A 122,333-nucleotide genomic window follows, 5' to 3' on the forward strand; every position below is an offset into this window, starting at 1 on the left:
AGTTTTATCTATTCATATATTTTCATATATACGACGAGGTTTGTAGGTTATGTACACTGCCATTTTTTTAAGAAATTGATTTAATATTTTTCCCAATTTCATTTTATATTATTATTTGAATCTATTCATGCACACATACCACACACATACACACACATAAAATGACATTATCTAAAGTGTTGAAAACTGAATGTTTAGTTAGAGTAAATAAACACACTTAAAGTTGAATTGTATTCAAATCAGAAACTAGACAACTTAGCTTAATCATAAGCTAAGATTAATAATATCCATAAAGGATTTTAGAATTCAAAATTACTATATATTTCAAAATGGGCTTAATCATGTGCTCACACACCCATGTAAACATATATAAATCTCTGGAAAGAGGATGAAAAAAATAAATAAATGGAAAGACAAGTGAAAAGAAAGAATGAGAGCAAGACTGTGACTGTGTAACATCGTACCCGGGTCTGGTTTGCTATAATGGTTGCGTGCAAAGGGTTTCACTCTTCCTAAAAAAAAAAAAGGAATGGAGGAGGAAACAAAAACAAAGATAGCAAAATAAATGAGGCGAAACACATGACAGACAACTGTGAGACAGGCACAATTAGAATCATTATTGAGGCAGCAGAGATCAGAGAGGAGCAGCATGGCCGTCCTGCTGGGCTCTGGCACGCTGGCTCAAGAAGGTCATGGTCACTTCAGTAAAGGTATGCTGAACCTTCTCCTGATCATCCAACTTAATCTCTCTACACCTTCTGCTAATCAACCAGCACACACACACACACTTACACGCACTCAAGAACTCAGATCTGACCTTGGGAGATGGAAGTCCACACTGGTTTGGATGCAGTTCTCCCTGTCAGTCCATTTTTCTTTCTCTAATAACACTATTCAGTAAGGACACAAGAAATGTATAATTCAGAAATCCATACTGTATGTACTCTGGACAAACTTATAAATCCATTAAAAAGGCTCAGTGGACAAGATGAGATACATATTTGAATTTGTTAGATTACTTCATAGAGGTATTTGTTAAGGTAGGCATCAATATCCTTATTACTTTTACTCATACTTAATTAAGTAAAAATGTGAGTTTTGTGGCTCTTATCTCATATTTGTTAGCTTTTAGGTAATCTATATTCTGGTATACTCAAACAATATAAAAATTAACCTTTTAGTGGATATACATTGCCATTCAAAATTGTAACAACATTGAGTTTTACATAGTAATTAACTCAAATGATATATAGGGAATTTGAATAATTAATCAAGAATTTGATTAATATATATCTCAGATGACAGTTACATTTAATTTTATTGATTATGAAAAATAGCTCAATTGCCAATACCAATACTAAATCACAGGGCACTGTAATTTACTCATTAATATGTCAATATTACATTCTTCATATCAATTATTGTGATATCTCTTACTGTAAATTATTGCAGATCAAAACCGTGGTATGTCCAGCACACCACTATAGACCTATCAATTTTCAATAAAGTTATCACGCCTTATAATTCAAGGAAAAGTATTCTCTGGCCATGAAAATATTATCCTATCCTTATGATAAATTTAGTTTCTAAATTTAGAGCTTGTAGCTAAAGACCAAAACATTTCAGTGACTCGTAATGTGAGTGGGGTGGAGTCCAAAGCCAATCATTTTATATATGAGTTTTAATAATTCAACTAGTAATACATCAAACTACAAATCACACAGAGTAAAATATGCGTACGAAAATACAGACAATAAACATTTAAGAGACATAACGGAATCCAAATAAAAGAGAGAGAGAGAGAGAGAGAGAGAGAGAGAGAACGAGAGAGAGAGAGAGAGAGAGAGAGAAGTGTAGAAAGCGAGAGAGATCACAGAATGAGCTCAGGTATGAAAATCATAGTCAGTAACTTTTAGAAGCCAACAACAAATCAGATCATAACAACACTTTAAACCAGCATTTAAATCTCCATAGAGAAAGTGATACTTGCAGAAGTGTCCCATGTGAGTGTGGCGTGAGATCGGCGTCGAGCTTGTGAGCCTTGCGCGTTGAAACAGCCATGTGCCATGAAACGGAGGCCATGTGACGCGCGTGCACGCTGCGCTTGGCGTGAGCGTGGAGCACGTGGTCCTTTGTTCTGTCCTCGCGCGGTATTTGAAAGGTTCAACAAACATTGTTCCAGAATTCGTCTTCCTTGCGTGGAGAGGCGAATAGTTTAATAAACTTTAGTAAAGAAAAGAAAAGAAAACGAACGAAACGAAAGCTTCCAAAGGAGCCATTAAAATGGCTTTTTCTCTCAGCCCCTGTGCTGAGGGGGTTCGCGCTATGAGCGCGGCCTACGGCCGCGCGGAAGCAACGTTGGAGAGCAGCGTGTCCGAGAACGGAGAAGAGAAAGAAGAGCAAGAAGAGGAGGGTAGACCTTGTTTGGTCAATTCTTATAGCTTGAAATAGTTCACGCCCATTTTCGAGGGAGCATCCAATGAATGTCCGCGATCTGAAGCGGAGGGAAAGTTCCTTTGTCTCGGTTGAGACAAACCCCTGATGATTTAGGGCCTGTCCGATTTCATCAGGAATATTAAAGCAAGTTCATTATTCCAGATTAAATACATTTTTCATTACTTTGCTCTAGATAAATGGGTCTGTCAAAGCATGACGATTAGAACAAGACTAGACATAATATATATATGACCAAAGATCTAATTTTTAGATCGAATTACACATTTAAAGATTTGTTTAACACATGATAACACTGCAGATGTTGGGAAACATCTAAATGTACCAAAAGGGAATACGTAATACATTTATAAAACATGAAAACAGAAAGTTAATGAATACATTCCATAGAATGCATTGTTCAAAAGAAGCCAGTGACTTGGCTTCTCTCCTGTCCTGTGTGGTCGTAAACTTTACGACCTGCAAAAGTGGGGGTTGCAGAAGCATGGCTCTCTTTGAGGAAGTTAAAGTGAGGAAAGACATTTCCTAAAGTATAAGCTTGCAACTTATACTTTTCACATAACAAGGATTAACCATTTTATGCAATCCATAAACATAATTAAAATACATAATAATAAAATGAAAGTAAGGAACTTATACGAAAAGTTCCTTTGTCTCCAGTGTTGGAAGAATTTGGGTTGGGGGTTTTCGTTTCTTCTTTGAAGCTCGCATGGGCATCGTAAATAGTTTAAGTCCAGCCAGGCTGGCATTTAGTACCAACAGTCTGAATTTATAAAACAGAATTTAACCCATGAATCGCTGACCTGCATATCTGTTACATCTCCCCCTTTACGTCAGATGAAGTCCCTGTGTGGACATCATCGGACGGCAATCATCCCGGATGGGCAGATGACAGGTGAATCGTGATGGTCATGCAGCAGGTGGGTCATGATGACAGGTGGTTCCTGAAGCTGAGGATTCAGCTTGGTGAGGTTCGGTATTGTCTTTGACTTTGCGTCCCTTTTCCGGGGATTCCATCGGAGACCTCCAGCCACAGTTGTCGTGAGTTTGGCTGTAGAGGTTTGCATCTCGTTGAGTATCCTGTATAGGATGAAGGTCACGCCAAGAGTCAGGGCGGGACCAATGACGGTGGAGATGCACCGTGCAGTGTCGGCAGCAGTCCAGGCTAGGACCGCAGATGACTGGTTCAGAATGGGCTGTCGAGACAGTGCTTGGAGGGCTGTATCGACAGGAGTAATGTCAATGTGTTGGGTGGTACCTTTCAGTACTTGGTCCAGCAGGTTGGCACGGGTGGCGGTGTCATGCTGGTCGTAGGTCAGCATAGCTGAGCGCACAGGAGTGTTGACGAGCCATCTGTTACCCACAATCTCTGCTTGCGTTTCTGTGACTTGTGTACGAGGCTTGGCTTCGGCAGGGCAGCGCGTATCGCTGACCCAGGGTTGCAGCTCGCAGATTCCTTCAGAGTTGTGTCTGAGGAAGGGTTTGCTAAGGCAGAGATAATGAATGTTTTTGGTTAAAGTACACATGTGCATGTTTGGGGCCAGGTACAGCTGTGTGTCGCTTTCGTGGTAGGCCACCACATTTGGAATGTGTGTTTTGGTGTGGGTGTTGCTCTTCCACATCCTGACACTGACAATGTCTTTAGGTCTGTAGACTTGGTTTGACTCACTGATGAGTTGGTTCAGGAGCACGTTCACTTCTCTCTGTTTGGGGTTTACGTGCCGTAGGAAGGCGCTATCCAGAGAGTTGGCCAGGTGTATTTGTAGCAGGTCAGCTGGCATGGTGATGGCGTAAGACAGCACAGTTAACACAAGGCTTAAGGGTATCATGTATGGTGGGGTTTTACTCGTGGTTAGGCTGTCTTTGGAGGAGCTAACCTCCCACAGCATGTCTGTTGTTAACGCTGTAGGCAGCTGAGTCTGGGTAAAGTTCTTCTGGAAGACAGTAAACAGTGGTTTCAAGGAGTTTACAGTCTGGTTCGCTGCATTGACACTGGACATAACAATGTTAAACATTCTGGCGGCAGCAGCGGCTCTAAGCAAAGCTCCCGGGAACTGTTTGGAGCGGTGGTGGTGTCCACCTAACTCCATTTGTGTAACCGTCACTTTCTCATGTTGGCTGAACAGGTGTTTGACATCGGCCTCAGTGTGAGTGAGGGAGTCCTCTCTCCATCGGAACCTTGTACAGCTGTATTCGGTTACGGTGCTGGGGTAGTGTGCCCTGTCATCGGTAGTCAGGAGTCTCAGCGGTTTTCTCGGTGGCAGCTGTCCTCTCTTTGGCTGACAGCACAGCACGGCAAACCACAGCAGCATCCTGGTACAGATAATAGGGAGAGAGAGAGAGAAAGGGGAGAAAGAAACAAACAAGGCCTGTCTTTGGTTGGACAGGACAGTCTCTTTGCTTCGTGGGCGGCGACTGGGTTTAGCTCGCCCTCGCCCATGTTTTGCCACATCTTGCTGCTGGCATGACGCTTGCCTCAGTGTTGTGTCAGTGGCTCTGGTGCTGCGTGGTGCAGCACATGCTGCGTCATGGAAATATATTGGCAGTATCCCCCTTTTGCTCCGTGGCATTACACGCCCTGGCATTGTGATGTCAGACGGTGCACAACCCACAATATTGTTCTGTGCACGCAGCATGGTTTGTGTATCATGCAGTGGTCTGGGGCTTTGGTTGTCAGTGACTGTAGACTGGTTGCCAGGGTGGATGGAGGGGTCTGAGAGGTGGTAAAACAAAGTCATTATCAAGGTTTCAGAAGCCCGCATGTCCGCTGTGTTGGTCTGTGTAGACAACGGAGCCTGCGTAAGCGATTCTGAGGTAGGCAGTTTAGCTAGTAAAGTTCTTGTGCTGTGTGTAATCACTTCAACCTTGAATGTGGGTGGGTGGGTTGGGAGTGACCACAGAATGTTGTTTAGTGTGCCAGTTTTGGCAAGGGTGTCAGTGTGATCTTTAAAGTCCTCGTCTAGACTTGGTAACTTTGAGTGTCCTTTTTCCTTCTTCCAGTACACGATCACATTGTGTGTTTTTGTGATGTTATCACATTGCTGGAACAGGTGTTGGTGTTTGACATGCTTGTTTGCAAGTGTGAGTCCGAGTTCCACACATTCAGGTGAGGATTGGAAGAAACCCAGCGTGTGGTGTAAGGTTTGACCACCTTGCAGGTTGAGTCGAACAGCGACCCCTTTGGTGTAAGCTGGTACCACCGTACCCTGTTTGTTGACTAAGGTACAGAGGCTTGAACTTGGGCCTGTTGTTAGGGCGTTGTACTCATGGCTGGCTGCTGGGGTTCCCGTGACCTCTGTGACCTGACCGTCTGGCTCTGTGGGAGTTCCCGTGACCTCTGCGACCTGACAGTCTGGCTCTAGCAACCTGTGTGGCTGGAGAGAAAGAGGTTCTCGCACTTGAGCAAAGTCTTTTAGCTGTTTGAAGTTCAGAAAAGGGTCAAAGTGTTCTAGCAGGTCTTTGTCGATGAGCAATGTATGAGTGTTCATTGGTGGGACATACATGGGATGTATTAGACTCATCGCAACGAATGTCAGGTGAATGGAAACAACCTGTTCAAACTGGATGTCATCCTGTCTGTACACCTGTACATTCAGTTCATAAGTTTGAGGTGTAAGAGTTCGATCTTGTCCCTTAGCTTCAAATTGGAGTCTTTTGAAAAGGTAAGATGAGATCACCGTCAGGTTTAATCCTGTGTCGATCAGGTCTTCCCTGTTGACTCCTTTTTGACCCACCCCCTTTTTGACAGGGCTGCCCAGGAATGTTGGCATTAGGGCAGGTGGGACGATCGGTGGGTGATGAGGACCGGTCTTGTGTAGCTCGCTGCGAAGGCAGGTAGTCGAAACAGCATTTTCTGGTACCTTGTGTTTGTGGTACCTGGCGTGAGGACCTGTGCTGTCTCGTTCAGGGTGTGCAGGTGTTGACTGTGGAGCTTGGGTGTTGCTGTCACCTTGTGCTGTGACAGTTAGCTCTGTGGTCTGTAGATGACGGGCAGTGTTCTGGGTGCTTGGCTCATCTTCCTTGTGAGTTTTCATGTGAAGAAGCACTTTCAGCACCCTCAGGATCTCTGCTGTCTCAGACGTGGCTGCACTGTGTTGCCCTCTGCTGGCTTGGAACGGTATTGACTCTCTGTAAAGATGTCTGTGACTGTGGTGTTGTAGAGCGCCATCTAGGGTTAACTCCAAGCAGTGCTCAGAGACAGAGACGTTGGGGTTTTTCACAGTCTTTTCACAAATAGTCTTTTGCTTGGTGCAAGCTTTGTGGGCTAAGTTCCGTAACTCTTGTGTAGTTCTGTTACGGGGACACGCTGGGACTCTGAGATGAAAACTCCAACTGGCATGTAGGTTTGGGAGGAACAGAGTTTTTAAGTTGAAATCCTGTTCCATACCTGGTTCGTTGCATGCTCCGAAGTAGGTGTTTCGTAGCTGACTACAGAAAGTCTGTGGGTTTTCAAATCGGCCCTGTTTGAGGTCCATAGCAATAAGGAGCCCATGATCTGAGTTTGGATCAGAGAATTCAAGAATCAAAGTCTGTAGCAGTTGCTGGTAGTACGCTTTGACAGTCTCTGGTTGACGATCCAGAAAGCAATGCACATCACGGCTGGACGTGATTTTTAACAGGTACAATGTGTTCACATCTGTCACGTTAGCGACAGTTTGCAAATGAAAGTCAATGGCTTGTAAAGAAGCATGAACGTCATGTCCTCCTGCAGGATCTGGATTGAATGTAGAGATGCTTCTGGCTAGCTTGTGAAGTTCTCTGTGAGCAGTGCAGGGTTTGGTGACATGCGTTCTCTGGAAGGGTTCTCTTCCCTCCGTTGTTGACAGATGTTCTTGTAAGCTGGCTGGTGATTTCCTTAGACGGGAGACTACACCCCCTTTTCCAGCTCTGGGTTCTTGGCTGAAAGGGTTGGAGTGGCGGCCCGGGAGAAATTTTGTGGTGTGCGTTTCTTCGATCCAGCCACTCTGTAATCTGTGAAATTGTCTCAGTTCTGTGTGAACAGTGTAAAGTTCATCTTGGAGCTTGTCTCTCTGCAGAGTAAGCTTGTTGAATTTAGCTTGGGCCGCTTGCAAGTGTGTTTTGCAGGCCCAGGTTTTATAGACTCTTTCTTTCAATTCAGTCTCTGCTCTTTTTAGGAGAGCGTCACCTTGCTGGAGTTTTTTGGTGAGGTCTTTCCTGGCTTCTCTCTCCAGCTGTTCTCTTTGATCTGTGTCGAGGCGAAGATCTTGCAGGGCATTGTGAAGTCTTTCAACTCCTGTCCGTAGCTCTGGATCTGTGTCGTCCTCTTTCTCGCGCTGGTTCTGGGTCTCGAGGAGGAGCTGATCAAGATGACTCTGGGTTGGGGCCTGGTCCTTCCAGGCCTCCTCCGCGATGTTGCTCCGTTCACTGAGCCGTGCCTGGGTGACGAGAATGTGAACTAGGCTTCCGAAGATCCTGGCGAGTTCTCTGTAGTAGTCGCTTTGGTTTGGATCGCGTGCCATCAGTTCATCTAGCTCGGTGTCTAGTTGCTCTGGGTGCTGCAGGTTAATGGCATCCTTGGGCAGGAAGGGGGTCGTCACTGCTTTCAACCATGTCGAGAGGTGGCCCCCGTGGACTGCTGGACTGGATGCCTGGAACATCCTGATTCTCTGTCGGTGAGAGAAGCACAGCACACACACACAAAAAGACCAATGCAAGTTCGTTCTACGTTTAACGAGCTATATTCATACGGGCTGTGCCGTTTATGAGAATTTTGGGGCTGACTGATGCAAACAGTCAGACAGTTAAGTAGCCAATTAACTTGGGTCAACGAAGGACCTGAAATGGAGATTTGACAGGCAGTAGCCTAGCGGGTCGTGTGATGACACCGGCTGCTGGTGGTCGCTCTACTATTTAACTTCGTTGGTGGCTCCCAGGTTACTGTCTCTATGTGAAATGAAAGAAACAAATCACAACAGAACAGGTGGTAGAAAAAGATCAAAGTGAAACACAACACTTGAAATGAGATGAAAACAATAGAAACACAACGTGTTAGTGAGAATAAGGAGGCCTAAGCCTACTGCTAGGTTTTAAGATAGGGCCAACAGGTGAGTGGGCTATCTGGGTAGGAAACCTAGAAATATGGTGTGGCTTAAAGAAGCAAAAGGGTCAGAACACTTAAAATATATCCGGGGGAATATCTAATATTCTGTGGCTTATAATAAGTGGATAGGTTTTATCACTTTTGGTTCACCTGGTTGAATTGAAGTCATTCAGGTGGGAACCAGTGGCTTGGTCAACCTCCCCGGTGCTCCCCAAACACTGAACCGCAGTGTCCCCGGTCCTGTGTTACTCTGGCGTGTCGCAGGACAGCACGGCTTGTGACTTTTAGCACAACCTTTGGAGTGCCAAAATTGCTGATGTCTCTTGAGACAAGAGGGACCGAGTTTCACTCGCAGCCAGTATCGGTAACACCGATCGGGCAGCCTTGCTCACTGGAAACCTGAGATGACTGTCCAATCACCAAGGGAGTTCTACAATTAAATACACAAAGGATGAACAAAGGAAACTTAAAGTTAATTAAGGTTTGGTTTGTTTAACATCAATTGAGTAACTATATGTAGAGAGGAAAGGTAACAGCTTTACCTAATCATGATAAAACAAAACAAAGGAATTTATGATAATAATGGTAATTATCAAAATAACCTAAGTCAAAAGAGAGAAGCAAAATAATAAACATCAAATAAAAAAACAGTAATGAAACAAGGGAGAAGGAGTAGCTGGTTTTCACCACAAGGGGGGGGAGTACTGCTTCTCTGTCTTTAACCTGCTGAGCAGAAAACTTAATTCAAATTAAAAATTCAAAACTGGTTTAAATCAAAATTTAAAATAAGCATGTAAGAATTAAAAGGAAAATCGGAATAATATCCTATAATAACCATTGATAGCTTGTAAGTTATCATTAATGATCATGAAATTAATCAAACAGTGTGAGATTAATCAAAGAGGATAAAAGTGGACATGCAATTTCAAAACAGAATGGAAAAGACAGAGGTCTGTTAGTCGATTTAACAGGAGACTGCCACTAGATGGCTTACCTTCTAAGTGGGTCAATCAGTGGTTGACCTGACACATCTAGATTTCCACTATTAACAATTACATTTTAATTCAAATCATGTTTGAACCAAACTCAAAGTAAATGTAAACAGTCAAAGGCAGGGAACATTCTTTTGTTTCCCTGTAATAATATTTGCACGAGCAAAGCTGTAAATGCAAATAATTATCGAGAATTTAGACATCCAATTCAAATATACATCACAGGGGATTATAAATTAGCAATCAGAGCGCATTATCTGAAATGGCCACAGGTTGGCAGCTTTGCACTCACGCAAGCTGGAATCAGAAAGCAGGGTGTACCCTGAAATTTCTAACCCACACGTTCCCTCTAGTGTTTAGATAGAGGAATTACAATTTCAATAGGACTTAGAATTTATCTGATCATTTGTCAGGCTGATTTTCTGCATCAAAAATCACAAGTAACAAACAGAAAGTTTTAATCTCTGAGGTGCTATATTAACATAGGTTGAAGAAGGATCCGTTCACTTCCAAAACACAAATGTAACAAAAACAGGAATTTTCCAACTGTTGACTCCAATAGACATTTATCAAAATAGCACTTATGATTTAAATGTTTTAGGTTTAAAATCGGGTAGCTAAGCCAATTCTAGACCAGGAGTTTTTATCGTTTATTTTTTTTTTGAATATCATGTGGTTTACCATGAATTCAATAACGATATTTAATAACAAGGCCTTTTTACTGAATCAGAGGAACATCGCTCATGTTCAGATTTACATGTTGCAACTAATAAAAGATTTCTTCATCTTTTAATTATTCATATTAAAATGTTCTCACTGTAAAAAGATTTTGGTCTTTCTTAACAGGATACTTTTAACATTATACTGCAGTTTACTTTCATTAAAAATAACAGTGACTATACTGTTAAGTTTCTATGAATACCTAGGTGCTACTGACCAGCTTTTTGCCTCAGTCAGTTAGGAGTGAGTTCGCGTCTTGCGACTTATCTCACAAGTAACGTTACATAATTTCATAGTGCACGTGCAGAAATTATTAAAACCCATATACACAGATTGATTGCTCACAAAACGAAGTTTGAAATGCCCGCATTCTCCACCAAAATGTAACAACATTGAGTTTTACATAGTAATTAACTCAAATGATATATAGGGAATTTGAATAATTAATCAAGAATTTGATTAATATATATCTCAGATGACAGTTACATTTAATTTTATTGATTATGAAAAATAGCTCAATTGCCAATACCAATACTAAATCACAGGGCACTGTAATTTACTCATTAATATGTCAATATTACATTCTTCATATCAATTATTGTGATATCTCTTACTGTAAATTATTGCAGATCAAAACCGTGGTATGTCCAGCACACCACTATAGACCTATCAATTTTCAATAAAGTTATCACGCCTTATAATTCAAGGAAAAGTATTCTCTGGCCATGAAAATATTATCCTATCCTTATGATAAATTTAGTTTCTAAATTTAGAGCTTGTAGCTAAAGACCAAAACATTTCAGTGACTCGTAATGTGAGTGGGGTGGAGTCCAAAGCCAATCATTTTATATATGAGTTTTAATAATTCAACTAGTAATACATCAAACTACAAATCACACAGAGTAAAATATGCGTACGAAAATACAGACAATAAACATTTAAGAGACATAACGGAATCCAAATAAAAGAGAGAGAGAGAGAGAGAGAGAGAGAGAGAGAGAGAGAGAGAGAGAACGAGAGAGAGAGAGAGAGAGAGAGAGAGAGAAGTGTAGAAAGCGAGAGAGATCACAGAATGAGCTCAGGTATGAAAATCATAGTCAGTAACTTTTAGAAGCCAACAACAAATCAGATCATAACAACACTTTAAACCAGCATTTAAATCTCCATAGAGAAAGTGATACTTGCAGAAGTGTCCCATGTGAGTGTGGCGTGAGATCGGCGTCGAGCTTGTGAGCCTTGCGCGTTGAAACAGCCATGTGCCATGAAACGGAGGCCATGTGACGCGCGTGCACGCTGCGCTTGGCGTGAGCGTGGAGCACGTGGTCCTTTGTTCTGTCCTCGCGCGGTATTTGAAAGGTTCAACAAACATTGTTCCAGAATTCGTCTTCCTTGCGTGGAGAGGCGAATAGTTTAATAAACTTTAGTAAAGAAAAGAAAAGAAAACGAACGAAACGAAAGCTTCCAAAGGAGCCATTAAAATGGCTTTTTCTCTCAGCCCCTGTGCTGAGGGGGTTCGCGCTATGAGCGCGGCCTACGGCCGCGCGGAAGCAACGTTGGAGAGCAGCGTGTCCGAGAACGGAGAAGAGAAAGAAGAGCAAGAAGAGGAGGGTAGACCTTGTTTGGTCAATTCTTATAGCTTGAAATAGTTCACGCCCATTTTCGAGGGAGCATCCAATGAATGTCCGCGATCTGAAGCGGAGGGAAAGTTCCTTTGTCTCGGTTGAGACAAACCCCTGATGATTTAGGGCCTGTCCGATTTCATCAGGAATATTAAAGCAAGTTCATTATTCCAGATTAAATACATTTTTCATTACTTTGCTCTAGATAAATGGGTCTGTCAAAGCATGACGATTAGAACAAGACTAGACATAATATATATATGACCAAAGATCTAATTTTTAGATCGAATTACACATTTAAAGATTTGTTTAACACATGATAACACTGCAGATGTTGGGAAACATCTAAATGTACCAAAAGGGAATACGTAATACATTTATAAAACATGAAAACAGAAAGTTAATGAATACATTCCATAGAATGCATTGTTCAAAAGAAGCCAGTGACTTGGCTTCTCTCCTGTCCTGTGTGGTCGTAAACTTTACGACCTGCAAAAGTGGGGGTTGCAGAAGCATGGCTCTCTTTGAGGAAGTTAAAGTGAGGAAAGACATTTCCTAAAGTATAAGCTTGCAACTTATACTTTTCACATAACAAGGATTAACCATTTTATGCAATCCATAAACATAATTAAAATACATAATAATAAAATGAAAGTAAGGAACTTATACGAAAAGTTCCTTTGTCTCCAGTGTTGGAAGAATTTGGGTTGGGGGTTTTCGTTTCTTCTTTGAAGCTCGCATGGGCATCGTAAATAGTTTAAGTCCAGCCAGGCTGGCATTTAGTACCAACAGTCTGAATTTATAAAACAGAATTTAACCCATGAATCGCTGACCTGCATATCTGTTACAAAATGTTGGGCTTTATAATGTTACAGAAGATTTAGATTACAATTTATAATGTTACAGAGGTTTTAGATTACAATAATTTATAATGTTACATGAGATTTCAATTCCAAATAAATGCTGTTCTTTAAAACATTCTATTTGTCAAAGAATAGCAAAAATCTTGAAATCCTGATGTTTTTCACACCCAAAAAATATGAACTGTTTTAACACATAAATAATAATGAAATATTTCTTGGTATCTTCAAATCAGCATACTCAAATGATTTCTGAAGGATCATGTGGCACTGAAGACTGATGATGCTAAAAGTTCAGCTTTGCAGCACGGGAATAAATCTTATTTTAAAATATATGTAAACAGTTATTTGAAAATTTTATAATATTTCACAGTATTACTGTTTTTAATGCAATATTGATAACATAAATGCAGCTTCCACACACACACACACACATGCGCGCGCTTTTACGCTTTTATAAATCTTCTATGAAAACTGACTGAAAATATTTGTGACAAGCATTCACATGCATATTCGAATTTGCAAGCAGGAAACCATTAACAAAAAAAGTTCTGCACCACTTCCTGTTTAGATGAAAAACAATATCTCAATGCGCTGAAGTACTTGAAAAACAGGGTCTCTTAAGGTTCTGATCTTAAACCATTAACCCTTAGCAAACTTAGAAATCTAACCTTGTGTGCAACTAAGTGCACAAACAGGAATTTCACCATATTTAACTGCAAACAAGTGCCTATAACTTGCAATGTTTCTCAGGTGATATCAGTTTGCTTCTGATGTCTCCATTGCTTCCATCTATCTCTCTACAGATGAATTCGACCCGCACGACTTCCACATTTAGATATGCTCTGGAATCTTCTGCTCGAGCGAGTGGACTAATGCATCTCCGTGGAAACGCTCCCTCGCAGATTGATCAGGCATTACAATATCTGCTCTCTCCACCATCACAGTCAGAGAGCCGAAGATTCGACTCATCTCAAGCACAGGGAAAATTGGCAGTGAAGAGCATCTTAAGTTAGTGTCAGTGTTAGTGAGATGATGCGTAGTAGACCATAGACAAACGCCCCTATTCTGCATTCAGATAAAGGTTGAATTGCGATTCCCAGTTCATTTAGTTCTTCTCATAAGTATGTTACTTGAGTATAAATACTGTGCCGAGTGTGCTATTACAAACCAATATCTGTGGAACAGTGGAAATCTGACCTCAAATATTAAAAAGTATGGGAAGTGGTGGGAGGCTGGAATCCCCCCCCCCCCAAAAAAAAATCACCAGCAATCAATGTACAGCAGATATTCAGGAAGGAATTACAAACACGCAAGCCAGAAGCATGTTGGAGAGCGTCTACCATTCTGGCCTCCAGGGCTGTTTATGGAAATGCAGAATTTAATAAGCTCTTCTCGACACCTTGTCACTGACGTGCTTGTGTGTGTGTGTGTGTGTGTGTATGAACTTGCATTAGCAATGCTCTGTTGAATTAGTCCATTATGACAGAATGGAGTGACCTGAGTGTGCACTGTCTGCATTCTTTGAATACTACAGCATTATTTGCATTTCACTTAAGCTGTGTCTCACCACATGACTGTACACTCACAGACAAAAAGGACAAAAGCTGTGATTGGGACGGCACCCTTTCTAAAGGTACCATTATGTACCATTTAGATATGTACACTTTTAGCAATAAAATCACAAATTTTAAGGTATTAATATTCCCCTTTAGGGGTAAATAAGAGATTCAGTTTTCTGTTCCTGTCCACCTCTTGGCTCATTCTGCACTCAAACCCATCTGCCGTTCACCGTTCCTCCACATCCAAACCCAAGCACACCCAGAATGCACTGGTCATCCCCAGCGGCTCTCATTTCACTGGGCTTTACAAGGGCCCACCAGGCTTTTGGAAGATTGATGATCAGTCAGTAAGCACCAGATTCGCAGAAGGTCTGGATTCACTGGTCTGGTAAAGGAAGGGCAGGAATAGCTGGGAAATTTGGCATCATTTTAGCCTTATTCACTGGCTGGGCCAGCAGTGTTTGAAAGACAGCCATGCGTGTCGGCCCAAACAACTGCTGCCAAAGAGAACCAGATGATGATTTTATTTCTGAGAAAACAACACCTTTTGACCAGGTTTTTGTTAAAGTGATTGCTCTAAATCTGCAATTTATGTATTCAGTAAAAATCACAGTGGTTATATTATTATTATGACGTGAGAATTCTAATGTTCTTTTTAGTTATATTTTTATATTTATATGACCTATTCAGATGTATCGTTGCACCACCCAAACAGCAAATCACAATAGATTTCAGTCATTTTGAATGACAAAATTATGTTATAAAGTTTAATCCAATAAGCTGCATCCCAAAAATTTTTTCTATTTCTATTTGAAATTTGCACATTTTCTGCTATGCTATTAGTATGTCTTTGATGACTTTAAAAACTCACAAAAAGTGAGAAGAAGAAAAAAGAGCTGTTAAGTGTTCTGTCAAAGAAGTGTTATCACATCATGACATACCAGTGACAAACAACATTTGAGGCTCCGAAAAAAAGAAACACCAGTAACTTAAGTGCATCTGTCTTATAATCTGTCAAATGACTGACAGGTGAGGCTGTGGTTGGTAGGTATGGTTCCGATACATCTTAAATGATAATCAGATTGGATATGCCATTTAAGTCTCAGTATTGTTAATGGTATTTTAGTGGCTAAAGATGTGGGCTACCAACCGACAGTGCCTCTTATTTGAAAGTATTTGCCTATTCAATAACTATTAGGCCCAGCAAGAGAGTTTTTGGAATAGACAACTAAATGGCAAGTGGCCAGACAAGAGTTCAGCCAGAATGGCTACCATTGTGATTTCTCTGGAGTTGACACATTGTCAAACCCTTGCCAGTGTTATCTGTACTGATCCTCTATAAACGAAGTGGTTATCATGACTTAATTTTGTAGACCTCGATGCAAAGTAGTGGAAATGTTGTTATACTGGTGTAATGTCTGGCTTAACTAGAACTCAGGAAGAACTGTTGGTCCAGTTAGCTTATTTCATGCATTCGAAAATAGACTTCAAAAAATAAAAATAGGCCTATATGCATGCTAAAATGTCACACTAGATCATGGGTTTATTGAGACATAATTTGCCAATAATAAGATGGCTTGTAGAAAATATATATATTTTTTTCAGGTTGTATTTTATACTTACTATTTCTCACATTATAAATGGAGCCATATGCACTGTTGCAAATACAGTATATATATATATATATATATATATATATATATATATATATATATATATATATATATATATATATATATATATATATATAAAAACACGAGGTGATCATGTATTTGGGGCTACATGGCAATAACAACAATCCTCACTTTACACAATAATATGCTGCCTTACATTTTTAAGTGTAATATACTTAGCTATGTAACTTGTTTAAACTTAAATGACATTAAACTGGCTTAAAATAATGAGTTGTACAAGAAATACCTTGTGTATTTTATAAATGAAAGTTGAAAATTGCTTTATTTTAAAGAGTTAAAGTAATGTAAAAACTAATGTTGTCATAACTTATTGGTCGTGTAAGTTTTTTTAAAGAGTCTTGACCTTGACGAAGGACAATCAGTCAGAGTCAGTCAAACATTTTGTTTCATAGTTATATCCTTTTGGTTCAAAATCCTGCTCCATATATTAAATATATTAAATGTCAAATATGTTTGGCTGACTGTGATTGTGCACACAGCATTCAAGTGTGGACAGATTCCTGCTTGTCACTGGAAACTCACGTCATCACTCCTGGTTCATGACACGGAGTTAGAAACACTGTTCCACTGCTCCAGGTGTGTGTTCATACTAGTGTGTGTGTGTGTTCACTCCTGTGTGCGTGCACTTCGGATGGATTAAATGCAGAGCATGAATTCTGAGTATGGGTCACCATACGTGGCCACATGTCATGTTACTTTAACTTTTTTTCACTTTAACACATGCAGTTTTGCTGGTTCCTCCGGTTTCTCAAACTTCTCAAGCTGACATGTCAATGTCGTCCTCTACGTTGTCTCTGTGAAGGCGTATCAGTGCTCTGTGAGGCTTTTAAGGAAATTAAATCAATGACTGAACATCAAAGCTGTGTTAAATGTGCTAGAAGGTGGTTCTCTAATGCTGCCCTTAATTAAAGCCTGGATCGATGACCTTTTGTGAAAGGTCTGCTGGAGTCTGATAGCAGCTTCTCTCCATTAAAAGTTCAGTTTCACCAAGATTATTCAACACTCTTCAGTTTCCTAGAATCTTGAGGGGACTGGAAAATAAACACAAAAATTCAATAGTCATGCATTTGTTTCAAGCAAACTTCCAACTTTTAAAGCACATATTTAATAATTTATTCAACCATCATACATGATCTGGCTTTAGATGCAGATCAAGTTTAAGATGTGGGATTTAGCATGGGATGCATGAAACTGTAGGAATTAAGTGATGTTCTTCAAATCAATTTCAAGACTTAAAATCAAAGTCTGACTGAATAGCGAGAATTATTTATCCAATGCCCACTACTATGCCCAAATACAAAACAGCTGACGATTTTATAGAGGGAAATAAAACATCAGCAAAGAATAAAATAACTATTCTTGCACCGTGCCATGCAGTCAGAGCTTGGTAATTGTGGTTGATTCTCTGGAGATCAGCAATGAGAAACTGCCGGGACAGGGTTGGAGGTGGTGCTTGATTGGTATTAGTTCTAATCAAAGAAGAAAACCACATTTCATTTGACACAATTTATTCAGTGAAATAAGAATTACTGCCGAGGACCCAGAGGACAAAGTCTGAAAACAAGAGGGAAAAGAATAAAAATAGTGTTCAGAGTCCTTTAGACTCTCGTTTAAAAAAAAAAAAAAAGCTTCCTTTGAGCAGTGCTTGTACGCAGACCCACAGGGGGTATGTGGGTCAGGACTGTCAGAATTTGCCTGGCTTTAAGCCCCCTTTTTCTTTCCTTCTCGCCCCCTGCCCATCTCTGCAGGCCTTGGGGAAAATCTTCCTTTGGCCTCCATTAGGAGTGTACAGTGTTCCTCCACAGCACTCTTGCCACTATTAGTGGAGGAGAGCGACAGTAATGGTGTCGAATGCCTGTGGCGTGAGGACACTTCCACACAGCAGGGCAAACTCACGCCACAGACCTCAACGCTGCTGTTGTGATCTTCTGATAAGGATGCCTCAGGTCTGAGATCTACAGTGTTTACATCAGTTTCCACTGGAGAAATACATGCATGTCATTTGTTTGAACATTTCCTTAGATAGCCCTTTCTAGAAATGCAATGGCATTTTGCTATTTGGGCATCATGTGTGGATAGGGACCACTGTCAAAATCTTAGAAAAAAAGATTATGATGTATACTGTGTATATTTATTATGTATATATAAATAAAAACGCATGCATGTATATATTTTAGAAAAATATGCTACATTTATATATTAAAAATATTTATATATAATATGAAGTATAAGAATATGATTAAATAAATGTAGAAATGTGTAAATATTTTCAATATATACACTGTGTGTGTGTATTTATATATACATAAATATACACAGTACACATATATAATGTAAACAAAAACTTTTACGTTGGATGCGATTATTCGCGGTTAATCGTTTGAAAGCACTAAAAATTAAGCTACCTCTACTTTGAAATTTGTCATTTTGATTACCATTTACATTATATGGATACAATTATTTATTTATTTAAATGTGAACGGTAGCATTATGGATAAAAGACTGAAAACTGATTTGTGAATATGACTGTATAAAAGACTGAAAACTGATTTGTGAATATGACTGTGTAAAAGACTGAAAACTGATTTGTGAATATGACTGTGTAAAAGACTGAAAAACGCTGCATGCATGTGATACTATAACAGTAACAGTGCTTTCCAGTAGATGTATAGGTTTTAGTGTAAAAGTGGCTTAGAATCATTTATAATGATCATGTTGGTTGTCATAATATCTATAGTAAGTTTTTGGTCATGAACAAAGAAAGACTTTTTAATTAACACCTGGAAATGTGTTTGCATTCTGTTTCACTTTATGCTTTCTACAATAACTTGGGATCCGGGCTCACATTTGAAATCAAAGGCTTTGATCAGTAGGGTTTATCTATCGATTATCCTCACAGGTCTGATCACAACAGACATCACACTTGGTACAGCCGCCAGCCGTCTGTCTCCCCCTCAATGCCATCTGTCTGGTATGGATCCACCGGAGGGGAAATCCAGTGTTGGCAGAAGTTTCCCTTTTGAACTGATCTAAGATCAAATTCCCTTTCCACAAACCTCATTCTCAACTAAAACAACAGAAACCACAAATCTGACCTCAGATCAGCACACAAAAACAAGTTTCAGCCAAATTAAGAGGCTCATGCCATGCAAACGCCCAGATTATTGAAAATAAATTGTGACCGTGGTCTTACATTTGATGTCAGCCAGCATCAACCAAAGACAGACTCATCCTGCGTTGAGATCAAATGACGCTCTGAAGTTTTAATTAAAACCTTGATTAAAGAAACACGCATTCTGCATTGAAAGAAAGACGTCAATTTCTCATTACATTAAATGCACACATCAAAACACACCAATAAACACTGAAAGAAAGAGTGACTGAGGGAGCTTGTCTTTGGTGAAGGTGTGTAGAAGCCTCTTTTTGGACTTTAATTATAATTAAGTGTATTAATCATTACCTTCAATAGCGGATTACATCCCAGGTGTGCTGAAATCCATCTGATGTTTCAAACATCAAGGAGGATATAAGGTTGTGCAACCTGAGGACAAGTATCTAGAATAAGGTTCTCAGCATTAATCTGACTTAAAGTAAAAAATGTGTATTTTTTTTTTTTACACATAAAAAAATATTTATGGTTAAAAACAAATGGCTGAAAAGGAAGTTTCATCAAATTTAGTCTCTGTACTCGCATACAAACTTCTTTTAGGGTGTCTTCCCATTTAAAATGTCCATTTATAACTTTTGGTGAAAATGTTTATATGCAAAAAAGAAATGTCAATATTTAAAGTGTAACTTATGGGTCAGTTGCATTGATGAATGTTCTGAAACTTATTTGAAACAACACAAGTCTGTGTTAAAACCTTACCAGATCTTCCTGGCATTTAATGCAGTTTCTTAAAGGGGGGGTGAAATGCTATTTCATGCATACTGAGTTTTTTACACTGTTAAAGAGTTGGAATCCCATGCTAAACATGGACAAAGTTTCAAAAATTAAGTTGTACGTTTGAAGGAGTATTTCTGTTCCAAAAATACTACTTCCGTTTTGTCACAAGTTTCGGAAAGTTTTTTTCGAGTATGGCTCTGTGTGACGTTAGATGGAGCGGAATTTCCTTATATGGGTCCTGAGGGCACGTTTGCCGGAAGAGCGCACGCTCCCGTACAGCGAGGCTGAGCACAGACATTTCACTGATCAGAGCGAGAGCGTCGCGAAAAGTCACAAAAGAAGTGTGTTTTTGGTTGCCAGGGCAAGACAACCCTGCACAGATTACCAAAAAAACAGCATTAAGGGACCAGTGGATGGAGTTTATTTTTACAGAGCATCAACGGAGTTGTGCAAGTGTTTGTGTTTGTTCCCTGCATTTCGAAGATGCTTGTTTTACAAACAAGGCCCAGTTTGACGCCGGATTTGCACATTGTTTATTTCTTAAGGATAATGCAATCCCAACGAAAAAGGGTCACGATCGTGTGTTGGAACCGCAGGCGGTGAGTAAAACTGCTTCAAATATCTCGGTGTTGTTATCGGCGCGTAAGCACATCAAGTAAACAACATGCGATGTTGTCATCAAACTGCACTTTCCACATGTACAGCTTAAAAAAAAAAAAAAAAAAAAAAAAAAGACAACAAAGTGGAACTTAGTCATTTTCCAAAACCGCTAAGCAAATATATACAGTTTCAGTAAATACCACATAGAGACGTCGTTGCTGATGGTGCTCTTGTTAAATTTCAGCCTCTCCATCTGATTCTGGACCATAAATAAACGGCTGAATCTGACTGTAAGCCATGGTTTGTTTTGGATGATGGTTTTTTCCTCACGGTAATGTCACAGTTTCCACATGCTTTCAACACAAAAGCCTACTGGCGCTCGTGATTCTTTAGCTCCGCCCACACGTCACGCCTCCAGCCGGTCGTGTTTTTCCGGGATAAATCGGTACAGACTATCTTTCTCTTATGAATATAATAAAACTAAAGACTTTTTGGAGTTATGAAAGATGCAGTCCTACTCTATAGGTACTCAAGATTAACAGGATATTGAGTGAAAACGACCATTTCACCCCCCCTTAAATAAACATTTTAAACCATTGATTGCAGCATGATGTTACTGATATGATGCATTTGTGCATTTTGAGTTTTTTTTTTCATTATCATTAATTTGAGCTAAACAATGATACAGACATGAATTATAAATGTAAATTTATTTTACAACATTGCAAAAAAATCTTTTACATTGCGACTATACATGAACACAGCTTCTTCATAAAATGCGCCCATCATTTGGACTTTCAGCCAATACGCCAAAATTATGTGGGGGCCACAGCTGCAAAAAAAAAAGGGAAAAAGGCAGATATTTATAAGGAAACTCTGAGGGAAAATATGTCACTGGGGTGGTATCCTTTCAAAAGGTACACCTTTGTACTTTTTTTTAATCCTAAAAGGTGCATATAAGTACCTTGAAGGTATATATTAGCACTTAAACTGCACATATCAGTATCTAAATGGTACACATATTATTAGCTTCTGAAAAGGTATCACCCCATTGACAGCTTTTTGTACATTTTTTCAGAAAGTGTACATTTTATAAACATACTATGCATTATATTAGTTTAAACTTGAAAAGAAATATACATTCGGAGAACAAGTGGACATACAAGAGGAGAAAACACATCTTGTCATTGTAAGCCCCTCCACCCCCATATCATTTGCCTCTGACTTTCCAATCAGGGCCTGACAGAAGGTGAGGAGACCTGTTTACAGGGTCACGGGCACATGATGCTATACGATTCGACAGCCGAAAACAGTTTTAAATGAAGACGGCACTCAATTCTGGAGACACTTACAAAATTATACTTTGGGTTCATTTATTTGAAATTTCAAATAAAAGTACACTTAAGAAAGGATAATTTGCACTGCTTGTTTGAAAAAAAAAAACTACAAAATACTACATGAAAGGGCAACAGTTCAAACTCAAAAAGCTTGTGGTTTTGCCTTTGGGAAAGTGTATAGGTCAAGAAATGAGACTGTATCCTAATTACCTTTAAGCAAACGCGTCCTCGGATCAGGGCATAGGGAACTGGGCCATAGCTTCGGGAATCTGTGGAATTCCGAAGGTTATCGCCTTCCAGCCACACATGCCCTCTTGGTACCTAGATTACAGCAGAATTGGAAGTTCTGTTAAACCAAAATGTTAAACCACCCTGCTAACTTGAGAAAATGAGTACAATTTATTCTGATTGCAGCCACGCTCATCTAAAAAGGTCCTTCGCCCCACTATGAAATGTCTTTGTATGTAACACACCGTATTGAAACCCTAGGTTCTCCCTGGATTAGAGGATAAAGGAGAAGTTCCTCACAGTGAGAAAGTTCACATGACTAAACTGCTCATCTCAGATGGGAAAGGGATCATTTTTCCTGACCGCTGGGGCCTCGCACCCCCCCACCCTCTTTATCCTCTCGGTGAGGGGTGAAGCCACGCCTCCGTGAGCTGCTCCATGGGTCGAGACCACGGACAGACCTGCCAGGCTGGGCCGGCAACCGAGCGAAGCCTGATCCACACTGACATCAATTAGGAATAATCTCATCACACAGGGAGAGTGGGGCTGTCAAGCCCCTAATTAAGTCCCCTCCACCCCCTCTATATGTGAGGCGAGGGTGAACAACACATCATGCTCTCATTATAAACATAACAGTATGGAGATGGCACTGACCAAAAATTTGATGAATTTTTAAAATCGTTTTTCCCCATGAAGTAGCATTCCAAAGAATCTGAATTAGAAATCTGATACTCTTAATTAATCACACTAGATATCTAACAAAGCCGTCTAATGTTTATGGGACTAAATATGACCCATAAAGTGATTTGCCGGCCTTCTGTATTGCAAACAAATGCATCATTGACAAATGTGAAAGAATCGTGATTATAAACATATGTCTGCGTGGAGTCATCTTGCAGTCGGCTCTCATTAGCATGGAAACATATGTTTGATCCCATCCACAAGAAATCTCAGCCCTTCATCATCTGCTGTTCCGAAGCGAAGCTTTGTCCTGTCTGTCAGCTAAGCATACGAGAAATCACACCATACTGTGACCAAACACAAATGTTGACAACCCTGCGTTCAATCTTACAAATGGGAAGCATGTTAGAAACATATTACGGTTACTGTTGTTGATTGTGAGAGCATGAGCATGCAACAAGGCTGTAAATATGGACTATGGACACCGAATTCTGTAGTCTATTTAGCTACTAGTTAGTATTCACCTTTTTCAATACATGTAAAAGCTTAAAATCACAGAACAAAACAAAAACCCACTGAATTCAGAATGATTTCACAGGCAGTTCACAAACGCAACTAATGCAAGTTTTAGGATTAGTTCCTGCAGCACTGTATTGAACTATCACACATTTTCTCCCGTTTATAAATCTTTCCCAGGAACATGTTGTGGTTTGGAGACATGCGGTGAAAACAGCTGCCTAAGACATCCCGGCCAAATCAGTTATTAATGTTCTACCTTTGATTGACAAATCCTCTAATTACTCAAAGGCATTTTATACATAAAAACAAACAAATTACCCTGTCATGCTAAAGACAGTATTTAAACACACTTGCCAAGACACTCTTTTCAAAAAATGTTTATGAAACATTGATGTTTCAATCTTATCAGACACCTAAATGTTACAGAACTGACTATAGAAAACATGTCACATTTTGTCAGCTATAAACAAGTATCAACACAAAACAACTTCTGTGACAAAATGAAAGAAAAATCAATAGAGTGCGCAAATAAATGCAAAAAGGAAGAGCACATACAACTCCGTATGTATATATTGCTATGAATTCAATTAGCATCTTAAGATTTCATACTTGGATCACTTTTCATATATTTTGGGAGTAGAATATATGACTGCATCAGTACATTGCGATCATAATTATTAAGCAATTCTGACATTGCAATCAGTTTAGGTTGGCTAGTACAGAGAGTGAGCAAACTTCTACAATCTTGGGGCCTTGTTCATCTGAGGGTTTGTATTTCTTTACCTTAAATGACTGCAGCGACAGGCCTTTCTTTCTCTCCTTTCTCTTCATCACTTGCTCTACTCGTCTGGCACTAACACTAACAGCTTCGGGAAAAATTACAGGCCAGAACCGCACATAGTCAAGGTGAAAGAAACGAGTGATACAAAAAAAGCAATAACAGCTATTTCAGTGACAGGGTGGCTATGCTCTCTCTGGGCCAATAACTGAGAAACAAGCATTTGTTGTTGCCATAAGGTAAACGTTTTACCCAACGAAGGTGAAAGGATGTGCAATTCAAATGCATACACCTTAAGAGTAAACAGTGGTTTATATAAAAAAAAAAAACAGAAGAAAGACTGTAAAAGGATGTAGTAAAGGACTTCATGAAGTGTCTATGGTTTAATGGAAAGGAATCATTTCTTCAAGCAGAACTGATTTCAGGTGCGATATAGCAGGTACTCACATAAGTGTGTGTTTTAAAGACATCAGATGGTCCACTAGTGCAAACTTTGTCCCCTTCCAGGCCAATCACTCGTTTACAAATGTTCATTTTTGGATCAAAAGGACTTTTGGCTATTATGATATCCCCTCTGAAAGAATGTAACAGGTGAGGTTAAAATAAAGCAGATACTCAATGATTCTGCATGACAGTACTATCAATAAAAGTTAAATAAAAGCTAAAGTAAGCATTTCACACTCACTTTTGTATTCGACAGAGGTGACGGCTTACTCGTTCTGAAAAAACCACATCATGGTTAGTGATGGTGGGCTGCATGGAAGGTCCTGAACACTGTTTTGGGTAGAAATAAACTTTTATATGTATTTATTTTACTGTCAGTGGGAATACTTTGACCAAACAGCTCCAAGAAACTTACCGACACAAATTCGCCGATATACTCAAAGGCGCAGTGAGCGATGCAGCCATACTGGACGGTGTAACCGACAAAGCTAATCGTCTTCACAAAGAAACCACGAAACATCCTGACAGTCTTCAGAAATCCTGAAAAAAAAAAAAAAAAAAAAAAGTGAGTCGACATTTAAAACCAATTATTCACAACACTGATTTTGCTATAATGGTGATATTGTGTATATGTTTGAGTTCTAAAACTCGTTAATTAATATGAAGTCTGAAATTAAAAATTTAATCTGGTTTTCAGGAAGAGTAACAATAAATCATTCGAGTGAAAATGGAAAAGGGATAATACAATACTGCAGCTTATTGATCTTAGTCATTTTCAGTCAAAATATCACCTGCATAAAAATTAAGCATGTATAAATGATAGTATTTTGAAAATTGACTAGTCACTGAGGCATCTGAATGGCTAGTTGAATTGATATTGGGATATATATATATTTCAGTATAAAGCTGAATAAAATAAAATATAAACATTACATGAAAAATGTAAGGTAAATCAATCTTAGAAAGGCTGAAAATTAGAAACAACTGGCATACGTTTACACAGAAGACCTAAAGTTATAAATGACATTAATAACTATGACAACAGTATAAACTTAAATAACACTGGTGTATGGTAGATTCAAGACCCTGAATTTAGAATATAGCATCACATTATGAATTATTGTATAATTTTTATGAATTATTGTGTTACTAGTTGACCATTCTAACCCATTCTTAATGAGAGCCACATCTCTGGAGCACATGCTCGAACCGCTACACTGCAGCTCCAAATGAAAACCTTCACAATTCTCAATAGGAAAACTCACACAGTGACGAAACCTGATGACACAGGCCTGTGCCAGAGGGTCAAAAGAGGGTTTTAAACACTTTGTCACTGAGGTGGTGTTGGTGGGGAAATGCACCTCACACATTTAATGGCTAACGGTTAAAACTGTGAAACCAAAGTCATCATTAGAGATGGTGTTTCATTCTCAGGAGCCTCTACAACCCATCAACAAGACACAAAGAGTGACCCCTGGGCGTCTGACCCCGTCTCAGACAACCCAATCTACACCTGTGGGAGCAGGTGACGGCGCTAGCAGGCACAGGTTCATCTGCTCAGGCTGAAAAAAAGAGAGAGTTACGCTTTGGCCATAGCAACAGAACGTGAGGTCTTTTGTTTGTCCTCACACCCCAGCACTTTAACTGATAAAACTGTGGTGCGTTGTCTGAATAAACAGTCCATCCTCTCTCAAACTATTGACTTTTCCTTGGCCATCAAGCTAGCAGCATGTGTGAGTCAATAAAGGTCTGGTTTGGATGTGTGTACACTCTTAAAGGAATAGTTCACCTCACATTTACTCACATCAGGCCATCCAAGATGTAGATGAGTACATTTCCTCATCAAACAGATATGGTGTTATTCAGCATCACCGATGAATCCTCTGCAGTGAATGGGTGCCGTCAGAATGAGAGTCCAAACAGCCGATAAATCCATCACAATAATCCACATGACTCCAGTCCACCAGTCTTATACAGTATTGTTCAAAATAATAGCAGTACAATGTGACTAACCAGAATAATCAAGGTTTTTCGTATATTTTTTTATTGGTACGTGGCAAACAAGTTACCAGTAGGTTCAGTAGATTCTCAGAAAACAAATGAGACCCAGCATTCATGATATGCACGCTCTTAAGGCTGTGCAATTGGGCAATTAGTTGAATTAGTTGAAAGGGGTGTGTTCAAAAAAATAGCAGTGTGGCATTCAATCACTGAGGTCATCAATTTTGTGAAGAAACAGGTGTGAATCAGGTGGCCCCTATTTAAGGATGAAGCCAACACTTGTTGAACATGCATTTGAAAGCTGAGGAAAATGGGTCGTTCAAGACATTGTTCAGAAAAACAGCGTACTTTGATTAAAAAGTTGATTAGAGAGGGGAAAACCTATAAAGAGGTGCAAAAAATGATAGGCTGTTCAGCTAAAATGATCTCCAATGCCTTAAAATGGAGAGCAAAACCAGAGAGACGTGGAAGAAAACGGAAGACAACCATCAAAATGGATAGAAGAATAACCAGAATGGCAAAGGCTCAGCCAATGATCACCTCCAGGATGATCAAAGACAGTCTGGAGTTACCTGTAAGTACTGTGACAGTTAGAAGACGTCTGTGTGAAGCTAATCTATTTTCAAGAATCCCCCGCAAAGTCCCTCTGTTAAAAAAAAGGCATGTGCAGAAGAGGTTACAATTTGCCAAAGAACACATCAACTGGCCTAAAGAGAAATGGAGGAACATTTTGTGGACTGATGAGAGTAAAATTGTTCTTTTTGGGTCCAAGGGCCACAGGCAGTTTGTGAGACGACCCCCAAACTCTGAATTCAAGCCACAGTACACAGTGAAGACAGTGAAGCATGGAGGTGCAAGCATCATGATATGGGCATGTTTCTCCTACTATGGTGTTGGGCCTATTTATCGCATACCAGGGATCATGGATCAGTTTGCCTATGTTAAAATACTTGAAGAGGTCATGTTGCCCTATGCTGAAGAGGACATGCCCTTGAAATGGTTGTTTCAACAAGACAATGACCCAAAACACACTAGTAAACGGGCAAAGTCTTGGTTCCAAACCAACAAAATTAATGTTATGGAGTGGCCAGCCCAATATCCAGACCTTAATCCAATTGAGAACTTGTGGGGTGATATCAAAAATGCTGTTTCTGAAGCAAAACCAAGAAATGTGAATGAATTGTGGAATGTTGTTAAAGAATCATGGAGTGGAATAACAGCTGAGAGGTGCCACAAGTTGGTTGACTCCATGCCACACAGATGTCAAGCAGTTTTAAAAAACTGTGGTCATACAACTAAATATTAGTTTAGTGATTCACAGGATTGCTAAATCCCAGAAAAAAAACTGTTTGTACAAAATAGTTTTGAGTTTGTACAGTCAAAGGTAGACACTGCTATTTTTTTGAACACACCCCTTTCAACTAATTGCCCAATTGCACAGCCTTAAGAGCGTGCATATCATGAATGCTGGGTCTCATTTGTTTTCTGACAATCTACTGAACCTACTGGTAACTTGTTTGCCACGTAGCAATAAAAAATATACTAAAAACCTTGATTATTCTGGTTAGTCACATTGTACTGCTATTATTTTGAACAATACTGTAAGAAACAAAGGCATCATTAGGCATTTAACTTCCAGCCAAAATCCCAATCCCTTCTTCCATTGAAAAAGTCAATCTCCTGTAGTCCTCTCAGAAAAATAAATGCATATTTGTTTAGAACTGTTTTCGTTTGTAAACTGTGCTTGATCTCTGAAATATTTCACTCCTGATTTTGACAAGATGACTTTATCACTGGAAAAAAAGCATGAATTGAATATAGGACTCTTATTATTTTAGCCAGAAGCAATGGTTTGAAGTTAAACATTTCTTTTTAACTTCCGCTTTGTTTCTTACAAATATTGAGCTTTTCGCTTCACAGGATTTTAACTGATGGACTTGAGTCATGGCAATTACTTGTGTATTATTATGATGGTGTTATCATTTTGACGGCACCCATTCACTGCAGAGGATCCATTGGTGAGGTAATGCTTTCTCTAAACAAACTAATTTACATCTCGGATGGCCTGAGGGTGAGTAGATTTTTAGCAAATTTTAATTTTTGGGTGAACTATTCCATTAAAAATAATAGTTTGAGAAGATGGCAATAGAAGAACCATTATGGGTTCCCCAAAGAACCTTCTGTGCAAAGGAAATATTCCATTTATCTTAAAAGGTTCTTCATGGAACCATCAATGCCAACAAATAATGTTTATTTTTAAGAGTGTACACATCCACAAAATCTCGGCTCAAAAGATAACCCAACACTTCAACAGCGTTTGTCAGTTGTCGAACTGCTTTCCAACAAGAAACTCAATCAAGCTCTTGCACAATTAGAAAACAAATCTTCAGGAGAACAACTTCACTGGATGTCCAATGAAGGATGAACCTCAATGTTTTCTCCTGAAACAAGCCAAAAGAATGAAGGCGACCCAGCAGAGCAGAAACTGAACGAAACCGAGCCCCATCCCAAAAGCCCTATTGCCTCGGGAATGACATCTCCAATATGGGGCGAAATTAATCCTTCTGTCCCCTACTTCCTCCATCTCAGTCCCAGGCCAAGTGTCAGGTGTCTGTCTCCGTGTGTCATGGAAAGTGCTACACCTAATCCCATTACCCACCAACCACCTCCTCGCCCCATACCTCTGTCCCCTGCTCCCCTCTCTTTCTATTCTGGTCAGACATCGAATCCACACCTTTGAATCCTCATAATTACGTCTGATACCCCCATCACAAACAGGGTGTATGAGAGTTAGCTGCTCTACCCAAAGGCCCCCTCCGTCCAGTGATGTTTCTGCCTGACTGGACGTAGTCGTATCTCAGGGAGGCTGTGAAAGGGCCAGCTGTTGTTTTGCTAATCAAACTCCAGGGTGGGGCGAACAAACTATTGTTTCGGAGTTGTTTTCCCTGGCAGCTGATAGTGGGCATGGATTCTTTGCCTAAACTATAACATATATGCTCACCTTTTAAACCTCTATAAAGCATCTTTTGGGATGTAGGCTACAATACAGAGTAACCTTTAGCAACGGAGTTCTGCAGTTTACACTCATGGGGTGAGGCTCTCAAAAACAGCTTTTCTGTTATGTGTTTGAATGTATGGCTTGATTCACGGAGAGTGAATTAGAAAAGACTTCTGACAGGATTTTGCTGCGCACCCCGTCTAAATACTACAGCATAGCACACTGTCAGCATATAAAGCAATAATGTACAGCCTTTTTAAAATAATAAAACAAGACAGGTAAACCTATACTACCTTAAAAACAAAAAGGGTACATTATGATAAATAATAATATAAAATACTTTTACTTGGTAAAGATGCATCATATTGATCAGTGAAAGTATAAGACATTTATAATGTTACAAAATATTTGACATTTTCTAAACATCCGGAAAAACAAAAATATTAGGCTGTACCACTGTTTTGAATATTAAAAATATTAAGAAATGTTTCTTGAGTACCAAATCAGCATAATAGAATGATTTCTGAAGGATCATGTGACAATGCTAAAATTGAGCTTTGCATTGCAGGAATAAATTCCACTTTAAAACATATTCAAATAGAAAACAGTTATTTTAAATTGTAATAATATTTCACAATATTATGTTTTTTTACTGTATTTTTAATCAAATAAATGCAGCCTGGTTGAGCATATGATACTTACTTGTTCTAAAAACATGAAATCTTACCAACCACAAACTTGAAATATAAATAAATCTACTGGACAATAGCAAACTACTCAACACCATTCAGATTCTGATAAAAACAAAGGATTTTGATCCAGAACTCTATTCCCTGTAGTTCTACCCATCGATTTCCTTCAAACTGATTGGCTCTCTCTCATTCTCGACCCTGACCTCAAGAGACTGTCTGTAACGCAGACCAGCTCGGCAGAATGTGTGGCAGAGAACACAGCATCCCCAACTACGTCTAGTCGTCCAATCACCAGCACCATCACTGTTCTGGGCGTCCAGCATAGGTGAGGATTAAGGATTTAGCATAATACGATTACACGGCCAGTGAATGATATCAAGAGACAGTCCATATGCGGCCGCCTGGTTTTCCACTGGCACCCTGTGTGTGTGTGTGTGTGTGTGTGTGTGTGTGTATGAGAGAGAGAGAGAGAGAGAGAGAGACTGGGTGAGTCAGCTGCTTAGAATCAAATGGAGTTTAGCCAAAATCAAACAGACCTTCAGACAATTGAGATTAAATCTCTATTTCTGAACATTCCCCTGTGTGTTCTGCCACATGATTCCCCGGGCAGGGAAGTGACAGAACAAAAATGAATTTTATCTAACAATTGGATAATTAACTTCAAGTCTCCCCTTAATCCAGGATTACACAGTACAATGTATACATTTGCTACACAGAGTCCCATAGAGCATCTCAGGAGAGCCATCTGTGGCCCCCAAAACCCATAATGCAACAGAAGGGGAAAAGTGTTCCCAGAGAGCTCAGAAGCAGGTGGCATCAAAATGCAGTTTTAATCATATACATCTGATCTACAACAAACTTCTGAAATTGAACAAATCTCTTGAGAGTCATCAATGTTGTTAGCATTTAATCTGACAAACAGCTCTAAATAATAAATTACTTACAGTTCGACACCAAGACTTGTTGAATTAAGATTATTATTAATCATTACTTGGCAAATGCCTTTTCATTTCACATGAGAACTTGCCAGCAAGACAATAACTAAAAAGAAAAAAGTGCATTGAAAAAAACGAAACAAGCTGTTACATCTTGAACTCATGGAGGACATGGACATTGCATTAATATGGCAAAAAAAAAAGTTGCGAAATAGTATTTAACTATCTAAATATGCGAAACATATAGATACTCAGATCCATGCAAACAATCTTATAGTCTCTGAGTAACTGGAAATATTTGTTCCTGAAATAACAAAACTGATATTAAAACAGCCAAAACACATTATCTGAGACGTGATACTTAAGAAGCTTTTGGCCTTCAAAACTTTTTTTTTTTTTTTTTTTTGCACAGTGTCGGCCAAACATTTTCGGTTGCCGAAATTTTTATGCACTATTACAGGTATACAGTGTTACGATAATCTACTCCACACAATTAAAAAAATATATATGTTTTTACATTTTCATTTTTAAACATTTTTTATAGTTTCAAATATTGTAGAAAAATACATAGCAACCCTTTGAGGGTCAGTTAAAGTTATATATATACTGCAAACAACTGGTATACAGAGCAAAGCGTGCAAACACCAATTCAGGCTTCGAGACTGATGTCACACTTGTGTAAAGGTCACATCTAATGTGCTAACACTCCGCTGACCTCCTGAAAGAGCAAAGAAAATAAACAGCAGCCCAGGTGACACTGGAGAGCAGGCTACCATTGTTCGGGATCGCCGGACATTCAGAATGAAAATCAGTACAAAAATAATTCAATGGTTAAGACAACAACATGTTTTTACACCAAGGATGCAATTTTTTAATTCATAAATACAACAAAAAGAGCAATATTGCAAAATATAATTACAATTTAAAACAATATTTTCTATATTAATATATTTTAAAACGTAATGTATTCCTGTGATGGCAAAGCTGAATTTTCAGCATCATAACTCCAGTCTTCAGTGTCACATGATCCTCCAGAAATCATTCTAACATGATGAACTTTTGAAAAGCTGCATATAAACTGTACTATAAAATGTTTTTCTTTGTTTTTTGTTTTGTTTTTTCAGTTTCTGAATGGTGATACATACTGGGATTTAGAGAGGCGATAAAAAAAATCTTAAATTGTGTGTAAACTTTTAAATATTCTGAGCAAAAAGACAGGAACTCAATCCCAAGGCCTGCTTCACAGCTTCCTATCACAGCCCATCTGAATTCAGACATTCATGAGGAGCTCGATTTTGGGAGCTTCTGCGGGACTTAAGAAGATTACACAGATACGTATAGTGTTAACTAAGACAGCGTTCCCCCGAGAACCCAGATGGAAGGAAGCTGAGGAGGGGGCACCTCTCTGATGTTCTCGATCTGTGTGGCAGAAGGCAGCTGAGGGTGGCCTCGCATTGCTCTCTTTATTCTCATTGGTCCTCGGTGTCCAGTGAAAAGGATCGGAGATCCTGGAGATTTGGCATTCGGGAGGCTATCAGCGCAGCTATCAAGGCTGGCACCTGGTTGGTTGATGGAGGACAGATGTCTGGATTTATGACATAAAGGATGTCTTTCTCCATCACTTGATTTGTACAACAGTCTAATGGAAATCAAATGAATTTTAAAAGGCAGATAACGACTAAAGCCAATTACAGAGTCAATCCCCATAAATATGAACAAAAGCGAAGCGATTTCAAAGGATGCTGAGCTAGGTCTGTAACAATGACGTGACATAAATAGACTAATCTTTATTGAAATGACCTTTGACTGCAGTCTGAACCCAAGCGAACAGATCTTATCGGATGTCCCAAGTTAGACTCTCTGTTTTGGCTAAAAGAGAAATCGTACAATTCTCTATTCACTAAATGCCCATCCCTAGCATTAGATTTCTTTTTTTCTTTTTTATTAGCCTGCTTTGTTTTAACATTATAGATATCTTTTAATTCAGATAGGAAAAAAACACAGATTAACCCAGCTTTCAGAGCAGACCGTAAAATGACCTTCCTGTGGGTTACAAATAATCGTAACCACAGCCCTATAATTGTCCCGGTATCCAAGATTATTACTTTCCTTTCAACACTAAAGCAAACAAACCTTCCGTAGATGACAATCTAACTTCCCTTCTGAGCAATGCCACTATATTCTTCACCTCAGATTGTGGTAGCAGAGAGAATCACGCTGGGGAAACCCAAACAAGTGCTCAGGAAACATCTGACATGTTATGACTGTTAGTATTAGCACTGTGTGGAACAATATGAGCTGATAAAGCTGACATCATAAAAATAACATAAGCCATACCAGCATTTGGACAAACTAAAAAGAGCACCTCAACAATAAAGGGACATGTCTAGAGGATATCTAAATAAAAAAAAAATACAAAAAAAACACTTTTCTGAATGACAAAACTATCAGAGATAACACTCACTTAAAAAGACATATTATATTATCCCACCTTTAAATTAATTACAAGTTTGTAAGTATATGGATGTTAATTACTGATTAACATGTTTTATGATGTGAGAAACTACCACAGTCAGTAATATTTTGGGTCATAGACGAGACGTCCCATTTTGGTGGCCGCATCAGATTAAATCTACTAAATATTTATAAAACAGAAAGCATATTAAGGATGCAAATGTCTAATTTAATGTTTCAAATAACATCCGTGTAAATAAAATGTCAAAATATGGGTGAAACAATGTTCTGTTGTAATTCAGCAAAATAGATATTTTTATATAAAAATTAAACAACATGCTTATTCTGACCTATACTTATTAAAATATACAAACATATAATTTTCAGGATTCTTTGATGAAAAGAATGTTCAAAACAAACAGCATTTGTTCAAATACAAATCCTTTGTAACATTGTAAATGTCTTTACCAGAATCTAATAAACTATATTTACTAGATTACTATGTATTAATAAATACATATAAATATTTTTTAAATAACACAATTAAAATGGCAGCTTCAGTATTAACAATGTGGTTATAAAAGAAGCTCTGATTTGTGCACTAACGTTATATTTTCTAAGTCTTGTCTAAAGCACAAGGGCATCATGATTTTCGTATGGCTCAGGTGGGTCAGTTAAAACATTGATAGCAGGATATGTACAGTATACACGATCTACTGCAGGAATATCACGTGTGATGGAATTATAATAAACGATACAGTCATTTGTACAGTAATCCTACCTGATTCATGTCAACTGAAAGCGGGATGTTTGTATTTCTCGATCACACGTTCACTACGCAGCTGCAGTCAACCTTGAACTTCATTGCATCATCGTCTTTGAACAAGTCTCCTTCTGATTGGCTAAGAAAAGAGCAATTCAGTCGCTGATTGGCTGTAGCGTAACTGACGTTGCTGTCAACACCAGAAAAACATGGCGGCTCCCATGAGAGGCATGGCTGGCTCCAGCAACACAGGCAACACAACTAGTTTTCAGAAAAAAACCCACAGCAAACTAGTTTCTATCCCTGGTACAAGACCGTCTGTACAGAACGGACAGCTCTTAGTGTCATCTGGCGTCAGCTCGCTTGACTACGTGATTGGTCAGTACAATTCACTCGTTTTAAGCTCATTGTCAAGTTGAGTGTGCACTATATTCATATTTTTGCACTCCACTTTATAGTCTTCATTAAGTAAATCCAGAAATACTCTTCCATTAATAGATTTTTTTTTTCACACTTAATGTATGCAAGCAGTATGATATAAGACCTCACTGAGAAATTCCCTGATTCCTTCGATTTATTTATTATTAAGGGTCTAATTAAAAATCATTATATTGTATTATGTTTGTGAGTGTGTGTGTGTGTGTGTGTGTGTGTGTGTGTGTGTGTGTGTGTGTATACATGGAATTCTTTTTCACTTTTTACAGTGTGTACATGCCAAGATAAAGTAATAATTACAGAATCTATAACTTACAGGACCTAAAATACTATATATATATATATATATATATATATATATATATATATATATATATATATTGAAGAAATGTTTAATAATAATAATTGATATATATATATTTAAATATTCAATATTTAAAATATAAACTGTATTTCAGTTTGTAATAAAGCTACTTGCTGGGCTTACCTTCAAGTATAATAAAGCAAAATGTTATCTGGTAAGGAAAATGTTTATTTTATTGCAGGTTTATGTGAGCTTTTCTGGTGATGTTATGGGGATATCTTTGTGTTTTGTAGTGTATGGAATTGGTTGATATTACTGTGCTCTGTCATTAAATCATGTGCACTGTTCTGTAGGTGGAGGCCTGGCGGTTGGAACTCTGCTGCTTGTAGGTGAGCAATGAAGCAATTTCTTTATACTGTCATGTCAGTAGGTTGTTGAAAAACTTATTATTTCTGGCTATTATGTTTGCACTCATCCAATGTTATGCATGTCATAATGGTTAATAAAATTATGGGTAAGATATCTGATTACTAAAAAAGAATGTTTTTATTATAGTACAAAACCAAAGCCAATGAAACGCAAAAGCATCTAACCAGATGTGCAAATAGCAATAGTGCGTGCATATTATGTAATTCCTTAATAATAATTAGTTGATCTTAATTCTAAAAATTACAATTCAATAGGCTGAAAGATATGTTGATAACTCTGATTACAGTTTAAATGTGGTTTTTTTGAAATTCTGTAAGGAAAACTGCAGCTTACCTAAGCAGAGATGTTCATTTTGAGGATGTTTCTGTTGCTACTCATCTTTTTTTATTTATAAGGTTATGAAAATTTGACCATTTACACTGTAGTATATGACTGTCATATATATTTTTTATTTATTTAGAATAGTGAATCATTTTGATGTGGCTCATCATTGTCAAAACATATATTCATGGGGATCTTATATCTTTATGGCCTAATTTCTATTCTTTGCATTCTTTTGTCATATTGAAGTCATTATTTTACTTCATTGAAAGTGGATTGGTCATGGTTCTTTATGATGTATCATAAGACTCTTTATGAGTCCTGTCTAGGTCACTCATGTCACCAACACGTGACCCACATGTGTATCAAAGCAAGGAGATGTTTATACATTCTAAATTAGAAAGAAATTATCTTCTTAAATGGTGTACTGTAGCTTTGTCTTATATACAACCAATTGTATCCTTTTGTCAGATGTTATAGACTAAAAAACTATAAAAGTGAAGAGTGTATTTTTTGTTAAAAAGTTGTACTAAAGAAAATGTAAAAAAACAACACTTCTTAACAACACCTGTCATTGGTTAGTTAAGTAGATAGGTCCGCCCCACATTTAAACCATTGGTTGAGCCAGTGTTGCTGTGTTAGAATGGGATACTAAAACATACATAAATATTTTATTGTGCTTATGTTAGGTAATCGGTTCAACTTTCTGCATATTATGCTAGCATAAATTATTTGAATGTAGAAAAATACACAGATTGAACGCTTTGATTCAACAGTATTTAAAATACACGATAGAAGTGTCCCCATAGTTGCACATTTAATTCCGATTTGTATTACCAGTGCCATTGTGAATCAGTGGGACTCAGACAGCAAACATATGGAACCAGGAGCGCAGAAGTGTTGACCCAAATTTCCCCTGCAGCTTTGAGTGACTGACTCACTGCACACACACACACTCCTACGGTCTTACACACTTGAAGTATGGCTTGCATTATTCTTTATCCAAAAGAGACACCCTCTCTTCTCTGCATCAGAAAAGATAGGAAGTCTCTCGACGTCCCACCTCTTGGGTGACTGATATGTGCCAGAGTCATGTTGTCTCTACAGCAGAGATATGCACCCCCAACACATCTCGTCCCGCCCCCAAAACACCCCTGCAAGGCTAATAGCACCCGCAGGTTTCATTTGTAAGGCACCATAGAAACGCCACCACAATAGGCCCCATCTTGAGTGGGCCCATCTGGGTGTCTTTGTCGGGGCTGCTGAAAGCCACAAAGGCCTGCTGACCTAGAAACCCATCAATAAGGGAGAGGGGGGTTCTTCCAATGACAAATTGAAGAGCTGAGGAATTGTTTTTTTCCTTTATTGGTGATGGAATATGAGAGACATCCAGGTTTGTGGGCAGAATCGGGATGAGGACAGGAAATCCCTCGTTCCGTCCTGCTGTTGGAGGAATCCTTCAGAGGTCACACAGTGGCTTTTGATCTGTGTGGGTTTGAGGGTGTTTGTAAAGAAGAATGAAAGGTTGAAACTGTTTTTTTGTTTGTGCTGGAGAGGGGAAAAGGCAGTCTGTGAGCGTTTCTGAGCTGGCCATTGCTCAACTCTGTAACAGGAAGTTTATTTTTTTATTTATTATTATATCATTTCTAAACCAATTAGGCCAGTTACTTTGTTTTTTAATTTGTAGTATTTTTAATTGAAAAATGTTGATCAAAAGTGCAGAGTTCATGCAATTTATATCTAAAAAAAAAGTTTTTATTAAAAATGATGCATTAAAGTGAGAGTAAATAATTTTATATGGTTACAAACGATTTCTATTTATATTCATCAGGTATACCTGGAACAAAATCTGTTCTATTAAGAAATCAGAATTGTTTTTGACATTGACAGTAATATTACAATATTAGAATGATTTCTGAAGGATCATGTGCCACTGCTACTGTAGTAATGATGCCGAAAATACAGCTTTAATCACAGGAATAAAAGACATTTTAAAATATATGAACCGAGATAAGTTATTTTAAATCATAACAATAGTTCAATAATAGTATTTCTGTTTTTACTGTATTTAAAAGTGCTTAAATTAGAATGCATGGATAAATTAGTCTTTGGTGAGAATAAGAAACTTCTTTCCAAAACATTAAAAAGGCAAAATCTTACAGACCCAAATTTTCAAATGCTACTGTAACTATTAGATAACATGTATTAAGCAATAAAGTAACTGAACTATGCATAATTCTATATTGTATTATTATTTTTTTAATATTTTATAAAACTATAGTATTATGCTGTACAGTATACATTGCTGTGGAACTGGTTTACATAAAATCACGGTTTATCTTTTTTTGAATCAAATGACAAAAATGAATCTATTTGAACTGATATATAATGGATAATTGAGTTGGGTGTTTTTGATTATTGATTATTGCCCACCCAGCAGCCCCACTGGAATGAGTTTGAAAAGCTAACAAATAACCTTCTCCTTCTCCAATATTTTAGACCTTCCCGGTGCTTCATAAGGGTGTTAATATGTACAAAAATTTATAAACGCAGTAATAGTGATGAAGGCGTTAGTAATACCTAATAATATTTTTTGTCTGTCACTGGAGGTTCGTCACAGGGTTGAAGACTAAGTCAAGTATTGAACATTTGGTTTACAGATCCAGACAGGTTTTTTTTTTTCTTATACTACTCCGTTCAGCTTTGTAACACACATGCATGTGCATTTCCACTACAGGAGGAATTTTGTGTCATATTCACACTTCTCCGGTTCAGTGTAGCTGCTGATGGATGCCGAATCCATTACAATCACATTGGCCTCTTACCCCAAAGCGTCTAGTGTGTTTGGCATCACTAGGAAGCAGAATAAACAGTTGTTTTCTTATTTCATCTGAGGTTAGTCTTGTATGTGTTGGGATTATTAGAGTATCTGATGTGATAGTGACTCTCTGACAGTCACAAGGTGCGTCAAAAGGCTCAGCGCTCATGTTTGGGTTGGTAAATGTGGCATTGATGGTGATTCGTGTTCACAGAGGAGGACCGCTTTGACAGCTACTCCCGCATGCTGCTCAAGTACTTCCTGGCGGAGGGAGTTGTGTGCGGACATGAACTCTTCCTGGCATCCGCCCGAGATCACCCTGATGAGATCATGCAGGTATGAAGAAAATCAAATCAGGTGTTCACACTCTGCCTGTTTGACACTTGGGTCAGGTTTTTTGGTTCTGTGAACTCCAAACACATCAAAATCCATTATTTACAGCCGTATACTTTTTATATAACTAGTACCTGGCTCTCAAAACAATAAACCTGGAGAAATCTGTGTGTCTTTTTCAGTAAAATGTTTTTCTCAGCATTGGTCAGGGACCGTGTGACAGAACATGACACAATGTCTGTATGTATTGTTATGACTGTGCTATAGTCTGATTTATGTATCTACTTTTGGTCTAAGGACTTTTTGAAACTGTTTGGAATAGAATACCATAGTTAAAGTAGTCTTAGTATTTTTTTTGTCTCTGCGTGTATAGTCTGCATAGCTGTTTGTACATGCTATGTACATTCCAAATCTGCCCCACAATCCAATGTGCACAAATTCACGTTGTATTGCTTATGCAATGAAGTAACCAGAAGTAATGTGTGCTGTTCTTGTTATTATTTCAAATTACATTTAATTTAAATTTAATTTAATTTTGACATCATTTGCGTCTCGTCTTTCTTCATTATTTGTTTAGACATTGTTTTATTTATTTTATTTTGAAATTGTTCATATCTTATTGCTTCATTATTTGATCAAGTGTTTTATTCTATTTTATATTGTATTTTATTTCAATTTGTCATTCACATCTTTTCTTTCTGCATTATTATTATTATTTGTAGTAATAGTAGTAGTAGTAGTCGTGTATTTTTATTTATTTTAAATTGTTCGGATCTTTGGCGTTTGACAATTTTATTTATTTATTTAGACACATCTTAATCATTAATGTCCTCCTGGTTTATTATTTAATCAGACACATTTTATTTTATTTTATTTTGACATTATTTGCGTCTAGTCTTGCTTTTTGATATGATTTAACATTGTTTTATGAAATTTTTTTTTTTAAATGATTTATCTTTATTCTATTTTTTATGTTTTTTATTTTCATTTGTAATTCACACGCACACTTTTTTACTTTTATTATTATTAGTAGTAGTAGATTTTATTTAACTTATTTTACATTGTTTGCATCTTTGGTATTTGACCATTTTATCTATTTATTTACTTATTTACTATTTATTCACATCTTCTTAGTTTATTATTTAATCCGACACATTTTATTTAATTTTATTTTACATCGTTCACAGAGTAAGACTGTAAGGCATCAGTGTATTTTAAAATCTGCATACTGTTTCTTGTCCTGCATTTAAAAAGTTGAGCTCTAGGCAGTAATCATGTCTAGTGTGTGGTGTGCTTTTAAGCAGTGCACTAATATTCCATTACAAACATAGCCAGTGTTTTCTCTCTCTTCTCCTCCCCATCTAAGCTTTGATAAACTGATATCAGATGGATGTTTTTGTGTGAGAGCTCAGGGAGTCACCTGTGAGCGTTAATGAGTTTCACCTTAATGACAGTGGACAGGAGTTCCTCTCTCGCCGGCCCCTGATTGGCCCCCAGTCAACACAAGCTTAATGAGGGCCTGTTGTTGCCCTTCAGACAGTTCCTGCATTGAGCTGTTATTTGTGTAACAGTCTCTGGTTTTTGTTATTGCATGGTCTGTATGAACATTCCCCTAAGGGACACAGTCCTCACCTTTTCGGCATTAACGACAGCATCAACCCTGTTGTTTAAACAACAGCTTTTAATGTGTTCGCACCAGTTTGTGTTTATTCATATTTTTGGCCTGGGTTTGTCACTTGACATTAATTTCCCCTTTCGTAGTAAGCACTGACCAAGCTACTGGCTACTTAAACTAGCTTTATTCTGCCTAGATACAGTTTAAAAATTCTTGAAACATCAATACCCACACAAACTCTAGACAACATATTTGAGATAAAATATAGACTGTGTATTTGATATGTCAAAAAATGTAAATATAAATATGTTGTAAGTCAATAACTGATCGTTTATTTTTAAAATACAAGCAACAAGCAATACATCGTAAATGTTACTCCAAATATTCCATAAATGCTGTTTCAGTTTGAAATGCTTCTCTAATGATTTTCGTAAAAGCTCAGGTAAAAAGTCTTTCCTTATTCAGATGACATTTATGAACTAGTATATAAAAATTAAAGATTTCACTGTGTGCAAAAAAGTTATAAAAGTAATACAATGATATTATTCTGACATTATAACTTTTTCTTTAATTTTCTTAAATACAATATTAGTAATAGTAGTATATCAATTATTTAATACATTTTCTGTCTTTTCACATATATAAATAGGAACTCCCTTCTCCAATTGTGGATGATGTTGCCGGCATAAAGATGAGCGAGGGTCAGTCTCAGCCAAGTGACCCAGAGAATCCAGACACGATGAAAATCGCCTGGCGCTACCAGAACCAACCAAGAGTTCAGGTAAAAGACCATCTGTCCTTTTATTCAGTAAAATATTGAGAAATCAGCCACAAACAATCACAATGATTTACATTTTTATTTTATTTTATGTAATGTATGATGCAGCGGTTCTCAGCTAATTTTGCTTCCGGACCCAGGTTTACATTATAGATCAAGTGATGACCTGCATTAAAAAAAAAAAAAAAAAAAAAATTGTTAATTTAATAATTATACAGTAAACAAATGCCCTTAAAATTGCACATGCAATTATATTATAATTCTTACTTTGTCAGGAATTTATTGTACAAATGCTTTGTGGTTGGCACAAGCAATATTAATCTCAAGTGTTATTATAGTTAACTAAAACAATACAAACATTTTGGTTTCTTGAAATAAAACTTGAAGTCTTGTTTGTCTAGCTTCAATGCAAAAATGCAGCGGCATTTAAGTAGATGTACAACTTTCAATATCAGCAATGAAAGCTATGGACAGAATTTAGTCTGTCTTTTAAAAAACTGACAAACCTCATTATTTTACTTCGCTACACATGCAAGATTATGTGGTAAATTAGTTGTGTTTTCTTATTTGCATTATTCTGCATTCAGCATTATTTAATAACTGCTCAGAAATGCGACCCGTTTTTGGAGTGGACAACCACTTTCAAACATGCTAAAACCAGGGGGTTGGAAAAACAGTGTCCTATAATAAATATATCAATTGTTACCCACCAAGCGCTGTGAATGGGCTTTGGCTGCTCTCATTCACAGTTTAGGTGGATTACTCACGCTTAGCTGGTTATAGGTGGACTTAAAACCCAAGGAGACAGGAGGACATGGAGCTTGTATTCAACCTCAAGCTTTTTACAATAGACCAGCAGCCTCCAGCACCCCCAAATCCCTTCACAGCCCTCGCCATGACATCCGTGCACCCCTCTTTCTTCCGTTTTCAGAAAAGACCTCTCCTGCCAGCCCATAATCCAGATTGCTATGGAGATTAAGGGGGACACTAGTCCCCAATGTTTTTACTCTTTCTGTCTGCATTTTTGGACCCCTTCGCTCATTCTCTACCATTTTTTTCCTTCTACTTCTCATTGGATATTTTCAGTCTCGTTTCCTTATTTCGTCCTCCCCCTTCCTCAGAGGGGATACTTACCCTCCTTAACCTTTATCATACCTCTGTCCTCTTCACAAAGCACCAGTAAATCTAGTAAGGGATTTGCATCCTAAACATATAGCACCCCCATCGTTTCTTGTTCTCAATGGAGACGGCAGGTCAAAGTTCAGTCAGTCAAAACCCATGCCGTAACGTTAAAGGGGTCGACCCGACCGGCCCACTAAACCAGGATGAGCGGCAAGCTGTCAATCTCTGAAGAGTCGCTGATCCAGATCAGGAGAAGATTAGGGGCTCGCCTCGCTGCTCGTTAGAAACCCCCTCACAACCTGAGGAAACATCTGCCCACGTGCAAGTGTGCTTTCCTAAGCCCAAGTGGTCAGACTCGTCAGAAAGTGAATATGTACTCGATGTCTTAACGAAATAAGATGAAGCTGGAGTATTTTATATGCTTAACTTTTCTTGTTATTGTCATATATAAAGAATGGTCCAGTATGATGGTCCATCAATTTGTAGATGATTCTCTATGTACACAACTGTTCAAAAGTCGGTCAGTAAGATTAATATTTTAAATTATAAGAAATATTATTTGTTGAAAAGCATTCATGTTTTTGTTTAGTAGGAATGCATTAAATTAATGTTGTGAAAAAAATTCTAATAAATGTTCTGTTTTTTTAACTGTTCATCAAAGAATTCTAAAAAAATAAATATAATTGTTTCAGAAAAGAAAAATTAAGTATCAAAATAAATTATTACAAGAAATGTTTCCTGAGCATTAGATATTAACATATTATAATGATTTATGAAGGATCATGTGACACTGAAGCCTGGAGTAATCAATTCTGAAAATTCAACATTGTCATCACAGGAATTAAATTTATTTTAAAAAAAATATTGAAGTAAAAAACAGTTAATTTAAATTTCTTAAAATGTTATAAAAAAAATATTATTATTATTAAACAAATTTGGTCATGATTCTGTTTGATTTGACACATAATTAGTTGAACAAATATATGTTTGGGAAAAAGAAGTAGCTGGAGGGACAGTTAAACCTGTTCAAGCAGACAGTTAACAGGCCAATAATTATATTGTTGTTTTAATTAAAAAATGTATTATTAAATTCTGAATTTAGTGCATTTTACACTCAGAGAACAACATTTTTATTATAATTGTTTTCTTTTTATTTATAGACGGCTTTGGTATCATCAATGAGGTTTGGTCATTACTATGACGTGTCCAAGACCATGGAGCCTGAGCTACAGCAAGCTGCCAAATGCCACCGTTTTTATCAGCTACAGGAAACGCCAGTTACCAAAGGATCAAGGTAACTATTAAATGTTCAAAATAAATGTTCAGTTATGGTGAATATTCAGAGTTTGTTTTTTTGCAAAGATGTACACTACCATTCAAAAGTCTCATTACTTCAGTCTTCAGTGTCAGATGATCCTTCGGAAATCTTTCTAATATGATGATTTGCTGCTCAAGTAATATTTCTCATTATTATCAATGTTGAAAACAGTTGTGATGCTTAATATTTTTGTTGAAACATTCTTGGAATTCAGAAGATTTACATTTTCAGGGTCACCCAGGATCACAAAACCAGTCATAAGGGTCAATATTTGGAAATTGAGATGTATACATCATCTGAAAGCTGAATAAATAAGCTTTCCATTGATGTATGGTTTGTTATGAAAGAACAATATTTGGTTGAGATACAACTATTTGAAAATCTGGAATCTGATGGTGCAAAAAAAAAAAACCTAAATCCTGAGAAAATCACCTTTAAAGTTGTCCAAATTAAGTTCCTAGCCATGCATATTACTAATAAAAAATTACATTTTAATATATTTACAGTAGGAAATTAAAAATATCTTTATGGAACATGATCTTTATTTAAAGGGGGGGTGAAATGCTATTTCATGCTTACTGAGTTTTTTACACTGTTAAAGAGTTGGATTCCCATGCTAAACATGGACAAAGTTTCAAAAATTAAGTTGTACGTTTGAAGGAGTATTTTTGTTCCAAAAATACCTCTTCCGGTTTCAAGTTTCGGAAAGTTTTTTTCGAGTATGGCTCTGTGTGACGTTAGATGGAGTGGAATTTCCTTATATGGGTCCTAAGTGCGCGCTCTTCTGCCGGAAGAGCGCACGCTCCCATATAGCAGAGCACTGAGAGGCTGAGCACAGCCTGATCAGAGCGAGAGCGTCGCGAAAAGTCACAAAAGAAGTGTGTTTTTGGTTGCCAGGGCAAGATAACCCTGCACAGATTACCAAAAAAAAAAAAAAACGCATTAAGGGACCAGTGGATGGAGTTTATTTTTACAGAGCATCAACGGAGTTGTGCAAGTGTTTGTGTTTGTTCCCTGCATTTCGAAGATGCTTGTTTTACAAACAAGGCCCAGTTTGACGATGGATTTGCGTATCGTTTATTTCTTAAGGATGATGCAATTCCAACGAAAAAGGGTCACGATCGTGTGTTGGAACCGCAGGCGGTGAGTAAAACTGCTTCAAATATCTCTGCCTCCTTGTTAGTGCGTCCGCCTCCCATGCCGGAGACACGGGTTCGAGCCCCGCTCGGAGCGAGCCGTTGCTGCTGCTGCTCTCGTTCAGTTTCAGCCTCGGGATCTGATTCTGGATCATAAATAAACGGCTGAATCTGACTGTTAGCCTTGGTTTGTTTTGGTTGGTTTTGTCCTCACGGTAATGTCACAGCTTCCACATGCTCTCAACACAAAAGCCTACTGGCGATTGTGATTCTTTAGCTCCGCCCACACGTCACGCCTCCAGCCGGTCGTGTTTTTCCGGGAAAAATCGGTACAATCATCTTTCTCTTATGAATATAATAAAACTTAAGACTTTTTGGAGTTCTGAAAGATGCAGTACTACTCTATAGGTACTCAAGATTAACAGGATATTGAGTGAAAACGAGCATTTCACCCCCCCCCCCCCCCCCTTAATATCCTAATGATTTTTGGCATAAAATAAAAATCTATAATTTTAACCCATACAATGTAATTTTGGCTATTGCTACAAATAAACCCCAGCAACTTAAGACTGGTTTTGTGATCTAGGGTCACATTTATTTGCAAAATTAATGTTTTGTTACAATATGAAAGTATATGCTGTCACTTTTAATTAATGTAATGCATCCTTTTCTAATTAAAATAATACATTTCTTTAAAAATATATATTTTTGAATTGTGCTATATGCATATTTCATTTTCAAAGCATGTGGTTCGAAGTCGGAAGTATTGAGAAGGAATATTCAACATCCATCTTTAAGTGGATCTTCTTGTCTTGCTTAAATATCTGTATTGCCATGACAGAGCTTTTATTATTACTCATGGAAGTTCATAAAAGAATGCTTATGATTAGAGACAGCTTAACCAAACATTATAACCAAACACGTGCACGGCCTTCTGCACTTATCTTACTTCTATTATGATAAGTGCGCTAAGTATCGTCACACATCTCCAAGAAGAAAATGCTTTCTCAATGCTGATGTCATGTTTCTGAGGAACACATCTGCGATTTTTGTTTTATGACGGGTGTTCAGCCTAATAAAGGTTTTCATAAAAACGTCTCTGTACTTCCAGGTCCTCGCCAGCGCTGTGAGAGCCAGGGTTGAGTCTCCAGTGGTGTTTGCGATGCGGTTGTTTTATGGTTGCGAGGGGTGCGCGTGTAGAGGAGGCAGGAGCTTTGGTTGCATTAAAGTCTACGGCACGGCCGCAGTGCAAACAAATCAATCTGGAGCCCCTGGTTCATGGAGCCTCTCTCTGCTTTTTATGTCCGCAAACAAAAAGGTCTTCTAATTGTTTATCTGCATAACAGCACCATAGTGAAGGGGCCGTGTCCCCAAGCCTGTGTTTACTCGCATCAGTAAATGTGTTCCTGTGTGGCGATACTGTGTCCGTGGAACAGCTTGTGCAATTGCAGCAACGTGATGGATGCCGTGGCCTACGTAGGTGTTGCTTTTGGAATTTTGCTGTCATTCCTTCCTCTGCCTTCAGTTTATTATGATTTTATGACGTGTTGTAATGGAATCATAAAGCTTTTAGCCATTAGCTGGTTTAGCACTCCTTTTAGATGTATTTCCGTCCCATAGGAACATGAAGAGACTTTATTCCTAGTACGTATATTGCTTAAGGGCATCTAATCCTCATGCAATTCCCTACCCCCAAATTATATTTTGCTGCCTGTTTTGTGACGCTTGCAAAGAAAAGGTTTCAGCTTTATCCAAGATGGATGACTATGGCAATGTGTTATTGCATTGATTGTTGTACTTATTGTGGCAGTTCGTAATTGAAATGTCTTGTGAGTGATGCTTAAAAACTTGTTCAGTGAGTGTGAATTTGGTAAAACTTTATTACTTTGGTTGTTGTACATAACACGGAAATTCGGAAATGAAATATTCATCGGAAACACATGAAGGTGATTGTACGTATTGCGGCAGTTTGGAAATGAAATGTTTAGTAATTGGAGCTAAAAGCTTGTTCAGTTTTTTCTCGAAACAGGTGAAGATGAATTTGCCAAAAAGTTTATATTGTTTCCATTCCATTTTAGCTAAAAGTCTTTCAACTTTATATTGAGTGTCATGAAAATTAGGACTCGTACCTAAATGCTCGATATCACAATGAAGTGGTTTACCAGGTGAGCTACCAAGCAAGTTTACTACGTCAGAGAAATCATACATATGTAGCTGCTGATTTGATACGGATGTCAAATGGTTTACTTTACAAACCATGCACTATGCTAAAAGTGTTTTGGGGTCATCATAACATATAATTGTGCATGGAAAGACCAAAGAAGTCTGTAAATTGATAATCTGATTATAATTTGTGAGAAAAGGAATAAAAGTAGTTGCTGTCTTACTACTAAGTTTTTATTTGAGCTGGAAACTTAAGAGTTTCCCCCTAATGTTTTATTTATTATTTTTTCTTCTTGTGAGCCTGTGTTGATGATTTCACAATAAACAAATTGGGGCAGAATCAGACGTAGAAAACTGCTTCCTATCCCTTTCAAAGGAATCAATTAATCAGCAAGCTTAAGCGACAATCAAATGTCTTGAGATACAAAAAACCCCTCATTGTCTTTCCACGTTTCACAGCTCATAGAATAAAAAGCCCCATGCTATTTCCAGACTGTTAAATCTCTCCGTTTCACTACGTGGCGTAATTGGCACAAATTGCTCTCTAGGTGAAAGCGGAGCCTGTTGTTTAAGACGGATGCTGCCTCCACGCGCCCCTCTGGTCCCCCTCTCGCTCGCATCACTGTGATCTTAATTAGCTCACCTGTCGGCCATTATCCTCTGCGGACGGCACCTTAAGCGATCACGCTCCGTTGGGCTGCTGCGGTCTCTGTCTCAGACACAATGGGGGCGTGTCCTCTTTTGATTGCCGCCACCCCCACCTCCCCAGGTCTTAATCAAAGGAGGGAAACACATGTTTCACCCTATTAAGGAGCAAATCAGTGAAATCAGAGCGTGAAATTGCACACTACCGTTCAAAAGTTTGGGGGTCAATTATATATTTTCTTAAAGAAATTAATATTTTTGTTTAACAAGGATGCATTCAATTAATCAAAAGTGACCGTAAAGACATTTATAATGTTACAAAATGTTTCTATTTCAAAGAAATGCTGTTTTTTGAAACCTTCTGTTCATCAGTGACACTGAAGACTGGAGTAATGGCTGCTAAGAAAAATTGTATAGTATTAAGGTATTTTAACAATATTTTTGGTCAAATAAATGCAGTCTTGGTGTGAACAAGAGACTTCTTTCAAAACCATAAAAGTAAAAAAAAAAAAATTTCGATAGTCTTAACCGACCCCAAACATTTGAACACCATGTGAATATGCACAGATGGAAGATTAATGATCAAATGGAAGATTCATAATCAACACCATTTTTTTCATAATGATTAACACACAAAATTCACATTTTGATACTTAATTATGTGTGTTGATGTGACTGTGTCATAAAATTTATAATCTGATTATTTGAGTTTGAATCAGAAAATTTCAGCTAGTCCTTTTGAACACAACTAAACATCGGTGTCAGGCCTGGAAGCTGCTGTTTGTCAAGATTTAAATCCAGTTCTCAATCTTTGAGTAATTGATGGCTGTCGTAGCTGCATGCAGAGTGGCACAGTGTGGTCATTACAACATGTTGTGAGCCAGAATGAGAGGGAAAGACTCAAATGAATGACTGAAGTGACAGAATGAAAGACTTAACAAAACCCCTGAGGTGTGATATATATCTTTAAATGAGCAAAGACATAAATCTCGGTCTAGTCGTTTAATCTCAACAGGCTGCTTGATCGGCATCATTAGATTTCAAACAAAAATGAACTTGCTCTGAATAGTAATTGGAGTTTTCAGAATGTCTGAATGCCATTCCATTCCAAGTCTCTCATGCTCACCATCTTAACCACAATTTATTTGGTCAAAAAATCCAGTATGAAATATATTGCAATTTTAAGTAACCGATTTATATCTTAATATTTTTTTTTATCTAATTCATTCATGTGATGCAAAGTTGAATTTTCAGCATAATTACTCAATTTTTTTAGTGTCACATGATCCTTCAGAAATCATTCTAATGTGCTGATTTAATGCTCAAGTAAACTTAGCATTCTTAATTTTGAAACACTTCGGTATGCGGTATTTTATCATCTAATGCAGTTTTAGGGTCTAAAAACGGGGACACTGTGTGACACACATTCTCGGATTTTAGGGAGAAAGACACATAAGCCCCTTTCGCACTGCACGTCGGACCCGCAATATTTCCGGAACATTGCCGGGTCGCCTTCTGTGTGAAAACTACGTCCTGGCATTGATTACCGAATTGAACCCGGGTCGGGGACCTAGTAACATTGCGGGGTTCGACCCGGAACGAGCGCTGTGTGAACAAAAGCCAGATCTAATTCCGTGTCGAAGTGATGACGCGTGTTTTCGCGCGACTCTTTTACCGGCTGTTTAGAAGGAAGATCAACGTTCGCGACAAAAAAATATGTGCAAACTGTAATGAAGCAGAGATCAGTGAGTTCCACACTTTCCGCGCTGACGGCGAGATCGTTTGCTTGCTTCAGTGAAAGTATAACGTGCCTAGCGTTTTCGACTCGTACATTACACGTCACGTGCTGATGTCACGTGTCGTTATGGGATCTTCAAGGGTTGTGTGTGAAAGCACGCGCATATACCGGGTCATCACTGGCAGTGTGAAAGTGCAAAATCTAGCGACCCGGGAACAATTGGAGGAGCACTTTACCTGTGTATTTGCCGGAATGGCAGTGTGAAAGGGGCTATATTTGAGTAAAGACAAAATGTGCAGTGCAGAGCAGGTCAAGTGCTTTGACCTCCCTTGTTATGAGTTGCACATCTTACCCCTGATTTAACATAGAAGCGCTGTGTCACTGGGATCAGAAGCACTGTCCCGTTAACACAGCACACTCAGACTCACCGCAGGCCTCAGGGGGATCGCCCCGAGCTGACAGAGGTGCCAAAGTGTTTAATTAATTTCATTTCATTTGATTTAATTAGTGATGTATTTCCTTGCGCCTACACATGCACGGCTAGGTTACCAGGGTTACTGCCGATGTCAACAGCCTTTTGTGATATCGGAGCAAATCCCACTTTATGACGGCAGCATATGCCGCAACAATTAGTGGTTTTAATTGAAGTGTATATAGATATCATCAGCTTTTGACCTGGAATGAAGCCATAATCATTATAGTCCACATTCATGCATTTTCCTGAAACTAAACCTTTGTATAAAAATTAAATAAAAAGAAGAATAATGAACATGGTTTGAAGCTATCATTTGTTTGCACATTTGTTCTAAGCCAACTTTGAAACTTCTCTTACAGCTTTGAGACACAACGGAATGATTAATTGCACAATTCCACACTTGTTACTTTAGATTAAAGCATCTGATAAAAAACTCAAATGTTAAATGTGACCACATTTTACACTTGCGTTACTCTTTGAAACATTGGGGTTTGTATGATTTTGTTTTTTATATTTTTGAAAGACACACATGCGCTCAAAGGTTGCATTAATTTTATTACAATGATTACAATAATATTCTGAGTTTAGCATTAGTACAAATTTCTAATTTTTATGTTCAGTCTTACATGATCTTTCAGAAATCTTTCTTATATGATGATTCGCTGCCCAAGAAACATTTCTTATTATTATTAATGTTAAAAATGTTCAGAATAAGTATATGTCATTCTTCTGTCACATTCTTTCAGTCCGTTACCATCACCCTATCAAGCTCTCCTGAAGTCTATCCAGACGGTCATCCGGAAAGAAGGCTTTGATGGATCCACACCACAGGTTGGTTGTCTTTTGTTTAGCCATTTATTTCTCTGCTTCTCTACCCTGGTAATCATAATCTACTTTTTTCAGCAGCTATAACTTTAAAGAAATAGTACCCAGAAAACTAAAATCATGCCATCATTTACTCACTCATGTCTTTCAAAATCCATAAAATGTTCTTTCTTTCGTAGAACATAAAAGGAGTCAATCGTACCAGAATGCCTAATTTCAGGTAATTAAAATGAATAGTGACCACCACTTTCAAAGCAAGATTTTCAATGAACGCTGACTTAAATGGGGTGAATAAATGACACATTTATAATTATTGGGTGAACTATCTTTTAAATTGACCGAAAAGGCTGTAATGAAATGAATGCACAGTTAACAGACACTCTGTCATTCACACCTCTGGAACAATGAAAGCGTTTTGCCGCAGGCAGTGTTTTTACAAGACCTTTAATTTGTTGTTTCATTGATTGGTCTCGGTTGGCTAATTGTTGCCTGATTTTGTCTGTGCTTTCACTTTCTTTGTAGTGTGGCTTTCAAAGCTTGTGATAATTAGGAAATGGAAAAGAGCTACAAATATAAAGGCTTTATTTTTTCTTTTCCTTTCCAACTTTATTCCTATTTTTCTCATCTCATCCTCAGTTGTCAGTTTCTCCGTGTTGTGCTTGAATCGCTCTCAGGAGGGAGATGGGTTCCCTTGGGTCCTCTTCCTTTAAGCTGAGTCCTATTAGTTTTGTGGTAAACAGGCCAAGACAGACACTGGGCAATATGCCCTCTGTCTGTTCATATTCATTAGCTCCTACTGAGAAGCAGGGGAGCTCGGCCCCTCTGGGGGCCCCTCTCAGAAACGGCCCCATGATAGCCCCTGTCTTGACTTCCACATCAGCACTGCATCTGCTGAGCCACTCTTGGGACCGGGCCGCTTGAGGATACACTCGCTATTTTTAATCAGTTTCCAACTTTATGTGGCCCTAATGTGGCTTCTGTCATGTGCTGAACTCTATACATGGTCTCCTGACCAAATTTTGTGTCGGTTTAAAGCAAGCAGGCCTATACGTTTATTTAATATAGTCCGCGAAGTTATACTATAACCTCTCAAATCGCATGCTCTAAAGTCACCTTTATTTTATTATTTTATATTTCAGAGATTTATTTTGTATTTACACACATTTTAGTTACACCCCAGGCTTATGTAAACCCAACAAACAATTCATAAAAAATCTAAAAAATATTTGTTTATATGGCATTAAAACGAAATAAATAAAATAATCCTAAATACAATTGTTTAAGTGGTGTTCTAGTTCAGTTAAAGAGAGGAAACCCATGTCGTGTGTGGTTTTTACATTAAATGAAAAATATGTCCAGTCCTTGCTGTCAGCTCTGATCTGTCACATCATAATAAAGGCAAAAATGGCAAAAATATATCTTCAAAAAAAAAAACGTATTACTTTCAGTTATATTCTTTCTTACTGCAAGAAATCTATCATTACCTCACGTGCTCACCAACGGATCCTCTGCAGTGAATGGGTGCCGTCAGAATGAAAGTCCAAACGTCACAATAATCAACATTAAATTTCTTCAAATTGTTTCTTATGATGAAACAAACAAAGCAAGGACAAAAAACCAAGTTAATTCTAAAGAATGAATGATTTCTAAAACTTTATGGTTATCATTCACTGTGTGAATGTGCCTTAAATAAATGTTAAAAATTTTATAAAATATTTCACTGCGCTGCGTCTTACATTATGATACTCCAGAAGAATCTGCTTGTGCAATCAGGAGTAATGCTGATGAAGGTTTTGATTGTCATCTACAATTAGCTTTTCAACAAACTCTCCATATACATCCAGGCATGTTAGAATGTGTTTTTTTTTTTTTTTTTTTTTTTTTTTTTTTTTTTTTTGCTCCCCATGAGGCCGGTTAGCTTAAGTCTAGTTTGTGTTTGCTCTCTCTTGTTGATCGTTGTGCTTTAGTGTTTTTCTGATGGACACCTCGGGCTCCTCACCCTGGAAGTCCTCGATCCCCTGTCAGTCAAGCGACAGATTAAGCGCTTACATCATCAAACAGTGCCCTTCTGTTGGCAGAGGTCGTGGAATGTGATGAGGTTGAGAGAACATGGGCACAAAGGCAAGAATGCTCAGAATGAGAGCAAACAGGGCAACAGTGAGACTGACTAAAACGTTTGTCAGATTGGTGACTCAATTCTAGCTATGACTGCAATGACCTATAAAGTTTGAATAGAGTGCAGTGTCAATTTGCTGGTCACGTTAGGTTTGGTAAAAGCATTAATTAAGCTTTTTATTATATCCTTTTTGTTGTATGTTCATGTTACCATTAGAAATTTCTAAAAGCATATCATTTTTCTCATGCACACATAACGGGGAAAAGAGTGTGAGCAGTAAAAAGCCGGAGTGTGGCCGAAAGGAAAGAGGAAGCCGGTGAGTCAGGAACACCTCTTTGTGGAAATGTCAAGCTCAACCCTCAAGAAGCACAGTCAAACAATAAGGTTTATTTAACTTAAGATGCTTGTGATTGCTGGACGGTGTAGAGGGTGTTAACTTTACTGTTTATTGTCAGTGGACGAAGGCTGATGTGAGGAGAACAACCAGGCTGTAGACAATTCAACACCACGGCTATTTTCAGCTGGTTTAAATCAGCTATTTAGCTTCCTTTTCTCTATTTCAAAGATATAATCAGGTTAATCGGTTATTCACAGGACAAAGATACTAAATAAAGGCATGTGTACAATAATATCAAAGAAAAATTTCAATTCTTGTATTGGGGAACTTTTCTATCCCCTATTTTAAAAGGTTATAACAGCTTTAAACATCTTATGTATTTTCAATTGCATTGTCCTAATTTTTAAGAATGTAAAAAGGATCCCTGCCTACCAGAAATGCTTTTTCTTTTTTTTATTTGTAAAACTATAAAAATCATAGAAATGTTATTCAACAAAAAAATCTGAAATATTATTTATATTAATATAAATGTAACCGAAATTTGATGTTTTTATATTATAATTTGAAAATAGCTTTATTGTCTAATTATCAGAATTCAGAATATATATATATATATATATATATATATATATATATATATATATATATATATATATATATATATATATATATATATATATATATATATATATATATATATATATATATATATATATATATAATATATATATATATATAATATATATTATATATATATATATATAATATATATATATATATATTTTTTTTTTTTTTGTAAATTATTTTGACTGCTACAGTAGTTAATTTGTTGTGGGTCCACCACTTATCCAAAATGTGTATTTTATCAAGAGGCTTACTAAAGACTAGGCAACTATTAGGTCTAAACTGAAAGTGCTGAAAAGAGCTTCTACCTCACACATCTTTATAAATATGCAAATATGAAATTTTCCTGCTTTTCTGGGACATCTGAAACTTGTGTTGCTGTCACACCAGTTGCCAGTTTTCTAGTTGTTCTGGTCTGAGGTGTCCTCTCAATCGTTATTAAGCAGGTTCACAATCAGCTCTTTGATGGTTTGAGAATAATTTTCAATTCCCTGTCAGACTTTGTACACTGTAAAGGGCACATCTCTCACCCATGGCCCCTTAGCTTGGCTGATGTTGGCGGATAACATGCCAAGAATTTCCTGGCACTTGTTGGAAGCAGACATTTTGGCTCTTAGGTTGACAGCCACATTGTGGTCATGTCAGGCAACTGTCCTGATTGGAAGATGTTGTCCAATCACTTTTGACCACCGTGTTCCGTTTGACCGTGCTGTTGAGTGGTCTTGGCTGGGCCGTTTGTTTCATTGATTCAAGTTGTTTGAGAGGTACATGACCCTCACTCCAACAGACAAAAGGCTTTTCACTACAGACAGGATTCCACTACTGACTTAGTTACACAAGTCATTGCACACTTATGTATGACATACTATTTAGGCACTGTTTTGTTTGCCTTTTCACCATTCTCTCTCTCATTATGGAGAGAGTATAAATGTGAAATTGAACAATGGCTAATCATGTCCTGTTGAGAGTCCCTAATTGATTGATTGAGTAATTTTTTTTAGTAAGTTTTTGTGATTTTAGTGTACTTTCATTACTGCAATAAGTACAAGACAATGAGTACAGTTAAATAAAAAGTTCACCTTCAAATTTAAATTAGCTGGAAATGTATTTGCCCTCAGGTCATCCAAGATATAGGTGAGTTAGTTTCTTCATTTGAACAAATTTGGAAAATTTAAGCTTCACCAATGGATCCTCTGCAGTGAATGTGTGCCGTCAGAATGAGAGTTCAAACAGCTGATAAAAGCTAAACCATATTCTACAATTAATCCACAGGACTCAATGAACGTCTTTTGAAATGAAAAGCTGTGTATTTTTAAGAAATGCATGCAAAACGTAAGTTTGCTTCGGAGCATCGTTGCTTCAGGATAATATACCAGTCCTCTCTATCCATAATATAGCTTTCTTCAGTGAAAAGAGAAATATCCACAGATCCAGCACCATTTACAAGTGAAAACACTTATAAAACAAATACATCAGTGAATTTTTGAAGTTAGAGGACAACAGGAGGTGGGTGTTGTGATTGGTTGTCTGTCTTGCATGTATTGAATTTGTTTCACCATTACATTTACATTTAGTCATTTTGCAGACACTTTTATCCAAAGCGACATACAATTGGGGAATACATAAAGCGGTTCTTCTTAAAGAGGCAAACAGTCACAGGAAGCTAGAAAGGGAAGGAATAAATAAAAGAGAAAGACATTTTTATTTAAAATGAAGTCAAGTTGCATCGAAAGAGATTCATTTTCAGTTGTCAAATTGTCAGGGATTCAGAATTGTGGATGGGGTGGGAAGATCATTCCACCATAGGGTTGTGACGGTGAGGAAATATTCCATGTTAGTGTCTAATTGTCAATTGGTTAATTGTTGGATGGTTTGGATCTCATCACTCTCAACTATGTTCAGTTATCTCCTTTATTTATACTACTCTCTATTTTTGTGAAACTATACCTTGACAAAGGCTACTAGCTGAAACATTGGATAATAAACAGTCTGCTTAATTGAGTGTACAGTTCGATTGGATTTAGATTTTTTTCCCTTGGCCTTGCACCTCTGTAGGTGTGTGTGGAGAAGGTTTATTTAGGAGAAGCCATGTGCCTGTATGATGAGACTTAGTGATGTAGTGTTCATGGAGAAGAGAAGAGGAGAGGTCCAAGAACTGATCCCTGAGGAACCTCACTGAGGAACAGTGACCAGTTGATGTGCTTTGGATACCTCCCCTCTCCAGGCCACCTTAAAAGACCTACCATTGAGATTGGATTCAAACCAGTGAAGTGGATTCCCTGGGATGGCCAGTGATGAGAGAAATTGCGGGTGTCTGGAGTGCTGTTGATCTTGTTGTGCAAATATGAAGATTTGACAGTATGGACTTCAGCAGAGAAAGATGAAAGCAAAGACTGATACATACTCAGGTCTGACAGATCTTTTGATTAGTGCCATTTTCTCTATATTGCCCTGAATTTGGTCTGATACTGACGAAGAACATCGGATAACAATTGATATCGGAGGACAAATATCGTCAAGAAAAGAGGTTAAAGTAGAGCATAAAGTGTCAGTTGCTGCATTCACATTCAGATATGAGAAATGGGTAGGTGAGGGAACAGATGAGGAAAGTTGGGAGAGTGAAAGGGGAGCATAGGTTTCTTCTAAAAGTAACCGTTTAGTTTAAATGTAATAAAGAAATGGTCAGAGATATGCAGAATATAATGACAACAATAAAGATTAAATTGATTCTGTTGCAGCATTTTACCTGAAACTAACACTGTTTTTGCTACATTGCAAACCCTGCAATGTGTAAATTTGCATCTAGGTCACATACAGTGTTTCACTTGTTTAAAAAATTCTTATTTTGCTGCAGAACTGCTACTTCTTATAGAGTTCTAAAAACTGTAGTGGAAAATGTAAAGATCATTGACATGTTACTGTAAATAAGTGTCATGCAACACCACAGTTTTTTTCTTGTTTCTCTTTTAAATTAAGATGCACTTATTAAAAACGGTTAAGATATTCATTCATGCATTTTTGAACACAAAGTTTACTTTACATTGCTTTAATGAAATATTAATTACACAAGCCAGATGTGGATTTGTTCACATGAATTGTACATTTTCAGATATCTCGTAAAGAATGCAGTGTTTGAAATTAAATTTGTGTGTGTTTGTGTGTGTGTGTTTGTCTCTATTTTTCACACTTTTTTTCACTCCTGTAGTCTAAGGTTCGGAATGTCCTGCGGCTGGGTCTTCATTCTCTGGGGTCAGTGCTCTGGGGTGATGATGTGTGCTGTAATGATAACCCCGCCCACTGCCACGCCCTCAGCACATTTCTCTACGCCCTCCGAGGCCTGTTACGCTCTTCACTCTCAGTCGCTATAGTGACCGTACCCTCCCACCTCATACAGGTATGATTAATCACGTAGTTTCTCTGTGTATTCACATAAATCCTTTTTATATGATGTTTGGAGTCACTGTTAAGCCACAACATCCATCCATCCATCCATCCATCCATAGTTCTTTCTTTCTAGCTATCAGTCCATCTTTCTATTGTCTTTGTTTTGTCATTCAAAATCCTTCCAACAGTGATGACATCATTGTAATATTTGTTTTCTAGGGTTGTTCTAGTAACACCCTCATAACACTATTTTGGTGACACGTCTTGCACAGACACTTAGGTAGGTATCAGTTGTAGTTTTTTTTTTTTTGTGCTATCATTCAAAACTTTTTAATTTTTATGGCATCATCATGAATGCTAGACCTTTGCACCACTGACTTCCAGAACTAATCCCACAGAACAGCCTTTTTAGATTTGTTTTTTTTTTTTTTTTACTTGACTGTCAGTCACAAGCAGCAGCATTGAGGTCACCATAAGTTTGTCGACCCTGGCACACCATAACCGCCCCATGAGCCGGAGTCAAAGAGTCGACCCCCCTCCGTTGTGTGAATGAGGTTCCGCTTGGCTGGGGTTCAGGGGGCCTGTGTGTGTATCTGTTTGAGTACATGTATGTTTGGCCTTCAGAGGAGCGTCTTCATTGGCGCGTGAACCCACATTCTTTGTCTGAGGCCCTCAACTTTGCAATCAGCCAGCCAATGGTCAGTCTCGAGTCTTTCTGGGCGCTTCTCTCTTTCAGCGTCTCTCGGTTCCTGAGAGGCCCTTTTCTTTGTGCCTCCATTAGCCAACGAGAGCCAGGCTGCAGCCGCTGTGCTCTAAGAGCGCTACAAAAGACAAGATCTCACTGTTCTTTGTCCGTTTGGAGACAAAGTGCTAAAACCCCTCTCAGGGAGGCTGGGGGCACACAGCGGTTTTCTGCGGTGGAGGTGATGGAGTAAACGTTGGCTTGAAAGTAGTTTTGTGGATTGGATATGATGTAAACTAGTAGTAAGTACAGTATGTTTTGAGGCAGTGAGGGCTTAGGTACAAACCGATTTTGTTGTCTTATATATATATATATATATATATATATATATATATATAGAGAGAGAGAGAGAGAGAGATAGATATAGATATATAGATATATATAGATATAAATAGATATAGATGGACAGATTTTATTCAGCAAGGAAGTGTTAAAATTATCAAACATGACTGTAAATATATTTATAATGTTACTAAATATTTATATTTCAAACAAATCAGGATATAAGATGCTTTATATCCATTAATATCCATATTAGTATATGCTGAAAATTCAGCTTTGCAATCAAATGAATACATTTGAAATATAGTGCACATGAAAGTTATTCTAAATATTTCACATTATTACGGTTTATACTGTATTTAGGTATTATTGTTATTATTATTTCCTTTTAAAAACACCATGTAACCCTTGGAGATTCAGTAATTTAGTCGTGAGGTCATTTGTTATGCAAGATTCTGATTTTGTAGTTTCAAAATGTAGTTATGCAAGATTTTTATAATGAAATTTACACAGTGGAAACCTCAAAACTATAAATGTGCTACTAGAGGTTTAGAGTTTGAAGAGATGTTTTTAATGTACAGTAATATTACCAGCATACTGTCTGTGGGATCAAGGTTTTTGCTTACACTACTAAACTTGGGGTCAACTTTTACAGCTGTTGTGTTCATCTTCCATTATTTGCATTAGCACCTCATCTGAAGTCCATCAGATGTGAGTTGTAATGAAAAGTCCTGTCATGTATTTTTAATGTTGACAGGAAAGGGCCGGGCATTGAAAGCCTCCTCTGACGAGATTAAAGCCACAGTCCATCTGAAACTTTAATCAATCTCTGCTCAAATAGCCATAGTCCACTACCACACACATCTACAGTTACAGCCGCTGTTGGCTCAGGACCTTGCAGACCCGGTCTATCTGCCTGAAGAATGACAGTTTCAGAGACACCAAGGACGTTTAAGGAAGAGCTGAACTGTTATTATGGCTAAAATTAACATTTTGATTTAACTTGTAGAGCAGTTCAATTAGTAGCACTGCATACAATCTGTGCACAAATCGACAGAAAGCAAGCATTGTTCACAACGTTTTACACATTCACTGTGTGCTCTTTACTAAATATTTTATTTCCTACTTTAATCATACTTTCAGCCACCAACAAGATGTATTCATGTAGTTTGAACATATTTTAATACCATATTAAAAAGGTGTGTGTGTATATATATATATATATTGTTTTTAAGAATATAATTGAGAATAATTAAGAATATAGATCTACTTTTGTATCATTAAAATAAGCCCTTGTTTAAAAGATTAATGTAAAATGCTCTAATTAAATTTGTGAAAATGTTTATTAATTCATATTTCCATTTATTTATTTATTTATCAAAGTAAAACAAAATGTAATAATGGACTGCATGATACATAAACCATATCTGGATCCATTTCTTATTTGTTTGCTTTTCACCTGTAATGTTTATATTTAAATGAGCTTAACATGATTTGCCATTGGGAAATGTATATTATTTATACATTTTACTTTGCATATGCATTTAAGAGAGAGAGAGAGAGTATGTAGCTACATCAAAGATTTATTCTCATTTTTAATTCACATGCATATTGTTTCTTATATCCATCTTTTTAAATGAATGCATTTACAGTATTTCTTCAAGTAATGTAACCAATTCAACTACTGTCTGTTTTATTAAACTCCATCCTGGACTTGAACCTTCAATATGTTGGCTCAGCTGCTGTAGTGGCAGTTTTTTGTTGTTTTGTTGGCTTGCATTGGTGTGATGGTTTTGAGTTAACAGTGACAGTCACTAACACAGTCGCTTGGGTTAAATTTTTTATGCTAGATTTGGGAAAAGGGTCACGGCTGCGTACACGAACACACAGGCTCTCAAAGTCTACTGTAGATGAGAGGAAGGGAGGAAAAGAGAAAGGAGGAAAGAAAAAAGAAAGGACACAGATGCATGAAAACTGCATTAGGCTACGTCAGCTGCTACAGAGAGAGAGCGTATATGAAATATTAACGAGTGGCATAGAGATGAATTTTTCACAACGGCCTTATCTTTCTGTCCTTCTTTGGAGTGCTCCCTGGTTTGTGAAGAGACTCTGTATTTGTGTTTGCCAGAAGGAGGCGCTCTCAACAGTTTGTATTGTGTGTTTGTGCATTTTTGCTCTTTAATACTTTAAACTGGTTTATTTTCTCATCAGCATCGGCATGAGTGCCTTTGCTGTTGTTGATTTGGGTTTCTTCAGTTTTACCCATAAGCATGCGCTTCATATCTGTAAGGTCAAGGTCACAGGTTTTCATGACTTGTTTTCCAAGCCCATTATGTGTTTAGTGCATATTTTGTGAATATCTCTGTTTACCATGATTTTACCACATTTTAAGCAGTTTTGCAGAATTACACCAGTTGTTTCCTGTTAAAATCATAACTGTCAGGCCATTTCAAAGTGTGCAATGTAAACTTGTATAATTCTTTTGTGACACACAACGTTGATGAGCTGAAAGGCGTATTTGAAATGCTTTAAATTAACTGAAGACAGTTTTACACCAGATATTTTTGGAATGAAAGCGCTAATGGGCGAGACGTCTTTGTCTCCAATGGAGAAGGGATCTATGGATGTTATGGAGTTGATGTGGCTTTATGCTTGCGTTCGTCCAGATTTGTGCCGTATGGCGACACTGCATGAGTCGTGCGATCAGAGAAAGAGAGACGGACAGATTTGGAGAGCATGTGTTTGAGGGAATCCAAACACTCGATGTGTTTGAGCAGCAGACGTATGTTCTGCATTGCTCTGATCTGATGGATTTAATGTTACACGACGCAACCAAAGGCAGCAGTTTACAGAGGTGCCTTCATGTAGTACAGCTGAAGATAATCTAATAATACCCGTTTAGATGATTGATGTTTGAACGTTATATTGATTGCTAAGTGGTTTGTTACTTACCTAAGTGAAAGAGCCAACCTTTTTTGACCTCACACTTTTTAATTATACCTCAAATTGACATCAATGATCTCTCAAATGCAAAGAATGCATCTAGTGTTAAAGATTACAGTCATCAAAGAGAGTGGTGTTTGTAAATTGGACACATTAAGTTCTGTAAGCTCATGAATTCAGTCTCTGGAATACCCTGCTCCATATTTATCTCCATTGAGATAATATTAGCAAGAGATGCTCTCAGCATTGCTTTAGATATTCCTACATTTACTTGTACACTCCTCGTGTATTTCCTGTCTCTCATCTATTCCCACTCTCTCAGAACAGAGCCGTAATGGGACGAATAATCAGACTGAGTGACACAGCCATAGCTCTGGAATCATTCAGAGGCTCGGAGAAGGAGACCAACCCACTTTACAAAGACTATCACGGTGAGAAGAAACATACAGTACATGCAAGAGTTCAAATACACTAGCAAAAAAAAAAACCCAAAGCCTGAATATTACACTTTTGCTTCTAACTCATTGTGCACCACTTGAGATCTAATTTATGCAGTCGGATTTAGAATTATTATTATTATTATTTTTTTTTACTTTTTTTAAACACCTATGATGGGCAATAAAATGAATATAAAAACGTGTGTGTGTGTGTGTGTGTGTGTGTGTGTGTGTAAACGACAAATAAAACATGAAATACTATATATTCTATTTGTTATTCTAGAAATATAATAAATACGATATGGATATTTTAAACAAAAACTAATATAAATTACAAAACGTGCAACAAAATTACTGAAACTTTAAACGAAATTAAAGTGAAGTGTTATTTAAAATAAAGCTGAAATATAATGTTAATTATATAAAATATATAGAAGAATATAAATATTAGATAAAACATAAACATATATACAAAATTAAATATTCAATAAAACATAAAGAAAATATATATAGAAATATAACAATTAAAATGTACACTTGGCAACTAGGTAAAATAAGTTTATGTTGAAGTACTAAAATTACTCAAATTAAAGCTAAATATTATTAAAGCTAATATAAAATAAAAATTATAAAAAGGATCAAAAGCATGTAACAAAATTATTAAAGCTTAATCTAACATGATTAAAACTGAATATATACAAAAAATAAAGGTTAATAACCCTGGTAACCATCCACGACAGTCTAGAATCATGGCAGAGCGTTTTACACAGACGAACACTGCTAACATTTTCTTCAGAATTTTTTTTTTTTCTTTATGTTTCATTGGTCCCTCATCTTATTCATGCCTTTTGCATCATCCTATCTTTCTCTCTCTCTGAGACACACACACACACACACACACACAGGCTCAGTAAAGTGCATTAGTAGAGAGGGGCAGGCAGGGTGGACCTCTCTCTAGCTGTCAGCTCGTGTTAGTGTGGCTGTGTTCAATCAGACGTGCTCCTTGGCAGACAGGCCAGGGGGAGATTCAGCTGCCACGGCAAACACACACACACACACAGTCCCATCCGCCCCATCACAGGCACCCAGCACAGCCCTCAGGGGCCGCAGAGTTGCAGAATCAATATTTTCATACTGGCTAAAACCTCTCTGTGGTCAGCCTGCAGATGAGGAAGATCGTTGGGGCTCATGCTCTTTCCGTCCTGTCCTTTTTCCTCTCATTCTGCCTCTTTATATTCTTCCTTGTTTTCATCTCTTCATGTTGCATGCTTTATCTTTTCATCTCTTTTGTGTCCATCTTTCTGTAAAGGTCAGTTTGTTTACAGTCCTCTCTCTTCGTTTCCACCCCCTGCCCCGTTTCTTTCTTGCACTCATTTGCTGTGTGTGTATGTAATAGCCAAAGGGGGTGTGGTTTACAATCACTAATGACCTCGGATGATTCCAAATTAATTTATTTATTTAGATGCTTATCAGTTGTTAATAAACAAATTAAACGCTAATGAGTTGAATTTCATAAGTAGTTTTTTTTTCTACTAATTTATTTATATTTTATTTATAAATATTTATAAATATGTATTATTTTATTGTGATGTTTTATTTTAATATTTATTATGTTATTTTATAATGCTGTTTATGTGTTAATGCCATTTATTTCTTCAAATCGGTTTTATTTATCTTCTCTTTGGTTTTGTTTTTATGTATTTATTACATCATTTTGTAATTTTAATATTTGTTATTTTATCATTTTAATTATCTTCACATAATAGTTCCTTTGTTTAGAAGGTTATCAGATGTTTATGAACAAATTAGATGCAAAAAATGTCAAATTCAAGAATTTTTGTTTTTCATTTATTTATGTATTTATTTATGTATGTATGTGTTTTATTTAAAGTGTGTATTTTAAAACTGTCCGTTGATTTTTTTTTTTTTTTAGCTAATTATTATTATTATTTAAAAATTCAGGTCGCAGTTTATGCCTTTGATTATTTTGTTTTATAATTTACAATACTGCAAAGAATTTATTTTTAGTTTGTTTAGTTAGTTCTTTGACAAAATAATACAATTATTTCAGTGTATTTTTCATCAATACATTTGCTAAAACATTTGTTGGTGGATGTTACAACATGAACAACGTTCAGCAGTTTTTCTCAGATGTTTATGAACAAATTATTAATTTAAATTTCACCAATTAGTTCATTTCAGGAAGTTTGAGATGTTAGTAAGATGTGAATTAGCTCTTTTTAAGACTTATCAGATGCTTGCAAAAAAAATAAGTAATTAATGTTATTTCAGCTGTTAATGTTATCTCAGTTGTGTGTGAATTATCTATTTTAAACGTGTTTGAAAATGGATAAGGTGCACAAAAATATAATGCAATGCTTTCCAAATTATGAGCACACCTCAGCAACGTATCTATCCATACTTTTTTTTTGTATTTGAACAAAAATTTGGTGTTCGGAGAGTTACTGTTATCTCTTGGTGTTAATTTTTATCTTGTTTCATGAATTAATGCTTTGCCATAAGGTCTAGACAATAGTGAATGAGAAGACATACATGAGGCCACTCTTTCTTTTCTGTGGTGCGTCCACTGCACAAAGCATGTTGGGAGTCCTGTCACAGCGAATCAACTCGAGCGGAATCAACCTAGCGCACGAGTCCCTTTACAAGCGGAGCCTTCACACACACACACACATGCTCTTTCCATCCTCTCACCCCCTTCATCCTGGTCTTCAGTGCATCCTTTTAATGTCATATTTCTACTGGCTGCATAACTGGGAGAAAAAAAATTGGGCTAGGAATTAAAAAGAGAAAGGGGGTGAAAAAGCTTTCTCTCTTCCCAACATGCCCCTCTGCTGACTGACCTTGTTTTACCCCATCCTCCACTCACCTCTCTTGCTTTTCTTCTTACTCCTCCCTCCGCTGCACTTCTTCTCTCCTATGTTTTGGTTTCTGCCCATTGGTGCAGCTAATAAAATAATGGTTGATACAATGCAATAGTGGCCAGTGTGAAAGGTGATAGCTACATGTGCTCACTGTAAAACAGACAATGAAAAAAAACACAGTCAGTTCAAAAATTTGTAATAGGCAAAACAAACCTGGCAAAAATATTTGCTAGAGAGCATGTTCATTAGCCTGCATATGATTGTGAGTATAGTCAGAAACATCATGCTCATTAAAATGTAATGACTCAGTTCTTTAGAGACTTTAAAAGATTTTAAATGCAATTTCATTCACAAAAAAAAAACTCTATTAAAACGTATGAATTAAGTCACAGTGTTAGAAACCCATTCACACAATTTGCACCTAATGCAACGCATGCACCTACAAAATGTTGTTGCTCACAACCTGTACATTTTTCCCTTTTTGAAAGAAATTAAGACTTAAATCAGCAAGGATGCATTAATTAGGTCAAAAGTTATAGTAAAGACATTTATAATGATACAAAAGATTTCTATTTGCCGTTCACCAAAGAAAATATTAAGCAGGATGTCTGTTTTCAACATTGTTAATCAGAAATGTTTTTGAGTAGCAAATCAGTATATTAGAATGGTTTCTGAAGGATCATGTGACACTGAAGACTGGAGTAAAATTCAGCTTTGCATCACAGGAATGAATGATATTTTAAAATATATTCAAATTGAAAACCGTTCTTTTGAATTGAAGTAATATTTCACAATTTTAATATATTTTCAATCAGCTCAATACAGTCTTAGTGAGCAGAAGAAATGGCTTTCATGAACATTTACAGACCTCAAACTTTTGAGCAAACATTTGAAGTTTATACTGAACAATATATCCTTTCAGCATGTCTTTCCAGCACATTTATACAGTGATGTGATGTCTTCTGTGTTTGTTCAGGTCTCCTGCATGTTCATCAGTTACCCCGTCTGAACTGTTTGTCTTGTGAGGTCCCCGATACGAAGGACTTGGCCTTCAAACTCAAGAGGAAGCAGTTCACAATTGAGGTGAGTTCACAATAATGATGGCACTCAAAAACGTACAGTCGTGTCCTCTCATATGTTTGCTTTAATAATATTTTCTTCAGTGTATTCACTTGTCTTTTCCTCTTTCAAGCAGAGCTTTTTTTATCTGCAACTTTGTAGGTTCTAATATTTACATGTGGAGTGCAATAAGAGTAGGATATTGTAGGTGCTAAGATTACTCTTTTTAATTGCAAATGTTTTTCCCTCCATCCATGTCCCTCGAATCACTGCACATATTAAGAGGTCATGATTATGAATTGATGTCCAGATTAGCTGTGCTTCGCTAGTTCCTGTTTATCTTCCTGAGCTATTGAGTGTCAATTAGGAAGGTTGAAACTATTGATTTTAAACTGGACATGTTAAACCTCTCCTCAGAATAATCATAAAAACACTAAAAGTCCTTATTGTGTATCATTTTGTAACTGGGTATTATATAGTACTCCGACAGGTCTGATCAGATATTGATTGCATGCATTCACTTGTGATCAGATGTGCCCCAGTAAATATATTAGCGTAAAAAAAACTGTCAGTTTAAACCTAGAAATTTCTTTGTTAGTTAAAGGGTTAGTTCACCCAAAAATGAAAATTAGGTTTTACTCCGCCCCAGAGGCAATCCTATATGATATATATCCTATATATAGCTATAGCTGTAAATGACTTTCTTCTTTCAGATGAATCCAGTCGGAGTTAAATAAAAATCATTGCAGTCAGCCGGTGTTGCATGTATCAGTCCAAAATAAGTTCAATAAATGCCCATCCATAAATAAGTGTCTCACACAGCTCCAGCAAACCGATGCGTTTTTGTTAAAAAAAAAAAAAACAATTCAAAATGTAATAATCACTAGCACAACCTAGTTTTATAATAAGATCTTCAAAAAAACCTTTCCTCAGTTCATCATGAATTATTGTGCATTTATTTTCAGCTTCTAGAAAAGTTTCAAAAATAGGTTTCTGTTTGACGCTTGGTTGAGTGGTAATTTTATGTTGTAAGTTTACTACCATTACAAACCATTCAGTATACACACACACACACATGTTTGTTTTTGTGAAAAGTGGGGACATCCCATAGGCGTAATGGTTTTTATACTGTACAAACTGTATATTCTATGGGCCTACACCTAAACCTAACCCTCACAGGAAACTTTGTGAATTTTTACTTTCTCAAAAAAAACTAATTCTGTGTGATTTATACGCGTTTTGGAAAATGGGGACATGTCCTCATAAGTCACCCTCTCCTTCTAATACCTGTGTCATACCCATGTCATTATACAGAGTTGTGTCCTGATATGTCACAAAAACAAGAGCACACACACACTATCCACTTCCAGCCAATGAGTGCCTGTCCATCAAGTGGAGACAAATGAAAGGGCCCATGCTCTTACTAAAGCACCATCATTGGCCCCTAATTAAGTTATCAGTGGTGAAGCTGTTAATAGTTAATCAGGAAGTGTATTGTCTCGGAAGGACCAGCAGTCTTTGTCTTTAAACGCTCTCGAAGGCAGAGACCTCTCATCCACTCCTCACTAGATTTATAGGGTCAATAAAAGTCAAGGTGGTTTCCCTCAATGGCTGCTTAATGAGCCAACCACTTTGAGTTTGTGGAAGGGGCTCAAATGTGAGTTTGTGTTGTAACAGCACTCAGAATTGGTGGGAAGCGGAATGTACCTTAACATCTATCCATCAGATCTTTCAGCATGCTCCTTTAAAGGATAGTGTAATTATTTTGTAACTAAATTGAAACATGGCATGGCATTAGCAACACCAAAGTCTTGGGTTGGATTCCCAAGAAGTGCAAGAGCTCATAAAATGTAGGCAAATGCAATATAATTCGATTTGTATCTGCCAACTGCATAAATGTAAATATCATGTCAAAAAAATCTGATGAGTAAAATGGTTTAATTGCCCAAACTAAATAATTAAGGGGCAATATTCATTGGATAAAATATGCTTCAGCAAAAATGTTAACTAAAAAAAAAACTTATATATTTTGCAGATACTGCAAAGTGTATGTAAAACTGTAATTCTTAATGCAATTCTAAATTTCTGTATGTACATGCTGATTATGTGCCTTATATTCAAGGTTATGTAATACATTTATGCGTTCGCTGAGAATCGTACCCATAACATTGCCACTGACACGAACACTATATTTAATTGCACAAATGTACTGTATATGGAAAAAAATTGAATAAATAGAACAGTTCAAATGAGATTATGAGAATATGTTCTAAATTGGAACTCCCACTGCGGATGACATCACAATAAAATGTGGCGAATAAGATTTAAAAAAGTTATCATTATTGAAAGGAGAGAGAGAGAGACTTGTTTTCATGAGGTGTTTCCCATTCGATCTCACCATGCCAATCCAGCCAATAACCTACAGACAGGTCTTTGACAAATAGTTTTACACCAACACCTTTGTCACGCACACAAACAAATGTGCCGTGTGGAGTATGTATAGTGGGTGAAAAGAAATTCATCTTAATGAGTTTGCCCTGCGGCACTGAGTTAGCGTGCATTCGCTTTACTTTCAAGAGTTCATATCAAGTAGAATCATCTTTTGACTTTGAGAACTTTCAGTGCTCAGAACCTCTAAACTGACCTGAATTATGACCCAACGTGTAAAAGTGGGGAAGTTTTCTTTTTGATATGAGCATTTTAACACATTTTCTTTCTAGCATTGTTCTTTCATTCCAACCTCCACCACAAAGAAAAAATGTATTTTTGCCTTCCTTTTAAGATGAGTCTGTGTGAATCAGAGGTCTGATCTGTGTTCAGTGATTGTGGTTGAAAGGTGATTGGCAGGCCAAGTGTGTGTCAGTCAGGTCGCTCCGAGTGCACACGTCAATCAGAGATCAGCCACGTCATGATAACATGACCACAGAAAGATGAGTCTTCACACACGGAAACCATGCAGGAGAAGTGAAAACTGCCAAACCGAAATATTAGGTTGAATCATTCCTAAGTTGCGTGTTCTAGCTGTTCCTGTGTACTGTTATAAAATGCAGTTCATTCAATTGGGTTTCTAAATGCATTGATATGGAATCTTGGGGTCATGCTTAAAATTACATTTGTTATGGCCTATAACCGATATTAGATTAGATTAGATTCAACTTTATTGTCACTGCACATGTAGGTACAAGGAATGCAGTTAGCATCTAACCAGAAGTGCAATAAGCAGTAAATACAGAATAAAGGTCTATAATATGTACAATAACTATACAGGTAAGTATTATGGACATAATTTACAGATATTAAATACTATAAGCACGATATACAGATAGGTGTACTATGAACATACTATACAAATGGGCTATGTAAAAGTGTATGTACACTATAGGCAGAACTATGAACATAATTTACAGTATTGCAATGGACAGTAAAGTGCATACTGTCCACTGCATCATGATGTTGATGATGATGTTTTTTTTTTGTTTTTTTTTTAACGATTATTACTTTCTCGACTGCTTTCATGCTGAAGCTTCATTCTTGCTTCAGGTGAAATCAGATAAGTATAAATACACAAATAAATAAATAACAAAGAAATTAACACACACACACACACACACACACAAAATATATATAATATTCATTAATTTACTTAGTCAACATAGACAACAAGTGGATCAAAAAAGTTCATCAAAGTTAAAATAAGAAGTTTATTAGGATTAAATGTATTATTCTTCTAAAAAAAATATATATTTTTTTCTTTACTTTTATTTTTCTTGCACCATACAGTGAAGGAAGGAAAAGATAGAATCTAATCAACAGTAGAAGCCAGAAGTACTACACATTTTCATTTGTCAATTTTTTTAATCAATCCTGCATCCTGAATGCAAATACAGTTGAGCGTGAATTATGATATTTTAGTCTGTTGAGGCGAGTTGCTGTGCTGTAATGTAATGTAATCACTGCAGGTTGGGTCTACATGCTGTCACTCAGCTACCCAGAGGAGCATTTGGCTGCTTGTCTTTGACTGACTGGGAAAGTTCAGTTGGCGGTTGATGAGCAGTCAATTGCCCAGAATGCCCTGCGGTCAGAATTAACCTCTGTCCCTGTTCCACCAGGTATAGAGAAAGGGGTTATGAGGAAAAACGTGATTAGCAAACACTTACACATTCGCATACATGTCAGTTGAATGCTCGACAACGAGTGAGGTGATCAACTGAGGACTGAGACAGGAATGTAAGAGGTATTTGATTAAACTTTACTTACCCTAGCGTGACCTCTGACCCAAACTTGAGCCAAACACACCCCGAGGGAGTTGAGGATTCTGGAGGTGAGGTCAGATGATCTTCAATCCAGGATTTAGGTAAAATTAGCCGTGGTTTACGGAGGTGCAATCTTGAAAGCTCAGCACTGGGTTGAGTGTCATCAGGTGTGAAAGTTTTAAACGCAGTATCAGCATTGTTTTCTTTGGACTGGTTGAACCATCAAGATTTTTCTTTCTCTTTTTTACCAATTGAGGGCATATTTAAGACTTGTGTGGACATATTTATGGTGATAAGTTAGAACATTGCTTTTATAATTCTCATAACCACACATGCATTCCTTTAGTAATTGTTTTTTTGTTGTCCCATCTTAGTTTTGAAGGTTCTGCTCCTGCGGCAATATCTTGATTGATTGGTTGTGTCTGGGCCAGCCTGATCGGTTTAGGTCTTGCTGCTGAATGGTGTGGTTGGTTTTAGCAGTCAAATAAATAAAATAAAAAAAATATATATTTTTTTTAATCAAGTTTTTGCTCTTTTCTAATCCACATAAGTGAACTATCTATGGTTTTATACTGTGATTAAAAATATAGTAAAACATTGTTACTGGGTCACTTATAATATATGATTGAACATGCAAATTAATTTTAATAATGTAATGTTTGGCTTTATCATTTGAGTGCTGATTTACACTACTGTTCAAATGTTTGGGGTCAGATTTTTTTTTATGCAAGAATAAATTGAACTGATCAAAAGTGACAGTAAATACTTTTTAATTGTTGTAAAAAATCTATTTCAAATAAATGCTGTTCTTTTGAGCTTTCAATTCATCACAAAACAAATTTAAAAAAGAAGGCTATCACTGTTTCCACAAACATATTAAGCAGCGCAGCTACTTTGATAATAATGAGAAATGTTTGTTGAACACATAAAAATGATTTCTGAAGGAACATGTGACACTGAAGACTAGAGTTATAAAGCTAAAAAGTCAGCTTTGCATCACAGAAACATATTAAATAAATAAAAAATCAATAGAAAACAGTTATTTTAAATTGTAATGATATTTAACAATATTACTGTCAAGCTTTGGAAGTGATAGAAATATTTAATGCTATAGATTTATTTCTCTTTGCCTAGGACACATTTAAGTGCAAAGTACTTTAGCGTATACTCTGCTCTCTATACAGTACATGTGCAAAATTGATGTACAGTAGTTTCATATGTTTTTGAATCACCTCATTATGTTGCATGTTCATTTCAGCAAGTGGCGTGTAGAAATAGGTGTTACAATTTTATTGCTTCAGGTTTGTTTTTCACACTGTAAATGAAAGATTAATTCAAACATTTCATTGTGCAATACAGTGTTCTACACAGCTGTGCCTTGCTTGGGCAAAAGTTGTAGGCTATGCATATAGAAAATGAGCATACTGTTCATGGTATAGGCTAAATACGGCATGCTGCTTTCTCTCTAAAAAATACTAGTATGTCATTCTGAACCTAGCCTTTGTTGTGAAAATGAGACTGTAGCATGGATAACTTGGAGGGTAACCAGATCAAAATTGTTAAACAACTTATTTTTGCTCCTGGAATATTTGAGGAGGTCAGTTGCAATCATTTTTTTTTTTTTTAAATGAAAAAAAAATACCCTCTTTTATGGATGCACTACTTCACTTTAAATAGTGGCGACTCCGTTTGGGCTAAACGTGCCATCATCAGCAAAATCGGCTGGCCGGTTCAAAGGTGGAATTTTGATCCATAGCAGAAGATGGCCGAGTAGCAGTCTTTGTCTGTTCTGGCATGGCTGCTAAAAATAACTTTCCCACACTTTCCCAGTACTTTCATTCAACGGACAGTCACTTTCTGAACGCTGCATAAAAATAGCTTTGTGCATTATAAGGATAAAGGAGATTTTTCAGGTGAGGGTTTTTGAGAACTGCTGTTGCTTTTAGTAAATGTATTGGGCTGCTTTGACTTCTCTCCTTTTTGAATTTGGATAAGGAAGGGGTTATTTTAAAGCTTGCATAAAACCTTTAAACAGGCAGTCATTGAGTAACTGGCCATAAAATCTTGATGAATTTTATGACCACCTTCACCCCGACACCTACAGCTGGCTGCTTTTCAATGCAACCTAAACAGATGACCGAGGTGACTGGAAATGCATATTAATGAGTCCTCAAATGCACTTTAATGTAGACTAATGGATTATTCATGAGTCAAAATGGGAGGGTCCTGATCCATATTAAAGAATGTTTATGAGACCAAAAGCCCGGCTGAGTTTTTTGACCCCAGCTTTGTGAACTGTGAGCTGAGCAAGCTATTTCTGCTTTAGACAAACTTTCCCATCGTGGCTAATGAGGAGGAGTAATGCTGAGTGACAGCGCTATTGGGGAAGTATGGGGGGCGGGGCCAAAGGATGTCAGAGCCAATCACGTTTGAACTGGCAAATAATATTCAAGCACTGCTAAAGCCCACAACTTTAGACGCACTGTTGTGACTGTAAAATTTAATATGTTTTTTTTTTTCTAATTTCCATTCATAATTACTTAAAGATGAATGTAATTTATATAAATAAATAAATTACTCCATTTATGTATTTGTATATTTTTTTGTTGCTGTTGTTATTTTATAGGGCTATAAAAGTGTTTGTAAACTTATCTAATATGTAATGATTTAATACTTAAAATAATATATTGAAATGTAAATATTGGCCTATTAAATATTTTATATGATCCTTTAGAACTCATTCTTATGTTATTAATTTTTATGCTATTCGGTGGTCAATTATTATTATTATTACTCAATTATTTTACTCATTTACTTATTATTATAATTGTTATTATCAGTATAAAAAAAAAACTTTTGCTGCTTAATATTTTTGACGAAATCATGATATTTTCTTTCAGGATTCTAAGATGAACATTTATTTTAAATATAAATATTATGTTACATTATAACTGTCTAATGTCACTTTTGATCTATTTAATGCATGCTTGCTTAATAAAAGTATCACTTTCTATAAAAAAGCATGCTTGTGTGTGTGTAGGTGTGTGTGTCTGTTTAAAGAGAGAGGTGAATATATAAAATATGATAAGTGTTTATTGCATCAATTTATGTCTTTCTATGTTCTTCTTGTTTTGAAGTAGTACTTTTCATCCCTCAGTCACCCTGTATACTTCGACAGAGAATTCAGTTGTGTGTTTCTGTATTTGTGTGCTTTCCCTTTGGCAAAAACTATTGAGATATAAGGTGTTTGCGTGCCATGGTTTCCCATGAGGCAACTGCCAAGTGGCAATTCAGAAGTGTAGGAGAGCAAGTTTTCCATCACACTTACATTTTATGGCCGAAAAATCTCCGCCCACTTCCCCCAGCCTCCCCTGCTTCCTTGTATCATGGCGGTGATGTTAATGAGCAGTGACAGCTCACCTATCCCTGGCATGCCTCCAGTTTGTCCCATCCCCCTCACATGCACATCTGCAATCACGCACGCTTGCTGTGAATTCTGCATCGTTAAACCACTGCTAAAGTGTTTGTGTTTATATACACATGTACTGTACATATGTATACTTGTGTATTGGGATTATTACAGTAGTTCTCCATTATCTATATATTAGAGATACCATAAGAATGCAGTCCATCTTGACGAGTTTATTTGTATTATTTCATTAGTTTAAATTTGAATTCTTTATTGAAGTATTAGATTGCATGGGGCTGTAATATAGTTCAGTTTGTATTTGATTTTGGGGTCAGAAGTTTAGACGGAGTGAGAAATTAAGTGGCAAAAATAGGTACACCTTTCCATAATACACGGGTTTAGTTTCCTTGTTATATGGACTATCATTTTGAATTTTATTTTATTTCAGTCTGTTGTATTGCCTGCTGTTGTCACACATGGACAGCCATTTAGCCTGTTGTCTTTTAGTTTAGGGTCTGTGGAGATATAAAGTGGCGCAGATGTTTTGGATGTCAGTGTGTCTTCTGGCTGTTCATGGCACCGGGGCATTTTCCTAGTTTTTACTGTGGGTGTGTTTGTGTGTTTGTGTTGTGAAATGGACGGTTGCGTGCTGGGCTGGTGTGAAACAGAACACAAATGCATGAGTCGGTGTGAATATGAAAGCAGCAGCCATATAACAGACAAGTAATACTCTTTCTCTTTTTCTTTTTTATGTTTCTACTAACCTATTTCTTCTCTTTATCCTTCAACACATTCTGGCTGTACGAGCAGTGATCTCAGAGGACTTTTCCCATATTTTTAATAAATAATATAATTTTATGGATTCAATTGAATTACATTTATAAATAATTTAAATAATACTGAATTGTAATACATACAGTAAAATATAATTTTGTTTAAAACACTTGTTTCTCCACTCTTTTTGTTTTCTGTTTCTCTGATTTCCTCTATTGTTATCCCATTATGTGCTACTTTTTATCATATTAAATATAATTTTTAAAATTTTAATATATACATTTTTAATTATATGTACTTTATTTTGGCCCACGTAAATTCTCATTCTTTTATTTCTATTTTATTTTTTAGAATAAACTATTACATTTCATAAATGGGTGATACTTCAGTTACAGTATGACCCCTGATAAGATTATTAATCGTTTTAAGAGGAAGTTGAATTAAAAACAACAAAAAAAGAAATATATATATATATATTTCTTTTTTTTGTTGTTTTTAATTCAACTTCCTCTTAAAACTAATAATAATTTTATCAGGGGTCATATATATATATATATATAAATATATATATGTTTTATAGCAGTTTATAATAAAATATTTAGGTTATAAAAAAGTTTAAAAGTTATAAGTTTACATAAAACTATATGAACCTAATAAATAAAACATTTATTACTTTTTCCTAAATTTTTGGCTCAACCATTTTGTTTTGTTTTGCTTTGCTTTGCTTTTTTTGATTGCTTTTTTTTTTTTTTTTTAACTTATGAAGGTTTAGTTATGGACGTCAGATGATGCTAACCCTGAGTCAGCAAAAAGAACTATCAAATATTGATACAAGTGTGATTGCATCATATAATTATTACTATTAATAGTGTTCATCGCCTGTTTCACTACGTCTTGTATTAATTTTTCAGAAAAATCCTGTCATATACGCACAAACTGACAGTCGCCACTGGTTAGCTACTACAAAATATTGTAGAAACTTAATTTTTAATTGGGGGAAGTCGTGGCCTAATGCTTAGAGTGTTGGACTTGCAATCCAAGGATTGTGTGTTTGAGTCTTGGGCTGGCAGGAATTGTGGGTGGGGGGAGTGCATGTACAGTTCTCTCTCCACCTTTAATACCACGACTGAGGTGTCCTTGAGCAAGACACTGAACCCCCAACTGCTCCCTGGGCGCCGCAGCATAAATGGCTGCCCACTGCTGTGTGTGTGTTCACTGCTCTGTGTGTGTGCACTTTGGATGGGGTTAAATGCAGAGCATGAATTCTGAGTATGGTTCACCATACTTGGCTGTATGTCACTTTCACACTTTTTTTCACTTTCTTGCTAATCATCTGGGTTTTCTGCATTTTTACATCTTCTTTCAGTTGGTGTTTTTATTGCTACAATTTGATTAAGGTGCTAGTAATGGGCATCAGTGAAGCAGCATTAACTCAGATACATTCACTGACCTTTATGTTTTAGTGTGGTCTTAGGGAAGGCAATAGAAAGATGTCAGAAGGACACACTTCATTTACTTTGTGCAGCATAGGGTTAGCTCTTCGCATGATTTTTTTTACGGAGTTGAGGTGCTTTATTGAGAAATTAATGAGTTTGTGCTTTAATATAGTGTCGAAAGATGACAAATGAAAACTACCAGCCAGTTTTCATAATTGACAAAATAAATGAAGACTTAAAGCTGTGAAGTCTCAAAATCACTAAAAAAGCACCATAAAAACGCACGTAATAGCTGTGTATAATGAGCATGATATTTAAAATAATATTGTAATATTATTGTTCTGACTATTTATGTAGTCATTTAATTTTGGTTTTATTTAATTGGTTAAGATGCATCATGTGACTTAGGTTAGAGGTCGTGGTGGCCATCTTAGTTTTCACTTGTCCACAGCAGTGATGCAGCAGCAGATGTCTCTCTGATAAAAGATATATTCTTCTGTTATTTCATGCCAAAGAGGCCATCGTCTGTAAGTTTGTTTATTTAATATCATCCATGTTAAAAAAAAGAGTATTCCATAGGATTTAAGAAAACATTTGCTGTACATTTTCAAACAAGACTATTGTTGTCTTTCTTACTATTTACTTTTATTCATACTTAATACTTAATGTACATTTTCTGTTTGTATTGTAGTTTCACAAAAATGTATGTTGTGGGAAAGAAGATTTCTAAGTAAAACACCCAAAAATAACCTTTTTTGGTTTCGACTTTTTCTTCAACCCTCATCCTGTTTAACTATCTGTTGAGGTGCAACATACTTGCATCAGGGACAGAATAATTATTATGACTATTATAAACCTTTTCATCATTATTATTATGATTTTATTTTATTTTTTGAGCCACAATTTTAGAAGCATTAATTAAAAGTATTATCAGATCATGGCAGAGCGGCTGGCGTCTCCGTTTCCAGCTGATGTGGCACACTAGCCTTGGCTCTAGAACTGCCAGTGTTAATGCTAACAGGGCACTGAGCACAAATACCTGATTAAGATGTAAATTTACCCATAATTAGAATGTAAATTCATACATTTAGATGAAGACGTCAACTGTCACATTGCCATGCCATTATATCTCTTTTTGCATCCTATCATGGCTAGCCTACGTACACATCATAATTCCTTTATTATTATTATTATTTATTTATTTTTATGAAGGCTCAACGCAGCTATTCTATTCTAATATTCTTTTTGGTTTTGTATCTTTATTTCACCCGTGTGTGATGCGTTTGCTCCCGTGGGACTTTGCGTTCATTTGGTGCCAGTATTTTGATTGTGCATCCATTACTTCTGCTGAATATTCCTCAATGCAAATAATCCCAGACCCACCGAAGAGCTACATGTATCTGAGATAATTAATATCCCTTTGAAACCCAACAGAAAGCCAGAAACCCTGCCAGGAACTAGCGGAATTTTATTTTTTTTGTGTTCATTTAGGTTTTTTTCAGCTGTAGACAAATGAATAGTTTTTGCCCCAAACAATATGGCCACCTAGGGATATCTGCTTTATTCCTTGCTTCGAGTGGTTTTGGCCCGAGTGGACTGGTAATCAATTAAGCATGCCGACTGGCATTAGCATGCTAATGTTCCTGTAAGCAAGGGTCAGACTGGCTAGACTAATGCCATAGAGCTTCTGCATGCATTTATGTCTTTATTGTTAGGGTGGGGTCACTGTTCAGATGCTGTCGATCATGTGAAAATCCACAACCGTGTTTTCTTTGAAATGTCTTTCAGCGGTGTGTACTTGGGTGAGTTTTACAAAGAAATGTCTAGATCGCTTTTTCCTCCATACAAGATATATAGACAATAGGAAATGTCAGATGTCATAAAGAATTTGATGCATTTTTTTAAACATTTTTAATTATATGTATTATTTATTATTGCAATTCCTCATATATTCACATTAGCATAATGTGATCAAATTGTGAAATAAAATATGATATTTAACAATTTAATGTTTTTATGCAGTACATCACAAAAATTTTTAAAGATATTATTGTCTTATATTTTTAAGTGTAATTTATTCCGGCGATGGAAAGCTGTTTTGTTTTTTTTCTCATCATCATTACTCCAGTCTTCAGTGTCACATGATCCTTCAGAAATCAGTCTAATTTGCTGGTTTGCAGCTTAAGAAATGTTTCATATTATCATCTATGTTAAAAGAAAATGTATATATGTGTATGGGTGCGATTTATAGGGGGGGATGCTGCCCTTCTGGTCAATGTATCCCTGCCTTCCCTGAATAATTTTTGAAATATCCCCTCGGGTAATGCTTCCCCCAGCAACCACCAACTGAACATATACAGAACACAATAAATTTTTTTTTATAAATAAATATTAAGTAAAACATTGAAAATACAAACAACTAATAAAATCATAAATGTACTTCGATTAATAAAGACAGTCTGGGTTTCGTGATCTTGCTTCACGCGCCTTCAGAGCAAGCCATTTGTCTATTTCAGAGTGACAGTATGAGATCAATACACGTTTTTGCTCAAAACTCACACTACAATGAAGGCAGATATTGTATATAATAAACTGATGCATAAATGTATTATGAGACTGAACGCAGAACATTATTGTCACCGCAATGTGGGAATTATGATCACGCAATATTGGCAGATGGATCTGCAGAGAATCGTCTTTCTGCGATTCATTAAGAAATTATGGTTCTATTCTATTTAAATAAATTTGAGGTAAATGTGAATACATAATGTGTGCACTTTTGGAGTAAAATTTTGTATATTGTGTAGCAAAGCACTGATCAAAAACTAATAGAAGCAAACGCAATTGAATATGTACAGGTTTGTATCATTATTCTATTCAAAATATCATTTACTCCCGATTGATTTTGCATTTCTGGCAGAAAAAGTGTCATGGTAATTAGTGAATTAGTGTCATTGTAGTAAGCTATTATCATAAATACTTGTCAAATATCAACATCAAAATATCTAATCTCAAGGTCAAATCAGAATATTTACTGTAAAAATGTTTCTGTAACTGCTGCCAAAAATAATCGACACTGTAAATTATTTGACCGTAAAATCTATATAAATAAAAGTCTGTAAATACAATAAATATATGATATTTTTTGGTTTGTTTTTCAAAACATCCCCCCTCTGGTTTGCACCCTGTGTGTGTGTGTGTGTGCGCCTGTCACATTGTCTCTTATTATACAACTCATCTATGCATGCATTAACGTTAATTGTTAATGTCACTAATTGCATGCACTGTCCTTGTTAATGTTTACATGCAATCCTGTCCTGAACAACAGGTAAAGATTCCACAGTTCATAGCTGCCATTCTTGACTTAGGTGTCGCATTTAGTTTCTCAGGAACCCAGTTTCACTTTGTTCCCTGAGACGAAAGCCTGTTTGTAAGCTGGTGAAAATATGTGTCTCCCTCCCTCCTCCGTGGGAACGACAGATCGAACGGCATGAAAAATACCAACTGTATGCCCAGAGCCAAGGTGGTGCTTGTGTACAGGTGTGCAGGGATTCTTTTGAAAGGTGTTTCTTCTAGCATGGCAGAATGCTGACAATGCACTGGATGCACGTTAAAAACCCCACCGCTCATGTAATACCTGTGATGGTTTCCAATTAGTTCCCCACCGTACAGGAATTTTGATGAGCCCGTTTCATTTTTGGTGTCAGTTCACATCTGTCAGTGTCACTCAACTGCACGGGATGTGTTTTCAACAGCGTTTCTCGTCAAAATCATTAGCTTGGCCACGAGGAGTGCACGCCTCCTGCTTTGTGAATGGCCATGTTCATTCATGCTCCCGTGAGTGTGATTGGTCTCTTGCTGAGCAGGACCTAAAAACTGGTGATGTGGGAACAGTCTTTTGGCAGGTGCACGGACTGCTCATGTGCTCTGTCCTTATGATGAGTACAGTTTAGATCACTGATACATAAATGCCCTTCTGCCCAACATCTCTCTATCCATACTTCTGTCTATAAATCTATTAGTCCTTTGAACTTTAATCAGTCTATCTATATGAAATCAGGTTTTTTTTTTCTGCTTAATTTTTCCCCCAAATTAATTTTTTTCCTTTTTACAATAGTAATATGTAGCATTGTGTGTCACAATTTCTTCAAGTTAAACCAAACTTTTATTTTGACTAGTTGCCGTAAAGTGTTTTGCTTGTGTGTGTGTGTGTGTGTGTGTGTGTGTCTGTGTGTGTGTGTGTGAGATAACACTTTTAAATTTTTCTAGTTTTAATGGTTAAATTAAATTGTATATGTCTAATTAATTGAAATCATGAAGCGTGTACAAGTTAACAGCAATTTATTAAAAGTTTAGCAAAAATTTATTTATTTTTTTTATTTATTTATTTTTTAAGACAGAGACAGCAGGAAGTGCATCCTGTTTGCTTTCATTATTTAAAAAAAAATTGTTATTAGAAGTGCACACAAATAAATGTAGAGTCTTTATAGATTCGAAAGAATTACTCTTATCTGTATTTCCTGATTAAACATATGAAAATTTAACAAACCCTTTAACAGTAAACCCACAAAAAGTGGTTTACTGTTAATATTAAGACAATTTGTGTTTATTCCTTAAAAATAAAGTTTTAATTATGATTTTAGTAGTAGTAGGATGTACCTTGTACCGTACAATAGTAATAGGTAGCATTGTGTGTCACAATTTCTTCAAGTTAAACCAAACTTTTATTTTGACGAATTGCCGTAAAGTGTTTTGCGTGTGTGTGTGTGTGTGTGTGTCAGATGATCATGAAGTGAATCTCAGAAGAGTTCTGGACATGTTGTTCATGCATTAATGCCTTCATATATAGTGACATACATCTATAGATCTATCTATCATCTGTCTGTCTCCATCTCCACCTGTTCTGTTGCAAGCAAAGAAATGCAATTTTCCTTAAGTGCAATTAAAAATGATCTGTCAAAGGCCTCAATATATTGCCCAATGCAATGTATCAATAGATCTCTAGTATCTCCTGCATTTTCTCTGCAGACTCTGACCCTCTTTATCTTTAAAATATGTAGATCCTTCGGGTCTGATATTATTTCTATGTGTACGTATCTTTCTTTGTCCCTGGTCATTATCCAGCAACACTCATATATGCATACGAATTGCGTTGGATACGCTGTCCTTTCATTCTCCTTTCGGGCTATATGTCATTGTTGTTGCCAGTAGGCTGTGTGTATTTATTTAGGGGTAATTGGAGGGAGAATCTAGGGGGTAATGAAGTGTATCCACTCATGGCTGCTCCCCTCCGCGCAGGACTCAGCAGCACAGCAAGCCAGCATCACATCGCCAGAATGCTTATTTTATACCCAGGTGGACAAACACAATTACAGGCCTCGTCCTCATTGTGGTGGCCCAGAGTCTGAAGCAATCGTTTGTGTGTGTGTGCGCGCGCCAGATTGGCTGTTCAGTGGAGCTCGAGGAAGACCTTTCAGTGTCTCGGAGCCCTCTGTACCCCTGCTGTTCTCTTGCCTGGTCCTCCGGAGCGGCCGTATGATTTCTCTAACACCTCCGGTATTTAACTCTGTCGTGGAAAAGCAAGCCGGACGCTGTTCATGATTTACATGTCATTTGCTGCCTCATATCGTGTGAAATTCAATTGCACAGCACAAACTGTAGCCAAGCACCCACGCCGTCTCTCTCTGCCTCTTTCTCTCCTTCTCACTCGCTCTCTTCCTTTCCCTGCTGTTTCTTCATATCAGCGAAACTTTGCCGTCCTGTTACCAATCCTCTCTGAAGCTGATGCAGTTTTGCAAGCATCATTGTGCTTTATCATCTAGCAAAACCAAACTGAATTCTCCATCAAAGGCCGATTGAGCGGTTACAAAACAAGCGAGTGATTTCACAACCAGGAATTTCAACTATATTCAGTTGTTTGCACTAGTGAAAGGATGAGTGGACAGATATTTTCTGAGTGTCTTAAAACATCACTCGCTTGCATAGAAATAAATTCACACATACGAAAGTTCTAAATCATATTACAGTATAATTTCTGTCAGCTCTCCTTGTTTAAAGGCGTTTTGAGTGCATCAGAAAAATGGAAAAATAATATTTAACTTCAAGCTTCCAGGGTCAGATTTTTACTTCTTCCTTTTAGAGTAGGCTTCTTCTTCCAGCAGATGTGAATGTAGTGTAGGTACGGTGCTGTTGTTTCTCTGGTATAATGTCTGCTGGGCTAAACCTGTTGTGACAGGAGAGGAGTTGCTGGAGTGTTGTTGTCTCTCCCCTCGGTGTCCTTCAGTGACCTTCAAATGTCTTACATTGCAAATCTACATTGTACACATAAGCCATATACACATGCAGCTTCTGTATCTATCTATCTAGAATGCCAACTTTTGTCATGGATGGACGGATAGAAAGATAGTAATTTTTCAGTAAAATAATTAGTAAAAATTCAGTGAGGATGAAATTAATTGATCAAAATTGATAGTAAAGACATTAAAGATTTCAAATAAATGCTGTTCTTATAAACTTTTTTTTTTAATCCTTAAAACCCAAAATTCTGATTTTTTTTTTTGAAGGAATAACTGTTTTAAAAAAAATGTTTTTCCTGTTGATTTACAACAAGATCTGCATTTTTACAAGTTTAAATAAAAGGTGTTTGTAGTATAAGACAATAAAAACATTTTTGTGCATCAAAACCTTTTAAAAGTTTGCTGGGTTAGTGACATTTTTAAATGCATTAACCATGCATTCTGATTATGATTCTGACATTCCAGATTTAAAGATTTGAATTAATTTTCTATTCAAGACTGGTCTTTCTTTTCATAGTTTTAGCAATAGATGAAATGTTAAATGAGTGATCTTGAGGCGAGTCCCTATAGTCATCAAGTTGGACTCAATCCATAGATTGAGAAACTTGACAGGTGATTTTTATAAAATGTGGTTTGAAAACCGTCTTCTCGGTTGTTTAAAAGATTGAGGCAACTATATCAAAGTTTGATTAAATGTATTCTATTCATGTACATGTATTTTTGTGTACAAAAAGAGCATTTTGGCCAGAAGTTGTCATTCTAGTCAGCTCGGTGTTGTTGGTTAAGGTCAGACCGGTGAATGTTAAAGTGCAGGTTATGGTTCTGCGGGATGGGGTTACTAACAGCAACACCTTTTCAGCGCTGCAGTATGAAGTCCACATTATGCCAGCCTTTGTCCTCAAAAGTGCTGTCCTTTAGTTAAAGGCACTCTTTCTTGTGAAGAGTTACAACCTGTGATGGATTACACCCCAATTCATTAACACTCTGAGAAGCACTTAAACACACACTTAGACTCTCTTTCGCCCGCTTTCTCCCTCTCTCTGTCTCCAAGTTCCTCTCATACACCCGGTTCCCCTTTTTGTCTCGGTTTGATCTGCAGCCTTGCGAAAAGGCAAGTCGCCCATACAAAACCCTGTCTTTATCTGCCATTATCCTTGTCCTCTCTCTCCCCACCTTCTTCTTTTCCGTCTCTCGCTTGCGTTTCTCCTCCCATGTCTTCTTGATAGCTGAGAATACCTGCTGGCTCATTAGCTCCTTCCTCACGGTGCTGCACACGCATAAAGAGCAGCGATGGCTAACAGCAGAAGCCTTTAGCTCGCTGTCACACACACAAATGCACACACTCTCACACACACTTCCCTTAAGCTTGTGGGTTGCTCTTATTGGGCTGAAGGATTGGGTCCCACACCTCCATTTGTATTTGCATCAGACAGAGTTTTTTTGTGTGTGTGTTCTGTTAGACTTTTAGGGGAAAACCTCTAGCACACATGTAGCCTGGAGTGTGAGCCAGAGGACTCCACCGGGTCCACAGAGGGAACGGCACAGTAACCCGTGGCCGACCTCAATGTTGCTGCACGTAATGTGTTTCAACTGTGTTTGAACCCCACTTCTGGTTTGGGGGGAGGTGGGCAGGAGGAGACGAGTTGTGTTTTGTTGGACGAGTAGAGAACGGATTGGAAGGGCTTCACATTGTATTTGTTTGTGGTCCCTTTTGGGGAGTTTATCACTGATCGTTTCCAAGCGCCTCCAGTCTTTAATGAGCAGTAGAGGTCAAAAGGGTCAGCAAAGGGTCCTTTCATGTTGCTCTTTTCAGTTTAAAATTGCAGAGGAAACAATAAGGTGATGGGAAGAACCATAGGGCTGCATTATACTATTATAAGCCTTTCTCTAGACTGGTTTTAGTAATTCTGTGGCCCTTCAAGTCCAGTCTGCATGTATCATATAGCATTATATGATCATCAGACTTTGATTTCTATTTGATCTGTTTGATATTTTAGAGCAGACTCTGGAGTTCATATGGTAGTGTTTGATAAATGTTGACTCAAATCTGAATCTCAGGTGTTTTTCATGCCACTTAAATGTACTTGGCCTATTTCTGTCCATATTTCTGTTCTGTCTAGATGGTAAAAGTCCAAAATGTAATTTTAGCCTTAAAAATAAACAATAGTTATATACAGAATTATAATTAATTGAGTTACTTAAACCTGTGGTTGTTTGTATTTAGCTTTTATTCTGTACTCTGTGGTCAGAAATTAACATTTTTATCCAGAAAGTTTTAATTAAATTGGTTTAAAGTGACATTAAAGACATTTATAATGTCTCGATTTCTTTTTCAATTAAATGCTTTGCTTTTGAACTTTGTTCATCAAAGAGTAATTTCCATAAATGTTTTTTTTTCACTTTGATAGAAAGTTGAATAAAAAGAATAAATAAAAAATGTTTCTCAGAGTACCAAATCAGCATATTAGCATGATTTCTGAAGGATCACGTGACACTGAAGACTGGAGTAATGAAGCTTCGCCATCCAAGGATTTCACCATTTCAAATATTATACAATAGAAGGCAGTTCTTTTAATATTTCACAACTTTACTGTATATAAGATCAAATCAGTGCAGCTTCGGTGAGCAAAAGAGACTTCTTTCAGAAGCATTCAATCATTCCGACCCCAAACTGTTGAACGATAATTCATGTTGATTTTCAGCGAGAAAAGAATTGCCATTAAGTAATCAATGCAAACTGTTCAGTCAGAGTTTTCTTCTAGTTATTTACATTTATACAATCACCAAAAATTCCTGGGTACAATAGCTTTTTGCTAGGAGTAGGAGTAGGGTACATTGAGACATAGCAGTTCTTGAGTGCTAACACACATATTACTGCCACTTGTATGTAAAATGTTTATGTAACTCACCACACAAGGGTATAAAACAGGCTTTTTGAGAAGCTAGCAGAAGCAGAGGTGCTGTTTCTCATGATACACTGTCATATCATATACTGCCTTCATTTCTCAGCTCAGCCAATCGGATATGAAAGCAGCACTTACACGTGTTTGTCCTCTGTGCCTTCTGCACCCCAGAGTAGCTTGAGGGCCCCCGCCTCTGCATTCACATTCCGGCCAGCCAGCCCGCGAGCACCTTAAGCCCCCAACATACACCCAGTGCCCATCCGACAGCACTCAGGGTCCATTCGTATGGCACCTCTCCAAATCCGAACGAGCAGAGAGGAGTGAAAACTCCCCCTAGACTCCTGACCTCTGCGGTCAGCAGCCTAAAGACCCACAGCTCAGTGGACACAGCTGACCAGAGGGTGGGATGCAATGAGAACGATACTGATTTTGGTACACAGTTGTTGTTTTTTTCCTTGTTTTTTTATTCTCTTGGGTACTCTTGCATGTCCTCGGGTGCTTGTCACTTGGATTGGATTTTGAATAACGTGCAGGAAGAAGCAAATGCAAAAGAAAATTGTGATAATTATAGGGCTGACGCCAGAAGTTATTACTTCACATTATTTCATGTCCGATGGTTCCGATATTATGTTGTCCCCCAAATTGCATATTGTGAAACAGAGCCGTATTTAAGAGCACTAAGTCATGTTACTTGTTTAAACATGGTTAATTAAAAAACCCGCCATGCAGAAATCACAGTTGGAAGACTTGGAAGTGTATGTGTGTGGATGCATACACATTAATTTATGCTTTATGTATATTAAAATATTTCTCTATTATTGACTTCTTGTGTTGAGAACAGAGTTGCCTTTCAAGCATCAAATAATGGCTGTTCCTTGGGTTATAATGCTTTTAATCCAGTACATATGCTAGACTTTCAGGAGATGAAGCAAACTCTAGAGAGTGGGGTGATGGTCAACAAACAATACTATTACGCTGGTCATTGCGATCAGTGTGAAAGAGAAAATTAATAACTGGGAATAATGGTTCACAGATACACTAAGCTGGTCTTCGGTATCTTCTCATGTTGTCCTTACACATAGAAGTTTATCAGCATCAGTGGTTTAAGGAGTATTGCTCTGGAAAACTTGTGCTTGTCTGTCAAACAAAAATGTTTCTAGACATGGACAATGTTATTACGTGGGATTTTGAACAAGTTTAAACTATGATTTGAGCTTCTATGCTTCAATATTACATGGGATTTTAAACAAGTTTAAACTATGTATTGCGCTTCTATGCTTCATTTAACATTTCGGTTATTAAATGCAAAGCTTGGTGCGAAATGAAGACATGCTGCTAAAGAAAAACCACAAACTGAAGGTTAGTGTCAGGAATCAAGAGTCGGTGATTATTCCCAATCGTCTCGTCTAAAATGACCAGAAGCCAATCTTTTTAATGATGTTCAGTTATGTTAACTGATCGGGAACTACTTCATCCTTCACCATGTTGGTGAAAATCTGGTTAGGTTTTTGTTTTGTTTTCTTTTTGTTTACAAGAATGATGTAATATTGCATTATATAATGTTCTGTGCTGTAAAAGATTCTCAATGTTTGATAAGAGTGAATATATTGGATTATTAAGTTTAAGACATATTAAGTTTTGGTTGATGCTTTTTTTCAGCTATAAGTGAGTCAGAGTGAATTCAGATACGTTGGGCTACTTTTACGTTTCGTCTTGTCTAATTAAACTGCATTCACACTAGATAAAGTCCGTTACCTCAATCCAGACTCCTCTGATCCCAAAGCACATTATGTGTCTTGAAACACAATCTCCTGTGAGATTTGGTGATTCTTCACAAGTGCCGGTGCGACCAACGAGAAGTAGCTGGAGGGCTTTGAAGCCATTATCAGCGGGAGGTTTTGTTCAGCGTGGAGTGTTATTTGTAACCCTCTTAAGGAAAGCCACTCTTAATGTCCCTCTCGAGAGCCTCTTGGAAATCACTTCAAGTGTTTTAAACTGATTTTGTTTAAGTGAGTTGCTGGCAGAAATTGTTGTTGCTGTTTGCATAAAGCACTTCACAACAACGATTGCCTCTTAATAATCCACTCATCCCTTTAATGGTCCTAGAGGTTTCTGTGGACTCAGTTTGCGGTCTTTTTTATTATGTTAAAAATGTCATTTTCTTGTATCCCAACTTTATATCCAAGTATAAAGGAGCTGTTCTGGGTTTGTCTGTTTCAACATCACAAAACTGTGGCATTGACTCAATCAGTGAGTTTGAGGGAAGCTTTTCTGTTTATCCAACCTGTGGCAGACAGCTGCAATACTTGGAAAAAGTGTCTTTATTATTTTTGCAATCCTATTTTGTGATGAGGACTTAAACGATACAAAATGCATTATGGGAGCTCAGTTCCTGTATGCCCTCACACAGTAGGACATTGTGTGATCAAGTCTGTGTCATGTTCAAGTCTTCTTAGTCACGCTATCTAGTACAGGTTGTTCTGGACTGCCTTGAGGCTGAAAGTAGCATGCGAAGAGATGATGATGATATTGCAAATTGTATGCAACAATGGGCTTTGAGGAGTCAAGACAACGTGGTATGTTTTCATTTTTTTAATTACACTTGAGTGACTTCAAGAGGGAATGTTGCATGCATTGCAGATCTTTAGAAGCTTGTATGCTTAGCCAAATAGTCATTTCAACCCATTTTTTTTTCTCTCACAGGCAATCTAATAAATAATTTTGCCACTTTTAAAGTATTATAATGTTTAATTAAAATATTAATCCCCAAAACATGTTTTAATGAGCGCAGGTGGTGCTTGGTAGCGCATGGCACTGAGGAAATGTTAATACCCGAAAGCGTTCTGCACTTGCACTTTTGCAATTCTTTCCACATATATTTGTGACCTCTGAACAATAAATGGAATAAGCATTTTGAGCTGTATTTGGAGAGTGGATGGATCTTTCATCTTTGTATTATATTATATTATATTATATTATATTATATTATATTATATTATATTATATTATATTATATTATATTATATTATATTATATCATATCATATCATATCATATCATATTATATTATATTATTAGAGACAATTCATAGTTGTAGGTTTTCTTTATTAATAACATTCATTAACTTCGAGAGAATGTTGCTTGAAGCTTGTAGGTTTAGCAAAATAACAAATATTTAACCACTTTTATTATTATTATATTAGATTATATTATAAATATAAGTATTCATTAATATTAATATTATAAATATCACCATTATGTAATCATATATTAGATTAAAAGCCAAGTAAAAATTATTCACATTTAATAAATATTTAACTTAAATGTTTTTACTATTAATAATATAATTATGTAATGTTATATTAATATTTATACATTTTTTAGATTAGAATTTTTTTTTGTCCACTTTTTTGGAAAACTGTTAAGAAATAGCCATTCTCCTCAATACTATGGTACATTTTAAAAGAAATCATGGTCATCTTTTTACCAAAAATGTAAATAATGTCATCCTCACCCTAATGTTGTTACAAACCCATATGGTGACCACCTCTTTTGTGGTCCAAAAGGTTTTGAAATAATAACATTTTTAATGAATTTTCATTTTAGGATGAATTATCCCTTTAAGTCCTAGCAATTCCCAGTCTGTAGATCCCTTCTCATGTTCTTCAGTGTTCCTCCCGATAAGCTTAACTTTTTGATCCTGGGTGTCTCCAGGTTGGGATGCATGGTAGCCTGGAGGGTTTTGAAGGAAAAGGATCTGAAGCTCTTAAAGGCGTGTGGAAGAGGCTCTGGGAAATCACGGATTGTCCTGAGCATCCTCAGCCCTACTCTTGTATAGGAACATGTCTTACCTGCTGTTCAACTAACAATAGGAGCTTTAGAAGCCCATTGTTTGGTAGGAGATAAACATCAACCTGTGGATAAAGGTCACCTGAATCAAGGCTGCAGTTGCAGGTATGTTCAGCTTGTGGCGACTGACTTGCTGTACAGAAGTGTATTTAATCATACACTTGACTACTCTCAACACCGTGTGTGTGTGTGTGTGTGTAAACCTCCCTCATTAGCCTTTTTAGCATAAGCTTTTGGCATAGCTCATTGCCTTGTTAGAGATTAGTGCCCATGTGGGGCCAAGTTACCGTAATAAAACGCTTGATTCTAATGACCCTCCTCGAAGCCGTAACTCTAAACACGAACTGCCAAAAAGCTGGAGCCTCCCTCAAGGGTTTTTAGCGGCACACTAACAGTTACACTTCTCTGACCATTTAAGGTGCATGGCCAAGCGTCTAACACGATTTGTGTTCACACACTCCGTTTCGTGTGTCTGCAAACACAGGCTTGGATGTTTTCTCGCCTGTCTTACGTCTACAGGTCTTCAGTGTGGAGCAAAGAAACTGAAGCAGGCATCTCTGGCCAAAAGTGTTTGTGAGCACTTCATCTAAACTGATTTCCGATTATAAGGGTTCAGTTTGTTGTATTCAGTAATATACAGCTTTTTTTTACAGTCTGTAGTACAAATGTTAAATTAATGCAAGAATATGAAGCATGATGCTATCATCTCTAGTTCTGTTTCATATATGCCCATATAGACCAGTGTTATTTTACTAGTATTTGCCGTTTATACTTTTAAAGTATTTATATCTTCATTCCTATTTTGAATATATTCATAATATATTCATATTTTGAAATTGGTTCAATTAGTTTGTTTTTATTTTCGTTTTAGTTAAAGTTTTAGTAATCAGTAAATATTCCCATTTAATATTTATTCATTTTTATTGTAGTTTTAGTAATTGTATTCCTTCCGAGAAAACATTCCAAATTTGTATTTAAGTTTGTATGTTTATAGATTGTTATAACTAACAAGAATTACACCAACTTTTTGCGTGCTTTTTTTTATTTTATTTTTTTTATAATTATTATTATTATTAGATAACTGAACTAAATATTTCTGTTGCAAATAAATGCTGTTCTTTTGGACTTTCTGTTAATCAAAGAAAAAACGTATCAGTTTCCTGAATAATATTAAGCAGCACAACTGTTTTTAACATTAATAATAATAATAAATGTTTCTAGAGCAGCATTTTAGAATGATTTCTGAAGGATTGTGTGACACTAAAGACTGGAGTAATGATGCTGAAGATTCAGCTTTGCGTCACAGAAATAAATTAAATGTTTTAAATATATTAAAATAGAAAATGTTTGTTAAATTGAAAAAAAATCACAAATTTCTTATTTTTACTGTATTTTTGATTAAATAAATGCAGCTTTGGTGAGCAGAAGAGACTGTTCTCAGCTGCTTGAATATAGTACTCGTACTTTATAAGCCAAAATACCATGGTATTACCATCTGATACCCATTTGTTTTGCATTTGTAGCTTTATCACATGCCCTCCAAATGATTCTTTCAGCCTTCCTCTTTCTCTCTCTTTCAGAGACTGCATTTGCCTCCAGACCTGTCAGAGACGGTGAGTCGAGTGAGTAAAACAGAACTGGCAGCAGGATGTGGCAGCACAGCCACGGGCAACAAGCACCTAGATTTCTAGCGTATTCCCTTTCCTCCTGCACCCTCCACCCCCCGTGATGTGATGTTCAAGGGCAGGAGAGAGCTGAAGCTGCACGACGCCAGTCACACCTGCACTGACACGCTCACTCACTCTCATGATTAGTGAATGAGATTAAGATGGAGCAACGTTTAGTAGCTACTAACATGGAGAAGCATACAAGTCTGTGATATTCAGTGTCACAAACACCTACAGTAGCAAGTACCTGTTGCTTTCTTTGGATGAAATGAGAATGTGACGCAAATAACGATAACGTAGTTTGGCTACCAGTGTCTTTTCAGTGCACTTCATGGCTTCCTGATGTGTATTAGCTTAGTTAGTAAATGAATATTTCAAGTCCGTAAAGTTTCAACCAAAAATGTAAACAATGTAAAGTTTTATTCATGTAAAAAAAAAGGCACCCCCTTTTTCAAGCTGTTTGGTTATTTCTGGTTCATAATGTTTTTCTGTTCAGGATATAATTCATTAAATATAAAATGAGGACTTGACACATTATTTATTTTGTACTTTACTGACATGTTTAATTTTTTTTTTTTTTTTTTGTATAAAAACTATCTAAATTGTTTGCATTCACTATAGTAATATTTGTTGTACTGCACTTAATTCCTAATGTTTAACAAAAAATATATATATATATTTTAGTGAAGTAAGAAAAATACTGTTACAGTAAATTAAATCATCCTTGTGAATAATGGTAATTATTCGTAATTATGTCAGAATACATGAAAGTAATTAAAGTTTATTAAAATGTGCATAAATTGTCACTTAACTTAATTTCCCTTAAAATATAGGCTTCTTTTTCTTGATACAAACATATATGGATTTCTCCCTTTTGTGGTGAAAGGTGACCTATTATTTAAGTTTTACCATGTTTTTTAATACTGAAAATGACCAAAATAGTAAATAATATAATATAATATCTCCTTTCTCTATTTCTTAAACAGGCTCCACAATAAGATACTGCATTCATTTACAATTTAATCATAATAAGATCCTTATGCATTTATAATATTACAACTTAAATTTCAGTTGACATGACCCTGCCTGACTTTGAGCGGAAATGTATTCATAATGTAAAAATTGCTGCACAAATTATTCATTTCTGCTTCTGAATAAATCTGATGTGAAAGGATATATTCATGTTTTTATACAGACTTTAATGTTTCATAGCCTCATTTGCATTCTCTGTAAACACATACAGCTGTATCAGTATTCAGTTTTTAATGAGTTTATTGCTCTTTTTTTATTCTTATATTTATTTTTATGAATTACCCTAGTTAATTTTGTGAATAGGATTATATTTACTGGTCACCTATATTATTTTAATATTGTTTGCTAGCATGATTAATCATCTTCAGTAGACATGTGCTGTCACATGAATATATTCTAAGAGCAAAATTAGTTTATCAATTAATTTGATCCCAAACTGCATGTATAATAAAAATATAACAGCTTTGTCTAAGTATAACTTTGCTTGAGTTGTGTTTTGAGATGTCGCCATCCTTTTCACTTTCCATTGCTGTTTTGTAGATGTGTTTGAGCAAAACTAGAGCTGTCCTGAAGTCCCATAAGCCACTACCTGACCCATACCCTACCACCCCCAAAAACCTCTCCACCAGGACACTTTCCCTCGGCGTGCCTCCCGCTGAGACAGCAAGTGAAGCAAAATAACTCATTCTGCCACACAATCGCTTCATCTCTCCCTCCGCTCGCTCGGACCGCTTTATTCTTCTCGTTTCTTCCCTCTCTCTCCTCCCCCCATGCTCACTCGCTTTTTTTCCCCCCTTTTAGAGCATCGTAACTCTACCAAAACAAGAGCTGGCAGTTCTGAATGGCATAGGCCTGTTCTATTGTGGTGTGTTTTTGTGATGTCTGAGTTGTGTGGAGTCGGCTGGTGCCTTTGTTCACCAGCTCTTTGGTGGTTATGAGGTATGTGGAGAGAGGAGAGGGGTTTTGACATGCTGCTGGGGCTTTAAATGGTAATGTTTTTAATTATGAAGGATTTCACTTGAAAATGATGTTCCCTTCCAGTAGGCATCATTAGAAGTTTCGCATTTTTGGAAAATCTTGATGAAATAAATGTTGTCAATTGTAAATGATTTTCTTGAAAATTATGTTCGTTTCCATTAGGAGTCGTATTAAAAGTCCAGCATTTTTGGAAAATCTTGATGAAAAAATGTTTTCAATTCTAAATGATTTTCTTGACAATGAAACTTGTTTTCATTAGGAGTCTTATTAAAAGTTTTGCATTTTTGGAATATTATGAAGAAATGTAAAAAAATTCTAAATGATTTTCTTGAAAATGACACTCGTTTTTATTAGGAGTCGTATTAAAAGTTCATAATTTTTGGAAAATCATGAAGAAAGAAACATAATTTTTTCAATTCACAGTTATTTTCTTGAAAATTACACTTGTTTTCATTAGGAGTCGTATTAAAAGTTCTGCAGTTTAGGAAAATTGTGTTGAAATAAATGTTTTAAATTCTAAATGATTTTCTTGAAAATTAAATTAAGAATCGTATTAAAAGTTCTGCATTTTTGGATAATCATTAAAAGAGAAAAAAATATTTCAAGAAATGATTTTCTTGAAAATGATGCTTGTTTTCATTAGGAGTCATATTAAAAGTTTTGCATTTTTGAAAAATCATGAAAAAAATAATAATTCGAAATGATTTTCTTGAAAATTACACTTATTTTTATTAGGAGTCGTATTAAAAGTTGTGCAGTTTTGGAAAAACATGAAGAAAAAATAATAATTCTAAATGATTTTACTTGAAAAGTATGCTCTTTTCATTAGGAGTCATGAAAGTTCAGCATTTTGGAAGAAAATATTGGAAAAATGTTTAAAATTCTCTGATTTTCTTGAAAATGATGCTCGTTTTCATTAGGAGTCATATTTAAAAGTTCTGCATTTTGAAAAATCATGGAGAAAGTAATGGATACTGTACAAAATGTTTTTAATAGTTTTCACAAAATACATTTAGAAAGCTTTTAAATAAAGTTAAATTGAAATATCTGCAAGACAGGGTAAGACCTTTCGTTTTCCAAAGCATTGCTCTGACACAAAAACCGTTACAAGTGTTCATGTTTAAGGTACACAACAAAAAAAAAAAGCAGAATTCAAGAGATGTCAACATGTTTTTAAATCCACAAATGGTTGTCGATCATAAATAAAGGACTGCTTGATTAAGCCGCAGCCATATATAGTCGAAGCTAGTGTACTAGAATGTAAAACAACTTTTTTCCTTTACAAAATGTTTCGCAACACAAGACTAACGATAAAAAAAGAGAAGATTAAGATTGTTGTGTAATAGATGAAATACAAAGGCTTTGGTCTGTTTTTACAATCAACAATGGTTAAAGTCTGATATGTACTTGTAAACAACTGCCAAACACTTACGTTTTTTGTTATTTATTTATTTTTTTACTCTGTCAAGCATTTTTAATCATAATTATCGGAATTAAATATTTCTAGTCTCACAAAATTATTTGACCGTAGGACACTATAATACAACTATACCTAATAGACAACTTGTACCTGACCTAAAGACATGTCCCCCACCCCCCCACCCCGTTTTTTTGTACTATGCATGAAAATCCGTATAAAACATTTATAGATTTTTTCTCGGGGGCAATAAAAGTGAGAAATATATTTATGTTCTGCGATAATCCCGTGAGGGAACTTCTAGGGAGAACAAATACTTACAATTGGACAGAAGCAAAATGGATGAATGTTATTTTGATTGCAAACTCTACCGTATTATAACTTCCCGTTCCTCTGACGTCACAGTTATAAATGATCATGCACCGTTTACCCAACTCCAAACCCATGTACGTAATTATAAAGTCCTCAGTAATTTACATAATGGCTGTTGTTCCTTGATACAGTAGTGTTATTAATTGAAGCCGTTGTGGGTTGAAAATATTTACGAATAGGCATTTCCTGCCAGTATGTTTCTGCTTCGCTGCTTTGATATGGGCCTGAAGTCTGATCCGTAATCCTGACATTAGAAAACAGTCACAAAATATGGTTCTCCGCTAATTCAAATGGATGCGAGACCAACATATTTTTGGCTGTTGAATTGTCTTTTCGTCTTTACTTGTAAATGCCAATGTACAAATACGAAAAAAATAAAAATGGAGATCGTGGATGTAGCAGAGGTTTGTTGTTTTTGTTCCATTAAGTATAAGCGTCCGCTGTTCCTCTTAAAGGTAGTGCCGCAAAGTTTCCAGACCGTGACAAGAGTCCACACGGTTCCCCGTCCTGGTATTTGTGTATGTCTGTGTGTTTGTGGAAATACTGCTGCAGAGGTCCAGCTTCTCTCTTAGTCTCTGTGTGGAAGTCAAAGGGCGAAGTAACTCTTTTCTTTACTGTAATCTTGACCAATACTGAGACATGTCTGGCTCAGTTCCGGGAACTTGGACAGGGACAGATACTCCTGGGGAGATGAGTCCTATAAATAGAGATTGAATATAGGTCAGAAACATGTTCGTTTGCAAACTTTTAAGCTTTGATGTTATGTATGAACCTGGATTGAGAAGTTGGCGTTGTCTGCTAAGTGTTATCCTATTTTTTATGCTCTGTAACAAACAGGTTTCAAACATTGAAAGAGATGTTGTTGTTGTTTTAAGAAAAATGCTTCTTCAACCCTATTTAAGACAAAGGTGTTCTATATTGGCATTGATGGTTCATTGAAGATCCATGGAATCTTTCCATTGCACAAAAGCTTCTTTATGATGGAAAAAGTTCTTTAGATTTTTAAAATATTAAAAAAATTATGTTTCACTGAAAGGGACTATGAAGGGAAAAAACAGTCCAAAAAATGGGTGAGAAACAAAGAAACACAATTTTTGACACACAAAATCATGCATTTAAAATTAAATAGAATTTTAGGGCAATTCATATAAAATGTGAATGATAAAAGTGTATATACATATGCTCTTCTACCAATTTATCATTTATTTGTAAAAAAAAAAAAAAAAAAAAAAATATTATGTTTTTAAAAGAAGTAACTTATGCTCACTAAGGCTACATTTATTTGTCAGAAAAAATATAACTATTGCGAAACATTATTACAAAATAAAAAAAACTTTTTGGTATTTTTTTAATATTTTAAAATTTACTTTATTCCTGTGATGCTGCGCTGAATTTTTAGCATCATTATTCCAGTCTTCAGTGTCACATGATCCTTCAGAAATCATTCTGATATAATGATTTGCTGCTCAAGAAACATTTATTATTACTATCAATGTTGTGCAGTTGTGCTGCTTAAGACTTCTTTAGAAACATTTGTTTACAGAGTTCTTTGAGTAGAAAGCTCAAAAGATCAGCTTTTTTTATTGAATTAATAATAATAAAAAAATATATATAAATAAGCTTTCCATTAATAAATATATAAGAAATATTTCCAATATTTGGCCGAGATACAACTATTTGAAAATCTGGAATCTGAGGGTGCAAAAAAAAATCTAAATGCTGAGAAAATCAACTTTAAAGTTGTCCAAATGAAAGTTCTTAGCCATGCATATTACTAATCAAAAATTAAGTTCTGATATATTTACATTTTTTGTCATAAAAGTAATAATTTTGACACACACAATGTATTTTTGGCTTTTGCTACAGCGACTTAAGACTAGTTTTGTGGCCCAGGGTCACATACAAATCTTCTGTAACATTATAAATGTCCATATACTGTCACTTTTGGTCAATGTAATGCATCCTTACTGTTCATTTCTTGCAAATCACAATTCTTTTTAACCCTAAACTTCTGAACAGTAGTATAAATGTGCCAGATGATCAAATGCGAGTTTGTTAAACCCACATTGAACGTATTCTGCCTACCTGTTGAGGTGGTACCAGAAGTTGCCATTGTTTGGCTGTTCATGTGTGCCTGCATATGAGGGGGTGTGTATGTGTCGTAGCTTCGCCCATTCACGGACGGACTGGTGGGCAGCATGCAGGAATAGGAAGATGTCTGGCTTGGCTATAAAAAACAAGAATATATGTATATAAATATATAGCTTTTTAATATCCATAACACAGAGGAGTTTGAGTTAGATGATGGAATGGGAGACACTTAAGGAAGCATCACACACAGAACAGTAATCCAGTTATCAAGGGTAGAGGAGGAAACGAGTGTGTGTGACGCTACTCACTTGCATAGACAGGTTGTTAGACATTGTGAAGCTGGGCATCGGAGGCAAACCCGTGTACGTGTTGGTCAGAGCCGTGTCTGATCGGCCTAGCATTGACCCTGTTGTGAAGGACACTGGTAAAGACAAACAAATCACATGGTTTATACATTTTATCAAGTTAATATAGCATACTCAAAAATGCCATCCTTTAGTTATGTAAGATTTAGATTAAAATAGCTGGAGTGACTCTACCAAAAGACCAAATTTGATGCAACTAAATGATTTTTCTTTAATTATAGTTTGAATTAACTGTTCTACATCCAACATTTGTTGAATACAATTTGTTTAACACAAGGATGATGTTTTGCATTCTATATAAATAATTTAAAATGATGGAAAAACAGTTTATCAGGGTTGAAGTGCTTTTTAAACTAATATTTATGTATTTATTTTAGTTAAGTTCATTTTTGGTTAAGTTAACAATGGGTTCCATGTGAATAATTGACACAAAATTATTTTATTATCATTATTATATTTTTTATACATACAAAACATTTAATATATGTAATAATAAATATAAATAATAAAATAAATAAATATAATTAACATAAATAATAAAATAAATACAACTTTTATAAATAATTAAATTATATTATATTATGTGCTTTTAAAACTAATATTTATCTATTTATTTTAGTTTAGTTAGTTTTTGTTTTAGTTCCATGTTTTAGTTCCAATGAGTTCCATGTGAATAAATATACATACAAAACATTATATATATAATATATAATCCATATATATATTATAATATTCTAATATATATATATATATATATATATATATATATATATATATATATATATATATATATATATAATATGAAAAAAATTAAATATAATTAATATAAATAGTAAAATAAAACTATTATATTAAGTCTTATTTCAGGAGAAAAGAAATCTAACAAAAAGTAAAGCCTCTGCACACCAAGTTTTATGCAACTAGAAGACTCGAGCAAGTAGATCATTCAAAGCTATGTTAATTTTTGTTTTGATAATAAAAGTTTGAATTAATTGTTCTGACATCTGTTATACAATATTTGTGTAAAAGAGATCTAAAATGTTGTTTGCATCAGAACATTTGGACCTCGGTGTGAAGACATTATTGCACGTCTTGTATGTTTAGGTTGTGGTGTGTCATTTACCAGGAGTGGTGGGTTGTGGGATTGCCTGGTAGACGCTAGTGTTGAAACTGCTGCTGATGGGAATGTGACTGGAGGAGTTGCTGGCTTGTCGTCGCTGGTTCCTCAGCTTCTCTTCCCTTCTCCATTTCGCTCTTCTGTTTGAGAACCATACCTGCGACACAGAGAAGACCAGCAGACGTAAACAATAGCAACAGCAAACATGCAGTGGATGTCATGGATTTAAAGTTGCACTAATGTCCTCACCTGTATTCTAGCTTCTGGGAGGTCGATTTTTGCTGCAAGTCTTTCTCTTGCGAAAACATCTGGATAGTGGGTTCTTTCAAACTCTAAAAACCGATGTGAAAGCGTGTTACTCTGTGTACCTCAGCTGGGTATGGCAGACATTTGTTATTAATGCTTACACTTGACGCTCACCTTTTTCCAGGGCTTCGATCTGCTCCTGCGTGAACGACGTTCTGTTTCTTTGCAGTTTTCTTTTCAGTTGCAGGCGCATTTGAGTCTCATCTGAATCCTCGCCGTTTGAGCTAATGGAGTTAGTGTTCTCGCCTCCGTTGTCCTGTTGCTGGCAACCATCTGCAAAAAAAAGATGAAAGAATTGTAAAATTGTAGATCACACGCACCATATTTTCATAACCTTTAGTCAATTCGCATCATGTTGCATCAGTGTTATTTTCTTTTAATGTTTTTAATTTTAGCTTAGATTTAGTGAATTTTGAATGTGCTTTGGTAATACATTACAGTAAGATTCTGTTAGTTGACGCCAGCTAATGCATTAACTAACATTTAACTAACAATGTGCAATACATTTGTTATATAATTATTCACATTAACGTAAGTTATTAAAAATAAAGCTATTCTTTGTTAGTTCATGTTAGCTCAAGGCCATTAAATAGTATTAAAAAGGTACAACTTCTGATTTGAATAATATATTAGTAAATGCTAAAATTAACTAAGAATAATAAGTTTGAAGTATTTTCTTCATTAGTTCATGTTAAATAATTAGCAATTCACTAATGTTTACAAATTGAACGTTATTGTAAAGTGTTAACTGTGCTTTTGTCATTTTTATTTGCATAATTATTAAGTTTTGTATAGCTTAATTTTTATTTCAATTTGAGTTTTAGTATACTTCAACTTAAGCGTATACATTCCGGTTAGCTGCCAAGGCAATTTCTAATTAGTTGTTTAAGTTAAAGATTTTTATTTAGCCTAAATTGAATCCAAAAAAAAAAAAAAAGTGTGTTTTTGTTGCATGACTGAGTTTCACGAATAATTGACAAAGTATTAAAAAAAACACAATAAAAAAAATATTTTGTTAATTTAATTTATCAGTCAAATGATTCATTGCGATTAATCACATCCAAACTAACAGTTTTTGTTAACATAATATATGAGTGTGTACTGTGTATATTTATTATGTATATATAAGTACAAGCACGTGCATGTATGTATTTAACAAAAACATGCTATGTTTATATATTAAATGTAAATAATACAAATATATAAATGTATATACATATTTTCAAAATATATACTAAATGTGTGTGTATTTATATATACATAATAAATTAACACAGCACAAACACACACATATTATGTTAACAAAAACAAAAAACAAAAATGAAATGCGATTAATGAATTGACAGCACTATTTATAATATAATTTGTCTTTGTTGTGAATACGCCTCTAGATTCAGGGCAGGAATTGTCAGCATCATCTGCATAGTTCTGTAACAAAGTGCCAAAAGAAACACATTGAATCATCCTCAAGCTCCCTTGGATGTTTTCATACGCAGCACATATAATGTATAGGCATTCTTAGTGCTATTCACCGTATGGGTGTCCAGGGACCCATTGAGGTGACCACCAACACTTGAATAGAGAGCTGCTTTTCTCTATGACACAATACCACCAGAAGAATGAGGGAACCATTAAACTGTGCAGACAGAGATGGGCTGCCAGGCCTTTTTCGTCAGGCTCAAATTCTCCCGAGGGCACAATTGGAAAGGAACAACAAAAAGAGAGGCGTGCAGTGCTCAGCATTGTATAACACAAGGATCTAGTCAACAGAGCTTTCAGTTCAGTATGTTAACCTCTACACACCACTGTCATTAATCAAAGAAGCCCAGGCCGGGCCTGTTAAACGCCAGTTAGGATTTATACGTTCAACAGGAGATGACCATTGAAAGACCTTTGCTTGCTTTAGCATGGGATAGAGAAGTCTCTCCAGTCAGAACAAGTCCATTCCAGGCTGTTTCACCTGCAGTGACTCACTGCTTACATGAAAGCTCGTTTCCACCACAGAATATAACGATTTAAAAGACAATTGTGATTTGATCTCCCAGTTCTAGCCTCTCTCTCTCAGAATGACTGAGATATAAACTTGCAATTTCAAGTTGTAAAGCCCATTTCTGAGAAAAAAAAAATGTCAGCTCATAATTCTGACATTTTCATACAACCATGAGTTTGTATCTCTCATTTCTGACTGTTCAACACAACTGGAAGTTTATATAACACGTTTCTGACTTTAAATAATGCAATCCTATATAAAAAACCTCAGAATCGTGAGATATAAAATTAAAAAGCAATAGCTAACAATGAAAAAAAATAATTGCTCACAATCGTCATTTCAAACCCATGTTATTTTTGTATTATTGACACTATTAATTAGCTAGTTTTTAATAATATTTTGAATTAGAAATTTTATTTTTAGATTTTCTGTTTTCTTTTTTTGTACTTTTGTTTTATTTCAAGTAACAAAAATGTGTTTTAGTTTGCATTTTTAGTAGTTTTTGTTTGATAATACTATTTTATTTAAAGTAAAAAAAAATGTTTTCAGTGGTTTCAGTTTTAGTTTAAAACCCTGTATGCTGTTAATTTTTAGTAGATTTTTTAAGCTATTAAGCTCAATAACAGCACAATAAAATAATTAATTAATAAAAGCACAATAACAGTCGTCCATACAGTATTACACACTATTTTCAAAGTCTTTTGAACCTGTATGATTAGTCTTTAAAAGTCTCATTTGGAGTGGCATAAGGGTGAGTAATTTAACTTTAGGGGTGAGTTATTTGCATTTAGTAAATGATCCTTTGCTGTTTTCTTGTTAATAATGAATGTTCTCAGATAGGGTTTGTGATACTGTGAACATCCACACGCAGGGTTCGGATTCATCGACCTGATTAGAAACTAACTATTCATCAGCTAAACTTTTTTTCATTGTCTCCTCTAACCAAAAGCTTGTACATGTTCTCGCTCTCCTTCAAAAAAAAAAAGCAACCTCTAATGAGCAATTACAGAGAGACAGAGCTGTGCCTGTCACAAATCCTTGCATGTGACAGAAACATCTTTTGTCCCGGGACGCACAGGGCTTTTCTCTCACTCCCCATGGGGCGCAAATGATGTGGAGGGCAGTGGGAGGGGGAGGGGGCAGGTGGTAGTGCATGGACACCTCCGCCGAAAACTCTGTTCCTAGTCACGCAGATCCAAGAGCCAGACAGAAGCCGTATTGAAATGAGCGATTAATTAGCACTAACTCCTCAATTAATGAGTGGCCTTTTCCCATCTAAGTTTACCAGTGGCACGCTATTCTACATTTTGCATGTTAATCTAATGTGTCTACAGATGGACTGACATATAGGCCTAATGACTGCAAATGTGTTTTTTAATGTTTCACATATCTCAAACACGTTTTCTGTAAAGATAAACTAATACTATGAATTCATAATAAAATACAGTAACAATTTCAATAAGGTTTCATTTAGTAAATGTAAGTAAATGCGGTAACTAACAATGAGCAGTACATTTCTTACTGTAATTATTCGTCTTTTTAAACGTTATTTTATAAAACACAACTGTTTGATACATCTGTTACACATTTTAATAAAGCATGAGGAAATGTTGAAATTAACATGAAATAAGATTAATAAGTGCTTTAAAAGTACAATATATATATATATATATATATATATATATATATATATATATATATATATATAGTTTTACATATCTTATTAAAATATTAGTAATAAGTTTAATATACATAATACTTTCATTTTTAAATTTTTTATTAGGAATAATAGTTAAGTAAGATATATAACAATTTATTATATTGAATACTGCCATATAAATTAAGTATAAATATTAAAGTAGAATATGGGATGCTAAAAGTAATAGAAATAATTATTAATTGTATGATAAATACTGATGCTGTTATTATTATGTTGTTGTTGTCAGAACTATTTAGAATATTAAAATGTATATTAATAATCATTAATTTATTCTCATTAAATCTATTTATTTATATTTTTTTTCCAGTTTTTATTTATCTATTTCTAATATTATTTATTTTCTGCAGTTGTTTTGTTGCTCCTGTGCCTTTTGTTTAAATTTGGTTATTTTTATGATTATTCTTATTATTATTAAAATAAAATAAATAAATATATATAAACATGAAAGTATTCAAATTAAATTGTATTTATTTCTTTTCGTTTCTTTTTTGATGCACTTTGTTGTTGCTGTTCCTTTATGTTGTTTAAGTGTTATTGTTATTCCAACTGACAGTGATGCTCTTATTGCTTTCAGATTGTCTCACCTTGATTTGGTTGTCCTGGCACAGATGTACCAGGGTACCATCCCGGGCGTGTCCCCCACGTGCCGCTCTGCCCGTTGAGCATTCTCAGTTTGTCGTACATGCCATCTGCACCCATCTGTTGCTTTTCGCTAGCCAGGTTGCGTAGGACTCGATTTATCGACGACACCTGAAAGGTACAAAGCAGACCGTCACTCGAGTGCTGTGTGTTCCAGCCTTAAAGTGGCATATAATTTCACTGTAGCTCTCTCCACGAATGTTATTTGTACTTACAATCCTGTATATTCTTGCAACATGGATAAATGTAAAAGTGTTTATATTTATCTAAACTGCATGCACAAGTTTTTTATTGATGTAAGAAGTGCACAATGACGTATGCACAATCAAATGATGCAAATGAAGCGTTATTTGCACTTACGCTCGGTATGTTATCGTTGGTGCACACCCCCTCAGACAGCAGCCTGTCCCGAATTTCCCAGGCAAAGATCGAGGGACACTCCCTCTTGTACTGAGCTATTTTGCCGACCACTTCAGGCGTCGCTACCCTCGGTTTGCTGCCTCCGATGGCTCGCGGTCGGATGGAGCCTGTCTCATAATATCTCCCCAAAATCTTGCTCACACACCCATTGGACACCTGAATGGACAGCAATATACACAATTCACATACATTATTTAAAACTAAATTGAAATAATGTAATGTACGTCAAACGGTTATACGCTTACGTTCTTATTGTCCAGTTGGACTTTTGCATCATCATGGCTCTATGAACACAGAAAATATGCCTTAAAATTGCTAAGATGATTCCATTACGTTTCGGGTCACACTTTTTACGTTAGTGTTTGTTTGTTTGATTGATTGCTGTACAAATGCAATACAAATGCATAGCACGTTCTTTGAATACATAATGTTTGTATTGTTGTGATCCATTTTATCTCCTTGCACCACTTGATTAAAATTGACCTTGATTTTGACTATTCCACTAGCACCTTTTAAGTTTGTGGAGGTACAAATGGGCTTCACGGTCACCTGCAGAATCCTGGAGATGTCACAGGGTCGCGCTCCGCTGTGAGCGAGTTCGACGATCTTCTGTCTGGTGGAGTCCGGTAACGGTCTGCCGTTCACAAACACCCCACCGAGCTGGTTGACGCCACTGTGACCTGTGGCACATGAAGACATAACAAATTGGCTCGTCTTTCCCCTCCAAAACATCCCCTCAATAGGTGTCCCATTGTCCAGAATAAAGCTTCACATCTTGGAGCTTTTCTTTGATCAGCGTTACTGACAAACCGAGTCAGATGAGACTGAAACAGTGTATTTTTACATCACAATGTCCATGTTATATAATATCATAAATCAATAACGGTGAAAAAAACAACTAAATAACTTGACATTAAATACATTTTGTTGCTTACACAAATAAGTGTGACAAACACATGCAACTTGCATTTTTTAAATGAATAATAAAGAGCCTCTTAATTTTAAATATCTTAAATATACAATGGAAAAAGTAAAATGTGCATTTGTTAAGCTATCTGATCTGACCTTTAAAAATTCACTGGTGATTCAGTCATGTGATATATTTAGTGTGACCAACAAAGGAAAATGCATCATTAATAAAAAAATTTTAATCAATAATCAGCGTTATCTGAACATCTTTTATATTCCAATCCAAGTTTTGCAATAGTTAAACCAACAGTTTTGAAAGCTGTAAATCAACATTTGAATGTCATGCACTAGGCAGGAATCAATCGACGCACACAATCTTATGGCTTATGAAATGACATCTCCATTCAAGTGAACTGAAATTTCATAATCAAATTGTCCTCAAGAGAACAGCTTTCCGCAAGACTGTTCACACCAGGCTAACAAATCCCTAATAAATAAGCACCCGTCGGCATTCAAGTACAACAGCCAGTCTGAAAGAGACCAAGCATTCGACAGTGATGCTTTCCATCATAACAGCAATGTGTGAAATAACTAAATATTCAAGCAATGCTCAGTAGAATATGAAAAGCGCATACCAGTTCGGTGTATTTTTGATGCGATGTGAAAGTCCAATGAAAAGTCAATTCCAAGCAAGCAAAAAAAAAAAAAGGTGAATCCCTATGAAAAGCCTCCCTGGAGTGTGTGTGTGTGTGTGTGTGCTGTAGCTCTCTGCTCCTCTCTCGTCTGACTGCAGGAGCCTGAGCTCCTAAGCAATAAATAAGCTCCAAATATAGAAGAAGAAGAGGGGGGAAAATACGATGAGACTCTCTGACATTTGTCTGTAGAATAAAGCTAGCTGCACGTCAAGTTTGAGCTTAATTTCTGGAAATAGGCGGAGGTCACTTCGGATCATGCATGGAAGGCTCATTGAAAAGATCAGCTGAAGTACTTGTGGCAGGACTGTCACTTTATATGACACTGCTCTGCTTTTGAAAAACGCATCATCACGACAAATAGTAGCATGATAAAACGACCCTTTCTGTCTACATTTGGATATCAGACCATATCTTGTTGCCTTCAAGGGAGGCTTCGTTTTATTTCTAGCTATGGGGCAATGCACAGGCAAGAGGACAGAGGTGTGCATGTTTCTAAACATATTAAAACTGACAAAGCTCTTTTTTTTCAGTTTGTCGTACTGTTTGTAACAAACCCCACATCTGCTACAGTGCTGTTGTGGGAAATGCACCGTTGAAAAGAGCATCTAAATTTGAAACGGTGGAGGGAAAAAAAACTCATTGGTTTTCAGGAACGTTGTGAATAAAACCTGGTCAGTAACAACGCTAAATTGAAAATACCACATCCAACTGGCCTGATTTTAATGGCCCTGATTTATTTAAGCACTGATACTGCACAACAAACGTGTGGTAATCTGTCCAAATCCAGTGGAATAATCCACTGTCACCCTCTCTGTCACCCTAATTCCTGGATTAGTTGGATTTAATAGACTCTTGAACATAAGAAGGCGTGCATGTTTATCAAATGAATCAATTTGATTGATGTCACCATCACAGAGAAACATGACCCCGGCCTGTAATTTCACAGTTCAAAGGTTAAGTCTTAATAATCATATAATTCCCCACAGTGTAGGACTGTAGATCTGGCCTGGTGGCAGTCATAATGAGACTTGGATTCTATTGCTCCCTTACTAATGGGAAAACATATGTTATGAATTTCAAACATCAATCCTAAATATCCAGGCCAAATTGGAGATTTAAAACAAAAAATGTTAATGCATGCATATAAATGTGTTATACATTTTTACATTTAATTACATATATTTTAAAATATCCTGCCCTTTCCTCACTGTATCTTTCTATACATATATTTTATTATTCAGTATTTGAGTTCTGTTTTATATTTCCTTATGACTGACCAATGTATAATTACATTGCATAATCACAAATAAATAATTCCAGAAGCATTTGTCATATGTCAAACCTCTGATCCTACAGCAAGAGACAAATGAATAAACTAAGTGATTCTGTGCCGTTTACAGAATAACATAACTCTCTTCTCCCCCCCTCAAGCTAGTACTGAAAATCCTGAAATCAAAACCTAGAATCATCAAACTATTTCGTGTGTCCCGTTTCGTGCATTAGCTATTTCGGCACTGTCAAGTCTTCTGTGGAAGTTGGCAACTATTTTCTGCATTAATCCAGCCAGAGCTGCATTTATTTGTTACCAACTCAAGCAGAAATTAACATCTCCTCCCCCATCAGCATTTCATTTATTTCTTGACATATATGTAAAATACAGTTTGCATCCGTTTAGCTTTTCTTTTAAATATCGACACGAAGAAGTAATGAAAAAGTGTTGGAATTTTCTGTAGGTAAGATATAAATCGCATTTTAATGCCTCACAACTTTGCCATAATTCCAAACGTTTGCATTGTTCGTCAAATAGGCTATTTAATTCCCGTCAGAAATGCAATGCAATTCAAATGTAATCGTAGATGAAAATAAAACAGTCAGCCATTGAATAAACATCAATCATTATTCATAAGAAAATACATGAGTGGATTAATAAGAATTGCACTTACTGTTTTGCATCATGGACGCCACTCCTGATTCCCACGTGGGTTGGTTATGGTATTCTATTTATGACAAAGGAAATAAATAGGGTTAGTTGTGAAAATCAGATTTTTTTTTTTTCTTTTTTTTTCTTTTTTTTTTTGCAGTTGTACAACAATTGCAGCGTTGCATATACGGCCGATGCATCTCTACGCATAAAGGAGTCAAATTATGTATTTGGTAAAAATCCTTTCTAGGGGAATTTCAGCGTTAAAAACTTGCCTGGTAACAGAGTTGACTGTCCGATTAAAACAATTTAGCCCTTCATTCGCGTCTGACTATTTAGATCATTCCTAGGATAGAGCAAAAGAGTAATATTAGTGCGAAATATGACTTGTATTGAGTCCTATTTTAAATGCATACAAAGCCTATTTTATATAATTATTTATTTTGCACCTGTCATTTATTGATTTTTAGCACATAAAATAGGAAAACTTTATCTGCGCTATTAAATATAAAAGTATAGAATATAGAATAGAATAGTTTTCGGGTCTCAATTGACGCTGGTCGTCTTGGTGGTCTGTAAAAAATAAAATAATAATAATAATAATATGTTGCTCTTTAGATCTTCCCGTCAAAAGTGTACAGTGACACACTCTGTCTACTTCGCATCAGTGCTCTGAAAAGTGGAGGGGGTGAGAGGATCCAACAAAGCCTGCTGGAGCGCAACAATGCGCCTCTTTTACCTTCTATACCCAAACCCAGCCAGCACAACTCGGCCTCTGCAACTAGCAACACAACTTCCCACCAAACCTACCAATACTTGCTCGAATACAAAGAGCCGAAGGCACCCTGCCCCCCAGACGACCATCCACACACACACACACACACACACAACATCCACTGTCACTTTCCTGACGGCCATGACCCCGGTGCCCGAACCCCAATGCGTGTTTCTGTTTGTGCTGTTTGGGGAAATAGAAAAGTAATTTCGCGTTATAAATATCTGGAGGTGTTTGTGTAACGGGTGTGGGTTGTTAGGGGTTGTAAAAGGATGCAACAGCCCAGTAGGGTGCTCAATTGGAAAAAAACAATTGCAATAAAGGATCTATTCAGTGACATTGCTAAAAAGGGGCCCAGGGAAGGAAAGTCTTTCGTTTCATTTTCTCTCCCGACGCTGAAATAACAAAACCTGTGTGTCCGCTTCCATTCGCCCTCTTCCCAAGACTGAAGAACTAGTGCCTGGTAAAATGTTCATTTGACATGTAAAACATGTAAAAAGCTTTATCAACTTTAACTTATCAGTTTATTTAAATAGGCTAACTTTAATAAGCATTATTTTACACTTAAACTAAGTGTTGTAACGTTTTTTTTAATCCTGCAACATTGCCACAAATTGTATTTACATTAATCTCCTACATGAATTCTTAAATGTAACTTAAATGAAACTTTTTACTACTTGTGCAATTTAAATATTTTTTTGCATTTTTTTTTTCTATTTATTTTTAGCCTACATTTTTTTAATACATATGTATTTAAATATATAATGTTTAGGGGTTGGCAGTTATTCATGAAACATGTGATTAGTACAAAATGTGCCTTCATCAGTGTTGATGTTGTCGTATCTTAAAACATAATAGCCTAAATAAAATTAATATAACAAGAGTTGTTTAAAAAAAGAAAAAAAAGTTGCGTGAAATAAAAACAACCCGCAATTCAAAACACTTTTTAAATCTAATGTGCCCTATTAAATCTCTTAATCACTCTTAATCACAGTAAAATGTTAATTGTTTTGCGCTCTTTTAATACGCACTCGCTGTACGCGCATTGAGGCTCTGCGTGTTCCCGTTAATGATTTATCTAATGTCGAATAGGAGGCTGTTGTTGTTGTTTATGAGGTTAACTAGGATCTCATCTGCATTTCTTTCGTTTGTGTAATCCTTAACTACCATTGCTTTAATTAAACATGCTTATTCAGGAAACAGTGTTCTCCATAAACATCATTCACATGCAGACATGCATCTGGATGAGCACAAAAGCACAGTGGGAAGTTTTGAAGGATCTGACATTAACATGCCCTAATCATCTTATACTGTCATCGATGGGGAAATCTTTTGTTATTTGGAGCTACATTTATTTAGTCAATGTTTATGAGGACTTGAGCGTCCTAATGCAATAGAAAAACTAAGTACATTTAGTAGAATAAGCAGGCCTGGTGAATATGCTGGATGCTAAAAGAAACGAGTCCGCTCTTATGTCTTAAATAAGTTTAAGTTAATAGAATTTTGTGAATAACTACATCATTTTATTTAGTTAATTTCATTCGGGCAATATATTGATGTTTATTTTTAGGCTACACATTTACCAGAAGTAAAAAGCTTTAGTCTTGACGGTGCATTTGCTCAATAACACTGAACTCTATTATCTGGACTATGTTTAAAAATCATAAACTCTCTAAATATTAATAGGCTATTCTTAAAATGCAAAGAATAAAAAACAAGCAGGTCCTCGTGAGATTCAGGCATATCTCGGCTGATGAATCAAACTGACACCTTTTCTCAACGGGTCATCGCATTCCCGTGCACCGCCAAAAAAAAAAAAAAACTCCCCGTCCAGGCCTAATGTGACTTCTAACACTTTCCTCTCATAGATGCACATTTACTATCCACATATAGTAGTGGTTTCTGTCTAAAAAGTAGACAGAAACAAATACAGCAGAATCTGAGAGCGCAGCTTTATTTAGTTTTTGAGTTAGCATATAAATTATTAAAAAGGCGAGCACGTTTTTAATTTATTACTCGGCAACACCACTAATAGTAATCCTAATCTCAATAATAAATAATACAAATGCGGTGGATCACTTCAATAAAATTCTGAATCCCATACTAACAACTAACTTTTAGTTTTAACACGCGCACTCACCTTTTTGAGGCATTCTGCTCCACCGCCTGCGCCCTTCCGAGCAAACTGGTGAAACTGGGAAATAAACAATTGGTCTCCAATAGCAATTTCTTCTCAGAATGTGTGTTTTTCCAGCGTTCCTCTGTCTGAGAGGAAATTCCCTGCGAAGGAGACACAGATTGACAGTGAGCGGAGATGTCAGGACTGTTCAGGGACTGAGAGTGTGTGTGTGCTCGCATGTGAAGGGAGTGAGTGAGTGAGTGAGAGAGAGTGAGAAAGTGAAGGCGCATGCAGTGAGAGAGAGGGAGAGCGCGCGCGCGCGCGCGCGCGAGAGAGACAGAGACAGAGCTGAACACACCTATGCTGATTGGTGATAGTACTGATGTACAGTATTTAGCCTGTCTGTTCCCGGGCCATTAGAAAAGCACTGACCCTCTGCCATCACAGAACAGAAAACAGGCCACTACAGAACCAACTAATCATGCCCCCTCTCAAACTCACTCAAGAATACTTCATGCAATGGTGCTGGATTGCTTCAGTCTGTTTCTGTGAGAGGTAGCCTACTGCTCACTCTAAAACAAATTAATTATAACTTTTAGTGTTTTATAATGTTTCTCTCTTACCTTATGCGTTTTCTCTTTACAGTTGGCCCTCAAAAGTGTGAATATAACTCCGGTTACGTCACGCTATATAAATGTAAGGAATTATTAATATTATTATATAGGCCTAAGCAGCTATTGAGTAATACAAATTAAGTTGGAGTGATATGTTATTGTTACTTACTAAACATTGTAAAAAAAAAAAAAAAGAAAGAAAGAAAAAAGATTTTTCGAAGTTATAAAAATAAAAGACCGGAGTATATATTTTACAGTTAACGTTTAATAAAATATGTTAGGCTACTTTCCGTATTTTTGTAATTGTTTGTGAATTGACTAGCAGTTTCTGACACTATTTCTTACTAGTCTTCTTTATAATTTGAACATGTAATGTATCAATCTCCCACGAAATTCTGCGTTTTTACTGAATATTCCTGATTGATTGTTTGCTGCTTGAGGCTTTTAGGTCCTGAGAGATCTGGCCCTCTGTGACACTGATACAAGAAAGCAACCTGTTGACAGCTGTGCATTCAAAAGAAGAACCTGTTTGCTCTGTGCATTAAGTGCACTTGCAAATGGTCCCTGGTGCAACTGGCTAAAACAAACGCAAACACTCTCCACGTGCTTTTGTTGACACTCACGCGCTTTTGCACCGTATCTGCGCGTGGCGGTTAGCTCCGTGTCCACGTGGACGGATTTTTTCCCCTAGTTTCACTGTTCACTAATTTTACAGCTTGTTTCTTGGAGTGGAAATCAGTGAAGACCTCTGTCTAGTTAGTAGTGCTTTATAATGCTGTGTGATTATAAAGCGAAAATAAAATCATGAGGAACTGACGGGTCCCTGGTGTAAATTAGCTCAAGCAGGATTTTTGCTAGTGTATCAGCTATAGTAAATAAGCCACCACGTTAAAGACTATATATATATGTATATGTATGTGTGTGTGTGTGTGTGTGTGTGTGTGTGTTTGTCTGTATGTCTGTCAGAGTTTCGGTTTTACTCCTCCAAATGTTTCCGCAATTAGCTCTACTAATCTGTGTTTTGGTCTTTTCCGATTATACTCAATAATCCGCTTTAAAAAATCATTTTTGAATGTACTCTGTTTTTTTTTTCAGTAGCCCATTATTCTATAGTTGCAAAGACACTATACACTGCATACTAACCCAGTTGTATTGTTCCAAATGGTCGACAAAAAGAATGCCCTAAGCTTTGTAATTGTGCCCTGGCTGTTGATTTCTCCTTTAGATAACTTGTAAATCCTCTCCGTGTTAATGAGGTGTATTTAGGATGTGGTCTAATTCGGGGGGCATCACCCTTCAGGCCATACAACCCCAGCGCATCACACGGATCCTGCAGATCGCAATTTTACGCGCAAAGCAATTAGCCCGATTGGGATTAGTAACTGCTAAGAAGAAGTCGTGAAAAGTAATCCCTAATTTTTCGCTCTTGGGCAAAGTGGTCACTGTGTCTTCTGAAAACTTTTTTAGAAAAGGAGAACGAGTGGAGGCAATGGGCCTGACGTCATTCTTCAGGAGAACACGAACAAAAGAGTGAATTCATAAAAAGAACAAATATAAATAAATATAAAATGTGATATAATAAATATAAATCAGTATTATCAGTATAGGCACAGGCTAAAGTTCAGCGGCCAAAGAAGTGCACTTACCACCAATTTCCATTTTTAATTTATCTTTTTCATGTGGGCCTAATACTTATTTCAATTATTTTATTATGTATTTTTGATAAGTTTTGATAATTTGTTTAACATTAAAAAAAAAAAAACTTGTTTTACGTTAAATTATAGAAGGCTAGAAAAACCAAATATAACATAATTATTTTAATTATTAGGCTATTATTATTAAGAATGTATGTATGTATGTATGTATGTTCTTTAGAGCGGATGTTTTTAATCTAATAAAAATATATTTAAAAACGTTAAAAATTAATTTTGTGTTGATGTAATTTGTGTACTGTGAATAAATTGACCCGAATCATTAAATTTAATGGAAATGTAGCTCACTAAAATAACCATTATGCAAACATTATAGTCTTGTCCAAATAATGCGAATACATTCATTTATATCATTTGTATCTCTTAGTTGGTACGTGATATATTACGATACAGCTTTTCAAATAAGGCATTCATCGTGAAAACGCAATCATAGATTAAAATTTCAGACGCAGCCAAACGTATTTTACTAATGAAGACAGACCCTGCATTTCCTTTTTTGAGGACGGAGGGAGAAAACATGCAAAATTTGATATTAACTTACCGGGATATTTCTGATTTCTAATCAATATCCTGCTTTTTCAAGCCCTTGCGATTGAATACATTTAAAAGATCTCATGAGTCCAGATTGTGTGTCACGTTTGAATCCCGCTCGGAGTAGAAATGTCAGTGAGAATGAAAAAAAAAACTGTGTATCCCTCACTCACTGTAAACTTTCTCTTAATATCAGCCTCAGCTCGTCACCGATTGGTCAGATGACGCGCAACGTCACGCTGGAAAATAGTTCTCATACAGCCATGCATGCACCACATCATGGGGAACTCCACGCGCTCACATTAGCGTCGATTTTCAAGACCTGAGAATGATTATTGCCCTACATTTCCAGTGAAGAATTAGGAATGTTCTGCTTCTGTTCTAAATAACGTGTTTCCTAAAGAAGACTTACTTTTGGGCTCTTCTTTGATACAAAATGTTAAGCGACTGTCATTTTCAACATAAAATGCTACAAAATTTACAAATGTGTAAATAGTAATTTGATATTAACGTAACCTAAAATATAATAATATAATGACATTGAAGAACATGAATAAAATATATTTTAAATGCACTTACAAATGTATTGATTTAAAAAAGAAAGAACATTTAAAAAAAATAATAATGTTTTCTGTTTTGCTGATTAAGAACATCACATATTTTCCATATGCACAACAAGGCTAATTGAAAATAATTAACTTTGCTACAATAATTTTGACAATTTTGAATACCCTGTAGGCCTACCAATATTTGAAAGAAAAAAGTCTATATATATATATATATATATATATATATATATATATATATATGGAATTTTGTTAAACGTTAGTTTCCAGTGTCTCTTTTTGATCCCAGGTTGCTATCCGTCTGTTAAGCAAATATTGGCCAAGGCGTCACGGAGATCTTATTTACCCTACTCGTTCAGGTGGAAAATCAAATGGTTAACCGGTACAACAGCACGTTTAGAGAAAGTGTTTGTTTCCACATAGCTGGCTGTGTGAGTTTTTTTTTTTTTTTTGTGTTCATCACTCCTGCTCTTTATGACCATTTCTGGACTATTTTGTCCTGAATGGAGAGCTGTTGCGCATTTAACTATATTTATGCAGTTAAAAGACAAGTTCAGAGCCCGTTAAAATATGGAATAAAGGTGATGAAGAAACAGAGTATTTACTTCATATGACGTGTCTACAGATGTCACCTGTCCAAAGTGCGTAGATGCGCAACGGTTACGCGGTGTGTCTCTCAGGAAATGAATGAGTTGTGTTGGTTCTCCAGGACGTATGGATCAGGTATGGGGCGCACGAGCATCATTCAGACCTTTGTTTGACGTAACCACAATTAAGGGCCACAGAAACCGTGCAACGCTGCAGGGTTCTCCAGGTGATCACTGGAAACCGCACGGCTTATCATGGGGTCAATAAAAGAAGACGCTGCGCAGCGGCCGGGCCAGGTGCCTCCGTTCCCTGCTCCACGACGCCCCGCTCTCAAGAACCCGACCAGGCGTGAAGGAAAATCTGTTCAGCCGGCCTTGCAGCATCCTCTCTCCATCTCTCTCTCTCTCTCTCTCTTTACACACACATATACACACACACACACACACACACACACACACACACACACACACACACACACACACATATATATATATATATATATATATATATATATATATATATATATATATATATATTACTCTATAGCAACAATAACTCGTTTTTATGTAAGGTAGTGTTATAGTTTAAAAATAGGTTTTATATGTGCAGACAAGATGTTTGTGATTATATGTACATTAACATTTCATTTATTTTTTTACATTATTTATATTAGATTCTTTTTCGTTATATAGAACATCTTTTATTTTTACTGCACTATAGGAAACGTTTTGTTGACAAATGTGAGTGTAAATGAGTCCAATATAAACTAAATAAATAATAATAATAATAATTTGTTTACAAATTTAGTTTGCGATAGCCTATTTGTGCTTAGTTCTTGAAAACGTAGATATTTTCATATTTATGTTTTAATAAAAATTAACGACAATAAACAATAGCTATCCTTGTACTCTTTTAAATATGTAGTGTAAACTTCGTAATTATTTCAATAAAGTTTTTAAGCATATTTTAAGGTATTTTATATCAAGCTATTATCATGCATTAGTACTGAATCCCTAAGTTTTTTTCACATATAACCTCAAAACCTTAAATGCCTTATATTAGTAAAATTATGTTTTTCGTTTTGATTGGTTAGCCTTTTAAAGGATAGGCCACCTTCTGCTTTTTCAGGTCTCAAACAAAAAGGCAGAAGGGATGTGCACTTTTCTTGCTATTCAGGCAATGCCTTTTGGTCTGCTTTTGGAACACCTTCTAATAATGACCGACCTTTAACTCGCAACTATCCACGCAGAAGAAGCACGTGAGCTTGTTATGGATCTTCTGTTTACTGCTGCTTTTGCTTGGAGACAGTAAAACAAGTTCAGGATTGACCAGGGTTTACAGACATGGATTATGCATTGACTTCGTGTTTGAATGTACAAAGCCTTTTTTTTTTTTTTTTTTTGCATTAACAATTAGAAGACCCCATAAGCACTCTTGATATCTCTCACTTTTCTGCACCCATAATGAGATTTTAAGAGATTAAGATTGTATTTAATTGCTATATGAGTATATAGGGGGTCTCTTCAAATCTCCACCTTCAGGTCCATGTCGTCCCAGTTCTCTCTAGGATGCTGATGGCTTTGTGATGTGTATTACGCGTATTTCGGTTTTTCAGCAATATGTGTGAATCTCTCCCCGTCTTTAATTCAAGCAGTCCCCCCGCAGCCTCGGACAGAGACATTAGCAGAAGAATTCCCTCAGGCTGATCGCAATCAATTTGTCCGGCGCAGACAGCAAAGCCCTGGATGTTAGAAACTCACTTTACCTCAATGTGACAAGCCTGCGTATACGACCCTGCCTGCACAATGTGAAAGCAAAGCCAGAATAAAGATTAAGCAGCAAGCCCAAAGCTCATAACAATCATCTAGCCTATATGGCATCCATGGAAACTCTGATGATAAACATGCAATGGTTATTTTTAATTGACAGATTTATTGTTCAATTGTAGATTATTTGGAGGCGTCTACAAATCAATGCATTTAATTATTTTAAAATTACAAACTATTAGGCATCTGCAACATATGGTCCAATAGTTTTTCTGATTCCAAAATTATTCCTAGCGGATGTATGAAGTCAGATTGCCGCAAATACACACACGGGTTTCATAGTTGCTGGACTAATACCGACAGAAAATGTTTTCCATTCTTTAAAATTAAACGCCAGTTGATGGAATTCAAAGCGCGCGCAGAACTGACCCTGAAATTCTATCGACTGTAGACGCAGGATGAAATGATTGACACCCGCCAGTGATTGATCGTGATGCGCGCTGCTGGCAGCAATAACACGGCAAATGGAGAGGGGAGACTCAGTGTCCGAGGCAAACTGTGAGCCGACAGGGCGAAATGGGAGCTAACGAGGCTGTCAAGATGCTCTGACAGCACGAATAAAACCTCATCACTCCCCACGATTTAATAACGTTTAGTGGAAACTATTGCTCAGTTCAAAATACACACCGAATTAATTATGAGGGGGTCCATTTCTGCATTAAGGCCTGATGGTAAAAAACCTAGGAAATTCTATATCTATCTATCTAGTAAGAACTATATGTATATATAGCCTTGTTCTAGGTTCATGGTCCTGTTTGCTCTGCCTGGCCCAGGTGTGATTTCTATCTTGTCATACATAGTAAGGAGAAACTTGGTTGCTGTGAAAATGAGCTGGTCAGAGTCATTCAAAAATGGCATCTATTTTTACCCCCCAGCCCACATTTAGAGTCGATATGGCTTTTACGCTGAGTGGTGCTTAACAAATGATATTACCATGCCAGATTAGAGTTAAACAAAAGAACACTTAACTGTGCAGTGTTGACCTAAGGGAGAGCTGGAAATATGTATGTGGGCTAATCAAGTGTTTGGAACTGAACAAGAACACGGTAAGGCATGTTTGTTACATGAGGGAAAACGGAAAAGCGTGGTTTGGCTTCAGAAATATCCCCACGAATGTACAGATGTCACAAAATACATTTGAAGCCGTTCTCAGTATCAGAATGGTTCAAAAAAAAGTTGCCTCAAAAACGGTATCATCTTAGTGTGAAGATCACTAACTGTAGGCCACTTCCGGGGTCAAAATTGCTGAACTTGAATACAAATGCTTGGTAAATGTGGAGGGGAACCCATTTAGGATCACTCTCAGTAGTAAAAGTGATTTATAAAGATATATTAAAGTGACTGTATGCAGTAGTGTGTAGTCTTGTGACTTTAGAGCCTCCTACAGTTAAATAAGAAAATTCACTGTCGTAATTACAATGGATCACTATAAAATATGGATCGCATAAAGCATTCGGCCCTTTTTGCAGAATTTTGTACCTGTTCAGAACAGACATTTGGCGGGAAAGAAACAAGATATTTGCGTCTTTGATATGTTCCCCTTGAGATATCTGACTAAACGTGTGTTTGTTTGTTTACGGTGGCGTTCATGTGTTTTAGCACACATAGTTGTGTTTATGTTTGTGGCCTAATGCTCTGTAGTCTTATGTGACACAAAACTGAGACGAGAATGGCTAAGGCGAGCTGTAGAGTGCTTCACGAGGGAGTCTCAATAATAAACTATTAATGAAACGTGGCAGCATAAAGGCCTCACAAGAGTGTGCACATTTATAACATGCAAACACACCCAAACAGGGTCATTAAAGAGTGAGACACGGCATACTCTTGTCTGGGGCGAAAACATAGGCAGAACTAAGGAGCAACTAGCGTAAAGAACTCAAATCAAACCCAAGTGATAGGTTTAAATGGATCCTGTGTTGCTAACCCTTTCTGTGTTCGACAACTCACACTAAATCAGGCAATAACAACAGCAAACCACCTGGAAAATAGACTCGGGAGAAACCCCACTCATCCCATCTTACATCTGCCTGACGCATTCTATCATGCGGTGTGTATTTTTAAGATAATCAAACTGATTGCTGGGTGCGAATTCCATCCTTGAATACATGAATAGGCCTGCGAGTGATGCAAAGGGGGAAAAAGAGGACTCTTTTTGCCTTTTGTGTTTCTCATTTTAATGGGAATGCGAAGCATCAATGAATCATGATGCAGAATATGTAGATTCTGAAATGCTTTTCTACTTAAATATGATGTTGTGGTATTGTTTTGGCCTCAATTTGCAGACCGGGGCAGATCCAGACCTGTCATGTTTGTTCGGGAAACGGTCTCATTCCGAGAATCTCATTTCAGTGAAAGTGTGCACTGCTTCTACTGCAGTAAATGGGTCTGGATATCAGCATTTGTAAGGCAATGTCGCGTGCATTTTCTAGTCCAATATTTAGCTTTGATCTAAAAATGTAAAAAAAACTATTTTAAATAGTTGTATGGCATTCATGCATTAAGAATGTTACATTTTGAGACACTTGATGAGACTTTTTTTATTTTATTTTTTATTTTAAAATTACTCATTTGCTTTCGAAGTTGCATTTAATGCATGTCCACAAACCTGATCAACCTGATCAGCTAACATTATATTGAAACTCACTAGGACAACAATGCAATGCAGGCAATAAAGTCCTTCTTGACCTGTCATTGTACCATCTGGTCTTTGCATGAATCACTGTTGTAATTAAAGGCCGCAGAGCATGAAGGCCAATAACGGAGAATTACCAGATGCACCAGGTTCCATCCGCAGACAGAAAGACCGGAGGTTGAGGGGGGCATAACTAAAGTTTGTAGTGGGTTAATCCCCCAGTCTTGAGAACCTGAGCACATTTGCCATATCAAGTGGGAGGCTGGGCTATGCGGTGTCTGTAATGACTGCCCTAATAGTTCTCTGACATCTATTGATTCAGGGACAGCTGTAAGGCTCCATCGCAGAAGCCAGTGGCAGTCACAATACATTAGCTTGATGGCATAACTCAGCCTCCACAGGTCCATGTACTGACCCAAATAATGGTACTTGTGCTTCTCAATGTCTTAACCTAACAAGAAGGTGAAATATCAAGTGCATTGTTTGATTAGACTTCCACCTTCCTATGAATATTACTCTTAAACCAGTATTTTAGTTTTTAACTAGTCAAAATATAAATGAAACCCCACCTAACTCCTAAAACAAAAGCAGACGCACAAGAATAAATAGAATCAAATAATCTAAGAAAATAGATGAGTCCCACACACTTCTATAGCATGCAAAAATATTTTTTGTTCATGCAACCTTTATCATGCAATGTTTTCGGGCAGGAAGTCACATTTAAAATACAAAGCAGCAAATGAGAACAGCTTTACAGTTAATAATAGCCAATGATGTGGAAGAGCAAAAAATTATGGTCTATGATCTGTTACATTTTATGATTCTGTATATATGGACCTATAAGGCGTGACAGGACAGTTTAGGTTTTAAACATAACAGATATAATGTAAAGGATAGGCCTATTTGAAAGACAGCGAGCAGGAATGAAAGGCTAACAGAGAGTTAACTTGTGGTCCAATAGCAATTCTCTTGTTTGATTTGTTGTTGGATGATTAATCTCTCAGGACTCTTAGGGTGACTAAAGCACAATGTGGGTGTAAAGTTGCCCTGAAGCAGTGAGTTGTCAGCGACAACTTTTTTTTTTCCAGCTTACTAAAGCTTCATTAAGCTGCATGTGGAGAGGAGATAAAATGTTTTCAGTTTTGTAATCTTTTTATTTTGTAACTTTTTAGATATTGCATTGTGAAAGTAATAAGCATCATTAGAGATTTATATCATACTTTAGCTAGAATAAAAACTTTAAGATGGCATGCAATTAAAATTTCAGATAGTCATGAGCTAAGGTATGTGTACACTGTACAGATCAAATATAAAAAAATAAATAAATAAAGACAGCATTTTTAGTGCAATACACATACACAACTCTCATAAAACATACAAACAAAACCTGAAGGTCTTTTGAGTTTCGTGCTGTTTAGCCCTTTAGTCTATTTGGTGCTATGTTAGTGCGCCCTCTGGTGGTTTCTGGATCAAATCATTCTATATATTGTGGTTCAGCTGATTTTTTTGTAAATAAACCTTTAGGAAGATAAACAGCAGAAGTAGTACATTTGGACATCTGTTTTATGGACAGCTGATAAAGACAGCATGTTTATAAATTGTGCCTAGTTTTCTTTTGAATTTTATACCATTATGTAAGTTTTACATACACTGTAAAACATAAAAATGCCTATACTACACACTTCTAGCATATACTGCATATAATCTTCACCAAAACATGCAGGTGAAACTCATGTTTCTATAATGCCAACTAAGTGTATCCATTAGCTGCAAGTTTTCTAAATAATGTACAAGCACGTTAGTGTTTGTATTTCTGACATGCTTGCACATCATTTAGAAAACATAACCTTTGCATGCACTGGGCCAGGTCAAAGGTCACTTAGCATACTACAGAAAGTGATGCATGTAGTATCCATTTTTGATATCATTACTTAGTAATTCTGCAGTGAAAATATGCTTGAATTATTGATAGATTTACAAGAACAAACACATATGTATAGTCTGTATACTGGATGTGTGATGCATTGTAGTTCCTGTCCTCAGAAATTGCTAGTAAATTTAACAACTAATTACTAAAAAACAGAAAGTAACATTTAAATGCTCCAGTAGTCTTTGTTTTAGTAACGTTGTTTTAGTCTTTTTAGTCACTTTTTTACAGTGTAACAGATAGATACAGTAGATAGATAGATAGATAAAACATAGACGATTAAGGAAAAGGATGGGTTGATTTCCAGTAGCAGAAGGAAATGTCAGCACCACTGGAGAGCTTTATCTTCATTTTCTGCTCCAGTGAGTGCATTACCAAATGTGCGTTCAGCTATGTCGCGGATGTGAGCGCATTGTACACATTAGGGGTACTGTAATTGAGCTCAAGTTGGTGCTGATTCTTTCTTTCTCTATTCAAATCCATCATACTTCTTTTTGTAGTTTTTCTTGTCATACAGTCATATGTAATTTATTCAGCTGCACTCTTAATCTACCCACCTCACTCAGGGAATATATATTCATTATGTGTGTCTGTATACTTTTAAAGTGTTATTGATTTATGTATAATTTTTATTTATTTATTTGTTTATTTATTTATTTTGTAATTTATCTCTACAGGCTTCAGAAATTATCTCTGAGACTAAACTACTGGATAAATTACCGGAAAGTAACTGTCTTTACATAATAGACAGTACATTATATAAATATTTCTCAATGCCATCCAGGATATATGTGGCATGTTTACATCCTGCTGAAACATTTGAGAAAGTGACATTCACTCAACAGTATCTGACTTTAAATGCCCTTCTAAAGTGAAAATCACTTTGGACAATTTAACAAGGGATTAAACTTAAAGTCACTATGGCCTTAACGGCACAATAGAATAGAAAGTCAAGTCAAGAGTGATGCTGAGTTACTTCATCTCTCTCTCTTCATGCCTCTTTTTTTTTTTTTAAATATGCATTAACAACATAGTTACTTTCATACTTTCTGTAGTGTACTGTCTATTTTACACTACAGTTCAAAAGTTTGAAATCTCTCTGAAGTATTTAAGAAAAAAATAAGCAGACACCTTTATACACCGATCTATTCAATTAATCAGTAAAGACAGTTTTTCTCAATCATTTCTCAAATCAATAAGTTCAGATCTCTGAAAAGCATTGATTTAAAGCAAACTGCACGTCTTTTGAAGCATTAAGTACAGTTATCTACAATTTGCACAATACCTAAATGCACATGTTGCACATGATTCTCAGTGAACTTGTCTTATTCCTCACAACCTCTAAACATTCTTTCTTTCATCACATGCAAAATGATAAATAAATATACTGTATACATACAAATGCGCATATTCTTTTTTTCTGTAAACTACAGTATTTTTCCCCAGTGAACATTTACCTACTGTTGTTTAATTCTAAATAGTTCAGAATTATAGACAATAGCATTCAGCTAGGCAAAAATGACAGTCGGTGGGAAAATAAAAATTATAACAAAAATTACATAAACATTTCCATATTTAAACATTTTGTAAAGTTTGCTCACCTGACGACAAAAAAATAGTGCCATTGACCCATTTACTGACACAACAATTAGGTTTTAAAGCATGCATTAAATGTTTGGTCAAGACTATATTTAATAAAGACATGCAATAGAGTAAATAATGTCTCATAAAACATTTGTGAGTTGCACTTACGCTTTACACAGAATGTTAAGACTGTTTGAAAAAATAGATAAAGCGTTTGAGGAAAAACTGAAATGTAAAAATTAAAAATGTTCACACTCAATTAAACAGCACAGTAATTTTCAGCTGTGCTAATTATAAAAAAAAAAAAAACACTTCTTGGTTATTAAAGCAGCACATTAGAAAGACTTCTTAAAGTGCCCCTATTATGGGTTATGAAAGTTTCTTATTTTGGTTTTGGGAGTCCCCAACAACAGGTTGACATGCATGCAATGTAAAAAAAAAAAAATAATAATAAAAAAAATCTTTCATTTCATTAATTGGTCCATTGGTCTCATTTTCATTTAATTCTATAAGACCTGATAAAGCAGTGTTTGTGAGCGCAGTGTGCTGCTTTGTGGGGATAGTTTTTGGGAAATCGCTATTTTTACCTCCATAATTGCACCTAGTGGCAAAGAATGAAGTTTCATTTACATTCATATGTGAAAAGACCAAAAAGTGGGCAGGCAATATGCTAATGTTGACGTCAACATGAAACAGTTTGGGATTCCTTTTAAAAACGACTCGTTTCAATGATTCAGAGTCGACTCTTTCTTTTGAGAGACAATACATACTTTCACTGCATGAAAGGTAATTTCCAAAAATCCATAATAGAGGCACTTTAAGGATCATCTACTAAAAGGTTTTCTGATTGCCTTCAAAAAACTGCTAGACAGCTAGTATTTGACCCTTAGCCACTGACATAAGTCATGATTCGTGTTGAATAAATTTGAATGCTTTTTTGAATAAATTTGAAAGTGTATGTATGACTGCTGTGGAAGCGGATGAACAGCCTTTTCCAATATGCAACCACAGCTGTACCTGTTCTCACAGTTATGCCAGGCTATGCCAGCCCCGTCTGTTCTGTGCCCACACTGAAGCCTCCTCCATCTGTTTCCCAGTCTGTTTTTAAGTCTCTGTCCCTTCCTAGGTTTTTTTTCCCTGCTATCCTGCATGACCATAAAACAGTTAATTCTCTATTAGCATTTACAAACATAGTGGGAGTCTATAGTGAGATGTAGGCTATACGAGCCAGAATGTTTTGCGTCCATGTATTTGGATACATACTTGACTAAAACAGTTCGACAACCTCTCGTATGGTGAGTTGGAACGGCGAATGTTTTGGCTGTGTGCGCTTGGAGCCGTCAGGTGCATGAGCCAGTTGAG

General features: G+C 36.5%; 3 protein-coding genes across 11 annotated transcripts; 1 reads left to right on the top strand and 2 right to left on the bottom strand.

Moving 5' to 3' along the window:
* Nucleotides 1-21,143: 21,143 nt before the first annotated feature.
* Nucleotides 21,144-34,394, bottom strand: immp1l (inner mitochondrial membrane peptidase subunit 1). 3 transcript variants are annotated; one of them, XM_026266674.1, is made up of 6 exons: nucleotides 34,297-34,394; nucleotides 24,851-24,975; nucleotides 24,677-24,765; nucleotides 24,439-24,565; nucleotides 21,996-22,106; nucleotides 21,144-21,280 (listed from the first exon to the last, which is right to left on the bottom strand). In XM_026266674.1, exons 2-6 carry the CDS (start codon nucleotides 24,953-24,955, stop codon nucleotides 21,218-21,220), a joined length of 495 nt encoding a protein of 164 aa, XP_026122459.1. In that variant the 5' UTR covers nucleotides 24,956-24,975; nucleotides 34,297-34,394; the 3' UTR covers nucleotides 21,144-21,217. The 3 variants fall into 3 exon arrangements, with proteins under 3 accessions (XP_026122459.1, XP_026122461.1, XP_026122460.1); XM_026266676.1 differs by lacking the exon at nucleotides 34,297-34,394 and adding an exon at nucleotides 34,122-34,245; XM_026266675.1 differs by lacking the exon at nucleotides 34,297-34,394 and adding an exon at nucleotides 26,240-26,380.
* A 27-nt stretch (nucleotides 34,395-34,421) lies between these two features.
* LOC113105552 (elongator complex protein 4) lies at nucleotides 34,422-92,434 on the top strand. Its single transcript, XM_026266673.1, has 10 exons — nucleotides 34,422-34,656; nucleotides 35,371-35,406; nucleotides 38,800-38,921; nucleotides 41,183-41,314; nucleotides 43,594-43,727; nucleotides 50,655-50,739; nucleotides 57,016-57,204; nucleotides 61,484-61,592; nucleotides 65,457-65,563; nucleotides 90,039-92,434. Exons 1-10 carry the CDS (start codon nucleotides 34,488-34,490, stop codon nucleotides 90,147-90,149), a joined length of 1,194 nt encoding a protein of 397 aa, XP_026122458.1. The 5' UTR covers nucleotides 34,422-34,487; the 3' UTR covers nucleotides 90,150-92,434.
* A 673-nt stretch (nucleotides 92,435-93,107) lies between these two features.
* On the bottom strand, nucleotides 93,108-112,007 carry LOC113105554 (paired box protein Pax-6-like). Of its 7 annotated transcripts, none has more exons than XM_026266685.1 (14): nucleotides 111,859-112,007; nucleotides 109,013-109,152; nucleotides 106,373-106,443; nucleotides 106,120-106,173; nucleotides 103,122-103,252; nucleotides 102,818-102,856; nucleotides 102,513-102,728; nucleotides 102,098-102,263; nucleotides 97,918-98,079; nucleotides 97,747-97,829; nucleotides 97,504-97,654; nucleotides 96,324-96,436; nucleotides 96,010-96,151; nucleotides 93,108-94,621 (listed from the first exon to the last, which is right to left on the bottom strand). In XM_026266685.1, the coding sequence occupies exons 4-14, from the start codon at nucleotides 106,130-106,132 to the stop codon at nucleotides 94,536-94,538; spliced, it is 1,302 nt and encodes a 433-aa protein (XP_026122470.1). In that variant the 5' UTR covers nucleotides 106,133-106,173; nucleotides 106,373-106,443; nucleotides 109,013-109,152; nucleotides 111,859-112,007; the 3' UTR covers nucleotides 93,108-94,535. The 7 variants fall into 7 exon arrangements, with proteins under 7 accessions (XP_026122470.1, XP_026122464.1, XP_026122463.1 ...); XM_026266679.1 differs by lacking the exon at nucleotides 106,373-106,443 and adding an exon at nucleotides 109,615-109,677 and having other exon boundaries at nucleotides 111,859-111,998; XM_026266678.1 differs by lacking the exon at nucleotides 106,373-106,443.
* Between the last annotated feature and the right edge of the window lie 10,326 nt (nucleotides 112,008-122,333).

Source organism: Carassius auratus, chromosome 7, assembly GCF_003368295.1.
Source record: "Carassius auratus strain Wakin chromosome 7, ASM336829v1, whole genome shotgun sequence".
Classification (NCBI taxonomy): domain Eukaryota; kingdom Metazoa; phylum Chordata; class Actinopteri; order Cypriniformes; family Cyprinidae; genus Carassius; species Carassius auratus.

Excerpts from the sequence above, each read along its gene's own strand:
- immp1l (XM_026266674.1), bottom strand. The coding sequence starts at position 24,955 with ATGTTTCGTGGTTTCTTTGTGAAGACGATTAGCTTTGTCGGTTACACC. Across the intron at positions 24,566-24,676 it reads CACCTCTGTCGAATACAAAA|AGGGGATATCATAATAGCCA; the intron begins GTGAGTGTGAAA and ends ACATTCTTTCAG. Across the intron at positions 21,281-21,995 it reads GAGGACGCGTTTGCTTAAAG|CTGTGGCCCCCACATAATTT; the intron begins GTAATTAGGATA and ends TTTTTTTTGCAG.
- LOC113105552 (XM_026266673.1), top strand. The coding sequence starts at position 34,488 with ATGGCGGCTCCCATGAGAGGCATGGCTGGCTCCAGCAACACAGGCAAC. Across the intron at positions 34,657-35,370 it reads CTCGCTTGACTACGTGATTG|GTGGAGGCCTGGCGGTTGGA; the intron begins GTCAGTACAATT and ends ACTGTTCTGTAG. Across the intron at positions 38,922-41,182 it reads ACCCTGATGAGATCATGCAG|GAACTCCCTTCTCCAATTGT; the intron begins GTATGAAGAAAA and ends ATATATAAATAG.
- LOC113105554 (XM_026266678.1), bottom strand. Across the intron at positions 97,830-97,917 it reads GATCGAAGCCCTGGAAAAAG|AGTTTGAAAGAACCCACTAT; the intron begins GTGAGCGTCAAG and ends ATCGGTTTTTAG. Across the intron at positions 94,622-96,009 it reads TTCTGGTACCACCTCAACAG|GACTCATCTCCCCAGGAGTA; the intron begins GTAGGCAGAATA and ends CTCTATTTATAG.